Source organism: Sceloporus occidentalis, unplaced genomic scaffold (assembly GCF_023333645.1).
Source record: "Sceloporus occidentalis isolate IW3139 unplaced genomic scaffold, rSceOcc1.0.p SCAF_7, whole genome shotgun sequence".
In the NCBI taxonomy this organism is placed as follows: Eukaryota; Metazoa; Chordata; class Lepidosauria; order Squamata; family Phrynosomatidae; genus Sceloporus; species Sceloporus occidentalis.
In genome coordinates this window covers 92,212,731-92,356,909 of record NW_028316987.1, presented here as the reverse complement: position 1 = coordinate 92,356,909, position 144,179 = coordinate 92,212,731, and the positions used below count along the sequence as shown (strand labels likewise).

Sequence of the window (144,179 nt, the reverse complement as noted above, 5' to 3'; positions counted from 1 at the left end):
AGAAATAAAACTGCTATGATGGAATTAAAAAAACTAGAAGAAGAGCTTAACCAACACCCCAAAAATAAGAAATTAAAAAATAAATATGAGGCGATTAAATATAAAATATGTAAATACGATATGGAGGAGGTAGCACAGAAAATAAGAAAAACCAATCAAATATATTTTGAACAAGCAAATAAGACAGGACGATGGTTAGCCTACAAATTAAAAAAAGAAAGAGATAAGAAATTAATTACTACAGTTAAGCATGAGGGGAAAGAAATTACTAAACAGAATGAAATAAAAAAAGCATTTCAAGAATTTTACACAAACCTGTTTAAGGAGAATACTGATAAAGACACACATATAAAGAAAATAACTATTGAGGACAAAGAAATATTAAATAAGTCTTAAATAAGTATTAAATAAGTCTTTTACGGAGGATGAAATTGTGGAAGCAATTGACAAACAGAAATTGGGTAAATCACCTGGCCCTGATGGATATACAGCTTTGTTTTATAAGACCTTTAAAACAGAATTAACTAATATATTATGTAATACATTTAATAATATAATCATAAACGGGAAACCGACCTCCTGGAACCAGGCAGATGTGGTTTTAATCCCTAAAGAGGGTAAAGACAGAACAAATATGGCAAATTATAGGCCTATAGCCTTAATGAATTTAGACTATAAGATTTATACATGGATTCTGGCTAATAGGCTAAAGAAAATTCTGTCCAGAATAATTCACGAGGACCAAAACGGATTTCTTCCCGGTAGGCACATTAGAACTAATATAAGGACAATATTAAACACTATAGAGTATTATTCCACTCATGTTGGCAAAAAATCAGCTCTGGTATTTCTTGACGCTGAGAAAGCGTTCGACTCGGTTAAATGGCAATTTATGTTGGAAATTTTAGACAGAATGGGTATTGGGGATTTTTTTATAGGAAATATGGTCCAGATTTATTCACAACAAATGATACAATTAATTATAAATGGAGAAAAGACAAAAAACATACCAATCTATAAAGGAACGCGTCAGGGGTGTCCTCTTTCGCCTCTGCTTTTTATTATTGTGTTGGAAGTACTAGCAAATTCTATAAGAAATAACACTAAGATAAAAGGTTTAAAAATTAAAGGCTGTGAGCATAAACTCAAAGCTTATGCAGATGATGTTGTCATCATTATAGAAGATCCTATAAAAAATATAGAAACTCTGCTCAGAGAAATTAAAGATTTTGGCACGGTATCAGGAATTAAAATAAATAAAAATAAGACCCAAATGCTAATAAAAAACATGAGCGAAAGAGAAGTAAAAGAATTAGAAACTAAATCCGGTTTGGCAAGTGGAAAGAAAATAAAATATCTGGGGATATGGATATCCGATAGAAATATAAATTTGTTCGAAAATAATTATGTACCAGTTTGGCAACAAATAAAAAAGGACTTAACAACATGGAATAAGATGAATCTATCCATAATAGGCAGAATCGCCACAATTAAAATGACAATACTCCCGAGATTAATATTTTTGTTTCTAAATTTACCTATAATAACAAATGGGGACAAAATTTTGAAAGAGTGGGAGAAAATTATTATTAATTTTGTTTGGAGAGGAAAGAAAGCTAGATTTCAGAAAAACATATTGAAAAAACCAAAGGATGCAGGAGGCTGTGCCTTACCGGATCTGGGTCTTTATTATAAGGCATGTGCTATGATTTGGATCCAAGAATGGATAACTTTAAAAAATAAGAAAATATTAAATCTTGAGGCAATAAACAACAGATTTGGATGGCATGCCTATACATGGTATAGAAAACATACAGTAAACAAAGAATTTTTGAATCACGCAGTTAGGAAAGCATTATTTTGGGTATGGGAGAAGATTAGAAATAAATTTTACTTTGGAATTCCTTTATGGGTGTCAACGCAGGAAGCCTTTTTTGGCAGATGGGAAGGAGATATAGAATGGATTAGATATAAGGATATATTAAGAATGAATAACTGCGGTGGTTGGGATATGGAAACGAAAGAAGAAATAAATATGAAGGGCAAAAATATAGGCTGGTTTGGCTTTTTACAAATTAAACAAAGATATAAAGTAGATTTACATAAAGAAGGCTTTGAAAAAGGGGAAAACGAGCTTGATAAAATAATTTGGGCAAGTGATAAAGGTAAAGTTGCCAAACTATATAAACTACTTCTAAATAGAGAATTGGAAGAGGAAACAATTTCGAATTACATGTTACAATGGGCAGGAGAATTTGGACGAAATATACCTCTGGATCAATGGGAGGCGTCATGGAAAAAATCGTACACATTTACAGCCTCACAAGATTTAATAGAAAATTATATAAAGGTTAAAAATAGATGGTACTATACACCGGTAAGGATTGCAAAAATTTATAGGCTAATGAACAATGAATGTTGGAAATGTCACAAGGAAAGAGGCTCCTACATGCACTTGTGGTGGACATGTTCCAAAATTAAATCTTTCTGGCAGGAGGTGCATATGGTAATTAAGCTTATGTTGAATATTGAATTTCCTTTTATGCCAGAATTATACTTATTGAACATGACAACGATAATAGGGCCTACATATGAAAAATGTTACTGGAGAGTATTGCTGTATTTAATAACAGGAGCTAGAATTCTTATAGCTAAACATTGGAAGTCAACATATGTCCCAAAACTGGAGGATTGGCTGTATAAGTTATTGGAGATTAAAGATATGGACTGCCTAACAGCAAAAATTCAAAATAAATCGCAAGCAAGAGTGGAAGATGACTGGAACCCGATCAAAAAATACCTTGCAATGAGATGGGGAATTAAAGAAGAAATGATTGTTTGATAAGTAAGTTAATGAACTGTGCTAGGGGGAGGGTAAATAAGAAAGGAAACTACGAATGGTTTGAAGTAGAATTTTCAAAAGAAATATGACACGATATAGGATATTTGTAAATTAAATAAAGACTATCTACAGTGATATTCAGGTCAATAATAGGGAAGAATTTTTGGTTTTACGGTATATAGCATGAGAAACTGATAAGGATAAGGATAATAGGTCTTATATGATTTTGGATGTCAAAAATGAGTATGTAAAGAAACACTTTGTTCTTTTTCTTTTTATTATTCTGTAATAATAAAGATTAATAAAAAAAAAACAAAACAAATATTTTAAAAATATTCTCCCGTCCTTATTACTCCTCTGGACTCCATGTGGAGCTGACCTTAAAAAATATTGAAAGATAAGCACTAATCATAGACTCATAGAATCATAGAGTTGGGAGGGACCCCAAGAGCCAGGAAAAACTGGAGTTCATGGTGACTTACAAAATCAAATGAAAGACATACAGAAGCACACGTAAAGCCATTAGTAAGAACATACAAAATATTATTACTATTAAAATTCAGTTGGACGGCTATCTGTTGGGGATGCTTCGATTTAGATTTCCTGCATGGCATGGGGTTGGACTGGATGGCACTTGCAGTCTCTTCCAACTCTACGATTCTATGATTCTATCTGTAGGATTAAAACAAATCTCTTCATAAAAGATAAAAGTCATCAAAAGACCCATTAAAAGCAGACACTTCCTAAATGTTTGTTGCAATAGAAACATTTTCACTTGTTATCAGACTAGAAGATAAATGTTTTCCATTTCTGGAAGAGGGCCAGGAAGGAGGGAGCTGTCTTAACTTTCATAGTTTCAAAGCATGGAAGAAACCATTAAGAAGGTCCTCTGCTTTTTGGAGCTGTGAGAAGAGAGTCATCTTTGACTATCTGAAGGGATGCCATGTAGAAAATGAAGCAAGATTGTTTTATTCTGCACTGGAGACTAGAACATGATTCCATGGATTCCAAAGACAATAAAAGAGATTCCATCTAAACATTAGGGAAAGCATCCTGACAATAAAAGATGTTCGGGAACAAACACTGAGAATCAGCGTTAGAAACATCACCTCTATTGAAAATTAAATTGCTCAAGTCCCACTTTAAAAGAGATAGAAACCAAGGAGAACCACGGAGGGATATAATTACTTACTAATTTTGTTCTTGAAGGAAGCAAGGCATAATCTGTGCTGTTTTCTTCCTTCTATGAAAAAAGCCTTTGGCAACTATATAATCTTCAAGGTCTATTCACAGTTCAGGACTTCCTCTGCACAAAATTTGCATTTGGTATTTTTTCTACAGAAAGCAGCATTTTCTGCAGTCGAAATAGCATTGTTTGTGCACCGATATTATATTTCTGTGCAGGAATATTGTTTGCTGTGCAGAAAACGCTGTTTCCTGGATAGTCAATGCTGTTTCCTGCATGCACAAAAAACATGTGCAATTTTTGCACAGACTATATCCCAACTGCAAAGATTCTCAACAGTCCAGGGTTCTTCTCATCAGGATTCCCTGAAACACAAGAAATATGTTTTTTGACCATTTCCCAAATATTGTGGAGTATTCTTTCACCTATAACATGGGGTTCTTTATCTTTCTTTTCTTGTAGATGTCTCCTTTCAGTTTGTCGGGGGGAAAAACAAGAGACAATGGTTGTATGCTTGAAGAAAATGTTTGTGACCGTTACACAGTCCAAGGTGAAAAGAAGACAATTTCCACTGAAAAGGAAATATCAATATAATTTTAAAATGATGGCTGCAGTTATCTAGATAGGACAAAGCTTTCGCTTTATATATTCCTGGTGAATTCAGCTTTTCCATGTACTGTTAGTGTCTGCGCCTGTTATCTGCAGAGGCTGTCAAGGCAATGTCCATTTGTTGATCAGTATAAATGGGGGGTTCCAATACCAAACTCAAATAAAAAGATCCCCCCCAAAAAATTGCAAAAGGAGGCTTTGAATATTTTCCTTATCAGTACTCTCAATCTTTTTATAGACTGAAGCAGCAAGTAAAAAGTTACTTGTAATTAATTCTGACTTGTTAACCAAAGAATATAACTAAATATAACTAAGGCTGCTGGCCCACTGCAAAATTAATGCAGTTCAACACTGCTTTGACGCTCATGGCTCCATCCTACGGAATTTTGGGATTTGTAGTTTGTTATGGCACCAGAGCTCTATGATGAAGGCTAAATATCTCAATGGTATCTCAATGGAGAAAGACAAAGTTGTGTTTTGCCATCATATAGCAAGCAAGAATAGGAGGAAAATACAGGTGGGGGGCAGGGAAATGGAACAAGATCAAAAGTTTTCACATCCATAGACAGGGGCTGCATCCACACTGTAGAAATAATCCAGTTTGACACTGCTTTAACTGTCATGGATTCATCCTGGGATTTGTAGTTTGATATGGCATCAGAGCTCTCAGAGAAGGCTAAATATCTCACAAAATTACAAATCCCAGGCTTCCATAGCATTGAGCCATGACAATCAAAGCGGTGTCAAAAACTGCATTAATTCTGCAGTGGAAAGTGAAGAATGTTTGATAGGAGGAGAATCAACTCCTTGGAAATGTGGTGCTGGGGTAGAGATCTGTGGATACAACTGCTAAAAAGATAAATAAATGAGTCCTAGAAGAACTCAAACAAATCAGATCGAAGCAGCCAACATGCTGTTGTGGTTTGAGTGACTTTGGGGACTATGATTTTGAGGACTAGCATTCGATTCCCAGCTTGGCCATGAAGCCCACTTGAGCAAGTCACACTCTCAGCCTCAGAGGATAGCAATGGCACACACCCTGAACAAAGAAATCCCCATGATAGGTGACCTTTAGTGTTGCATAAGTCAGAAACTACTTGAAGGCACACAACAACGACAACAACAACAACAATAACCAACAACAACAACCAACAGAAGAAGAAGAAGAAGAAGAAGAAGAAGAAGAAGAAATCAAGCCTACACTCTCCCCAAAGGCTATGATAACTAAGGTGAGACTGCTGTACTTTGGACATATTATGAGACTCATTAGAAAAGACAATGAGGCTTGGCAAGGGAGAAAGCAGTAAGAAAAGGGGGAGACCCCATTACAGGTGGATGTACTCAACCAAGGAAGCCACAGCCCTGAGTTTGCAAGATCTGAGCAGGGCTGTTGATAACAGGGTGACCTGGAAGTCTCTCATTCTTAAAGTTACCATAAGTCACAGCTGACATGACAGCAGTTAACAATAACCAAGAACAGATCTGTTCAAGTAGTGGAGTGAGTCTGCCTCTTCTTCCTATCATCACTTTAAAATTTAATTATTTTACTTTTGTTATCTGTAAGCCTGCTGAAGAGCTTTACTCCTGAACAGCAAATTCTACAAACAAACAAAGGCTTGTTCACTCTCTAGCTGCATCTGCACTGCAGAACTAGTGGAGTTTCACACTGCTTTAACTGCCATGGCTCAATGCTATGGAATCCTGGGAACTGTAGTTTGTTGTGGCACCAGAGCTCTCTGACAGAGAAGACAAAGGGGTGGTACAGACCGGCATCTTTGGCTGGTCTGGGAGGAGAATCAGGGCATGGCGTTGAACCACACAACGTGTAGTGTCACTGCACTCCTCTGTACTGCATCTACATGACGCAGCACCAAAGGAGCATTGAAAAGCTGCAAAACTGCAACTATGGCGCCCTTTCCGTGGTGCAGAAAGGAGCCGCTTTTTGTGGCTCCTTTTTGCACTGCAGAAAGGCAAGATTGGGGCTGTGGCGTATGGTCGCCACAGCCCCAATCTGGCTCCATAGGGGTGGTCTGTACAGCCCCTAAATGTCTCACAAAACAACAGTTCCCAGAATTCCATAGCATTGAGTCATGGCAGTTATAGTGGTGTCAAACTGGATTATTTCTGCAGTGCGGACAGCCCCTCTGTTGCCTCTGCTCTTCACAATGACAGTCATTTTTGCTGGTAATTTAATTTTTAAAAACTGGAACAGCCTTCAGCAGCCTTCTGCCATGATTTGAAAACCCTCTCTGAACGTCTGCCTTAATGGGCACAAGGAGATTAGAAAATTCTGGTTTTGAGCTGCCTAGATAATGAGCCGGCTCATTCATGCAAATCAAGGGTCCCTCGTCTCAAGCATTGTTCATGTGGCTTTGAGGTATCACTTGAGAAGAGGTAATTTCTTCTTGTTTTTCCTTCTGATTCCACATACGCACAGCGAGAGAAGGAAGGGAGGGAGCTGATGAGGCGAGGGCAAGGATAACAGCATCGAGTTGCTAACTTCCCATTGAAAAGTCTGAGCACATAACAGTCCTCCTAAAATGGTCTCCCATATCTAAATAGGGTTGTCAGGTTTCCAGGCCAAAACATGAAACTTGGGGATAGCACCTGTGATGCCATGATTATGTGTTAAGCCCCAAGCACAGTTGCTTAAAGGATAACATCCAAGCATACGCAGAGAGGACGTATTCTCTTCTTTGGAAATTAGGACAGAAATCTTGTCATTCTAACTACTCACAATGTCCTAGCTGATTTGGAAAATTCAAATGGACACTCTCAGGCATTCATATAAGAGGATGTTCTGAACCTAAACCCAATTCCAATCTTCTCAAAAGATTCATTTAGTACTGACAGTGGTGTATGCCACTGATATAGATTAGCAAAGTAAAGCTTGTATGTGTCTTTTAGCTGATGGGGATGCACCAGCCTCTCACAAAAAATGGAGGGAAGGGACAGAATCATAGAAACTTAGACTTGGAAGAGATCCCAAGGGCCATTCAGTGCAAATCCCTTCTGCCATGCAGAAATACACAGTCAAAGCACCCCCAGCAGATGGGAGTTTGAAAACTTCCAGCAAAGGGGACTCCACACTCCAAGGCAGTGGCTTCCACTGTTGAACAGCCCTTACCACCAGGAACTTCTTCCTAAGGTTTAGGTGGAATATCTTTTCCTGTAGTTTGAATCCATTGCTCTGTGTCCTAGTCTCTGGAGCAGCAGAGAACAAGCTTGCTCCATCCTCAACATGACTGCCCTTCGAATATTTAAACATGTCTATCATGTTACCTGTTAACCTTCTCTTCTCCAGGCTAAACATACCCATCTCCCATAAGGTTTGGTGGTTTCCAGACCTTTCATCATTTTGGTTGCCTTCTTCTTGTCAACATCCTTCTGGAATTGTGGTGCCCAGAGCTGGACACAGTATTCTAGGTGTGGTCTAACCAAAGCAGAATAGAGTGGCACTGCTGTTGTTGTTGTGTGCCTTCAAGTCATTTCCAACTTATGGCGACCCCAAGGAAAACCTATCATGGGGTTTTCTTGGTAAGTTTTTTCAAAAGGGTTTGCTATTGCCATATTCTGAGGCTGAGAGAGTGTGAGTGGCTCAAAGTCACCCAATGAGTTCATGTGGCTGAACTGTGATTTGAACCCTGGTCTCCAGAGTCCTGGTCCAACCGTCAAACCACTATACCATGCTGGCTGTCCCAGGACTATTACTTCTCTCAATCTAATTTCCATAGCAAGTCATAATGAGAGGGGAAGGATTGGAACAACCAGACTATGGATAACTGCATCAGCTCTCTGGGTTTATTGTTCAGTGTTCTTCCACCTTGATGTTACAGATCGGCACATATTTATCTATTTTGGGGTGAAGGGGTGGCATTCTCCTTTTCATGTTCTTGCTCCCCGTTGCTTCTTGTCAATCCTTAATGGGTCTCTAAGTGCACTTTTTCTGTTGTTCACTAGCAAACTGTAAGTAGCTTTTAACTGCTGGCTGGATTTTAATTTACCTCTCCGAGCTTTAAAAGCTTTGGGAAGAGGAGAGGGAGAGGGAGCAAAAGACTGAAGAGCAGCTTTTAATAAAGGACAGACTATCAGAGCAGTAATGATTTCCCTTTTCTCCCTGTCTCTTCAATGGCTGCAGAGAACGTGATTTAATTTGATTAATTTTCAACTCATATGCAGCAAGCTTTTCTCCTTTCCCATTTCCTTTCACAAATCAGCTGGAGGAGAGAGAAAAATTCAGCCACCTTTTTGCAAGAACTGCCTACGATGGGGGAAAAATGACAGTCATTTAATCTTCTGATAACAAGCCATTTGAGACATAGCAGTATGGTCATGACCAAAGCTTAGAAATGGAGCTTGGGGAGTTTTTGGACTTCAGCTCCCAGAACCCTTTAGACAGCATAGCCACTGGTCATGATCTGATTCTAGAAATAGCATGACACTACTCCTACCAAGGTGCCGGCAATGGATCTGTAGACTTCTTAGAGAGAAATTGAATAGAAATCTGCATGTAGTCAATGGGAATGGTGGGAGACTGAGAACAAATGAAAAAACTTCTTTACACAACTGATAGTTAAGCTATGGCATTCCCTACATGAGACACTGTCATGGCTCCCAGCTTGGATAGTTTCCAAAGAAAATAAGAAGAATCTATAGAGGATAGTGCTATCTTCTATGGCTACTCATTACGGTATCTATTACGTATTTTCTCCAATATCAAAGGTAGTAAATCCCTCAATGATCATTTGCTTGGGGACAACAGTAAGATGGGTAGCATATCCATGTTTTATGCTTCCCTGAACTCATCTGGATGGCTTTTGTGAGACCAGAATGCTGTATTAGAGAGGTATTTGGTTTGGTCCAGCAGGATACTTCTCACGTACTTTTGTCCTCAAGTAACATGAACCAACCAAGTCTAGAATCCAGTTAGCATCCAACTTCTCTCTAAGTTCCCCTATGTGTAGGCTTGTCTTTTTTCTTTTTTTTCTTTTTTGGTCATTGTGTGACCAATGTATTCAGTTCATGGTTGCATAAGAAGTACTCCGCAAGTGTAACTGTTATACATGCAGTTATACATTCTTAGATGGTGCATAGCTATGTGTCACTGCCTTCAGTACTCCACCTGACTCACTGGGACTTCAGAAACAACCCCGTCCACTTCCCATTATACAATGGTGCCATAAGCAAGCACAATGGCAAATGTACCATCGAGTGCCCAGCAGTGGTGTAGTGTGATTACATATGTGTATACTGTACCCACACAATGTAGATCCTAAGATCTCAGCCACAGTTTGATTGCCCCAAAGAGAACTTGGTTTTAGAAAGCTTTACTATTTTCCAGGGACTTGTTTACACTGACCAAGAAAATCTGCCTTACCATGCATTTTCCTGGTCTGCAATGACATTGCAGCAATCCATTAACACAACACACCCTACAGACACAGCAAGTGACATCGGTCTAACTGTTCACATATTTCCTTTGCTCTGCTCTTTTCTGCCTTCCTAGCATGCATCAGCCTATCAACCAATAGCTGTTATTGCTTGCCTGTGAATCTAGACCACTTTGTACTCTGGTTGGATGTCCATCCCCATCCAATCCCTTTCCCCCCTTTGCCAGCCTAATGAGTGGAGGGGGCATTTGAAATGTACACACACATTTATTCCATACTGTGAAATGGTTCCTTCTCAAAGATCATAACTGGTTCTTTCACACTTTAGGTCAGTAGGAGAAGTTGATGTTGATAAGTACTGAGGTTTATTCAACAACCAGATATGTTGCATGCCTGTGTTCAGAGCACAACCCTTATTCTAATTTACTGGGACTCTATGCCCAAACCTAAGCATCTTCTTGCATATGCACAAATATTAACAGATCATTGCCTTCAGAAATCTGAAAACACTTTATTGGTTTCTGTTGTCCAGACCTCATTTTTTGGTGAAGAAAAGCTGGCTACGATTGCATTCCTCTCCAATCCAACCTCAAGTGGAAAAGCAGAAGGACATGCACATAACGCATGGCAGCTCTTTGGGCATTTTCATCTGAAAAGGAAGGCGGATTCATTCTAAGTGGGAAAGCGACTTACCACTCATGTAACACTTTTGATGCACAAAGTGCTGCAGAACCTTTATTGTGTTTCCCATGACAACAGCACTAGGTGCTTCGTGGTCATTGTTAGTTGATGGACAGAGAAATGAAGGTGCATTTGAACCAGCCTCATTTCCCACAGCAGGATTCCAGTCCACTCCAGAAAATTCGAGAAATAGCCATCTGATTTTCACCTGGTGTCAACTCATGAAACATCCCAGGTTCGATTCCTGGTAGCCAATATCTCACTAAAGAGGCATGTTCTCTTTTTTTTCGGTACTCTTTCTATGGGATTAATAACTCTTGCCTTTCTACAGTTCTTAGCCCAAACCTTCACCCTTTCTGTGAAGAATTTCACTTTACCTCTTGTCATCTCCAATTTAAATGGACTTTAAGAGACAGGTCTCAGATGGTCCTGGAGATATGTGCTGTCAAAGCAGCTTTGAATTATCTTGACCCAACAAATGGAAGTCTTCCCATCAGCTTCCCCTGGTTTCCACCTTGTAGAAGCTTGACATCACTTTAACGGTCACAACTCTATCCTGTGAGATCCTGGGATCTGTAGTTTGGTGAGGTACCAGAGCTCTTTGTCAGATCAGGCTGAATACCTCACCAAACTACAAATCCCAGGATTCCACTTGAAAAATAAAGCATGTGAGGAGATGCAAGAGGGTAGGATATGAAAGAGACACTCTTCTTTCCTCTCCTCTCCACATTCTCTGTTCTTTCCTGCATGTGGACACAAGTGCGGTTGAATCCAACCAACTAGAAACAAATACCAATATTGTGTTATTTCATAAGATGCCCCTCGGGATATTGTGTGGGAGGCTTTTTCAGGATGGACTGACTCTTATTAACATTTTTAAGAGGTAGCTTCCTACTCAGAAACCATACTTACAACTTCCACATGACATCTTTAGGTCACCCTAATTTATAAAAATTTCAATGTATTTCTTTAAAAAAAAATAAACTGTAAAAGAGAGGAGTGAAGAGGCAGAGAGACTATATGTATTCCACATTTGTGATTCACATTATCACTGGGATTTCCATTTGACCATCATCCAGAGTTCCCTTCGTTTGCAGAACGATCACTGGAGTCAGTTCACCCCATTTACTTTTACAAGTTCAGACTGCATAAAAACTGTTAACAAACAAGGCACTGGGAAAGTGACTCCTTCTTGGTCAAAACCAATACTTGCTGAAACAACCATGTTACTTTAAGCATCTGTCTGCCACTTAGTGGCTGAGTCATGCAATAACTACTCCTCTTTAAAACACAAAATGTTTAAGGGCTTCAATGGGTAAGGATATTTTCCATCTTCCATATGTTTTAGTAAGACCAAGAATCTGATTTGCAAGTTGCTGAACCTCTTTTGGACAATAGGAAACAGATTCTTCAATGTGTGAATTAAAACCTAATGCAGATTCAGCACCCCACTGACACTATTTTTCTGCTCTCGTGTGCATGGTTATTCTTTCTTTCAATTACTCCAGAGATGGCAGAGGTGGTTTAGCATGTAAAAATCTCTGCAAAGCTAATGTTGGTTGTCTCCAGTTTCCCTGTCTGTGCCTTCAAGCCACTTGTCGACTTATGGTGACCCCATGGATTTCATAGAGATTTCTTAGACAAGGAATAATCAGAAATGGTTTTTCCAGTTCATTCCTCTGGAATATAACCTACAACACCTGGTATTGTTGGCAATCTCCCACCCAAATTATCAATGAGAAAGAATGATAATTTCTCAAGTAAAATGTTTAAAGCTTTGAAAAGGTCAAGGAGAGTTTTAATAGGCCAAATCAGGAACAGATAGTTGCTCCATTATAATGGGAAAGTGAATCTAAACTGGGGCTGCTGCCACGTTGCAGAATGAAATTTCCATGTTTGACTGACAAGACAGACATTGCTGAATGAGACAGACCCTTTGGCAGATTCATAGAATCATGTGAGTTGGAAGGTATCTCAAGGTCTATCTAGTTCAACCTCTTCTCAGTGAAAGAATCCACTGCTAAAGTATCCTTGAGAAGCAGACAGACAAATTCTGGGTTTAAAAAAACTCTAGTTAAGAAAAGACATCCACCTTCTAAGGTAGGCTGCTGCCACACTGCAGAATTAATGCAGTTTGACACAGTAGCCAAAATGACCATTCCCTGTGAAATATTTGTTGCTCGCTGACTAGAGATGTTTGTGCGAATGGAAAGCTGGAGGAGATGTGGAGCCCCCTTTTCCACTTGACTGAAGAGGTGCCCTTATTTTTCTGAATGAAGGGCCGGACCCAAGTCCACCCGCACACGTCCCAGTTGTTATTATGAGGCACTCAGGAATGATATCACCATCCAGTTATTCCAGAGGACTTAATGCTATTAATCAAGAGCTATGATTATCAACTCCAAATCAGCAGCCCTTGAAAGCGGGATCCTGAGTCATGGGGAGAAGGGGGGGCAGAAGAAGGGCTGTTTGATGGAAATTGCCATCTAATTTATGGACCCAAGGCCAATTGCCAGACAAAAAAAGAAAGCAGGCAGAAGGATTTTTCCCCATGTCCAAACAAAGTTCATTCACTCTTTTGTCTCATTAAGTCCAAGGAAGGATGCTTTGGGGAGAGGGAATGATTTATTCATCAACTGACATTTTCATCCTATTCTTTCCCAGAGGCAGACTAGCCAAGATGGCATGCCTAGTATTCTTTGTAATCTCCCATTCAGCAGTTGCTGGGGCTCAAAAGCGCAGGGTGACCAGATGTCCTCCTTTTCCAGGACATGCCCTACATTTCAGCCTTCTGTCCAGGAGGAATTGGCAAAATGCCCTCTGTTTTGAGCATTACAAAGAAGCAAGAATTTATATTTCTATGAGTGTTTTTAGCTTTTATCTTGAATGACCTACATTTTCCAGTGTCTTGTCCTCTTTTGTGGTTAGGACCTGCAAAAGTATCATAGATGGAGCTTCATCAGCTGCTTGAAAATCATGCTCCATAGACCAAGAGTGGGCAAAATGGGACCTTGGGGCCACATGTGAACCTCCAGGTTGTTTTTGCAGCCCTCAGCCCTTGGATGTTCCAGATAACCCTTTTCTCATCCCCCAAAAGGGCTGAATGATAGTGATTCCAGAGGCTAGATGTGCATCTGAACAAAAGCAAAATTTTATTTACAGAGGTTAAAGATAAAACAGTTATTTACATATAATTTTGGAAACGCTACACACTCTCATCTCAAGCTGAATCAGACCCTTACCAACCACACAACTCAAGCGCCTTTCTCTCACTCCATCTCCAGTCTAATTCAACTCAAAACCCTCTCAGACACATTTCCCAGCTTCAGTCTTCTGAAACTCCAAGCTAAACTTCTACACACTGTTTAAATTCACTGCCATTCAGCAATTGCCTCATGCAAATCTCTTCAGACATTCCAACAAGCAGCATCTGCTTCAACACTTCATTCTCACCCCACTCCAAGCAGCTACTTACCTCATACCCATGCAATAAATCAAGCAACATTTTTATCTACAAACCCATGACATCACACCCAACTCTATTCCAATCCTAATGGGTTGCATCCGCTTTGCAGAAACTCCTGTCAGAAATGTCCAAAACTGTGGCTTATTGGGTCTAGCAACAGGACTGGGAAATTAACCATCCCTTGGAACATTGGTTGGACTGTGATCTGCTATATTTGATTTGAAAAGAAACTTACTGCCATTTAACAGAAATGGATTATTCCAAGTTTCCTGTTTCTACATTTAAAGCCTGAGGTCAGTACTTGGGTGGGAGACAGCCAACAAACACCAGGCGCTGGAGGCTATATTTCTGAGGAAGGAACTGTCAAAATTACCTCTGAATTTCCCTTGCCTAACAAAATCCTATGAACCCTCCTCATATTCCTCCTCATCCTTGTGTTTAGAGCAGGGGTAGGCAACCTTTTTGAGCTGGGGGCCAGGTTGCTGTCCCTCAGACAACTGGAGGGCCAAAGTGGTGGGGGGGAGCTGCCACCCTCCGGGGGCGGGGCCACATGCTGGGGTGGAGCTGCCACCCTCTGGGGGCGGGGCTTTCTCTGCTCCCTTTCCCCACCTCCAGCTGTCTGAGAGACAGCTAGAATTAAGGGGGTTGGGAGAGGGGGTGACAGGCGCGCGCCTGTCTCAGAGACAGCTGAGAACCAGTAAGGCCCCTGCTCCTGTCCTCCAGGCTTTGCCAGCCCTGAGGTGTCCTTGCCAAAGCCCCGCGGGGAGGAGGAGGCGTGTGCCTGCCCTCTCCTCCTCGGCCCCTTCCTTCAGCCGAACGGGCTCCAAGGGGCCCTTTCAGCCAAAGGGGAAGGCCGAAACCACTCTCATTGTAAAAGCAGACCTTTTAGCATTAAAAGCACTGAAAATACACAGAAATGCACTTTGGAAAGTCACACTGTCTCACCTTCAGAAAGAGTGCATGCCTCCAAAACTGAAATATCATCATCATCATCATCATCACTACCACTCTCATTGTAAAAGCAGACCTTTTAGCATTGAAAGCACTGAAAATACACAGAAATGCACTTTGGAAAGTCACACTGTCTCATCTTCAAAAAGAGTATTCTTCTTCCTCCTCCTCCTCCTCCTGCTCCTTCCTTCCTTCCTTCCTTCCTTCCTTCCTTCCTTCCTTCCCTCCTCCCTCCCTCCCTCCCTCCTCCTCCTCTTCCTTCCTTCCTTCCTGCTCCTCCCCTTCCTTCCTTCCTTCCTTCCTTCCTTCCTTCCTTCCTTCCTCCCTCCCTCCCTCCCTCCCTCCCGCCTCCTCTTCCTTCCTTCCTCCCTCCCTCCCTCCCGCCTCCTCTTCCTTCCTTCCTTCCTTCCTTCCTTCCTCCCTCCCTCCCTCCTCCTCCTCTTTCTTCCTTCCTTCCTGCTCCTCCCCTTCCTTCCTTCCTTCCTTCCTTCCTCCCTCCCTCCCTCCCTCCCTCCCTCCCTCCCTCCCTCCCGCCTCCTCTTCCTTCCTTCCTCCCACCTCCTCTTCCTTCCTTCCTTCCTCCCTCCCTCCCTCCTGCCTCCTCTTCCTTCCTTCCTTCCTTCCTTCCTCCCTCCTCCTCTTCCTCCTCCTCTTCCTTGGCCAAGGCCATCCCAGAGGGCCGGGGGAAGGCAAGCGCCGCCAGCCTCAGCTATTTCCCCGCCCCTCTGGGAGGGCAGAGGCCGACCCAGAGGGGCGGGGAAGGAGCGTGCCGGCGGTGGCAATCGGCGGCAGGGCTGGCCTGGGGCCTATCCTACGGTGCCCGTCGGTCGGATACGGCCCGCGGGCCGTAGGTTGCCGATGCCTGGTTTAGAGGGAAGCAACAAAGCCAAAAAAACCCTGTGTTTAATATTAATCATATGAAGATTTCCCATACCTTTGATCAAACATTGATCAGAAGGCAGATTGCAGTCAAGAAATCAGAAAAAGAGTGCAAATGGGGAAAAGCAGCAGTGAAAAAAGCTGGAAAAGATCACAGAGCAGTGATTCCCCAACTTTTTGTCCTCCAGGTGTTTTGGACTTCAGTTCCCAGAAGCCCAGCCAGCTTGGCCAACAGTTTCAAATTCTACCAGCTAAAATCCGAGGGGGGGGGGGAATGTTTGGGAACCACTGTCCTAAAGAGTAAAGATATATAATTGGGCACTAAAGTTCGAATTGTCCAAGCCATTGTATTCCCCATCACCATGTTCAGATGTGAGAGCTAGACAGTGAAGAAAGCAGATGACAAGACAATGAATTCATTTGAGATGTGGCGCTGGAGAAGAGTGCTGAGGATACCATGGACAGCCAAAATGGCAAATAGGTCCTTGAGCAGATCAAGCATCAAATCTCCCTAGAAGCCAAGATGATTAAGTTGAGGCTGTCATACTTTGGGCACATCATGAGAAGACATGAATCACTAGAAAAGACAATAATGCTAGGAAAAGTAGAAGGCAGCTGCAAGGGAGGAAGAACACATGCCAGATGGATAGACTCAGTCAGGGATGTCAAGAGCATGAATCTACAAGACCTAAGCAGAACAGTGGAGGATAGTGGGGCTGGAAGATGTCTCATCTACAAGGTCTCCATTAGTCAAAATCAAGTTGAAAGCAGCTAACAACAACAATATTTATTCACAAACCAGACTATGAAGAAGATATACACACATTATATATATATATATATATATATATATATATATATATATATAAAGTAATTCATTTGGTATGATTTTTAAAATGTCAAGTCAGACATTTATTTTTTATTTAAGTCTGGATGAGGGCTTTTCGCATTTAAAATTTAAATTGCTAATGCTTTATTCAATTATCTATTGCATTTATAGCTCCCCCCCCCCCACATTAATGGGACTGAATGTACCTCACAGCAGTATTGAATGCAAAGTACAATTATAACATAATACAATAGTAAGTCTTACAAGAGAATTGTAAGTAAGCCTTACAAGCAAATGTAAAAACAGTTTCAAACAATGAAGTACAAGTTATATCAAATTTATTTAAAAGTAAAGCTTCGTTCTTGGAAATGTTACATTTTTAGAATAAAACTGGCTCAGGCTGCACTGCAGAAATAATCCACTTTGACAATGCTTTAACTGTCATAGCTGCAGCGTATGAAATCCTGGGATTTGAAGTTTGTTGTGGCACCAAAGCTCTTTGACAGAGAAGGGTAAATATCTTCCAGAATTACAAATGCTATAGCTACAAAACTACAAATCTTAGAATTCCTTAGCACTGAGCATTGAGCCACGGCAGTTAAATCAGTGCCAAACTGCATTAATTCTGCAGTGCAGAATTAATTAAAACTACAAGTCCCAGAATTCCATTGCATTGAGCCATGGCAATTAAAGCGGTGTCAAACTGGATTGTTTCGGCATTGCAGAAGACTCCTGGGTAACACTCCAGGAGTTTACTGACCTGAAATCCTCAACCCATTTTACCATATTCACGAGTAACCTTGTGTACATTTGGGCTGTGTAAGTGACACACTATTAGCGTCTATCGGATCTTGGCTAAAGTGAAATGCAGCTAAACCAGTCCATTCCATTTCCGATATGCAGCAAGCTCAGAACATTTTCAGTCAAGCAGAAACAAAACTGTCAGTTATTAGCAATTGGAGGCATGATGTTCTGCTCATCCAAATACAGTGGATCCTTGTTATACGCGGGGGATCCGTTCCGGACCCCCCCGCGTATAACAAAATCCGTGTATGCTCAAAGCATATTTGTCCCAATGGCGGCACGCGTGCATGCGCGCCGCCATTGGGACAAAAGTCCCTTCACCCAACCCTCCCTCCTTTCCCTCCTCCCTTCCCTCCTCCCTCCCTTCCCTACCCTTCCCCTTACTTACCTGAACTCCCTCGGCGGAGCAGCTTGGCCTCCGCCGCCGCCGCTGCAGGGAAGCCAGGTGGCGGCGGCGGCGGTGGCGGCGGAGGCCAAGCCTCGGCTTCCTCGCCGCCGGCGTGCAAGGGCGCGATGGCGGTGCTGGAGGCCTCTTGGCCCCCAACAGCACCACCACCGGGCCTTTGCCACAGCGGCGGCAAGGGAGGAGGGCTGCTGCACCGGAGGCCTTTAAGGCCTCCCACGCTGGCATCCGGCCTCCTCCAGGCCGCCGCCGCTGCGGAAGGGGTGGGTGTCGGTGCTGGAGGCCAAGAGGCCCCAGCACCGATACCTGGCCCTTCTGTGGCCGCAGAGGCCTGGAGGAGGCCGGGTGTCAGTGCTGGAAGCCTCGCAGGCCTCTGCTGCTGCTGCCCTCCACGCCTCCTCTTCCTCACCTCCGCACCCAAAAAAAGGTGCGGAGGTGGGGAAAAGGAGGCGTGGAGGGCAGCAGCGCCGGAGGCCTGCGAGGCCTCCAGCACTGACACCCGGCCTCCTCCAGGCCTCCGCGGAAGGGGCGGGTGTCAGTGCTGGGGCCTCTTGGCCTCCAGCACCGGTATCCGGCCCTTCCGCGGCGGCGGAAGCCGGATGCTGCCGCTGGAGGCCTTCAAGGCCTCCCGCGCTGCTGCCCTCCACGCCTCCTCTTCTCCACCTCCGTGCCTTTTTTTGGGCGCGGAGATGGGGAAGAGGAGGCGCGGAGGGCAGCAGCGCCAGAGGCCTTCAAGGCCTCCAGCACCAGCACCCAGGCTCCTCCAGGCCTCTGCGGCGGCCAAGCCGCTCCGAGCGACTTAAGGTAAGTAAGGGAAGGTAAGGGAGGGGGGCAGGGAGGGAAGGGAGGAGGGGAAAGAGGAGAAAGAAATTGTCCCCGATGGTGGCGCGCGTGCATGCGCGCCGCCATTGGGGACAATTTCCCCATTTGCCATCCGGGGATGCTCAAATCCGCGTATGGCAAATACGCGTATGGGGAGGTTCGACTGTATACAAATCAAATTGTGCTGCATTTTAAAGTTGACACACTCTCCAAGCCCCCCCCTCCCCCCCCGAGACCCATTTCCAAATGCAGATTGTTTTCTTCACAACTTTTATGGCCGTGTCAGGTTTTCAGTCCTGGTGCCTCTTGGCAGGAAAGGAATCCTGCTGAAGTGGCATCATTGCTTTTGTCAGGGTTTAAAAACTCAATTAATTGCCTCTAGGTTTTAATCCAAATTAATTCATGTTCTCCCTTTGCTGACATTATATAAGGCCCCAGACAACATGGAGGAACTCTCTCCTCCTGATACATTTACATGGACGGGATGAAGTTAATGCTTTCCACCCATTAGATATGCACTCCCTTTCCTTTGGTGACACCAGATGAAAATCCTCAACCCCTTTCTAGTGCCTATTAACCCCAAATGCCCTCCAAATAATTAAAATTAATGATCATATCCCTGTCTGAAGAAATGTAAGGAATCTTCTGGAGGGGGCTGGAAGGAATCGTGTTTCCATAACAACTCTAACATGGAGTCCATTTAGTGGCATAGTACCTGCTTGAAGATTATGGCTTGTTATTCCACATTTTGTGACATGGAGACAAAAGCTGAGGTCGAAGAGGGCTGAGGGTTTGTTCAACAATTGGATGTATTGTAAACTGGGAGGCACAGTCTCAAAAAGCTTTTAGCACAAGTCTAATCTGCACTGCAAAAATAATGCAGTTTGACACCCCTTTAACTGCCATGGCTCCATGCTATGGAATCCTGCAATTTGTTGACTCAAATTCAATTTGTGGTCTACTAGGACTCCTAGCAATAGCAACAGCATTTACATTTCTATACTGCTTATCAGTGAACTCAGCACTCTCTAAGCGGTTTAAAACAAGTTCGGTACTCCTAGATCCCTTTCATATGTAATCTTGTTAACCCAGCTGTCCCCCTCCTATATCTATGCATTTCATTTTTCCGCCTTAAGTGTAGTACCTTACATTTCTCCGTTTTGAATTTTTTTTTTTTTATTTAGGTATTTATATCCCGCCCTTCAGCCCTAATGGCTATCAGGGCGGCTTACATTTATTATTATTTTTAACCAGACAGTTCCCTGCCCGCAGGCTTACAATCTAAAAGACACGACACAAAAGGAGAAGGGAATGGTGAAGGGGCAGGGGATCAGGTCCAGCATTCTTCTCTCCCTCTGAGGCCTGGACCAAGGCAGATGGACCGGAGGGAGGGCTCTGCTTCTTCCAGGCAGGACTGGTGGAGAATTTCATTTTGTTAGTTTTGGCCCAGCTTTCTAATCTATTCAGGTCATCTTGAATTTTGATCCTGTCCTCTGGAGTATTAGCTACTCCTCTTAATTTGGTGTCATCCGCAAATCTGCATAAGCATGCCCCCTTTTCTTTCATACAAGTCATTGATAAAGCTGTTGAACAGCACTGGGCCCAGGACTGAACCCTGTGGCACCCCACTGGTCACTTCTCTCCAGCATGAAAAAGAGCCATTGCTGAGAACCCCTTGGCTTCGGCTTTGGGCTCTACAATAAACCCTTGTAGAGAGTGGCTTCCAAGACAGTTCACCAGATTGCCAGTAGCCAAGACAGTGTGACAAACAACCTTGCTGTCACATATGGCCTCCTGGAAATTTTTCTTCCCACCTTCTTGAACTATTGCCATTGTAAAAATTTGATATTCCTAGGCTCGGGGTTGAAAGCCAGTGTGATGTAATAATTTGAGTGTTGGACTATGACTTGCCAAATCTTGCCAAGAAAACCCCATGATAGGGTTTATGGCAGCCTTAGGGTTGCCATAATTCAGAAACAACTTGAAGGCAACAAACAAAAGCACTTGCTCTTCCAAGCAGGAAAGTCCAGGGTTTGAACATAGTAGCCACCTTCACAAAAAGCATGGTGCCCTTCCAGTGAGTTACATTTCCTTCCCCCATAAAGCATGAAAGAACTGAAAGGAGCAGCAAATAAGTGCTATACAACATTTTGATTTTTCTTTTACAAGAGCATTTTTAAAAAAAAAATCCATAAGGAACAGCTCTGTACCAAAAAAAAAAAAAGTCTGCTAATTCGATGCTGAAAAACTCTGAGCAAATTCAGATGAAGGGCATTTGGGAAACATCCTTCCTATGAATGTTGAGCCTTTAGAAGTTGATGATGGTTGTGCCAGACTGTCCTAAACTCAATGATGAATCTGGACATGCCCATTCACCTTTTCTTTTTCCTTATGGGTTAGCACACAGAAGCTGTCATCTTGATCCCAGAACTTGATGGCATCGTCCATCTTGTCCTCTTCCTCCAAAGAGTCATAAATCCATAACTGTTGCCTCGCCATTTCCGACAAATTTCAGCTTGAACCTTGAAAGTTTTTTTTTTAAAAAAAATCCACACACATTTATTAGAGAGCTAACATTTTGGTTTCTAGACACAGAGGCAGTAACAGGACAAAGACGGAATCATCTTGGTAACATACACTAGTGTACCCAGGGAGCCCTTTCACACTATGTATTTATAGCACTTCAGTTCCACTTTAAGTGCCATGGCTCCATCCTATGGAAACGTGGAGTTTGTAGTTTGGGGAGGCACTAGAGCTCTCTGGATGAGAATTCTAAACTCATTAGGATGGAACAGTAACAATTAAAATGAAATTATAGTGCTATAAATCAGTAGCATGAATGGCTCCATCTACAACAGGTTTCCCCAGGTTACTCTGCATCTAATAATGCCATTTGACACCGCTTTAACTGCTATGGCTCCTCCCTTCAAGATAATGGGATTTGTAGTTTTGTGAGGCACCAGTGCTCTTTGGCAGAGAAATCTAAAGACCTTATAAAACTACAAATCATAGGATTCCATAGGATAAAGCTACAGCAATTAAAGTGGTGTCAAACTGCATTATTTCTACAGTGCATATGCACCAAAAACTGCCAGATGGCTCAAGATGTAGGTCTGCCTTTCCTCTAGAAATGGCCATTGGTAGGCTGGGGCTGTATAGCAACCCAGCATCCTTTTCTCCCAGACTTGCAGTCCCCCAGAATTAATGCCATGGGAATGGACCAATTGGCTTTTAAAAATTCTATTTTGTTGCTGTTGTTCCCACTTCTCAATATTTGATCAATGTTATTGAAATTCTTTCTTTTTAAAAAACAAAAAACAAAAAAGCCAACCAGATTCAAAATTAGTTTTTAAAACTGAACGAAAGCTTAGGGGGACATTTGGTAACCCCAGGAGCCATGGAGCATACTGGGCCTTTGACTATTGGAACAAATCCAGACGGAATCTATTTTAACATTTTTATGAAGGGATAGAGAATTCCATAGCAGTGTTTTTGAAATCATTGTATGCTTTTATCATCCACCTCTGTTGTTAGAGAGAAACTCCCAAGAACCCCGGGCAACATAGCCAGTGGTGAAAAAATGCTGGGAGTTGCAGTCCAATGACATCTGGAGAACCATACAGTTCCCACCCTGATCTATAATAGGAATTATGCATATATATAATACAGGTGGCCTTGCACATTTGTGACTTTGCCTTTTGCGGCATTGATTATTCACAGATTTGATTAATATGTTCTCTCTAGGAATCTCTAGGTCCTCCAGCATGATTCTGTGGTCAACATCTACCAGACACTGTGCTGAAGGACCTAGAACTTTCTAGAGAGAATACTTCTCTAGACATGTGTAGGTCCTTCAGTGCAGTTCTGTGGTCAACCTCTGGCAGATGTTGACCATAAAATTGTGCTGGAGGACCTAGAGATTCCTAGAAAAGTGTTCTCTTGGATAAAAATATATAGTGAGGGGTTTTTTTATTCGCAGCCCACTTTCACTGGGTCCTGAGCCCCTAAATCCAGCAAATTTGGCAGGTTCACTGTATATATAAAATTAAAATTAGTAGAGAGAAAAGGTCTGTTTTAGTGTTCATAGGTTATGACCTATGACACTTTCCGTGGCTTGGATCCAAGATATATCAGCCTTCCCAGCTCATAAGATCAAGAGAGCCTGCCTGAGTTTTGAGATCTTTGGAGAAGGCCCTTATTTCAGTCCCACCACTTTCTGATGTATATTTGTTGGACTCAAACCACTCATCTCCAGAATACTCAGCAAAAATTCAAGGAGGAGAGCAGCATTAATTCATACAACCACTAGAGGTCCACCTCACACAATGAAAAATTGAGCCATTGCACACACACACACACCCCTCCCTTCATGGAGTTACTATCGTTCACAAATGTGTGTTCATATCTGAATTTTGAATTACTAGGTTTTCTTCTCTTAGAGTCATGGAATCATCATGGAACTACTTTCTTCTCTTATGACAATGGTGTTCATTTGCTTGCTATCATGGAAATGACAGTGAAGGCAAAAGAATGCAGTCCCCTTACCTCTTGATTTAGGAAACAGTATAGGATGGCAACGATGAAGCCCTAAGAAGAAGAAACAGAGATGCTAAATGAGTGAACAATAGGAAGTAACAAACAGGAATCCCAGCATGGTTTATTTGGACTCCAGATTGATTTTCTCTGCAGGCCTTGCTCATATGGAGTAGGGACATTTACAAAATGGTGAAAGCCAAGCTTGAGCTCCTAGCATCTCTAGGGAAAGGGATGAATCTGAATCAGTGCATCTTGGTACTGCCAAGATAAGATCAAGGGACTGAGACCCTGTTTCAATGTCCTTTCGTACATGTCTTTATCTAGATGCAGTGTATCTATATCAGTGATTTCCAAACTTCAGTCCTCCAAATTTTTTGAACTTCACCTCCCATAATTTCTGACTGTTGATGAAGCTGGCTGGGGATTCTGAAGTCCAAAACACATGGAAGACCAACGTTTGGGAATCATTGATCTAGATGGAGCATGTCCAGAGGAGGGCCACCAAAATGGTGAAGGGTCTGGAAACCATGTGTTATGAGAAGAGACTTAGGGAGCTGGGTATGTTTAGCCTGGAGAAGAGATGGATAAGAAGTGATAAGATAGCCCTGTTTAAATATTTGAAGGGGTGGCATGTTCAGAATGGAACACGTTTTCTCTGTAGCTCCAGAGACTAGGACACAGGGCAACAGGTTCAAGTTACAGGAAAAGAGATTTCACCTCAATTAGGAAGAATTTCCTGACATTAAGAGCTGTTTGACAATGGAACACACTCTCTCAGATTGTGATGGAGTCTCCTTCTTTGGAGGGTTTTAAACAGAGGCTGGATGACCATCTGTCTGGGGTGCTTTGGTTGTGTCTTCCTGCATGTTGGGGTTGGACTGCATGGTCCTTGGAGCCCCTTCCAATTCTATGATTCTGTGATTGTATGTATGTGACCTCCTCCATAGGAGGTTAGACTTTGCATGATAGTGAGTCCCACCTGGTGGTGGTGCAAGGCCAAAAGGAGGCCATCTGGTGGCCAGAGCAAGCTTCTTCCTGACCCAAGGCATGGGCGACATTCAGAGTATTGTCTTGACCAGTCTCCCATATGGTGTGACCTAGGGATGCCATACTTCATGCCTTTCTTTCTCACAGGAAAGAAGGAATCATTTTACTACTTTTCTCCTCTCTGAGAGAAGGTTATCAAAAGCTGTAAAGTTTCTGAAGACCATGTGCAGTTCAGGACTTATTCTTGGGGAAAGAGGGTTATGCACATGTTTTTTCCCTCAGAAGCTGAGAGAATATGAATTGTCCAACTGGCCATCCTAATATTTAATTAATTAATTAATTAATTAATTGGTAGCCACTGTTGCCAAATAAAACATGACAGTTACCAAGGTGGCAATTTGCCACCTTATCATTCAGTGGCCAGATGTTACTGTTTTACCCGTTCATGAATGAACATGTATTCTGTAGACATCACCTTCAAGCTAAATGCATTTTTCAACTTATATTCATCTTATTCAATGTATATATTAACCAATGTGCCTATACTGTATAGTTGTTCTTCTTGCTTCTCTTTGGGAGAAGGTAGTTTTTTGCTTTCCCCCTTTTCTTTTTATTGTGAGTGTGTGTCTATTAAAGTCCAATAAAATTTCAATTAAAAAAACAGCTAAGAAAAAAACCCCACACTTCACCTGGAATGATCCAATACAGAGCTCCAAGTAGAGTCGTAGCCCCACATTAGCATGTTCAGGAAGAAAGTTGAAGAAGATATAGTGAGTTCCAAACAAAGGGATGAGGAGCAAAGTTGACTTGGAGAGGCGCCTAATATGAGGAAAGAAATGAGACAAGAAAAAGGAAACAAGATGTCATGTCAATTGTTGTTGTTGTTGTGTGCCTTCAAGTTGTTACAGTGACCCAAAGATGAACCTATCACAGGGTTTTCTTGGGTTGTGTGTGATTCAACCAAGGTGGGTTTCCATGGCCAGAGTCATAGTCCAGTGCTCAAATCACTACACCACATTGGCTCTCTACAATCGTCCATATAGATAATAATGGCCAATAGAAGGTGACCATATCATGAGATCTAGAGACTACCCATATGCTGCATTTTCTGGGTGTGCCTCTGATTTGCTTAAATTATTACTGCACTTTTGTAGGGAGCACTTCCATTTGCCTTCCTTCAGTCTACTGCCAACCATGGGGTGATCCAAACTTTTAGGATGCAAAAGAAAGAGAAGCATCTCTCTCTCTTTCTCTCCCATTCTGTGTATCTATGTGTGTGTTTCACTGACACATGCTTCACTCTGCAGCCCTCCTTTTGCATTATTCACCTCCACTCAGTTACCTGTATTGAGAAGAGTTGTTGAAATTGATCTGTTTTAGGTCCAATTTTTTAAGCAGGATTCGGATGATGTTGAGAAACAGAACGAAGCTGACCTGTCCCAAGGGTTTCAGATTATGGTGGTAGTCATGGTGAAAAAAGAAAGAGAAGGACACCGAGAAAGAGAAGTAGAGAGAGAATTGGGGGGGGGGGGAGAGAAAAAGGAGGCACATTTACCAAACAGTTTGGTCTGAAATTTAATTTGCAATCTTAATTTAAAATTTTTTACATGTAAATCCAGACTCAAGTCAAGATCTAATTTGTAAACCGCCTTTATCCTTGGAAAGGCAGTATATAAATATCATCATCATTATTATTATTATTATTATTATTATTATTATATCAAATTGATATTAAAAGGGATGTTTTAGGCACATAGCCAAGAGGGGACTGCCAGTGCAGTAAACTTCCCATGTTATAAGAAAGACACCTTTCTGTTTAAGATACAGCATTTTCTGCAGAGAAACATTGTTTTCTGCCCAGTTTTCAGTATAGCGCACTGTTTTCCACACATGCACATACATAAAAGGGGCAAATCATGTGTAGGCTAAGTCCTGCTAGGATTCTTTTCAGTTCTGGATTCTCCTCACTGGGGTTTCCCAACATTTGAAAAACAGGTTCTTCCAGCATTTTGAATACTCTAAAATATCCATTTCATTCCAGGTTTGCACACTCTGTACTCTTTTCTAACGTGTACGAATTGAGTCTTTACATTTCCACACACACAGACACACACACAGACACACACACACACACACACACACAGACCCTGCCATTAAAGTCACAAATCCGTACCCCAGATCTGGACAAAACTGGAAATTTAATACATACTCCGACAGAAAGGATGATGGGTCCTTTGATTAGCCACCAGAAAGGAGAATCTTGGTTGAAATCCCAACACCTGGAAATAGCACACAACCATGAAGACAAAACAACATTTATAGGCAAATAAACACCATGCTATTTCTCTACTTTCTTTATCCTTTCTCTTTTCCCCTTCTCCCATTTCTCAAGGTTTAGCCAAGCACTAGCATTTCAAAATTAAACTTATTTTTTAATAACACACACATTAATATTACCAATGGTGCTATAAGGTCTGAACTATAAAGATTGTCTGGACTCCTTTAGTTTTGTCAGACAAAAAACAAATCCTAATAGCTGGGACGACAGGGTTCCAGCTACACACATACACAACACAACACAATGCACATACAACCACACATGCAGAAAATGCCAGTGGTTGTCTGTGAAATCCTGTGAAACCAAGGTGGACACTTCTTCATAGACAGCTTTGTCATCCTTTCCAAGTCAAGCATAGCCCACCGAGCACCTGCCATTCCCTCTGCAAAACCCAGAAAGCCTTGGCACTTAATTGAGGGCTTGTCTACATTTGTAAAAATAAAATAAAAATAATAAAAATCCTGAACTAAGCCCAAAGCCACTTCTGTCTACCCTCGCAATGCATGACTGCATCCGGAGAAATAGTTTTCCCCTGTTAATCCAATTCAGAGTAAGCAAAGTTAGGGAAAACCCCTGTGTCTCTTTGAAACTCCAGGGTGAACATGAGATTTTGGGCTTGTAGAAACATGTGTCAGGCTGGAGATGTCACAGCCAGAAGACATCCAGCCATGCATTCAGGGATCCCCTCTATTCTCTCTTCTCATTGATAGCATGGGTGCCCATTCTTAACAGGAGTACACCTGGCAGCTTTTCCACATTGCTCCTGCCACTGAGGAAGAGGTGGACAGTGGACAAGCCAGCAGAGCTGGTGTGGTGTCAGCCCAGCTGGCCTGTGTAGACACCACTGCAGTGCCACAACAGGTTCAGCCTAAATGCATGTAGCTGCCATCCACAGCCAGTCTAGAGCATAATGCCATAGGACATGCCCACTAGGAACAGTGAGGCAGAAGGTGAGATCATGCATCCATGCTCCTGTGCAGTTCTGCTGGGCTGCTTCCACCTCCCCACAACTTTCCATACAAAGAGAGAAGCTTCCCAGAAATAGATGTCCACCTCATGGTCACTCTCTGGTTGGAGAAGGGCACTGGGTACTCAGGGGACATTTGGATGCTCTTCTGCAGCTAGGGACAACAACAACTCTTCCTATGGCTGCTCTTCATTCCTGGCTGCAGCTGGACAGTAAGCGGGTATCACCCCAGCCACTAAAGGGTTGAAGGAGCACAAGCTTGCCCTCTGAAATGGATTGTGGGGAGGCATTGCGCAAAAGGTACAGCCCTTTTTGCAATGAACTTTAAAAAGACCTAGATGTACGTAACTTCAGGTGAGCACATCACCACCAGGATTCTGGCCATGATTTGAACAAGCCTAGATAACTTTTCATCTGGGCTTACCTATCCTAAAGACACCAGATCTTGTTAAGCAAGGTCATCCCTGGCTAGTACTTGGATGGGAGACAGCCAATGAATACCAGGTGCAATAGTCTGTATTTCAGTGGAAGAAACTGGCAAAATAACCTCTGAGTACTCCTTGCCTAAGGAAACCCCATAAAATTCATGGGGTCGCCATCAGTTGACAGGCAGCTTGAAGGCAGATACATACACAGAGATTGCTCTCCAGTCTCTTTCCAGCTTGTGTAAACACTCATGTGACTTTGATAAGTAGTCATTACTCACATATTGTCTTCAAGATGACCCTTGACTAATATCCACAGTATGATAAAAAATGTTGGTACACCTGTACAGATAAAAATAGAGTACAGCAATGTTGATGAATGTACCTGCCCATGGCTTCTTCAGAATCATAGACTTTTTCGCCTGTTATGCATAACATCCTTGAATGTGGAATAGTAGGAATGTAGTCAAAGATGGTCACAAATGTTATGATCATTGATGGAAAAGAATACGGTGATACTGCTGACTCATTGAAACACCTGGCCAGAGAATCATCATCCACTGTGGCATTATTATTATTATTATTATTATTATTATTAAATTTTCATATGTGCAAAAAAGAAAGAGCATTTTACTTGGAAAACAGTGGATCCTGCACAAAAACAAACTTACCCCAACCAAACAGAACAAGCCACCAGAAATATCTCCTTCCATGGGGAAAGAATGTGAGAAGCAGGCAATTGAGGTAGAGCGCTTCCACCAGGAGCCACATGAAATTGGTCATTGTGAAATAATGACAGAAAACCACAGAGATCTTGCACTCCGTCTAAGGAAGAGAACAAGTGAAAATTCAGATCAGTCTGTTCATTTGACTAGTATAGCTCTGTGCAAAAACTTTTTAAAAAGTCACAATATTTCTGAATATCGCACTTGGGATCCTATCTTCAAGTGACCCAAAGTGATCTAGTTGATTTGGATTGACACAACATTTTGTTGACACTGGTCTTCCTTAGCCTGCTGCCCTTCGGATATGTTGGACAACAGCTCCCATCACTCCCAGCCACGATTTCCAGCCACACATCTGGAGAACACTCACTGGAAAAATCCAGTCTATGTCTTGGATAAGAATGAAGTACATTATCATTTCTTTGGGAGATGATAATGTGGATTGGAAAGAGCATCTCTCATGATAGGAAAATGCTGAGGTCATCTAGCAAAATCAGTTCAGGGCAAGTAAAAGCAATGCTCTCTTCACAAAGCACCTAATACATTTCTAGACCAACATCCTACAATAGCATGACAGAGCATGGCACCCCATCAATGTCCTTGTGACCCTCTTTGCAATCCAGCCCAAAGCAAGCAACCTTGTCCATGCCTGAGGACACCCCCACAACTGATCTGTGCACACTGCCCAGATGCAGTTGCACAGAGAGAAGCCAAAAGGTAGCACTCACCCACATCTCCAGTGAGTATGCAGGAACTTCAGCCCACCCCAGCCTACTCATTGGCTGCATCCACACTGCAGAAATTATCCAGTTTGACCCCACTTTAACTGCCATGGCTCAATGCTATGACATTCTGGGAATTGTAGTTTATTGAGGCAGCAAAGCTTTGCCCCATGGGGTTTTAGCCATAATCCACAGTGATTTGTATAGAATCATAGAATCATAGAGTTGGAAGAGACTTCAAGGGCCATCCAGTCCATGCAGGAAATCTCAATCAAAGCATACCCGACAGATGGCCATCCAGGCTCTGTTTAAAGACCCTCCAAGGAAGGAGACTCCACTACACTCCAAGGGAGTGTGTTCCACTGTCAAACAGCCCTTACTGTCAGGAAGTTCCTCCTAATGTTGAAGTGGAATCTCTTTTTCTGGAGCTTGTATCCGGGTGCTAATCTCTGGAGCAGCAGAAAACAAGCTAGCTCCCTCCTCAATGTGACATCCTTTCAAGTATTTAAACAGGGCTATCATATCACCTCTTAACCTTCTCTTCTCCAGGCTAAACATCCCCAGCTCCCTAAGGCGTTCCTCATATCATGGGAGAAAACTGCTGCTCAAACACATCATACCGTGGAAAAGCTGCAATGGTCAGTGTTTTCTGCTTGGAAAAGAACTGCATCCTTGATGAAGACAGCAACAGCTTTCAGGATGAAGGTGAGAAAGAGGTGGATGTGGATATAATTTCTGGGGCAATGGAGTCTCCTACAGAGGCAAGAGCAGAAGTGATTAGAGGCTGGGCAAGTGGAAATTTCAGCCCCAGGTTGTCGTTTGAAATTGTTATTGATAACATTATGGCCTACTCTACAGGGTTGTAGTAAGAAAATAACGCTATATATGCAGTAGGTGATCCATCATGGTGCAGTGGTATGAGGGCTAGACTATGAACTGTGGAGATCAGGGTTCAATTCCCCACTTGGCCATGGAAGCCCGCTAAGTGATCTTGGGTGAGTCACATGCTCTCAGCACCAGAAAAAACCCTGATATGTTCACCTTAGGGCTGCCATAAGTCAGAAACTATTTGAGGGCACACAACACCAATGTGCTATATATGAGTATTCATCTTCGCTTATTTAATATTAGCATGTGTCCAAGACTTGCTTCGTGTTTTTCAATGATACCTGACATGTTGACAATTTAAAAAAAAGAAAGAAATTTGGTTGGGCAAAATCTGCAAATTTTCACAGTTTAATTGTTTTAATTTTTGTACACTATCTCCCTTTCCTTTTTTGTCATGCCTCTTCTTCAGTGGTGATATATAAAAAAATACTCACAAATGTTATAAATCTCCTCCAAAAATAATGTCTTGACACACTGAAACACCCCATCGAGAACATTTTCCGACTGCCACAAGATTTGTTTCCCCATTGGGGCTGTTTTCTTGAAATAAAATTACCCAAAAACATTTCTGTGCAAAATTCTATTGTTAGCCCCAGCTAAAAAACAGCCATTGAATCAGTGGGATTTACCCAGTGTCTTCACTCACTGTTCAATAGGTGAAGGGATCTTTGGGACTAACCAGGAGGATCTAGGCCATAAATGTTATAAATAAACAAGGAATTAAATGCATATATTCTTCAGTTGAATTGGTCCCCACCACTTCTACTCCTCAAAATCCTATGAACATACCTGAATGCAATGAGGACTGTGATAGCCATAACAAGAGATGTGATAGAGATGCTGTAACCCACAGTGTAGATGGTTTTGACTGTTGATAGGTAGGACAGCTGTAATAACAACAACAACAACAACAACGTGCTCAGACTGAGATTTAGAAAAATAATCACTTTTGTAGAGGTAGGGGAAAATGAGCTGCTGACTGGCATTTTCCTCTGTCCCATGCTCTATAACATTTTCCAGAGCCTAAGTAGGCTTGGAAAAATCAACTCACTTGAAATGTAGAGCTGGAGGACAGTTCTATGGACATCACGGACTGTGAAAAAGACTAATGAAAGGGTCCTAGAACAAATAATAGAATCATAGAATCATAGAGTTGGAAGAGACCACAAGGGCCACCCAGTCCAACCCCATGCCATGCAGGAACTCTCAATCAAATCAGGCCAGAACTCTCCCTAGAAGCCAAGATGACAAAACTGAGGCTGTCATACTTTGGCCATATCACAAGATCACGTGGACCATGGTGGGGGAAACACACAATGTTATCTGAAAAATCAAAAGCAAGTAGGAAGAGAAGACAACTCTTCAAGTGGATTGATTCAACCCCAGATGTCACAGTCCTGAGTTTGCAAGACTTGAGCAGGGCTCTTAATGAGCAAGGTGCTTGGAAGTCTCTCCTTCACAAGGTTATTATAAGTTGAAACCATCCTGACAGCAATAAATAATTCAGCCAGAGAGGTGTTTTGAACTACACACCCCAACTGCAGCTTATAACTATTGTAGCAGACTTTTTTTTTTTGTCTTCAGAACTAGACTGTAATAAAGAAAGAACTGAACTGTAAAGGTCAGATTTTCAAGCTCTTGGAAGGACCTAGAAGGGGAAATAAAGCTCATCTTCCTCAACATGTGGAACAGATTGGGACTTGGCTAACTAAAGTGTACAAACAAAAAAGAAGTCCACATGGGATAAGTGCTGAAAGTGTTTCAAACGATCATCCGCAGGGAAGAGGAAATGGCTGCCCACTGGGATCCAACAACCAAAGGTGCAGAAGAACCAAGCAGGAGCTCTTGGGGAACTATTAAGAACATGTCAGAGGCTCCCACCAGAGTCCTAGGATAAGGAAATGCTAGACTCCTGGCTTGGAAGCCAAAGAAACATTTGAGCTAATAAACAATGTGAAAGCCAAGGTGGTATATTGTAAAGATAGCAATAATGTGAAGTAGACCAAGTCTACAAAAACTTGTGCTATAACTTCTTTCATACAGTTAGCCTCAAAAGTGCTACAGGTTCCCTTTGCATACAGCTAAAGCAGTGTTACTCATCACATGAATCATGTATGCCACAATAAGTTCCTTGGAGGGAAAGGGTGAGGAAAATGAGATAAATAAATAACTCTGGTATCTAAATCTAAGGTAGAAGAATCCCTCTCAGATCTCAGATGTTTCTGTGCAACAGTCTCTCAAAAAGGAAAGTTTTGCAATTGACGTAACTCAAAGACATCATTTCTTGTCAAACATCTTCTCATGGACAGTAAGAACCCTTGATCTCAAGAGGAAAAGCCGTCTTCCTTTGCTTCCCTCTAATCTTAGCGTGTTTTGTTTCTATCTCTCTACTTACTTCATCAAGCGTATCTTCATCTTCCATTGGACATGCAACAGAGTATGGTGGGAAAGGTTCAGACCAACCTTGTGCTGTGCAGGTTCTTTTTACTGACCCTATAAAAAATCAAGTCAACAGTTCAGATGACTTCACGAATTCCAAATTGATACCCAAAGCATCATCATTCCACTGCTCAGATTAGGGATGTAAGTCTTCTCTAATAATAATAATAATAATAATAATAATAATAATAATGTTTATTTATAGCCCACTTTTCCAGGGAGATCAAAGCGGGTTACAACAAGAGTACTAAACAATGTACAATTTACAACAGTATCTACATTATAAAATCTCAAACAAATACAACAAATTTTTAAAAACAAGATACAAATAACAAACATTAAAAACCACAACAATAACTAGCTTAAAAGTGCTAGTGTAACAGGGAGAGAGCAGATATCACAACACCTAGGGGAAGGGCTGTTGGAAGAGGTAGGTCTTCAGCTTCTTCCTGAACAGGTCAAGGGAGGTAACCGAGCAGAGCTTGCCGGGAAGAGAGTTCCAAAGCTGCGGGGCCGAGTTGGAAAACGCCCTCTGTGCAGTCACGGTGTACTTTGTATCAGGAACCCTCAACAATTGCTTCCCGGCTGATCTGAGAGCGCAGGGTGGATTATATGGGGAGAGGCGGTCCTCCAAGTACCCTGGGCCCAAGCCATTTAGGGCTTTATAGGTAATAACCAACACGTTGTATTGGGCTCGGAAGCGAATGGGCAGCCAATGAAGATCTTGCAGAATAGGTGTTATGTGGCTAGTCCTGGAGCACCCAGTGACTAACCTAGCTGCCATATTCTGCACTAATTGAAGCTTCCGGGTTTGGTACAAGGGTTGCCCCATGTAGAACGCATTACAGAAATCCAACCGAGAGGTCACCAGAGCATGTACCACCGTTTCAAGGTCCCCCCGGCCCAGGAAGGGTCGCAGCTGGCATATCAGCCGAAGCTGATAACAAGTGCTCCTGACTGTCGCATCCACCTGAGATGTAAGAGTAAAATACCAAAAGGTTTCTCCCTTGGAGTTTTCTAGGCAGAATTAGTTCACAGAGGGTTTGCCCTGATTGCTGCAACAGGGAACACATCCACTGTTGCCTGGCTTAGGCCTGAAACACATGGGCAAAATGACGCGACTTCAGGTTGCATTGAGGGTGTGCCATTTACATGATGCACATCCTGAACGTGGCCTGAAGCTGCATGGAGGCTGCATTGTTTGCAAAGAACTGGGCCAAAAAGGAGCAGATAGAATCCACTCCTTCCAGCAGCCCAGTTTAGGACCACAGCAGCAGCCCGGATTGGTACTCGGCACATGTGGTTGCCACGATCCCAGTGTGAATGGCACCGGTGCAGCCTTCCACTGCTCTATTTGGCTTGTCTGTTTCAGGCCTAGGTCTTTCAGTTTCTTTTTACCCTTTGTCTCCTTCTTCATTACCTTAAGCCCCCTGTTTATCCTTTTAGTCCTCTGTTTGTCTGGGATTTGTGTCCTTATTCGTGTTTTTTCTTTGGGGGGTAGCTGGGGGTTGTGGCCCTGCAGGTTGGCTTTCCAAAATGACTGTCTAATATGGCAACCAATCCCTTTTGATTTCCCTTGGGGTCCGGTGTCACAGGTCACCTCAGCTAATCACACACCAGGTTCCTACTCCTCTTCATTTGCTCAGGTCAATAAAAATGGCCTTGTTTAACCCTAAACACTGTGTCTGGTCTCATTATTTCATGATTGATCAAGAAACAGCCAGTGCACATAAGAAGTAACTGGTGGGTGCATTGGAGCACTCTTGCCAGTGGCCTGATAGGCATCTTTACAATTCACTAACAGGATTCCATTGCGCCTGTGCAACATAGCCAAGGATTTATAAACTCATGCGGCATAGACCATACATAGCCAATGTAAAACACAACTGGGTCCAAGCACAAGCCCCCTCACCTGGCTGCTTTGTGAAGTGAAGGAGGATTCCTGGGCAGGCAAAGGTGAGCGTTTGTCCAGGATTTGTCTCTGGCCAGCACAGGAGACGGTCCCAAAATTTCTGACAACCTCAAAGGAGACAAAAAATGCATAATCTCATCCATATGCATTGGAAATGGGAATAGAAATATTGGATCAAACTGAATCACACCCCAGTGATGAATCCAGTAAGAGGTTCATCTTGATCTTTCAAAGAGTTATCCAAGGTGTTGAATGCTATCCCCAAGACAGACACTATCCCTATTAACAGGATGTCAGACCATGCATTTATAACCTGACTCAACAACTGCATTGTGAAGAGTTACTCTCAATAGCATACTGTTTTCTGCATTTATTTTCTGCACCCTTAGAGGCTTGATTGATGGAAATCTGACACAGGGTTTTCTCTGTAGTGGGACCTCAATTGCAGGAGTCCCTTCCAAGGGAAGTCAGTTTGGTACTGTCCTTATTGAGTTTCAAGTAAATTCTCTCTCTGTCTCTCTCTCTCTCTCTCTCTCTCTCTCTCACACACACACACACACACACCCACACACACCTAACACAGGATAATACCCACACATCTGAAGAAGTTGACTTTTGTCAATAGATGCACAATAGACACCCTAAGATGCCATATGTTTCTTAATGCAAGTTCCTAGTGCTTAAAAAGTTTCTTTTTGGACTATAAAAGTTGGCCATGCTAGCTTGGGGATTCTGGCAGTAATCCTGGATTTGAATCCTGTTGGCTAATCCCAGGTAGAGTACTCAATTGTTGGATCTCATTGATTCAGTAGGTCTAGTTTTGGATCAAACATTGAACAGAATAGAGACTGCAGCCAGGAAATCAGAAGAAGATTAAGAATGGGGAGGTCAGCTATGAAAGAACTAGAAAAGATCCTAAAATGCAAAGACATACAACTCAGAGTCAGCACAAAAGTCAGAATCATACAAGCCATTGTATTCCCTGTTACCATGAATGGATGTGAAAACTGGACAGTCAAGAAAGAAGATAGCAGGAAAATCAATTCATTTGAGATGTGGTGCTGGAGAAGAGTGCTGAGGATGCCATGAACAGCCAAAAACACAAACAAATGGGATCAAGCCAGAAATATCCCTAGAAGCCAAGATGACAAGACTTAGCCTGTCCTACTTTGGACACATTGTGAGAAGGCATGAATCGTCAGAAAGGACAATAATGTTCTTATCTGCTCTTTTCACTGTCCAGCTCTCATCTTCATACATAGTACAGTGCGCCCGCATACACTGAAAGCCGTGCCGGAAGAGCCCCTTGCACGCCCCAGAAGAACTAATGAGGTGCATGCCCATGGCATGCGCGCATTGTTTTTTTGCTATGGGTGCAAGCCCCATTACTTCCTACGGGGCTCCATCATACGCTGATTTCCCCTTACATGGAGAGATCCGGAACAGATCCCCACGTAAGGGGAGGGTCCACTGTACTTTAACTCTTGTTTTTAACTCTTGTTTTTAAAACTATCCCCTGGTGAAAGGTGAGAGCTTCATCCTTCCGTGGAGCACCTGACCCTTTTCACTCTCTCATCCATCCAGCCTTTAGGGTGAGAAGAAACAGTTATGCATGTTGGAATTGTATATGTTCTTTGGCATTTTCCCCCCTTTGCTTCGTCTTTTACATCCTCTGTTATATGCTTCTATGTTTTACCCTCAACTTATCCACAGGTCATATCAAAATCCATAATTTTGGCCCCAAAACCTGTCCTCAGCTTATACATAAGGTTAGACATAAAGTTTCACATAGGTTATACAGTGCAGCATATGCTGAAAGCCATGCTGGAAGAGGCCTTGTTGCGCCCCAAAAGGAGTAATGGGGTGCACACACATGGCACACGTGCCGCACCGTGCCGGGAGCACAAGCCCCATTATTTTTAATGGGGCCCCACCATTCCCAGATTCCCCTTACTTGGGGAGTCCAGAACAATCCCTCGTGTAAAGGGAGGGCCCACTGTACATATGTTATACTTATACAAAAGGTTATATATAAGGTTGACTTATGTTAGAGTATAGCTGATTAGATAGATAGATAGATAGATAGATAGATAGATAGATAGATAGATAGATAGATAGATAGATGTCAATACTTTCCAAATTCCTCTATTGCCAAGATACCTGCTGTTTCATTCTTCTGCTGATGGATCTCCCTTAGGCAATCACTCTCATTTTTCTTCCACTCAGTTATGGAATCACATTCTGAGTGAGATTGTCCAGAAATCTAGAAATGGAAGGAAATTAATAGTTTGGTTCAGCTGTTGCAACTTTGCCTTTAACACCCTCCCCTTCAAGAAAATTCTGAACAGACACAAAGAAAATCACAGCAATATTCCACTCTATTCATATCACAAATGACATTGAAAGGACAAGAAAATGACACACGATTTCCTCCATCTCTTCGCCTCAGCTCATTAATTACCAATCCTTTGCCCTTTGTCTTATAATCTTATAACATAAAATGATGTTTCTTTAGTATGCTGTGTCTTGCCCCACTTTTTGGCACTGAATGTACTAATAGGAACCTCATTTTGATTACAGGTACTTATGTAACCAAAACATTATCTTACATGTGCAAGGGAGAGAGATATTAGCAGGACTGAGAAAACCCCAGCAATTGTAATGATAATAATAATTTTGTTTTATTTATATACCGCTATTCCAAAGATCATAGCGGTGAACAGCAAGTAAGCTAATTAGCAAGTAAGCTAAAAACAAACAACCAAACAAGAAAAGAAAAAGAAAAAAAACTTTAGGAAGAAGAAATCTCCAAAGCTATCCACTGAGGTCTGAGGTGCTCAGTGGTGATGGAATACTGTTGGATGGTTGAGCATGAAGCAAAACTGTTCTTGTGAGCCTTCAAGTCATTGCTGATTTACGGTGAATTTATCATGCGTTTCTTGGTAAGATTTGTTCAGAAGAGGTTTGAGATTGCCTTCCCCTGAGGCTGAGAGCATGTCACTTGCCCAAGGTTACCCAGTGGGTTTCTAACCCTAGTCTCCAGAGTCATACTCCAACACTCATACTACTATGCCACATTGGGTCTCATGAAGCAGGACACCAGGGGTGGGGGTGGGAGAGAACATGCACAATGGCTTGTCTTGGAAGAGGACACAGTATGACCTGATTCCAAACCATCACCCGGAAACTACTTTGTTGGACGTTTTTGGAGTACAGCTTCCCAGAATCCCCCAGCTGGGGCATTGGAGATTCTGAACTGGCCCATTCCCACTTACAGTATACTCCAAATCCCGATCTGGCTCCGCTTCGCATCGATAATCGAATTCAAAAGGTCCTGCATTCCCATTATAAAGCAGGTCTTTTCCTGAGTGGCAGTGAAATCACTTTATTTTGCCATGGTTGTAGTCCCCATTTGTGCCATTCATGTGTCAATCGAATCATGGCAGACTCCTCCCCAGCACCACCAGAGCAAGCGGTGGCACAGCAGCAGCGCAGCCAGCCAGCTCCAGGGAAAGCGTCTGGCAAAGTGGTGGGAGTGCAGCTGTAGCACGGCCATCCAGCTCCGGGACAAGCGGGGAGCTTGGCTTGGACTGCATCCGCACAGCAGAAATAATCCTGAGGGAGCAAGGCAAGGCCAGGAGACCCAGGAAGGAGGAGGAAAAGGAAGGCGAGAGACCATTTATTTTTAAAAAAATAGAATTAATAAAAAAATCAGCAAAACAAGTAGTTGCTTTACCAATATATTGATTTTTCAGTCAATTCTATTGTTTAAAAAAGAAAAGGAAAGAAGTGTGAAGTGAGAGGAGTAGAGAAAAGAAGAAGGGAGGTACAAGAGAGGATAGAGATAAGAAGGCTGAAGAATGGGGGGTGAAATAAGTTTCGAGTGTGGTAATAGATATGCGTTTTGGATAGATTTGATTGCATTAGTTGACTGATTCTTGATTTTTTTAATGCTTGGAAATGTTGGATTGATTGTTAGAATTAATAAATTTAATTTTTAGAAAAAGAAGAAGAAAGAAAGAAACCAAAAAGGCAGCACTGGGGGTGTCTCTGGAGAGGGATGGCACACACCCCTCTGCCATTTGTCCCTCCCCTCAGAAGGAATTGATTCTGATCTGGCGTTCCCACTTATTGGGCACGCTTCAGAATCGATTCTTTGGGAAAAACACTTTCAAACTAGTGTCAGGAAAACCCCAGGTTTTTTTGCCCCACTCCATGATCATGGTGTCTCCCCTGCCAGGTAAGCGGTTTCAAATGGGAAGGAGGGTCATATGCCCCAAATCACGCTTCAAAGCAAATTGTAATGGGAATAAGCCCTTAGAGTTCATATAGTAGGTTTTTCCAAGCTGTGCTCCATCTGTTTGTGTTGTTTTGTTTTGTCATGCTTACATTTTCTGATGAATGTCCATCATCTTCTTCATGTCCACAAAAAATGAAAAAATTAAAGAGGCTTTAGCCATTCTGCACATGGGTCCCATAAAATATTAATCTAATCATAAGGGAGATACTTTCCTGGTAAGTTTAAGACAATAACAAGGAAGGGTCACCACACAGTCAAAGCAACTGGAGGTGCATCAACACTGTAGAAATAATGCAGTTTGTCATCACTTTAACTGCCATGTCACTATCCTACAGATCGCTGGGATTTGTAGTTTGGCGAGGCAGCAGTGCTCTTTGGCAGAAAAGGCTAAAGACCCTGTAACACTACAAATCCCACAATTTCATAAGATGTATCTATAGCACTTAATATGGCGTCAAACTGCATTACTTCTACAGTGTAGATGCACCCTGTGTAACAGCTTTTCCATATTAGTTCCCCGTATTTAACTTTTCTCCTAAAGTTGGCCTCTTGTGCTCAAACTAACATTATATGGGGTTTGGTAAATTCAGGTTTTGTGTTTGCTTTTTCGAATGATGCTTAACTGAAATGGAATGAATTTTTGAGCACATTAAGAGGAAACACATAAACCACATACAATAATACAACACGAATTCTCCTTTTTTTCACTCCATTCTTTTTGTCCTCCTTCTTTCTATTCATGGCAGGATGCCATGACCAACCAAAGTGTTTTCTTTAAGGGGAAATAAAAAAATCACAATGTATTCAGGATGATCAAAACATGCTGAAATTGACCTACTGAACAGGTGGTCAGGTTTATTCCACTTAGATCATTTCCCACACTGCAAGGATAAATATTCAGTAAGGTTTTGGCATTTCTGTATTATTTCTATTGGAGTCACACAGAGTGCAGAAAGCATTGCTTCTGCAAATGTGCTTCCCCCATTCATATTCACGTCTTTCTGGCACACTGTCTCATCACTAGAAGTCCATAGACAAGGATCTGGCTTGTCATTTCAAGTCAGTGCATCACACTGTATATAAAACTACAGCTGCTAAGCCATTTCATTCTTTCTTTTCTTTGGCTGTATCCACACTGCAGAAATAATGCAGTTTGACACTGTTTTAACTGCCATGGCTCAGTGCTATGGAATCCTGGGATTTGTAGTTTAGTGAGATATTTAGCCTTCCCTGTCAGATTGCTCTATTGCTACAACAAACTAGAAATCCTGGAATTCCATAACATTGAGCCATGGAAGTTCAAGTGGCGTCATACTGCATTAATTCTGCAGTGCACTTTCTGACCCCATAGAAATTCCAACTTATTTCATGTGATAAAAATGCCCCATGTCCACAAAAGAATGTCTGAGTGGAAAATAAATGGTTTGCCACAACACCTAAACTCCCATAACTACAAAACACATGCTAATATGAGGCAGAGTACCTGACAGTAGTTCTGAGTAGCTGACAGATCTTCCTTTCTGAGAAAAAAAATGCAACTAATAAAATATCAGTGCCCTAAAGCTATTATCATGGTTCTTTCCAAGTCCAAAGAAACCTTGTTACAAACCCTCTCTGAATTAGAAAATGATCCTTCGTGTGTGTTTGTGTATTAATGCTATATTTCTATAGTTATAGGTAGATCCAGCCTAAACTTCATTGTTAAGTAATTTTCTATCCCAAAGTGAATCCCGCTTTGGGAAATGTCCCCAACTTAAGGGCCATTCTTTGTGCCAGACACTCTGGAGAGAATAAAGTTGCCGTTTTATGGGATGGAATTCTTCTGATCCCAAATAGATTGAGAAGTGGAATGAGTTTCTGTAACTCTGCATCAAGACTGACAAAGGTACCTGTCTATTTTTACCATTCAGCTGCAGCTGCTTTCCAAACATGGCTCTTAGTTTTGCCAGTGGAGAGCAGGGAAGGGGATGTGGAGACATTGGTGATGGTTGATGCTTCTTTGTACCCCTCTCCCTGCGCTCCACCAAGGAGGCAGAAGTCATGTTGGCATCATGGTCCAGTTCTGGACACAACAATTGAAGAAGGATGTGGATAAGGTGGAGCGTGTCCACAGGCGGGTAGCCAAAAGGGTGAAAAGTCCAGAAACCATGCCCTATGAGGAATGGCATCTGAGAAAGTAGACCTTAGTCTGCGAAAGTTCAAGCTGCCAATTTCTTTCTTTCAGTTAGTCTCAAAGGTGCTACATGATCTCTCTACAACTGATTCTACAGATTAACGCGGCTATATCTTTGAATTCTACAGTTTAGAGAGCTGGGTGTGTTTAGCCTGGGGAAGAGAAGGTTGAGAGATGGCATGATAATGATGTTTCAATATTTGAAGGGATGTCACATCAAAGATGCAATAAGCTTGTTTTGTGTTGCTCCAAAGATTAGTACATGGAGCAATGGTTTCAGACTACAGGAAAAGAGATTCCGCTTAAACGTTAGGAAGAACTTCCTGACAGTAAGAGCTGTTTGACAGTGGAACACACTCCCTTGGAGAGTGATGGACTCTTCTTCTTTGGAGGTTTTTGAGCAGAGGCTGGATGGTCATCTATCGGGGGTGCTTTGATTCTGTATTCCTGCATGGCATGATGGGTTTGAACTGGAAGGTCTTTTCCAACTCTACAATTCTATGATACTATACTATCTTGGAAGAGCAGTTGCAGCTGAAAGTTCCATTTTGAAGGGGACAGGAAGACAGGTCCTTTGTATACCTTGAGGGAGTATTGCCATACCTCCTCTTGCTTCTCAATCTATTCAAGATTAAATATAACAGCACCATTCCACACCCTTCCTGGCAAACCTACAGGAGAAGGAGAGCATGACACTTTGGGTTCCAAGCAAATTTCCTACACTGCGATGCACCTTCTGTTAGTTTCCTTATCCACTGCAGAAGGATCAGTGGGGAGAGGTATGGCAATAATGCTCACATACCTTAAAGTCATTGCTTTGCAGACATTCTGCCAATTTGAAGCAGGTGAAAAAAATGGTCTCCCACCAGAATTTGTCTAGTATGGAAATACGGTTCAGCTTGTTAGCTAAACTGGGCTTCTTATGGTGTACCATGATGTATTAGGCTGCCAGACTTGATAAGTATCTCTTTTCAGATAATATCCTGTTTTAGTACTACACCACCACCAAAGTTTTATCCCATATTTTCCTGCCTTAATTTGGTGTAATAGGCATTTATCTCTGACTAAAATGCATCTACCACTATTGTGCATCATACTTAAAGCTACTCAACAAACATAGTCCATGTTTCCCAAAGGGCAGTCCATTTAATCCTGACTCCACACATTGCTCATTTCCCTGTTGTTGAACTTCAACCACTTAAGACTAAGGCGGGATACAGACGGGCAGGGGAAGACGTCTTGGAGGTGTATTCTGCTGAATACGGAGCCTCCAGACCGCCCGCCCCAGGGGCGTGGCTCAGGTGATGGGGCTTCCACATGGGGGGCAGTGAAGACGCCTCACCTGGGGCCATTTCTGACCCGCAGTTTCCAAACCGCTGCCTCGGAGGACGCTGCAAAGAGAGAGGCAGCTTCCTCACGGGCGGCCAAAAACGGGCCTTTTTTTTTTCTTTTGCCGGCTGGCGGATGCGCAGCTGCGCAGCTGCAGCGCTAAGCAGCGGCAGCAGAAAGCTTATGTGCACATTTAAAGCGCCCAAGCCCCTTTAAAACTTTTTCCCTCACCCTGCCCAAGAACAATAGTGGTCTCCTGCCAGCTGGTGATCAGCTGGTGTTGGCATCCTTGTCCGCTTGCACGTTGCCAATGTCACCAGCATCATGGATGCCTCCTCTCCTTTGGTCCCCGCGCTCTTGCTAAATCTGCAATGCACAGCCACAGCTGTCGCCGCTGCCACCGCTGTCCCCCTGCCATCCCCCATCACCTCCCTTGTACATATGTAAATATTTAAAGTTTTAGGGGGTTTTATTGTTAGGTGAAAATGGCACAGGAATGTGTGTAGGGGTTCACTTTAAATTCAAACTTTCCCCGATTCTAGCAGCGCATGCGTACATGTTGCTCTAGGGTTAGGGTTAGGGTTAGGGTTAGGGTTACGAGTATTAAAATGCGCTGCAGCTGTGCTGCAGCTTCCACACCTGCATGGCAGCTGACGCTGCAATTAAAGCCTGACTGCAAACTGCGCATGTTCCAGGACCCCGACTCATTATGTGACGCAGCAGACACGGAGCTTTTAAATGGGCAACTTAAATTAGCAGCGTAACAATTCTGGCGTACCGGTGCAGCAGCTTACAGATGGAGCTGCGCAGCTGCGCATCATACAGAAAAGAAGCGGGGAAAAGCAGCACCTTTTTAATGCCGCTTCTTCCCGCTTGGGGCGTGCGGGCGGCGTGTTCATGGCGGCATTCAGGTAAGGGCTGTCTGAAGGCTCTACCTTCATGACGTCATGAACACACCCCTTTTTGCCCGTCTGTATCCCGCCTAAATCTATTTAGTCTCAGTGTTGCTAGGAAGCAGCGGTACCCTGAGACTGGATGCCATTAGGTTTCCAAGGTTTCGTGTTGTCCATAGTACAACCCTGCTAGAAGTAAAAGACCAATGTATGCCTTCATCTCACTGATGTCGGGCAACTTTCAATCGTTAGCTTTGTGCAGGTTCCTCTCATCCAATGTCATACATACCCAATGTGCCTCTCTGCTTCTTGTCCACACAGTGACCCTGTCCACACATACCAAATAAAATATCACACACACACACACACACATTCCCACAGCCACCAGTCAGGATAATGCAGGGTCCAGTCCCTGGTTCTGGTGCAAACTGTCTGGATGAAGTTCAGCCAGTTCAGCACCAAACCCAAGGTATATCGACCTTAAAATGTTTTAAAATAATTCACTGTTTACTCTAGATCTTCCCAGATCCAGAGCCCTCTGTTGCAACATTGGGTGGCTGTATACAATTGTGTCCCTCTATGCCACCCAACACCACGGCTGCAAGTCACTCACTCTGAGGTCAGAATGAGGTGCCCAGCCATATGATCGATGCCAGGCACTCATTCTGACCTCAGAGAGAGCAACGCATGGCAGTGGGTGGCACAGTGGGATGTGCATGCAAGTAGCCCCCCTGCATGGCAATGGAGTGTCCAAGGTAATGGGGGGGGGGACATCGGGGCTTTCCAGCACATGTTGAGGGAGCCCTCCATGCTGTTTTAATACAAACCTGCTACTCCTGGACATGCCAAAAAATGGAAAATTGATGTGGGGGGATTTTTTTTTCCCTTGGAGCCAGTGCAAATGGAAAGAAAATACTTGGAGAATGGTCATAAAGCATTGAGAAACTCAGATGAGAAGAATGCTAGACTGACAAGAATCTTCAGACTTGGGGACTTATTTTGTGGAAAATTCTCATATGGCTGTTTTGAGCAGAAAACAGCATTTTCTGTGCAGGAAATTGCCTTTTTTGTGTACAGAAAATAATATTTCCATGCAGGAATATGATTTGTTGAAGAAAAGGCTGTTTCCTGCACATAACATTCTATAATTGGGGATTTTTGTTTTCCGTGAAAAAAAATTGTGCATGAGTGATTTGTGCAGAAAACAATATTTTCTGTGCGGGAAACAAGTTTCTGTGCAGAAAATTCTGTGTGGTTTTCTTTTTGTGAAAACATCAACCATTTGTGAATTTTGCACAGACAAAACTCCAAATTGTGAATAGGCTTTTAAAACTGTGAAGGTTTCAAAGACTTTCTCACAGTGGGAAGAAAAATGTTAAAATTACTCATTGCTTCCTTCAAAAAGGAAGTGTGTGGGAAATTATAGCCCTTGGTATAGTGATCTGAATGCTTGACTAGGTCTTTGGAAGGCCAGGGTTCGAGTCTTCACTCAGTCATGTAAACCCAATGTGTGATTTTTGTAAAATAGCACTGTCTCAATGGTGAACCTCTTCTGAATAAATCTTGCCTAGAAAACCCTATGATACGGTTGCCATATGTCAGAGTTGAAATGAAGGCACATAACAGCAATGATTAGGCAATGCAGGAAATTCAGGGGGCTAACAGGCTACAAATATTAACAATCATTTAATAATTAATTAATATGCTGCCTTTCTCCAACCAGAGGACCCAAGGTGGTTTACAACAAATTAAAAACAAAGCACAACTAAAATTATACTAGTATAAATGGTTTTTTAAAAATAAATAAATAAACAATTCCAGTAGAAAACAAAGTTAAAACAGTTTAAAACACAGTTTAAAACACAGTTTAAAACGAGAAAAGAAATGAGACATTTTGTAATTTCTTGTTTCTGCAATAAGAAAGAAAAAATAAACATATATGCCTACTACCTTCCAAATGGCAAGATTGTTAATTGTGCAATATTGGAAGAGAAATGATACGCCGGACTTAGACGTGTGGCTACAAAAATTATTAGAAACATCAGAGATGGACACACTGACAGCCTATTTAAGACAAAAGGACAGCGAAAAAAGAGAAAGAGATTGGTATCCAATACTGCAGTTCTGTAAATCAAGATGGTTATAAGGAAGAGGTTCATCAGTAGATTGAATGCAATGGAAATACTTTTTTTTACTTCTATTAGGTTACGAAATATGATGTAATTGAATAATTAAGCTTTAATGTATTCAATGATGGATACAAATTCCAGATGAATTATAGAATAAGGTAACAAGTTTATTGATGCAAACAGTCAATGAGAAAACAATCATCTTAACGGTGGGGAAAGGGAGGATGGAAGTAAATGGGTAGAATATGTCTGAAGGGGATTGTGTACTACAAGTATGTAATCCATATGTTGATAACTTGGTGAAAGAAGATTTTATGTTTATAAAAATGGGGGGGGGGGGTGGGAGGAATAAAATTTAAAAAACAACAAAGAGAGCAAGACCACTGGCCAGTTCCTAGGTCCAAATATTTTGGTTTCAAGCTCAAAGGGGGGGGGGGGGGAGGGGGGAGAAAATCGAATCTAAAACCACAAACAGCCTAGTTTTAATCAACCCTGGAGGCAAATACATACAGATAGGCGGGATACAAACCGCTGCTTTGCGGCGGTCTGCCGCCGCCGCCGGTTAGTCTGCGGGGAAGCCGGAGCCTCCACATGGCGTGGCTCCCGTGCAGACTGAAAAAGAAGCTCCAAAATGGAGCTTCTTCTTGAGTCGCGTTTGCGACGTAGCGAGGCGCCAGGGGCGCACTCGCTACGTCACAACGCCCATGATGCGTATGGACGCTCAGCGTCCGATACGTCAAGATGGCGGCGCCCATGTAGAAGGGGCGCCGCCATCTTGTACGTATTGAATACGTACTAGGTTTAGGGGGGTGCGGAAGCACCGCCCCTTCCTAACCCTAGTACGTATCCTATACGTACTAAATGGCGGTATGTATCCCGCCATAGTACAGTTTGAAGTGAGCCAGTGTGGTGTAGTAGCTTGAACATTGGATTCCAACTCTGGCAAACCAGGGTTCTTCCATGTAAATCCCCTGGGTGACCTTGGACAAGTCACACTCTCTCAGCCTCAGAGGATGGCAATGGCAAACCCCTCTGAAGAAACTTGCCACAAAAAAAAACCCATGATTGGTTCACTTTAGGGTTGCCATAAGTTGGAAACAACTTGAAGGTACACAGCAACAACATCAACAGTAGAGTTTGGACAAAATGCCATACCAGTTCAACACATTTAAAACAGAAACTTGCACTCTGACAAGCTGCATACTTTACTTCCAATATTCACTTCTCGGAGTTCTTTTCTTTAAAAAACCAATCCAATGCCAAGCTTTGGCCGCCCATTTTTACAGTGAAACTGGAACTCTGCAGGAAGCTAAGTTTAGGAAACGAAAAGTCTATGAATGGGACTTTGCAAGCTCACATGTTTGAGAATTTCTTCCTTCCAAATTCATTTCATCTCAGTCAAAAAAATGATAATAATAAACTGTTAAAGCAGAATGGGAAGCAGAAGTGAATTTTGCAGAAGAAGTTACCAGATCCCCTCCAGCACCACTTATCTTCTTAACTTTCATTCCTATTTCAGAAAAAGCTTTTGAAATACAGAGTCTCCTTCTCCCGAATCAGATCGTTGGTCCCTCTGGATTAGTATTGTCTTCACTGACTGGCAGCATCTCTACAAGCTTTCAAGAAGGACTCTTTCCCAGCCCAACCTGGACATGCCAGGGATTTAATCTTTCTGCTTGCAGAGTGTATGTTATATACACTGAGCTTTCTGTTATAGCCAATATTATCTAAGGAAGACTCAAGGAAGTTAGCCATCAGATCACACCGTTACTGCGCCATCTCACTACAATGCTTTCAAATCCCTATCTGGTCATCCAGTCTTAAGTAGCCAAAAGGGATGTTTTCCCTTTTGTTTCTCTTACACTGAGTAATTCTCAAAAATGAAATTGGGTCTCTCTGCAATACAAGTCTCATACATATTAAAACTGTTCACAATTAAGTAGGACAATCTGACAGTGAAAAGAAATCTCGCAGCATCCCTCTGGGTTCCTATCTGAGCATTTTCAGACAAACTGATAAACTGAAAGAAAAGCTTGGTGTTATACCACATAAACTTCTGCAGATCTATGAAAGCAATCCAGACAAATCTTTTTGGACTGTTTACTCACCAGAGATGGCAAAGCCAACAAGAAGAAAACTTGGTACTCCCACAGGTTCCCGGAGTTCATGTTGCAGAAGGAGAAAAGCATCCTACTCGGGGGGGAAATTGTTCTCTGCTTTTCTCACTGCTGTTGATCTAAATCATTTGCCTTTGGGCTCACCAATAGCCAATAGTATGGAGGGGGGATTGGTATATCAGAATGGAAGAGACTCAGTCTTATTAACAAGTCTCTAGGCAGCTATTGGCTTGCCTTCTACCTGTGTGCCTGTGCTGGTTGTTCCGAGAAATCTGTTGGTCGCTGCTAAAGAGAGCTGGTTACTGCCTCCGAAATGTGAGGTGAATAATGTGAAAATGAGGGATGAGCAGACCTGGTTGAGCCAATTGCATTCATTTCAGTCTAGGCAACCTGTATGAGGCATGCGCAGAAAAGATGTTAAACGGGACAGCACTTTGTTCTAGCTACCTATGAGCCAACATGACGCAATTAGCAGAGTGTTGGCCTCGACCTTTGCATATCTAGCGTTCAATCCTGACCCATCTTTGGGTATTTTTAAAGTGGAAAAGATAAAAGAAACACTCTCAAAGAAATCTGGGCTCAGGTCATACATTGTGCTTGCATAGTATATAACTACACTTCCAAAAAGGTTGTGCTACACAAACTGCTAAATAGCAACATTATGCAAGCAATGTTGCCAATGTGCCTGGTTATTGCCCTGTTGTGCCTGCCATGTCCCATGGGGAGTGCACAGAGGCAATTTTTTCTTTAAATCCAAGAGTAAAATGTTGTGAGTGGAAGGACTGAGAAATAATGATGCACCATGCAAACAAACACAATTCCATGGCTGGAATCCTGTTGGCAAGTCTCACCCACAGTAGACCTATTGAATCAACTGTTGAATAGTGAGCCAACATATCAGTAAATCCTATTAATTTAATGTCTCTCCTCTATTTGGGACTAGCAATAGGACTTAAGGCCATGTGAAATCATTTCACGTATGAAACAAGGTTTATCCAAACATGGAATCCATTGCAGAACAGCCAAAACAGTACAAGCCCATGTGTAAGAGAACTTGCACAAGTTTATGGCACAAACAGGGTTTCAGCTGTGCTCTTACTAGCCATTCCCCACTTACAGTCATTATCAACTAAGCATTAGTTAAGTCCTCGAACTATCCCCCTCACGTTGGAAACACACAGCAACGTCAATCCCTACTCGTATTTGTGTTCTCTTGGAAGTGAGAATGAATGTTTTGCTGATTTTGGAAGTTTTCATGATTTCTGTGCAGCTTACTCCCTAAACATGCAATTCAACACAGCTTGGGTAGTTTCTTATTTTCTTGTGCCGTGGAAAAGTCTCTGTTTCAAGGGTTGCCAGAGAGCAGTTCTCTTTTTAAAGATGTTCAGGCCAAGTCTGAATGAAAGAGAAAGAAAAACAAGGAGGAAAATCGGGTACCCTGAATCTGCCCATCATTCACAGTTAGCATCATCTAGACCCTTCTTCCATGGAAATTTGTTTTGGAGTGTGCACCCCATGGAACTATCAACAAGATTTATGCCTCTAGTTAGGAATGTAGAGAACCATCACTTCTACCTTTGCCAAAAATGTGACTTGTAAATTTTGGCAGATTTCTTCAAAATCAAAACAAGAACAAACCTGGTTCAAGCTCAGTTCAACAAGTAATGTTATTCCAGTACGCTGATGACACCCAAATTATTTTCTCTATGTCTCCGACTGATGCAGTGACTGGGGATGGCGTCTCTCCTCTCGTGGCCTGTGTAGAGTCAGTAATGGGCTGGATGAGGGAAAACCGACTCAAGCTGAATCCAGAGAAAACGGAGGTTCTCCTGGTCCAGGAATGGCGGTGGTTCCACCTGTCCTGAACGGGGTCACGCTCCCTGTGAAGGACTCCGTGCGCAGTCTGGGGGTGCTTCTTGACTCGTCGCTTCACCTGACAGCTCAGGTGAATGCGACGGTCAAGAACACCTGTCATCAGCTTCGGCTGATTCGCCAGCTGCGCCCATACCTGGCCCAGAGGGACCTAGAAACTGTTGTACATGCTCTGGTAACTTCGAGACTGGATTTCTGCAACGTACTCTACATGGGGCAACCCTTATACCAAACTCGGAAGCTGCAAATGGTGCAGAACATGGCAGCCCGGCTGGTCACTGGTGCTCCCAGGACCAGCCATATAACACCGGTTTTAAAAGATCTCCATTGGCTGCCCATTCGCTTCTGAGCTCATTATAAGGTGTTGGTAATTACCTATAAAGCCCTAAATGGCTTGGGCCCAGGATACCTAAAGGACCGCCTCTCCCCGTACATTCCGCCTCGCACCCTCAGAACGTCTGGGCAGCAGCTACTGAAGGTTCCTGGGGCTAGGCTGGTCTCCACCACTCGGAGGACGTTTTCCATAGCTGCCCCAGCCCTTTGGAATGCGCTGCCCACAGAGCTCCGCTCGTCTACTACCCTGGCCCAATTTAGGAAGGATCTCAAAACCTTCCTATTCCAACAGGCATTCCCCGAATAAATATCCTGTGGGCCTCCCTCCTCTTCCATGGCCAAGAGGTTGGGCTATGGGATTTTTTTGCTTGTTGGCTGATTTTAATTATGTATTTGTGTATTTTTATGGAATGTATTTTAATTTGTTGTAAGCCTCCCTGATCGTAGGAAGGGCGGCATATAAATAAAAATTTTATTTATTATTATTATTATTATTTACATGCAGAACCTGATGTTGAACTTGGCTTGTGCACCAAACAAATGAGGAAACTCTTTAGAAAAAAAGAAATGACAACATAATTAAGCAGCAGTGTAGTTGGCCAGACTTTTAAAGTTAAGCACAGGAAGGCCTGCCGCTAGATCAGTGATTCCCAACCTCTGGCCTTCTAAGTGTTTTGGATTTTGGCTCCCAGAATCCAAGACCATTGGCCAAGATGGCTGATGCTTCTGAGAGATGAAGTCAAAAACACCTGGAGCACCGAGTTTGGAATCACTAGCCTAGATGAATTTGTCAGTTTGAGTTTCTTCCACATGTGAATTGGACCACAATTACCCATTGTATTCGATTACAAGGTTCCGTTTCTGATCTTCCTATATACACCTACCCAAGGATTAATGTATGCTGGAGAGGTCTTCTTCTCACCAGTGGTGTGAATACATTGGATGAGATCCTATCTCTGTGCATAGCTCCACATGTGCAGATGTGTGCCTTCCCACCACCTGGCAGATTCGGGGGGGGGGGGGCTGCTCATAGGTGGGGAAGGGAGCAATAGAGAGGCCACTCACACCATGGAGAACCTGTTGATTTCAGCTTGGTGGGGAAGGAAGAAATGTTTGTGAGCTCTAGTACACCTACCTTTTTCCTTCCCTTGAGAGCCTAGAACAACTAGATTTTCATGGTTTGAATTACCTCCCTCCTTCTCTCCGTTCACAGGAAGTGACAGGAAGAGGGGTTCCTCCTGGAGCCTGACAACTGCTACTTGTTGGGAGGGTTTTTGGATGGACCACATGGGCAAATGAATAGTCCTCTGCATCCTATCTGAAAAGGAATATACCTACATATGAGCTGCACTTACACATGCTTAAGTCAGGATGCCTGCCATTGTCTGAGGAAATGGCCATTTCAGCTGTGCCTCCCCAGTTGTGGAATCCCTCCCCTTGGAGGCCCAATCGGCGCTAATCCTAGTGTCATTTGGGCACCAAGGAAAAACATGGGCTTTTATTTAAGCCTAATTGATGTATTCCAAAATGCCCAGGCACATGATTTTAAATTGTTTTACATTTTTAAAATCTACTTTCACTTGGCTATTTTTTTTATCTGCTCTTACTGTGTTTAAATTCTTTTTATTGGTTTAAATTGTTTTAATCTGCTTGAATCAGTTTTAACCTGCTTGAATCTCATGCCAGGCTGGAATGTCATAATATAGGGTGATGTACCAATTTTTCAGTATGGAAACAAGCAAACGCAGGAAACCTCAGTAACCTAAAATGTAATCTTGGCTTCTCCACTGTAGTTGTCAGCAGGTTCTTCCAGTGCCACACTTTAGCATAAATTGATGACATTTTGTGCATGGGAAATGTCACAAAGTTTGGTCAAAAATCAACATGCACTACTTAGTTATGTAATCTTAGGTGCGTTACAGACGCGCCAAAGCGGCGTAGTAGGGTTGACTCGGTGCGTATTAGGGTTGAGAAGGGGCATCCCTTCCAGATGCCTCTAACCCTAATACGGACCAAGTCCGTACAAAATGGCGGCACCCATTCCACACGGGCGCCGCCATCTTGACATAGCGGACGCGTTGTGTCCGCACATCGCACAACACATATGATGCCACGAGTGCGCCATTGGTGCCTCGCAACGTCATAATTGCACCGCAAAGAGAAGCACCATTTTGGTGCTTCTTATTTGCAGCTCGGAGGAGTCGCGCGGTTTGGACGCTGGGGCTCCTCCGCACTGCAAATGACAGCAGTGGCAGACTGCCCATTTTGGGTAGTCTGTAACGCACCTTAGTTGCATAGCTAAATAGCATCTTTTTGCCTAAACTTCCCAGTCCTGGCTTACTGGACATCACCTGCTGTGGGCCATGGGGGACTATGTACAGGATCATGGAACTCTGTTGATCACAATGCCTGGTCAATTAGGACTGAGGGACTTTTATGATTCCTACATATTCCCCACACTATTGATTATGTAGACATAATGAATACAAATCAGTTGCAAATGTGTAACTCTAGGGCTTTGTCTGCATGGGCCAAAAAGCCCATTCCCTACCCCCACCCCCCATTCTGGCATCACCCTGTTTGTATGATGCACAGCTCAAAACTAATTTCTGGCGTGAGCAATCTAGATAACATTTGACATCTTCCACATAAGAACTGGGACATAAGACACAGTTTTAAAAAAACTTTCCTATTGCTGGTGGTGCAGTAGATAAATGCTGGTACTACAAACAAAATGTTGTGAGTTTGATCCTGCAGGGCTCCAGGTTGACTCAGCCTTCCATCCTTTCATGGGTCAGTAAAATGATTACCCCGCTTGTTGGGGGCAATTGGATAACACATTGTAAATTGTCTATGGAGTGCTTAGGACTATAAAGCTGTATATAAATGTGTTATTGTTATTATTATACATTATTACACATTGTTATAAGATCTGGAGCCTTCCATTCCTATGCCATAACAGCTGCCTGCATGGGCATCCTGTTTACATGGGCACCCAACATGTCCCCCACCACCATGAGTCCACTCCTACTGAGATCAAAACAAGGTGCCCAGCCTTGTGCTCATTGCTGGGTGCCATTTTCTGACCTCAAAAGCGACCAACCTGTGGAGGTGACAGACATGCTGAGTGCTCCAGTGGGACACCCATTCAGATAGCTACTGTGGTATGTGAATGGAGGACCAGGTAAAAGGGGGAAGTTGGGGCAACTGTGGAACCAGGATACTCCAGGTCTTTGGTGGTGCAGTGGGTAAATGCTGGTACTGCAGCCAATCCCAGCCTTCCATCCTTTCAGAGGTTAGTAAAATGAGTACCTAGCTTACACTCATTTGGCTTATACATAGCAAACAATTGGCTTACACATTGTAACCACTTAGGGAGTGCTAGTTCACTGATAAGCAGTATAGAAATGTACTTGCTATTCTTTTTGCCCCTGGAGTATCCTGGCTAGTGTAGACAAGGCCTAAGTTATGCATCTGTAATGGCGAACATGAATTCCAGCCAACATTTCTCTCTAAATGTACAATTAATGTAGCAAAACACTGACAAATGGGGAAGGAGGAATCTTCTACACCAGTCTATCCCAACTTAGTGCTCTCCATACATACCAGGCTACAGTTCCCATCATGTCCACTCAGCCTATCTATTCAGATGGGAGTTATAGTTCAACACATCCAGTGGGCAGATAGTTGAGGAAGGATGAACATGCTATGCTCTTTTCACTTGCTCTCATATACTGGAAGAGTAGCTGATGGCCCTGATTTTATTTTCATTATGTACAAAATGGGCAAATGCATTTCGAAGAGCTGAAGAGCGAGCTGATTCGAGGAAATGTTGAATAGGAAGCTTTAAATTACACTTGGCTTGGAGGCAGCTGTGCCGTACAAATTTAAATAGGGATGTGTGGGTGCTAGACAGAGTAAGACCAGTTCATGCTATTTTGCAGCTGAAGGCAAAAAATAATTTAGCTGTTTTCAAACTAGGTTTCTATAAAAGGCAAAACCAATTTTATTCTTCCCTTGTTGTTGTTGGGGATGTTAAAGTTTATTTAAACTCCACTGTTTTACCAAAACTGGGAAGCACACCCTTTAACCTGAATTGCATTGGTTCATCCCAATTCAAGCAGACCCATTGAAACAATTGTTGAATAGTGAGTGAACGTATAGACAATTATCATTAATTCCATGGGTTTTTTCTAGTTTAGGTTAAACAATTGGATTTAGGTCATAATTGGAGCTTTCATGATTGAATCCCCTTCCTACAGTTTTATATGAGTGAAGGGAAAGGTCTGCAGTTGAGAAGAAAGCGCGTGAGAACATATCTACCCCAAAGCCACAATATGGAAGAAACAGGTCCTGGAATGGAACACACATGTATCTTCGCATGTTTTTCTCATGGGAGTTATTATAATATTGAATATTGTAAGGATATTTGATCTGCTGAGTTGTACAGATTAAGGATGAGAGTGGAAAGATCCAGTTGGGAAGTGTAGTCTAACATCTAAAAGTTGGAAAGGGTCCTGAGAGCCATCAAATACAATCCCCTCCTTAATGCAGGATGTCCTGATAGAACACCCCAAGTCTAGTTAAAGCATCTTCAGTAAAGTCGAAGGCTTTCACAGCCACTATCCATAGTTTTGTGGGATTTTGGGGCTATGAGGCCATGTTCCAGAAGAGTTTTTTCCTGACATTTCACCAGCCACAGCTGAAATGTCAGGAAAAAAAGTTCTTCTAGAACAGGGCCTCATAGTCCAGAAAACCCACAAAAACCATCCTCAGTAAGATTTACTGCAAGAAGGGAACACTGCTAAACAAATTGTGCATATTTTGGGGGGAGGGCATGGAATAAGTCCTGAACTGGGAAGATTCTCGTCAGTCCAGAATTCTTCTTGTCTTGTGCTGTTTCTGCCCCAAAATTCCACTTGCAGACTTTGTGCAGAATAAATCTTGAATTGTGCAGTTTCAAAAGACTTTCTCACATCAAGAAGGGAAAAAATGCTAAAATACTTGTTGCTTCACTGGAGAAGAAGACTAGAGAAGAATTGCATCCTTTGTTTGGACTAATCATTGGGTGAGGAAGATTCCAGTTGCACACAATTGTTTTGGCAATGGCAACTAGTGATGTGAATTTATGTCTTTGTTCTTCTCCTCCCAGAAGTGGGGTAGGAAATGTTATTTCTCATCTTGCTCCTCTGTGGACAATGAGCTATTTCAACATGATTACCTCTCACAGTCAAGCAAACCATTCCTGATGAATTCCCATAGAATGAGGGCTACAAAATACTCAGCTGGCTTTCCTACCCTAACTCTTCTTGTAATGAGTGGTGTGAACTATAAAACTGTGCAGTGTCTAACAAGGAGGGGTGGCCTGTGTTTGTCTTTCCAATGGAATTCCCTCTTCTCCTGCCCTCAGACTGCCTTGACTCACACAATTAAAATGAATGACTGAGGCACTGTTACTTTTATTTCTTAAACAAAAACGATGACCTTAACATTGAATTTCTCTCTGAAGTACCCACTCTGTTGCTTCATTTGCAAATTAAGGTCCGACACACACTGCTGAAATAATCCAGTTCGAGACTGCTTTAACTGCCCTGGCTCAGTGCTAGGGAATCTTGGGATGTATAGTTTGTTGTGGCACCAGAGCTGTCTGACAGAGAAGGCTAAATGTCTCACAAAACTAGAGTTCCCAGGATTCCACAGCATTGATCCAGGGCAGTTAAAGCGGTCTCAAACTGGATTGTTTCTGCAGTGTATTTTAGGCCCAAGTGTCTGCAAATTCTCACACTTCAGCTGAGCAGGCACCAAATTTCAGAACTCATAAAGACTTGAGTGCAGCACTGAGAAAAGACAAAATCCTGTATGCTTAACAGCAACAAACTTTTGTCATATCTCTTGTGCCAACTATTGGCTTTCAAGTTGTTGGGGGGCAGTGAATGTTGTCTTTTAAATATTAAATGAACTATCCATGGTGCTGAAGCCATTTTGTAGTATTGGTTCAGCATGCTGGTGAGCTCCTTTAGATTAAATCCTGGTGCTGATTCTCTGTCTTACCGATATGGAGGCCATCAGCTACCATCATATCTCAGACCCTTAGATTTGTCTGATCATATGGTTCCACAGAGGCATGGGTGCACACATCTGCCATGAATTTCCCCTCAACTGCATTGCAGATTGACAATGTCAATCTTCACTTTCAGAGAGGCATCCAAGCCCTTGATTGAAATTTCCTTGTTGCAAGGATTCTTAAGGAACTATTTTGTATGCAGCAACAGAACCTGGACAGATTTGTCTTGCCAACCATGGAAAGAGTTCAAATTACCTGGTTAGTTGTTATTTCCTTATTTCTACCATCTCCATTTAGGAGTTGGTTAATGTATACATTTGGCCAGCTGTCTTGTGGCGCATTGATTATGTTTGCTTTTGAAACAGCTCAAGGCCAGGGGCTTGCTTTTTTTTTCTATGCAAAAATGTTCCTCTTCCCTGGATGTTATAAATAGGCCAGTTTAGTGTCACTGATACTAATATCCATATTGATATGGTTCATGAGATACAGTTGCTGTTGACAATCTGCTTCTGTGTTCTGTGTAAGCCATGCATTATGGGACAGTGAGGTCTAGAGGGAGGAAAAAGTTCACATTATTCACCCCCACCTGGCCACGGTCCCCAGCCATTGATACCAATCAAAGCAACCTTTCAAGTCCCCTTTTGCCCCCTCCTGTGTTTATCATTCAATCGCCTTTACGGAAGGGAGTGAAGTATCCCTTCTTTAGGACCAGATCTTCTAGCAGGAAAGGCAACATAGTAAACCCATAAACCTTCACCCTGTTACCATTTACCCCATCTGTTTGTTCCTGAACCCAGAGCGCCCATGTCCATTCTCCCAATAATTCACCAGGTTATCACAGTGTTATAATGTTGTGTCAGATCATATTATCATATCATCATAGTATCATGACAGAACCATGCATGGTTCTGACATCTGGATCCAAGCAGCCATCCGCCAATCGCTATTATATTAGGGAGAGCTGGACATGGAGCTTACAGTATATACTTGACTATAAGTTAACCTCATGTATACATCAAAGGCAAGTTTGGGGGCGAAAATTATGGATTTCGGTATGACCAATGGATACCCTGAGCGCATAATTTAGGAGCATGTAACAAAGAATGTAAAGAATGAAGCAAACAAAAATGATGCCAAAGAACTTACAAAGTTCCAGCAGGCATTACTGTTTGTGCTCACCATGAAGGCCAGATGGATGAGGAAGAAACTATGGTCAATGGTGGCTGTGCAATGTGTGGGGGAGAGGACCAGGCATAGGTGGGGCAAAGAAAACACACACATGTCAGAAAGGATGAAAAGGCAAAGCAAAGCGAATGACAACTAGGTTGGCAGTGATTACAGTCTTTAATTTTAATATGATAAAGTTGCCCAATTTTAACCCACGCTTAGTTGACAAACATACACATATGCCTTATTCGCATCCTTCAAAGCCTGCTTTCTCTTGGTGCTTCTTTGATGGGAAGTGTCAAAGAGTTGCCACTGCACCCATTTTCCTAGCCAAGCATTCAAAAAGGTCAGAAATGATACCATGTTGGAGAAAGTAGATGGGGTCAGTACTCCTTTTAGGTTCCTCCAGAGATGGACTAAGTTCCCTCCTTTTACCATTCTACTCAGAGAATGGGATGGTTATTTTTTGGCTAAGAGTTAAAGTATAGTACTTACCCATGGCTAAGTCAATCCAGTTTGTGGAGGTCAATTTTTTAACTACATAAAATTTTTCTCGACTTATACAATAAACAGTATATTTTGTGCAGCTTATCTGTAAACTCAAGAATGGGATTTTTTTTTACTCCACTTTCATTCTGGAAAAGGGTTTTGTGCAGTTGTTTAATATAAATGTGAATGCCAGGTTAGAATTAATGCAAGTGCAATAAACATCCCCTGTTCCCCATAAATGTAATTAACATACTTTTTAAAAGCTTTTCTTTTTCCAGGTCAATCTAATGTAGTGGCAATTTCCCACTAATTTTCCTATCTCCGCAGATCGGGAACCTCATTCTCTTTGATTCCGAGAAAAGAGAAAACGACCCCAGCATCTCTTCCAGTAGAGCCTCCTGGACAGACCAACATGTTATTTTTAGAGAACAGGCCTTCATAGCCTGCATCCTACTTTGTCAGAAGCATGGAGTGGTAATCAAATGATCAATTCTGGGGATGGGTGAAGATTGAGCTTGTTTGGCACAAATTAACCTAACTATTAGGACTTTATATCACATGATAGCAATAGAAAGTACATTTCTATACCGCTTACTGATGTACTAAGTGGCTTACAAAGTATAAGCTGATTTGAAGTTGAAAGCTTTCATGGCCAGCATCCATAGTTTTTTGTGAGTTTTTTGGGCTATATGGCCATGTTCTAGAAGAGTTTCTTCCTGACGTTTCGCCAGCATCTGAGGCTGGCATCTTCAGAGAATGCTTGCCTGGAAAAAGTTGGGTCTGTATATGTTAATATATATTTCTAATTTGTATTGAAAATGTTCAGATGTGTCAAAGGTTAACTAAGGTTTAAAATGGTTCCTGTTGCAGGCCAGAAAGCCTAGGCCTGGAAGAACAAGTCTTCAAGGACATTTGCTGAGACATAATATAAACAAATGTATTATTGTTATGCTCTTGTGTAGTATGGTGACTTCATGGGAAAGAGGTGTGTCCACTTGGTGGGAAAGTTGATCTTTTGAGAGAACAAAGACTGATGTCACATTCAAGCTTCTAGCATGGACTCTGAAAGAGTATAGATGTATAGTAGCCTTCTGTGAAAGTGTAAAATAGCAACAAAGTCAATAAACCCTCATTTGAGTGAAAATCTGTGTGGAAGTTACTTTGTTCCTGAGTAGCTGAGAAGACTGCATCTGTTCCAGTTGGTACCAGTTCAAACCACCGGCAGCATGAGACATCACCCATCCCAAAGATCCTTTTTCTCTAACAGTATATACTGTGTGAGCCTGGGAATGCAGGAGTGATTTGCATGTGTATTGTTCTGTGTTGATGGCATGCCTCAGGCTGGGAGGCTAATGCAAAAGAGGATTAGTGTCTGCTAATTGGTCATCATTATCTGCTAAAAAAGCCCCTGACTCTGAGTGGTTTCCCATTTGCATTTGCTGAGTCCTCATTTTGCTATTCTTCAGGACTGGTAACCAAATTTTGTTCACTTTTTTGTTCTTTTGGCATTAGCCTCCCAGCCTGAGGCCTGCCATCAGCAACAGAACAATACACATGCAAATCACTCCTACATTCCCAGGCTCACACAGTGTGTGTGTGTGTGCGCGTGCGCGCATGCACACACACACACACACACACACACACACACAACTTTTCCAGGCAATGTCCGGGAAAGCAGCCAAAGGGCTGATAAGGCAGCTAGTTCTCAAACAAACAAACCCCCTCCCAGCACAGCAAAGTCAGTGTAAGCTACACAGTCCTGGAGATTCACAGTAGTTCTACCAAAGGGATTACCAAGAGAATTGTCAGACGGTCCGAGGTTCAGGGCAACAGATAGGCAGGTCGATAAAGCAGTCCAAGGTCAAGGTTTCCGGGTAGTCAAGACAAGAAGCCAAAGGAGCCAGAGACAGAGTCTTTCCTCTAAAAGAGTCAGATATCCACTGGCAAAGAACCACACATGCTCCAGGTGCTTAAGAAGGCAAGGAGCCGGCCTTCAGCTGTGTCTGATTACGAACACGCTTCTGATAAAGCCTCCGAGATCTTCGAAGGCCCTCTCTTTCTGCTCGACGCTCCTTGAAGGTAGGCACACTGCCCAGATCCTCCTCCATGTCCATAGCCTCGGCACCAGGCAAACTTGACTGCTGAACCTCTGGAGGGGCCACAGACTCTGCTCCAGCAGAACTAGGGCCAGCCTCTGGCTCCTCCATTACAGGTTCAAGCCCCAGGGGCTCTGGCTCCTCCATTACAGGTTCAGGTCCCAGGGGCTCTATCTCATCCTCTGAGTCCTCCAAGCCGTCCTCCAGGCTGGGCATGACAGGCAAGCATTCTCTGAAGATGCCAGCCACGGATGCTGGTGAAACGTCAGGAAGAAACTCTTCTAGAACATGGCCACATAGCCCAAAAAACCCACAAAAAACTATATGCTGATTGCCCCCAACAAGCTGGGTACTCATTTTAGCAACCTATGGAAGAATGCCAGGCTGAGACGACCTGGAGCCCCTGGCTGGTGTTCAGCTCACAACCTTGTGGTTTCTGAGTGAGTGGCAGCCAATGTTGCTGTTGCAGCCATGGATGGTCCTGCAGTCTCTTTCCCAGATTGTTCCTTAACTCCACCTCCTTAGACTATTGTTCTATCCACCGTGACTTTTGATTTTTTTTCTTGTTATTTATCTTTTTTAACACAATTTAGCATCTATGGCAATGTGCTCTCCAGCACCCCAGTACTCCTTCAGTTGGTGCAGCTGTTTGGCTTCTAAGGTGGGTTTGTGAGGACGTTTGTGGTTGTTGTGCAGTAGTGCCACATTTGTAAATGTCAATTGCAATATTTATAATATCATCCGACTAACCTATGTCATTATAAATATTCATATTCATGGTTGTGGCAACACATGGTCACCATAAGTCAGAAACAACTTGAAGGCACATGACAATAACAACAAATGTGTGACTTACAATATCATAAATACAAAACAAGATGCCACTCTAGATATGTAAAATGCAAACCATTGTATTACACATTGTTATTTATGGCAAGCCTGCTTTTGAAACCAAAGCTGAATTTTGGGACAAACAATGATATTCCTGGAACTGGATGCCATTTCTCTTGTCACATGCTAGAAAAGCATAATCTGTACTTAGGCACTTTTGTTCCTGGCCAGAATATTATTAATATTTGTCTTTGGAGAAATTAGGAGCTCGTGATCGGGTCATTTGTTTTATTACAACATAATAATTCAGGCTTAAAGTGACACAGTAATTTCTCCACTCTTAAGTTCTTATTTATTTATTTATTTATTTATTTATTTATGAAAACCTGAACCTTGTCCCTCGCAAATCCTGTTAGGGCTTAAAATATTCCATTATTTGTATCAATACTTGGCAAATAGATGCTCAGAAGAGAGGAAGGCAGAAATTTTGAAACATAGCAGTATCAATGAATCTGGCCATTTTGTATGCCTGCTCTCAGTCTGGTGCCAGTCCCATCTAGCTTAGACTGTAACTCCCATCCCCAATGGGCATGTTATCTTGGGTGGTGGTTACCATAGTCCTAGAGAAACAGTGAGCTAGAAAAGTGTGGTTTCCAGTCACTTTCCTAACCATGATTGCTTAGGAGATCCTATTTCTATAAGACTTACTTCTAGAAACATTTGATTACAGATCAGAACACCATTGTTCCCTCCCAAAATCATTGCTAACAGCTTCCAAGTGAGGTATGGGAGTTCATAACTCACCTGCTGGAATCTAAGGAAAACTGACACTGAGGAGTTGTGTTGTGAGGAGTCTCTGGCTCCAGATTACTATCTCTCCAAATCTGAGATGCTGGTGGCTGAAGCAGCTGGGGGGGGGGGGGTCCCTTCTCAGCAGGCCTTCACAGTCTCTGAATAATCACTCCCAGCCTTTGAAGTCCAGCAAAGAGAGAAAGGATAAAAGATGTAGGCCCCATTTAGACTCACCTATTTGCACTGGATGGAACTGGGCAGAATCACCCCCCCCCTCCTGAATTTCTCCAGAAGCAAGTGCCCACTGAAAATTTACCTCAACCAGGGTAATTTAACCCTGAATGCCATGCAGTTCTGGCAGAGAGTTCACATTTGCTGAACCGGTTTTAAAAAAGGCTCCTTTGCTGTCAATCAAATTTAGTTCCACTTTCATCAAGGTGATGTTTCCTACAGCGATTGGGCCACTAGATGTGTGCTTCCCCTCCTTTTTTTTTTTAAAAAAGCAGGTGCCAGTATGCACAGATGCTGTCAAATTTAAAAAACCTCCAGGTGTGTGTGTGTGTGTGTGTGTATTTGGGTCACTACAGATTATGGATCTCCCCTGCCTCCGTTTTCAACCCCAAAATGCAATCTAATGCAATCTCTGCATCCTTCCACCTTGCGACCCCAATGCCTCATACACTTATTATTATTATTATTATTATTATTATTATTATTATTATTATTATTAATTCCTCACCTCAGAATATCATCTCTGCATCCTTTGCTTTCCCTCAGCCACCCCAGAATTCCTTACAGACAGCAGCAAAAGCATTTTGTATCAATTTGCCAAATTGAGAGAGAAACATTTGCAACACTCGCATTGTAGCATTCGCATATAAAAAATAATTTAGAAAAAAAGCCTTTTGCAAAGTGTGTGCTGCTGGGAGCAAGGAAATGAAAGGGAAAATAGCACAAGCAGACACACATTCTAACTATATATGTATCTACCTGTAGAACTATGCGCATAGATTGTCAAATATATTAAAAATAAAAAGAGAGCTGCCTGGAGCAAGAGAGAGGCTTGTTCCGTTCTGTGCCCTCCCTCTGACCTACCCTGAACTTTACCCTTTCTCTGGCATCCCAATTGCCATTTGTATCCTTCCTCCGGCTCCTTGGCTCTGTCAGTCACCCCGATTGCCTGGCATCCCTTCTTTCCCCCGGCTCCTTCCTCCTCCTCCTCCTCCTTCGCCTGCATGAAGGGATGGGAATGTTCTGCCCACTGCCCTACCACTGCCCTACATCCCTCCCCTGAACTTGACCAAATCATAATCAGGGACAAGTTCATATTCCCCAAACCCATTTTTTTTTTTAAAATACAGCTTTTACTCCGCTTTCAGAAGACCCGTGCCAAGGGGCATTTGCCCCTCAATGGGTATGCAAGCCTCGGATTCGCTTGTGGGAGATTCATGGCGAATATGAACTTCACATGCATAATTCGGTTCCTGATCCAGGGTAAAAGGTATTATGAATGGCCCCCCTAGGAACCATCTATTAACCAGAAGCTGCTGATTCACCAAGCACCTGGTGTCCTGAAGCAACCAACTATAAACCTCCTTGCAGCTGCAAGGTAATTCTTATTGTTGGCAACTTTTCAACCTCTATGACTCTTGGTATCCCCATGTTTCCTGGTATTCTTAATTCATGGACTGGTTATGTTTAATGACTCCTTGCCTCATCCCCTTTTAGCTTTGAATGGCTGGACTACTGGTATTCTGGAACAGCCTTTAGATCAGCAGAGATCTCAGCTCTGTACCTCCCTTCATCTTCTGGGGTTAATTGTGCATGATCTGGATTTGACTGACATCCCTGTAGCTGCTTTTCTTAAATCAATTTCTCCCTTTAGTTGTTTGAGCATGAATGATGAAAGATGCCACTAGAGTGTACTTTCCAGAGATTACTTGTCCCCAAGTGGCAGGATGGAAAAACAGAAAGTGTCTTTTCCCCTTTATCATAATAAACACATTGTTGTTTATTGTTTTATGCCTCCAAGTCATTTTTGACATGGCCCTAAGGCAAATCTACCATCGGGTTTTCATAGAAAGTTCTTCAGAGGGGGTTGAGAAATCTTTTTCATGTTGTCCCATTTGCCTCATGACAGCAAAACCCAGTCAGGATTTACAAACTTAGAGGACTTCCATGTTGGGAAGGCAACAGATCTCTCCTGGGTTTCCATCTGAATTATATAGAAGAGTTATCCAAGGTGCTGAACCTATCTGGGGGATATGGATCAGTAATTTATATTGATCCTTTGAGGTTCAGACTAACAACTGGAGTGGAGGCACTGTCCCACTGACAGGAAAATCACCAGCAAGCATTGCCCTAAAGAAATCTAAAATATCAGGGTGAAAGATTCTACCATAGCTCCCTCCCTGTTGTATAATTGCTTTACACCATGGGAAAGTGTTGGTTTTTGCATATATGGCTTGTGTAGGGAAAGCAGCTCTTGGGCTGTTTCTGAGGCTCTCTTGGTACTTCAGCAATCTCGCAAAAACTTCATTGCAGGAACAAACTTTGCCCCTATCCCCTAGGAGGGGCTTGCACCTCTAGGAAGTGGGAGAATCTTTGATGCTGCAATGGAGTTAGAGGGGAATTGGGAAATCAACAGCCACCATACATCTGCACAGTTGCCCATACCTGATAGCTTTATTTTCTTTGCAGTCTAGCAAGATCTTTCCTCCCTCTCCTCCCTCCACTGTGCTAATTGCTCTCACACAGCACAAAATACATGGATGCCATTTTGCTGAAATGGTCTGTTCCACCCTCCCTCTATCAAAATACACCGTGCAACATGTTCCTAAGTGCCATGGGTCTCATTTCTCCAGGCCTTGCTCTGGCCAAAACAGTTTCCCAAATAGCATTGCTTGGCACAGGAGGAAAAATACCAACTGGTTTATTTCGCCTTTCCTTTTTCCTACAGCTGGAGCTGATTAGATGGTTCCACAACAGATGTCTGTCTAGCCGTACAATTTCTTGCCCTGGGACCAATTTGCTTCCTTTCTTGCTAGCCTGGATCCACTGCTTAATGTCTGTAATGTTGGAGGAATTATGATGGCCTTCTCATTTATTCCTCCACCAAAACACACAAGTCTAATCTAATGTATGCCTGCTGCCTTGTAAACCTTGCTGCTCAGTCTTCTGTTATTGACATGTGCAGTTCATGGACTTCTGCCTCCTGTGTGTATTATTTCACTAACTGTTTACTATTTATAGATGGAGCCTCTCTCAAAACAAGCCCATGGTCAGAATCCTGTTGTTGTTGTTTCTGCTACTTTTCCTCCTCCTCCTCCTCCTCCTTCTTCTTCTCCTCCTCCTCCTCCTCCTCCTCCTCTTCCCATCATCTCTTGGTCTCACAGTCTAAATGGTAATTACTGACTTGACTTTGGACCAACAGTGATTCAGATTCTATCCAACAGTCTAGGAATCAATAAAGAAATCATCATCATCATCATCATCATCATCATCATCATCATCATCATCCCAGCTTTTTCCCAGACTGAAACTCAAAGTGGTTACAACACTTGTAAAAAACATTGTTAAAAAAATCACAAAATACAAACATTAAAAAGCAATTAAATAATCAGGAAAAAAACCCAGGTTAAAACATATATTAAAACAAACACACTCCAATACATAGCAATATCCAGCAAATTGTGTAAGATGGGCCTTACATCATTATTGATCAAATGGAAAACTTTGTCTGCAGAAGGTAAGTTTCAGAGTCTGGGAGCAGCCACTGAGAAGGTCCTCTCCTGGGTTCCCAACAGATGTACCTGTGAAGGTAGAGGGACAGAGAGAAGGGCCTCTCCAGACCTCAAATCCCAGGCAGGTTTGTAAAGGAGAATATGATCCTTCAAATAACCTGGACCTGAACCAATCCAATCATTGGCTAAAGTACCATGCTCCAAGTAGTAACTGTGCTATTGTGATCCTATCTATGGTGACGTCATTCAAATGTTTGTTCATTTGTTCAGATTTGCTCCCAAAACACCTCTCACAACTGGAATCACAGTTGTTTTCTGCTCCCAGAGAACAGTATGAGACCGCAAAGGAAATGGAGATCTTTGGGTGAGTAGAGAAACATTGCTCCCTGGACCTCATGCAGTTGCCGACCCCTGTGTTAGGGGACCTCCTGGCATATCTGTTCATTTGGACACAGTATGAGTCCCCAAGTCAAAAAAGAGCAGGACTAGATACTGTGATGGCAGCCATGTTGATTGAATAATATACTTGCTCTGTTCACATGCAAGGCAGGAAAATGGTGGTTTGATTTTAACATCAAAAGGGGCAGAGAGGTGAAGAGTGCTGAACTTTATTCCCCCTGTGGTCTGTAACTGAGGCTCCATTTTCCTCCTCATTGCAATTTCATTGCCAGAGGTTAAGCACAGTGGGATTAAAATGTTTCAGGCAAGGACTGAGCTGGTATTTTATAAACAGTGCAGAAAGATACTTCCTACTTGCAGAATATCGCATGCAGAGGCAGACTGCCAGTTCAGGGTCAGGCTAAAGATTGTCACAATGAAGGGAAATGTTAGTTGATAGCTCTAAGAGAGATCAGGATAAGAACTTGACCAAAACAGACCACCGCCCAGTGTTAACACCTGATTCAGATTGAATCCTTGTCACTTGAAAGGGAAAAAATAGGTGTTGCCCTTAGTTTCTTGAGCAAATATACAGGCCAAGAACCCATATCATGCTTGTCTAGAGTAAATGTACCCTCATATAGCTACTTGGGGGTTGTATTACACGAGCCTTTGGGTGAATATCAATAATCTGGAATTGATGGTGTGCCCATCAATGTGCTTACTTTTTGTCCCATTGAGCAATGGGGAACACAGCATGGCTATTTCTCAAATCCTAGCAAATCAAGTGGTACAGGGAGGCCATTTATGTATAGTTGTGCACCATCCAAGAATACACAACTGAATGGCTGGAATCCTGTTGTCAGTCCCAACTAGAGTGGTTTAATTGAATCAAGTGTTGAATGTGAAGTCAACATGTAGGTCAATCCAGTTGATTCATGATTAACAATAAGATTTAGGCCCAGATGTGAAACTCCATTTACATCCATTGCACAATGACCAAAAAGTACAGCCGCATATATAAGGTAATTTAGATATGTATATGACACCAGCCTCCTTCTCTTATTGGCCATTCCCACCTTTTCTACTAATTTTGGCCACAGTGTTGGTTGGATCTCCTTTTTTTCCCCTACAAGGCAATCTTTAACACCTATACTGAAGGCAAGTACAACATGTCCTCTCTTTGCTGGGAACAGATGTATCTATTGAATTTGGTCAGCACATATGTGTGATAATTTAGTTTCCTTTCATTTTGGAAGAACTTAACATCAGTTGTAGAGTTCTTCATATTCGAAGTAGAAGGAACTTGAAGCTGAAAAGATGTGAATGCCAGTGACAGTAAAATGGTCATTTTTCTACACCCCTATATTTATTAAATATGGGAAGGAGCAGAATCCTTTGATAAGATACTGGAGTTCTGATCTTTCTGCAATACGTCGCCATCGTCATCAATATAGATCAAAATTCAATATATAACTGGCCATTAAACACATACATTAAAACACATAAATATAGGATTAAAATGATTGTTATACATTAAAATTAGACAGCAGTCTGTTAGCCCCAAGTCTGAGCCTGAGGAAAGTGTTAAAGTTCAGCAACTGAATTAAAAAGAGTGATCTTCAGTCAATATTAGTGGCAGTTAACATCATTTGCCAAAGATTATCTCTATCAGTAATATCAAAGGCAGAGCCTAGACCCACAAAAATAGCTTCTGCCTTTTTGTGAATATTTTTGGATCACATGGTGGAGAATAAAACGTAGATCGATTGTGGGTTTGCCCTTCATGAATCCTCTTGTTCTTTAGCAAGAATAAAAACTTATTAAGTAAGTATTTTGAGTATAGTTTAGACACAATAGATAGGTCTAAAATTTTTGAATCAGTCTTAGAGCCCTTTTTATGAATAGGGACAGCTATGCTCATTCCCCATCTTTGAGGTATTTTCCCATATTGGTTAATGTATGTAAACAATAATGCTAGGACTGGTGCCCACCAGCCAGGATTTAAAGTTCCTAGTTTAAAATTGACTGGGGGATTCCCATGTTAGCAAGGCATGGAATCCATTCTAGGTTCATTTTAGGAGACATTCATGGTGCTGAATCTACAGTATTTTAGGAGATGGACTTCAGCACCTTGGATAACTTCTGTAATGGTCATCTTGAGAGTCTCTGAAAGGGGCTGGTAAGAACTGATTTTGTTCCTCCTTTTTTGCATCCTTTTCTTCCACTTCCAAAGAATGTGTTTGTGTGTGTTATAGATTTCTACAGGGAACATAAGAGTTACGCTCCTGGGTCCTTCCACTTATGAGAGCAGAGTGCATCTGTAGGATTACATGGCGACTCCAAGGTTAAATTTGTGGTCCTTCCATATTTCTTGGACTATCCTTCTCCTGACCAGAAATAACAAGAGTGATTTGCCTTCTCTGAAATCATTTTAAATAAAGTATCCTCCCCACTTAAAAATAACATTTTTTCAGAACCAAAAGTGGTCTTTGGCCAATGGGGCCCATTCTGGTAACTCACCAGTCCATGCTCTTTAAGGATCATTTCAGGAGTACCTGGATTTTCAGAAATATTCACTCTGCTTGGCTTGACTATTGTGGATCAATTTTTCAATAACAGTTGGATTTTTCTGTCATAGATATCATTGCTCAATTTGTCAGCTGCCTTGGAGATCTTGTTGTCATAGAGTTAGATGGATTTTCAATCAAAAAGAAAAGAAAAGAAAAGAAATACCCCTGCTTTAGTTGTTACAAAGCAGACAGCAAAGTTGATTCACAGTTCCAGAAAGGGCCTGAAAGGCAATTTGCAGTCAAGTAGTGGCGTTTTTCTCACTTGCTTGTTTTGATACTGTTGAACACAGAGGTTTCAGTGGCCAAGAGATACAATCCCATTTCCATCTCTTCTCACACCATAAACCCAGCTCCCAGGAAGGTCTTTCCTATTTGCTTTCCTATAGAGACTGGAGAAGCACCATCACCACCCCTCGTTTTTGGATGACAACTCCCAGAAAATGTCCAGAGAGTATGAGCATTTGGGGAGTTGTAGTCCCAAAATAAAATCCACTGATCTAAATCTTGAAAGCTCTGGAGTTTTCCAGGCCACCTACCCAACATATCTGAAGTTCACCACTTTCTTCAGGTGAGGAGGACAATGTTGCTCCATCAACTTGCCAGTCCCATTGGCTTCTGTAGGTAGGATGGGGGCACCATCTTGACTTTTTTTCCTTAGCCAGAAAAATGTCCTTGGTTAGTCCTGATAGTTAGAACCAATGAGCCCCATTAATTTACACAGATATTATTCCCATCTAAATTGTCAGGATTTCAAGGGTACCTTCCTATGTTTTATTTGCCTGAACGTATGCTTTATTTGATTCAGTGGTACTTACTCTGAATAAACCTACATAGGCTAGCACTGATATCAATGAAAGAATGGAGTTAGTATAGGGTTTGAGAAGAATGCAAATGGAAATGAGTTTGAGAGAGGTTTAAGTTAGACTAGGGATGGAGTGAGAGAAAGGAGAATATGAAGGAGAGTGACTAGTAAGGATCTCATTTTATCCTGAGAGGAAAGAGGGTGATATTTTAATAGATGTTTATAAGTAATCTGTTGTGTTATATTTTGTTGTTGTTGTTGTTGTTGTTGTGTGCTTTCAAGTCACTTCCAACTTATGGTGACCCTAAGGCGAACGTATCATGGGGTCTTCTTGGCATGATTTTTGAGAGCCTTCCCCTGAGGCTGAGAGAGTATGACTTGCCCAAGGACATCCAGTAGGTTTCCATGGCCAGGCAGGGGTTTGAAGCTTGGTCTCCAGAAAGCACAACTATCTCAAGTGTGTCTAATTCTTCTTCTCTTTGGCTTTCTACTTCTTGAATCTGACTGATTTTTTTTCCCCAAAAGAAAAAGAAAATAAGCGTTCTGGACAGATGTAGTGCCAAACCCTATTGGCTGCCTCCCCAAAGTGATGCCAGGAAAGATTTCAGAAAATGGCAAAGGTTGCCAACTCTTTACAGTCTAATGGCTGGAGAGAGAGAGTGAGAGAGAGTAAAAGGGGGAACTTTTCATCTGAAGGGGTCTATGCTGAGCTTGCTCAGTTTCACAGAAAACTCGAGGCTGCCCAGTCACTCACACCTTCGGCTCTGAAAGAAGTATTTTGTGTTCTCATTGTTATTTTTCCTTTCTTTCAGTGATGTCTATTCGCAAAGTATTTTGTGTTCTCATTGTTATTTTTCCTTTCTTTCAATGATGTCTATTCGCAAAGTCTTTCTGTTGTCTAGGGTAACTAGACTGACTCCATTGGGGGCACAAGGCCCAGAGAAATTAGGGCACAGTCAGGTGGTTTATACTTGCCTTGGCAGAAATTGCAATCTATTCACCACAATTTTTTTTAAAAAGAAGGAAAATTTGGCTGGCTTTGTTGTACGTTTTGGAAGACTGGGCAAGCACTTCTCTTCTGTTGGACTGAAACATGTCTCAGGACATTTTAAAAAGTGACCTGCAGAGGAGATGAGAATATGGTTGATGGACCCAAAGCAGGACTCTTCTTAAGCTAGCTTGCCCTCCTGATAGGACACAGTAGCCTAAATCCTATTGCTGCTCCTTATTAGAGGAAACCCACTGAAACAATTGGGTGATTAATCAGTCAGCAATTCATTCAATGGATCTATTGGGACTAATCAATAAGATTCTAGTTTTCTTCAGTGGTGACAACCATATTTACTCATCACCCCTCCAAGGCTGATGACTTATGATGATGCAACATCATTCCTTGTGCATTGTGGGTACACAATGGAGACCACAAGTCCAGGAATGGGGCCATAGTGTCAAACCTGTCAGTGAGGGAAGGAAAACATTTTAATATGGGGAAACAAATAACATCTTTTCCCCTCCCCAGTTTTGACACACACACAACCTGCAAGGCTCTCCATTTTCCCATTTAAGCCAAAAGTTCACTTGCATCGCAGCCTCTGAATTAGACATCCTATTATACGTGGCCCAAAAATGCAAACATCAACAGATAGCAGTCAGTGTACATCTAAGCGGGTGGGGAGACTGGCATCCCAAACACTTCCCGGCAACTGCCTGTTAAAAAAAATTCCCCATCCCTGCCAAGCTTTAGTGCCTCCATTTCTCTCTTTGCCACAAGGGAGCTTTTTGTCTTTCAAATGGCAAAGTGAATGAATAAATGCTTCAGTCCTGCCACCATCTGCCTTCGGGTTACATGTATCATGCATTAGGGAAGTCTTGTCAGCAAGTCTGGAAAAGCTTTAAACAAAAATTAAAGGAGAATGATGATGGCAATACTTTTGGAAAATAACGAGAAAGGTTGCAAAATGGCCACAAAGAAAAGGAGATGGTGTTTTGCCATCTCACAGATTCATAGAACTTGAAGGAACCCAAAGAACATTTATTTCAACCCCCTTTGAGTGGGGAAAACTTAAGTTAAAGCACCCAAGAGAGGTGGCCACCCATCTTTATTTAAAAATCACTGATGAAAGAGAGTCCACCAACTTCTGAGTAAGTCTATTACACTCCAGACAAGCTGAAGCGTGTCCAGAGGAGAGTGAGCAAAATGGTGAAAGGTATGGAAACCATAAAGCCCTATGAGAAACAGCTTAGGGAGGGGGTTATGTTTAACCTGGAGAAGAGAAGATTAAGAGGGGACATTTGAAGGGATGTCATACTGAGGATGGGGCAAGTTTGTTTTCTGCTGCTCCGAGAATAGGTACAGAGCAATAGGTTCTCTTCTCTCTCTGGCTTTTCTTCATGAACAAAGATTCAGGAAGGTCTCCTCCCACACTTTCTATAAGGTTCAAGCTACAAGAAAAGAGATTCCACCTCAACATTAGAAAGAACGTCCTGAAGGTAAGAGCTGTTCAAGAGTGGAAGACGCTGGCTTGGAGAGTGGTATAGGCCCAGTGCACATGGGCACAAAATGTTGCCCTTCTTTGCTGCGCATCATTGCCACAGCATCCAAACCGCAAGGCAACGATACGCAGGCAAGAAGAAGCTGCCTAGAGCGGCTTCTTCCTTAGGACGTCATAAGGGCTAGGACGCAGCCCTATGACGCCCCTTCCTGACACAGACATTTGGGCGCTCAGACAACCATAAGTCATGGACATGCTCACCCCATGTTGGTGGTGCCGCTCAATAATGGTGCCACCCACACATACTAGGGCTCGGGAGGGTGCGCTTGCTGCACTTTCCCAGTGCTAGTTTTGGCCCCATGATGGCGCTTCCCACCCACCTGTACTGGGGTATAGTCTCCTTCTTTGGAGGTTTTTATACAGAGACTGGATGCCCATCTGTCAGGGAAGCTTTGATTATGTTGTCCTGCATGGCAGAATGAGGTCAGACTGGATGACCCAACTTTGTGATTCTATGATGCTATTATTCTTATCATCAATTCTTCCCACCAGGAGGTTCCTTCAGAATATCCTTTATTTAATCTGAAGCTATTGTTTTATGTCTTATCCTCTGCAAACGCAGAAAATGAAATAAGGTCACTCTATCTTCAACATAATGGCCCTTCAGATGTTTCAAGATGGCTGCCCTAGCACTGGGAAACATGCCACCCTCTAGATGTTTTTGGACTACACCTCCCAGTATTCCTCACCATTGGCTATGTTGATGGGGGCTCCTGCGAGTAGCATCAACAGACATTTTCTGGCCCATGGTGAGGAGCTTTGTTGTGAGAAGTGTTGGTTCTTTGCAAGTTAGAAAATCCCCAACTCTTTTGATAACTGTGTTTGTTTTAGCTAGTTGAATCCTATCTGGGGGGATCCTGAAACTTTAATAGCTGTGCAGCAAAGAGAAAATCAGCAGCTGTGAGGTTGCTTTGCAAATTCCCACTTCTACGCAATCCCAGAGCATGAACTGTATCTTCTTTGGTCATCCCAGTTGTTTGGTTTGTTGAGCCTGTGATCCTTCACCATGCTGTTGGCTATTATCTTGAGGATTTGTGAATTTTTTGGTGATTTATGTCCTCTGAGTATAGCTTTCCCCAACTTGGATCCAACCAGATGCTTTGGCCTCTCATACTCATCCCCCTTGACCACTGGCCAAATAAGCTAAGGTTGATGGGACATTGGCCAAAACATCTGGAGAGGCCTAGAGCAAAGAAGGCTGCCTTAGGGGAAGTAAAGGAGGATGTTCATTTCTACAAAATACAAACTAAAAGTAGATGTAGAGAGTATTTTACATCTAATTTAAGTTTATTTAAACTGGGGTTGAGTTGGTCTCCAGACATTGTTTGATTGCATCTCCCAGCAGCCCCAGTCAGCATATCTAATGGAGAGGAATGCCAGGAGGTGTAGTCCAAAACACATATACAGTTTCTGCTTTGGATCATGAGAGGAGCCTGCATTGGTAGCAAAAGCTCCCCACTGCTTCTCCCTTCCATGGATCTATTCTCCTTTTAATTCTGTTTATTTTTTATTTTTTTAAAAAAATGTTTTATATTATGCAACTGGTGGTTTCAGCACTTAAGGTATCATCATCATCATCATCATCATCATCATCATCATCATCATCATAATCATCATCATCATCATCTCAATTTACAGCCGTTCCTTCCTCAGAGGACTTCAGAGTGGTGGACAAGTTACCTAAAAACACAGTCAAAATTTCAAATTGCAGACATCTAAAAACCCAAATTTCAGATGTCTGCCAAAATGAAATAAAAATGCAGCACAAACTGTCGTAGAATACAAATCAGACACTTTTTCATTCCTCAAAGGACTCCATAGCTAGTTTTGTGGGTTTTTTTTTTTAAAGGAATGAATAAATGAATTTATCTCTGAAGGGAATTCTATAATTGAGATGCCACCACCAAGAAGACCCTGCCATATGTGATTACTGCCCTTGGGTACCATAGAAAAAGCTTCTCAGGCTGATCTTAAACTTTAAATTGTTGACACTCATATTGTTTTCCAAAAGGGAAACATCAGGGTCAGAAGAAATCCAATCTACTTGAAGGCAACAGTGCCAAAGACCAAAAGGTTCACTTCCATCTATTTAATTAAACTGATCTCCAAGGTCCACACTTAGCAGTTGCTGGGCCACAAACAGCTTTGCCCCCATATTCTATACTGATGTCTGCATATATTGTAGTCCTCTGGCCTATCACAAAATCCAGATGTTGGTTGAATTTCCAGAACAAACAGATCTTCTACAACTTGCCAGAAGGGCATGAGGGCTGAGGTGAAGGCCAAGCTTGGTCTCATTGCAGGTCCTGGTATTTCAGCACAGGCGCATGGGATGAAATTGGAATTATGGGCCCTCTTCTTGCATGTTTATTTTTAGGGAAATCAGTGTGGAAATGACTGAGTGAAATTTTTTCAGGCACTATTTCCTGCTTTTTCTCCAATTAGATTTAGAATGAGATAATTTATTTTGTGCGGTTTCTGAAGAGATAGCCATATTTCTCTCTTTCAGCAAGGAAAGAAAATGGGGGAAGGAGGGAGCTCTGTGGCGCTCTTAAAGCATGAATGGAGCCAAAATATTCGGGTACAGATGCAATGATGGAGCCAAACTATTGCAAGCCTCACATCACTGGGCTTTGTTGTTGTTATTGTTGTGTTCCTTCAAATCATTTCCAACTTATGGCAACCCTAAGGCGACTCTATCATGGGGTTTTCTCTGCAAGTTTCTTCAGAGGGGCTTTGACATTGCCTGAGGCTGAGAGAGTGTGACTTGCCCAAAGTCACCCAGTGGGCTTACATAGCTGAGCTTACATCCACAATTCAAATACATCCAGTCCATTATAAGAGGTTTAAACAGCGACAATGGCTTCTTGACCCAAACCCAAAATACAGGGGGGAAACCAAAATACTGAAAACCTTTCCTTTAGTTATTTTTTTTCAAAATCTTCTCTTTCCTTTTCAAAACCATTTTGTTACAGAATAGGATATTAAAACTTAAGGACTTGTTCCCATCTGCTGTGTGAGAAGACAATGGAAATGTTTTTGTCATGTAGGCTATAATCATTTTAGGGTTGTCCCCCCCCCTCCCCAGGAATTATACAGATACGTTTTGTGCCATGTGAAGCTACTGTTCAGCTGCAAGCAACTCATTTCAACTTCTGTATCTCTATTATATTCCTTTACAGGGTGAATTTTCTCTTTCAGATTTCTATACCTTGGGAGGGATTGTTTTTCTAATAGCTGTGACTTTTTATGTATGAAAATGTTGCTGTTGTTGTTGTATCCCTTCGAGTTGTTTTTGACTTAAGGTGAACCAAAACGTAGCTAATTATAATACAGTGCATCCTCATATAACGTGAGGGACATTCCCAGAAACCTCTGCATGTAGCAAATTGCATGTATAATCTGGAACGCTATTTTTCTTACCCCAAATGAATGATGAAGTGATCTCTCTAGGAATCTCTAGGTCCTACAGCACAACTCTTTGGTCACCTTCCAGCAGAATCAGGTATCTGATTCCCCAGCTTTGTCCCCAAATTATCATGGTGGAGGACCTAGAAAATGCCTAGAGAGAACATAATTTTTTGGTTGCGTATAACTGAAACCGCGTAATACAAACTCAGGTAATATAATACTGCAGAGGTCATTGGGAGGTATCAATAGAAGCCACCTGTCGAGTTATGGCTACTCCAGGAAATTCAAAGGGTATTCTTAGGCAAGGAATACTCAGAGGTGGTGTTGCTAGTTCCTTCCTCTGAAATATAGCCTACATCACCTGGTATTTTGGGGTGGTCTCCCATCCAAGTACTAATCAAGGATGACCCTGCTTAGCTTCCAAGATCAGATAGGACATGATGCCTTTAAGGTATTTAGGCAGAGGCTACAGTTGAGAAAAGGTGGGCTTGAGGGTGAGATTTGGCTCATTGCACAGATGGTAGAGAATTTTGACCTCCTCAATGAGCAAAAAAGCAAGTTGCAATGGGAAAGGTCTGACTTACATCATCACAATTCACCAAAAGGATGCCAGCCGTAATGTGGCATAGTGGTTAGTACAGTATGTAGAATGAAGATTGAGAGGTTTGTGTTGAAATTTCCACTCAGCCTCCTCAGGTCCAGGACTAGGCCCTCCAGATGTGGTTGGACTGCATCTCCCAACAGCACTAGAAAACTCAGCCAATGTTGAGGAATGCTCAAAGTTGTAGCCAACAATGTATAAGATCCCCAAATCTAGTTTAGTTCCCATCTTGCTTTATACGGTCATTGTAATGAAAATGGTTGGTGAGGCATGTATACCAGCTTGAGCATTTTTAATGAAGCGAGAGTGAACGTTTAGACAGATTAAATATGTGTGTTTTTAGGGAGCAGTGAGCACCCAACTGGTTTCCAAACTTTGGCCTTCCAGATATTCTGGACTTCAGATCCCAGATTTCCTGTGTATTTGCTAAGCTGGCTGGGGCTTCTGGGAGATGAAGTCTAAATTCCTAAAGAAACAAAGTTTGGGAAGCAGTGCTAGCAGAAAGAAATTCATCACCTCATATTTTCTGTGTGCATCGGGACAAAGCCTTGGTTTTGCTTCTTCTTCCTGGCGGATGTGTAAATGTATAACAGCCTTAGGAGGCTGAAACATCATTTCTGAATCTTGGGAAGGGATTGATTCTCTGAAAACATAGAAGAGGAAACTCTGTTGTACTGCCACGATTAAGTCAGTGATTTCAGGGAGAAATCTTTTGAGGCCACAGAAGCAATCTGGAGAAAAGAATGACTTTTGTTTAGAGATGTAGGTCCTTGTTGTTTCATTCACTTATGTGAGAACAAATGACAACTCCTTCCTGTGTTGTGGGGGAAAGCGGAGGAGCTATTTCCTGTTGCTTTCATTCTCACATATGAAAAATATATATTTGTTTGAATTGTACAAACGTAGTACAGCTGTAGTATTGTTTCTGTAGGGATTGCAAATGTAGGTGACTTTTCCCCCTCCCCTTGATAATTTCATTCTGGAAGGGATCAATGAGAACTTTTAGCAATTTTCTTCTTGCAACAAAAAGGGATATAATATTTCTCTACAGGGATATTTTTGTGTGCAGCAAATGCTGTGTGTCCTACACAGAAATTGTCGTTTCGGTACCATTTTGACGTGGCAACAAAAGAAATAATGAGAACTTTCATTAGATGACAAATCAGCAATCAACAACATGGACTTCCTTTGGTGAGCACAAGGTTCCTTTATTTTAAAGCCAGTCACTTATGCAGTCATGACACCATATTTACACTTACATGACAAAAAGGTACTTAAGAAATAATGAGAAAGTCTTCTGCTTCTTTCTTTTATTAGTCTACCTGCAGAAGTGAAAACATCTCCAGCCTGTTCTTAGAGCCCTGTTGGTTTATATCGCATCCCTAACAGATTGGGTTAATAAAATCCAATCGTACCCTTTGCATACAGATTGGGTTAAATATGTATGTTTTTTCGTATATAAAACAGAGTTTGTTTTATATGTGACTCAAGGAGAATCACATCCTTCATCTCTCTCTGTGGCATGAAACTTTGGCCCAATGGTTCTCAAACTTTGGTTTTCCAGATGTCTGAAACTTCAACTTGGGCCCAGAGTACTTGGAGGACTGCCTCTCCCCATACAATCCGCCCCGCACTCTCAGGTCACGTGGGAAAAAACTTCTGAGTGTTCCCAAGACAAGATGCGCAATGACTGCGCAAAGGGCTTTTTCTGTTGTGGCCCCGCAGTCTTGGAACGCTCTCCCTGAGGAGCTCCGCTTAGCCCCCTCCCTGGAGTCATTTAAGAAAAACCTTAAGACTCATTTATTTCGTCAAGCCTTCCCTCACATGTCCTGACTGTTTTGCTCCTGTATACTATGTATTGTATTTTTTAGACTGTTTTATTATCTCGACTGGTCTTAATAATGGATTTTAATGATGTATAGTAGTGTATGGTTTTATATGAGGGATTTTTGCTGTTAATTTTGATTTTTAATCTGTGATCTGTATTGTATTATATCTGTAATCTGTAATGTATCGTATTTTCATTTTGTTTTGTAAACCGCCGTGATCATAGGAACAGCGGTATATAAATAAAATTTCAATCAATCAATCAATCAACTCCCAGATGCCCCAGCCACCTTGGCCAACAGCCAGGAAATCTGGGAGATGAAGTCCAAGACATCTAGAGAACCAAAGTTTGGGAACCACTGGTTGACCTATAACATTATGGCTACCAAATATGTTGAATATGAGGGAAATTGGTTACAGAACCCTCATATAGAACATTTCAAGAAATTTCCAGGAAAGCAGAAAGAATTTGGGGGAGACCAATTCAGTTTCTCAAGAGAAGGATCCCATTTGTTCCTTGGTTGACGCAGAACTTCATCTCAAGCAAAAGGCTGAGGTACCCATGAAATTCTTGGCCTGGCAAAACATTGGATAATTTACTCAACTCTTAACTCAAGCAGTAAAAAGCAGTACAAGGCAGGGATGTAAACCTTTGCTCATTTCATCCTCACACTCTTACAGTGTCAAATGCTTCCTCTCCGCTGTGTGAGATTCAGATAATCTTGCACATTTTTAGAATGCCTCAACATCTTAAGACATCCTTTCTGGCTGAGTACAAAAACAGTTGTGACAATTCTTTACATCCATAGTACAAAGACAGTTAGAGTTCTATGATGCCTGTTAATGTCTTCTACACTTCCAGTTTCAACATATTTTTTTAAAAGAAACATTTTGGTGTTTCTTTTCATTTTTCTGCATTTCTAGGGAACAAATCAGTCATCTATCTATCTATCTATCTATCTATCTATCTATCTATCTGAGATATATATATTATCGACATATATATGCATGTATATATGTATATGTATCCATTTTAAAAAGGAAATAAGCCCGATCATTATAAAAAATGATAATAAAAGACAATTTCTAGGGACAGATTTCTAATTCTAGTGGCCATTTAGATTTTATAGTGGCCATTAGTGGCCATTTCTAATTATTGTGGCCATGTAGTGGCCGTATTCCCTTCGCATTACATTGTCCCTGAATTTCCCAGTATTAGTTAGCAAAATAGGGAAAGGAATTGTTTTTGCATAGTTAGGCCTGAGAGATTAATGAAAGCAGAGTTGTTCGGACTGAATGAGATGGGTTTCTACCTGTGGTTTTCATCCAGATTTCAAAAGATATGAAGTGAGGATGTAATTGTTCCCTAGGTTTCTTCTTAAAGGTAGCAATTGGTAATTTCAGCAATTTTCTTCCCGGCACAAGAAATTCTCCATAAACTATGCCATTTTTGAAGGCTATTCAGGACTTATTCTGCACACAATTCACCTGTGATTGCTTTACACAGAAAACATAATTTTCTACACAGTAAACAGCATTTTTTCAGTGTGGAAAGTAATACTGCAATGTAGAAATATTAAATGCTGTTTTTGATGCAAATCAACCACGTGTGAATTTTAAACATAATAAATTCCCAACTTGCAGCATTTTCTGCACAGCAATTAATAATTCTGTGTTGAATTTTTTTTCCAAGAAGAAAATGCTGTTTCTGTGCAGAAAATGCTGTTTTCTGCACAAAACAACCATGTGAAAATTTTGCACAGAATAACTCCCAAACTGTGAAGATTCTCATCAGTCCAGACTTCTTCTTGTCAGGGTTTCTCGGCACTCAGGAAACCAGGGACGTAGCCAGGATTTTGGGAAGGGAGCGGGGTCCAGACTAAGTGCCACCATTATAATGGGGCTTGGGTGCGGTGGTGCAGTAGCACACAACATTCAATGTATCTAATGGAAGTGGGGGCCGGACCCCACGGACACCCCCCCCCACCTTGGCTACCTCCCTGAGGAAACATAGTTCTTTGACCATTTTTAAAATGTTTTTGAATATTATTTCCATCCTTAATATGAAGCAGAATTTTAATGACAGTGTATTTTCTAACCAAACAATCCAATCTGCCCTGGATGACAACTAAGGCAACATGTGATTCTTCTTCTTTACCTTATGTGTTTGCTTGGAGCATAGTGTAATCATAATGTAAGGAGCATTTCAATTGATCCATTTGTGGTTGTGTGATAGTGAAAGGATAGGGTAAGGTGAAGGCCTAGAGCATCTTTCCTCTTGAATATCTGGTTCATCTCCTACGGCAGTGGCTTGTCCCTATAATTTAATATGCTTTTACTATTGCAATAACGTGACACATGCTGAAAGCATTCCTGTATTACAGTATTTTAGAAGATTCGTTCCTCTGTGCCTATGTAGCTCTGTTTTGCAGCATAGGATACTATGGCTTGGAAATGAACTGTGCTTTGTAACCCAGGAAGTTGTTAGCTGGAATTGTGCTGTGTTTTGCAGGCCAGGAAGCTGTTGCGTGGAAGTGAGCTGTGATTTGCAGTCTCAAAACTGTTGCATGGATATAAACTGTGATTTGCAATCTGGGAAGTTGTTGGCTGGGACTAAGCTGTGTTTTGCTGGCCAGGAAACTTTTGCATGGAATTGAGCTCTAGTTTGTAGCCAGTACAACAGTTGCATGAAAACAGCTGTGCTTTGCAACTTGTGAAGTGGTTATTTGGAAAAGTTGCCAGAGTGAAGACTGGCGAATGCTCTTGTACCTTTAATGGTTGTGTAGAAGAGGGAAATTCAATAGGTGATGCTTGTTATCTGGTTACATGACAAGTAACACCTGCTGAAATTGTCTCTTCTTCACAACCATTAAAGGTACAGGAGCACCTTCCAGTTTTCAGTTTTCTGCCAACCTTATGGTGATTTCAAGCCAATAAGGTTTTTGCATGGAGTTGAAATATGCTTTCTGGCATAAAACTTAGTGCTATGGCTTAATCCTGAGTAGACATGAACAGAATTGAGTTGTGGTTTGCATGCCTGAAGGCTGTTTCACTGGAACTTGCTCTTGATCAAGAATGCATAGAATGTGCTTTGTAGGTAGAAAAACCTACAAACTGGTAATATTACATCCAGCTATGACCATCTCCTCTGCCCTTGCATCATATCCCCATGGGCAGGAGAGACTAATCTTTGCATTTAACTTGCCCTGGCAAAAAGGCAAAGAAAAACTTAATGTCCTCATTCATAAGATAAAAATATTTTCATTGGCCATAATCCTCTTGGTGTCATCTGCATGCACAAGTCTCCCTACAGAAGCAATTGGATAGCTTTTTCTGGTATGAAATTCTGTTCAGGTTAGTGGGAATGGAATTGCACATGCAGATGTGATACCATCTATGCATTTGGTTGTGCATTGGGTTGCATATTCAAGTGACCATTCATTTGTGCAATTGTGCCATTCATTGTAAGGGTTGTGTAGCACACTCAGTGCATATCTCCACCTACGGAGATCAATACTGTGCCACAGCAGTGTAGGATCTCAACCTCTGAAGGACTTAACCTAGGGCAGTTTTGACCGCCACTGCCACCCCCATGAGGATATCAAGTCCACAGTTGTGTGGGTATACAATGAAGGGTCTTCTACAGTAAGTGAACACCCAGAGCCACAACACACAATGTTTGCATGAGGTGGAACATTAGTTCTGAGTAGATGTCAAACCTCCTTGTTTTCCCACAACAAGAACAACAAAGATGTAACACAAATAAAGTAATTATGTTGGGACCATTTTTGTCCCAGCCATTGTGTGTCTGTTGAAAAATAAACTCTATATGACAGGTGGCTAAACTTGGAGACATCGCCCAGAATCCTGTTGGGAACATATGCCTTTGTAAGTAGACTTACATCTGCAGGGATGCAGTTCTGTAATATTCGTATCCAGTCCATGGCTGCTGTGATGTTACTACATAGAAGAGCCAGCAAAGTGACCAATGTGCCTTGGGATGTACATCAGTCCCATTTTGCATTAGAACATCAGCTGGGGAGTGTTGATGTTCCATTATACACCTTCACAATTCACAAACAATGATTTTAGTGCTTCTGCTATATGGCTAAGTATATGTAAAGTTATGTAACAGCAACCATGATGGAGGATTTCAGCCATTGTTTACAACTGCTCAGGTGATAATGCCATGGATCATAATTTGAGTGTGTTCTGCAACAAAATGTGATTCTGCAGAGCTTAAATGACCTGTGTGCCAGAAAGAGGCTCAAAGTTCATCCACAGGATATATGACTATGTTAAGTTCATAGCAAACGGGGGGGGGGGGGGGGGGAGGACCAACCTGGATCAGTTTCTCTCTTCAAAACTGCAATTTTAAAAAAAAAAATCAGAGGAATTTTCATTTTTATAAAAAGAACCAAAAATTGCCTAGACTTTTCCATAAAAAGGGAGAGAGAAGGGAGGAGTTTCTTTCAAGATGTAAGAAACAAATGCATTCTCTGTTTTAATGTGACACCTCCTTTTTTCCTTTTGTATGTAATATGAATGTAATAGAATTATATTCTCTCTTTTAATGTGGCATTTCCTTTTTTCTCTCTTTCTTTTGCATGTAATATAAATGTCATATGCCTATATCTGAAAGCAGGACTTATATGCTCCCTTACAGTAATGGACACCTATTTTATTCTGGAATCTGTAAACCATTGAGAATGGAGAAGTTGGTCATCCATGTTCTTTACAAGGTTATGTAAGAACTGACATTTCTAGAGTCTTATCCAAATTCTAGAAATAAAAAAGACGGTAGAAACGTCAGACTGTAGAAAAAGAATGAAGAAATAAAGACAGTTTTCTCCACTGCTCAATATTCATTTCTGATTCCAAGTAGGCTGCTCAGATGGGCATTTTTCTTCTATGCCCATCTATGTTTTGAGAAGATAGGCCCTTTGAATAAAGACATTGAAATTTGGGCTGCCCAAATCATTCCTGCAGATCTCCAGCTCACATTCCCTGAAAAAAAATATTGTCATTTTCTCACACCCCTTTTTTCCCCATTGGGCAACCACAGATCTAAAAGTCTAGAAAGAACAAGAGAAAGAAATGCAGAAAGAAAACCCTAATGACTTATAAAAACATTTGGAAGAACTGCTTGTTGTTTACAAAGAGTCTATAATACTGATTTTTTTTTTTAGAACTTCAGAAATTGGATTTTTCATTTTCTTCCTGTCTTGATTCTCGTTTATTTTGGTTTCATCTCCACTCGGGAGTCATCTGCATCAAGGTCGTATTCTTCTACCTGGCCGCTGGTCCAGACTTTCATCCGGTCGGTTACATCGCTGCTCCTTGGAGCTAGGATCCAGTCATAGATGAGAGCAGCACTGGCCCCTCCAAGGAATGGGCCAACCCAGAAGATCTGGAATGGGAAGCCAAAGGATCAATGCAATTGATAGATTCTTCATTAGATAAACGATTATCCCAATTTCCCCACATTGGAGCAGGCCCTTGGGGAAAATATAGTTCTCCAAGCAGTTCCCCTACCCAAGAAAACAATGGATAGGTAAAAGAGAAAGAGAACAGAGCTATAACACACTATTCATTTATAGCTGAAGCTATTGGAACCTACAGCAAAAACTCTCAATGAGAACCAGTCAGGACTCCCCCAAGCTTTGAATTCACATGTATTTCAACCATGGGGAGATATATTTATTTAATTTATATCCCACTTTTCCCCCAATATAGGGCCTAAAACGTACCCTGTAGCTTGAAACAGAATAGCTAAAGCTATTTGTGATACATTTAAAAAATGGATTAAACAGCAAACCAATTAAAACCTCTGTTGGAAATCACAATCACAGTTATGAGTGCATAACCAGGGATTGTGAATATGTAGGGGTCATGAATAGGAATCAGTAACAAATGCGTAAGCTAGAGTTACGCATACATGACTGATTTATATTGATGATCCCTACATATTCAGTAAAGTAGCGAATATGCAGTAAAAGTCCCCCAGTCCTGACTTACTGAGCATCAGCAATTGCAAGTAATGGCTTCTCCTGTCAGTTGAAGTGCAGCAGATTGATATTTCCACCCTCCTCCCATGAGTGATCTCCAGTATGACTTTCATAAGCAGGAGGGTAAACAATTCCTTTTCACACTGGAGATCACTGATGGGAGGAGAGTGGAAACATCAGTCTGTTGCATCCCAATTGAGAGGAGGACAGACCCCCATTGCTTGCAGTGGCTGCTGTGTGGATGGAGGGGTTAAGCTAGGAGAAATTATTCAGCTAAACAACTAAGGGACTATCCCCTGGCCTTGTGTCATCCTGTTTGGATGATGCAGGACAATACTCCAGGGCTGGGCCTGAGCAGACAAGACATGGATCTGGTGGATCTGGTCAAAGTGGCCTTAGTGTGGGCCAAAATGACCCGCCATTTGCCATGGAGTTTTGTCATTTTGACCCACACTAAGGCCACTCATGGAAACTCTGAGGCAAATAATAATAATAATAATAATAATAATAATAATAGGATTTATTTATATACCGCCCAATCACTGGGAATCTGAGCGGTTTACAACAGAAGGGATAATAGACCAGACCAAATGGCCACCATGTTCCTCTTACCTTCCTCTGTCGTTTCTGCTATTGGGAACCCCCCATCACTGTGTCTGACATGGAAATGGGGTGCTTGGCCATGTGGGTGCAGCTGGTGCTCTGTTTCCATGTCAGATGCAACGACTCAGCGGCAGAAATGGCAGAGGAAAGTAAGGGGCATGCAAAGGTCCACAGCATCACAGCGGATGCACATGTAAACACCCAGCTGTCCCTGCACCAGTCCAGGGACCAACCTGTGTTGGGACCCAGGCCAGGATAGCATGGGGCCATCTACTCAACCCCAATGATAGTTATATAACTAACACATACAGAATTGCAGCTATTAGTTTAAAACAGTTAAAAGCACATTTGAAATATATATTAAAAACAGCACATGCATCACACATCTTTCTTGCCCAAGCATTTAAAGAATATTTAAATGAGAAGGTCTTTGAGGGGTAAGTAGTTCCACCTTTGGATTAACAATGATTTAAATCCTATTGTTTGTCCCCATTTGAGTAGACCAATTGGAATTAATTGGACCTCTGTAGTCTATCTCCATTCAGCTGTTCTATGGGTCTTCTCTAGTAAAACTAACAGCTGCACAACTATTCTAACTGCAACTGATATTCTGGCCAATCTGTCTATTTTAGCGTCAGGGTTTCAGACCTACCCAGTGGTTCGTAAAATTGCCGACAATCACAGCTGACCCGAAAGATCTGGCAGGGTTAATTCCACAACCGGTGTAGTCAATCTGTGAGAGGCAACAAGAATGGGAATTAGTGGGGAGGCACAAGGATACTGAAGAAAAGTGAGGAGCACCTTCTCCCATGCTGGCAAATTAAGAATTAATTAGTATCCAGTTAAGACAAATTAGGAAAAATTTATATTATGTTATTGTATTTATCAACACAATTGGAGGCAGGGTAGTTTTTACATCCAAATCACATCAAAATCCTCAAATACACAGAAAAGCAGAACTCCTTGCAACAACTACAACTTCCTTAGAATCTCCCAATACATTCTCCAAATACTTGGAGAAAGTGAACTAGAAGTGACATTTGCTCACTTCTTGTTGTTAGAAAAGGCCCTTCCTTGGTCTAAAATGATCCAGGAAGACCTGAAAGCATGTCAAAAATGCTTTCATATCCTCATTGAGGGTATTTGGGGCCATTTGGAGGCAAAAAAGGCTTCAAAGGATATCATGGAAGTGGCCTTTCTAAAAAGTGACTTCCAGACACAGGGGCAGGCACCAAGAAGGCCTTGTCTTGTATTCCCACCCAATTATAGCCATGTAGGTTGTGAGACAGAGAAAAGGTAATTCCCTCAAAACCTGAAAATCAAGTTCCATCAAGATCTGAAAATCAAGATCCCTCAAGAACTCAAAATCAAGATCAAGATCCCAAACAGACTCATATGGGGTTATCTGGTCCTTCAAGTAACCTGGACCCAAGCCATATTAAGACTTATGGTTCATAAGCAACACTTTGAATTCATTTGTTCATTCATTCATTCATTCATTTGTTCATTCATTCTCCATTGTATTGACCAGGGCTCTATCTATCTTTTAACTTTCGAACATAATATTTTCATTATCTTGGGAAGTGCACATTGTTCCCCAGCCAGAGCATATACTTACCGCAAGAAGGTGTCCCAGGGCTACCGAAAGTCCGATGGCCAGTGGAGCTGAACCAGAGACATCAGTCCGCCTTCTGTCTGTCGTGGCCAGAACACAGAGAACCAGCTGCAAGGTGGCAATGATCTCAATGCCAAGGCCTTGTCCTGAATTGATTCCATCTGCCAGCTGGGGATGGAGGGAGAGAGAGAGAAAGACAAGAGTAAATAATTGTCGTCTGCAACAGTCATGCAAAGGAGAAATCCTATCTCTGAGAATCTCACATACTCCAATACTTCAGGGATTAGCTTTCAGCATGTAAATATTTCATTTGAAACCAGGCATCCAGATATGATTTACATGCATAAACTCTTCACTTAGGAAAGTTACTTTAGAGAAATACAGCTCCAGATTCCTACAGCCAGCATGTGCCCTCTCTGCTTCGGAAGAAATTTGCACCCAAATCAGACTATGGAACCATGACCCTCCAACAAATGAAAACCTGAGCAGCAGCTAAAGATATTAGAAAAAGTCTCCTACTGCTGCTGAAAGGGATTTTCTGCTAACATTCTTCATCACGCTAGGCAGTTGGTAGCTCCATGTTAATAGAGTGCTACATCTAATAAGGAAGAAAATGCAAAGGCAGGTTTGCTGCTGAGCATAAAGGGGGGGAAAACCAAAATAATGACCATGGAAGAACTAAGTAAATTCAACCTAGACAATGAGGAAATTCAAATAGTAAAAGAGTTCCCATGCCTTGGATCAAACATTGATCATAATGGGGACTGCAGTCAAGAAATCAGAAGAAGATTAAGAATGAGGAGGGCAGCGATGGGCTCCACAACAAACTCCAACTCCCAGAATTCCATAGCCTTGAGCCAGGGCAGTTAAAGCGGTGTTAAACCAGGTTATTTCCCGTGTGGATGCAGCCTGTTTTGACCTAGTTAGCAACTGAGTGATTCACATACACAAACACACACAAAAACCATTTCCAAATGCATCCTTTCATTATGTCCTTATTTAAAAGATGAATCCAGAGAGATTCCACTTGTAAAAGAGTTTGATTTTTGGACTCCAAGAGAACCACTTTCAAATCTCCAAATGTAAATGAACAGGGAGACTGTTTTTTATGGAGAAAAGTATCCTCCCTAGCTAAGCTCCTTATTCTACTTTTATGTTCCAAAATATGTGTCCTCAAAGAACATGGACAGTGTTATTGTTCTTTGAGGACACATTATACAACTTGTCCCTGTGTAGATTAGGCCAACATGGGGACACGTTTCATAAGGCTATCTTCAAAGAATAATAAGTCTACCCCATGTTCTTTGAATCCAAGGAGAGCCAGTGTGGGGTAGTGGTTTGAATACTGGACTATGACCCTGGAGACCAGGGTTCAATTCCCTGTTTAACCATGAAACCCACTTGGTGACCTTGGGCAAGCTACACTCTCAGCATCGGGGAAGGTAATGGCAAACCTCCTCTGAACAAATCGTGCCAAGAAAACCCCATGATGCATTTGCCTTAGGGTCTCCATAAATTGGAAACAACTTGAAGGCACACCAACAACAACAACAACAACAACAACAACAGATTAGGCCAAAGTCAACAAGGATGCATGTTTGTATGAACTGACTCTTAACAGCCGCAGAAGAAAAAGGCAGTAGGTCTGTGATAGCAGCTGCCTCAAAAGAGTTGTCTATCAAAACCAGACTGGTAAATACTATGTTGTGGCTTGCATTAATACATCATACCAGCATCTTTTTTTAAAAAAAAATGTGTTTATCGGAACCAGGAGTTTGTTCTCTAGTCTAAAATGTCATCTGTATCTAAGAGGATTAAAAATGAGCTGCAAGAATCTAAACCTCATTTTCTACTCCAAAAAGGTGTGGGGAGCTTTAAATGTTCTGGTTGCACTACTCTTTTCCTCTGAAACTGTCCGAGTAAGTGGGCTTATATTCAGTAATGATTGATAGATGAATGTGCGGACACACATATACACACATACAGCTTTTCTTCATACTTTTCAATGCCATGAACTGCTGCTATGTACTGAGAGAAAACCAATATGGCCTTCCACGTTTGGTACATTCTGTTCTATCTTGAAAAGGCTCTGGAAAGCACCAGATGAACGTGTCCTTGCAAACAAAATGAGAAGGCAGGAGTTTTTATGCAGCCTGAAGACAACAAAGGCCAAAATGCAGTGTAGCTATGAATGAAGCACAGTTGGTCCTGAGCATAATGAATGAACTGCTAATATTCAATAAGCTAACATGCACCTAGAACTTATTGCATTCCACTAATGGATTCTGGGTAATAGAGTTTCTTCTGTGTGTCTCAAACATTCAAAATTATGACTCTCCACAACAAATCTGTTGTTGCACAGGCCTTGAGAACCATTGCAATTGAGTGAAAGTAGACATTTTATGAGACTTGCAGTCTACATTCAGCCCCTGTCACTCATTTTTGAACCCTTAAATCTGGGGTAGGGAAAGCACAGGTGACAGGTTGCATAGGGCCCCCAAATAATTTTATTTTGGGGCCCTTTGGTTGCTCTAGTATCAGCCAAAAAAGTTGATTTTTAAAAAATATTTGAGGGCTCAAAATGCATCTCAGGGACACTGGGTGAATTTTGGGGAGCTTCTGATTTTAGACTCAGGAAGAAACCCTTTTCAAATTTCCAGGCCACTTCTAGATTGAGGGAGGGAAAGGCTCCATCAGCCTGGATCTCAGCTATGAAAAAAGAATAACTTGACCACCTCATGCTACATTCTCCTTTATTCCACTTTGGACTGGGAAGGTCATTCTTCAATAAGTTTCTTTTTGAAAGAAGCAATGAGTAATTTTAGTGATATTCTTCCTGCTGAGTGAAAGTTTTCAAAAACCCGTGCTGTTTTTGAAGGCTATTCAGTTTGGGATATCTTCTGTGCAAAATTCACATGTCGTTGTTTTGCAAAGAAAACAACATGCTGTTTCCTGCACAGATCATGCTGTTTTCAATGCAGAGCAGTCACATGAGAATTTTGTATGAGATCTTCTATGCAGGAAACACCATTTTCTGTGCAGGACAGAATGTTTCTGCATAGAAAATGATGTTTTCTGCCCCAACCACCCATGTCTAAAGCAAGGTAGGCACAGGACAGAAGGGCGCGATAGGGTGCCCTTGTCACATGCGAAGGGCAATGCTTCCAGACGCCTCTTGCCCCTCGCACATGATGAGGGCATCAAAATGGCAGCACCCTGTACAGATGCCACCATTTTGACACAATGGACGCTTGGCATCTGCACGTCACAGCGCCATAATGACGTTACAAGTGCGCCATTGACACACTGCGGCATCATTATGGCACCACAAAAAGAACCTGCTTTTTGCCAGTTCTTTTTGCTGCGCGAAGAAGCCGCACGGTTAGTCCACTGCAGCTTCCTCGCACAGCAAAACAAGGCGCAGGCAGACCGCCCTTTTTGGGCAGTCTGTACCCCGCCTTAAATACCAAAGTCAGACTCATCCATGTCATAGTAAAATGGGCCCTTGCTATCTGCTGGTTCCAGGACCCCCCTTGGATATCAAAATATGTGGATCTTCAGGTCTCATTATATACAATGGCAGAGTAAAATGATGTCTCTTATATAAAATAGCAAAATGAAGGATTGTTGTTGTTTTTTTGGAACTGTATATACAGTTGACCCTCTGTATCCATGGATTCTTTATCCATGGATTCAAGCATCCACGGCTTGAAAATATTCAAAAAACATATAAATTCCAAAAAAACAAACCTAGATTTTGTGACACCATTTTACTATTTATTGTATCTAATGGGACTTACACATCCATGGATTTTGGTATCCACGGAGGGTCCTAGAACCAAACCTCAGCAGATAATAAGGGCCCATTGTTATTTTTAAATATTTTCAACCCATGGATGCTTCAATCTGTGGATAAGGTATCCGTGGATATGGAAGGCCAATGTATATATCATTGTGAAAGCTGAGCCAGGAAGAAAGTTAACAGGATGATGATTTGAAATATGGTGCTGAAGCAAAGTTCTATGGATACCACGGATTGCTAAAAAGACAATCAAGGAAGCCACAGCCATGGTTTTGCGAAACATGAACAGAGCAGTTGATGACTAGGGCTTTTGGGGGTCGCTTATTTAAATGATCACTATAAGTCGCAGTCAGCTTGACAACAAATAATAATAATAATAATAATAATAGCAAATAAATGCTGGTTAAATATTTGAATGGATGTCATGTTGATGATGGAGCAAGCTTGTTTTCTTCAGCTCCAGGGACTAGGACATGGAGCAATGAATGCAACTTACAGGAAAAGAGATCACACCACAATCTTAGGGAAAACCTCCTGGCAGTAAGAACTTTTGGACAGTGGAAGGTGCTTCCTGGGACTGTGGTGGAGTCTCTTCCTTTGGTTTTTAAACAGAGGCTGGATGGCCATTTGTCAGGGATGCTTCGATTGTGAGTTCCTGCATGGCAGAGGGCAGGATTGGATGGCCCTTGGGATCTCTTCCAACTCTATGATTCTAGGAAATGTGCACATACAATTTTGGCAAGTCATAGCAATAACCATCTTACTAGTACAAGTGCTGATATTTATTTTCCCTGAGCAAACTAGTGCTGTTGCCTGTTATTTATTTTTTACTTGAACTGTGTGCCAGAGTGGCTCAAATTGCCATTTCACACTGTCAACAGGGTTCCTTTATCTTTCTTTTTGAAAGTTCAAGTTCAACGGAGCTGAATTTTTCAGGGATCCGTATGTGTTGACTTGATTTGGCATGCATTGAGTTCCTGCCATTCTCACTTCAAAATCAAAAGCACATTTTTCAGGACTGTGCAAAATTGTCTCCTCCAAAGTGCTAGGTTTCAAAAATGTGTCTCCAACCTCCAACCAAAGCACACACAAACATCAAGAGTGACCCTTTTTCACAACATAAAGTGAAATTAGCCCCTTTTAGCTCAATATCATGATACTAGCCTGATCAGAATTTGTTTCTTTGTGACTATAACTCCCAGAATCTCCTAAGTAGTTATGGCTACTGGCTATGCTTCCTGCAGGATTCTGCAGTCCATAAAGCATGCTTTCCCAAGCTTCTGAATGGCCTGAATGATGAAATATTGTGTACGAATTATGTGTATTCAAACCCCAGCTTGGCCATGCAAACCCACTGGGTGAGCTTGGGTAAGTCACACTCTGTCGGTCTCAGAGGATGGCCATGGCAAACCTCCTCTGAACAAATCTTTCCAAGAGAACCTCATGATAGCTTCACCTTTGGGTCACTGTAATGACTTGAAAGCACACAACAACAACAACAACAACAACAACACAATAAGACCCATACAGGAGATGTTATCTCTCAGTAACAATGACCTTAAAGGAAAGGGGCACCATCTTCCTTTCCATTACACAACAACCTCCAGCTCTTGCTGATTCATTTGACCATTGGCCCCAATTCCAGAATTTTAAGTCGGAATGTGGGTAATGAAGAGCATATTGTCAATGGACGATGCTTCTTTGCTATCTGCCCTTTGTAAACAAAGAGACTAAAAACAAGAAACAGGAAATTAAAACTGGATCAAGGTAAACCAGGCTACTTTCTTCCCCAGTGGCTACATATTTTCTTGCATTCGGCTTTTGTTTTTTTAAAGGAAGGTTGTCAAGTGGGGGGATAATGTTTTTCCTTGGATGAGCATGAGAATACGAACGATGCTATTTGCTGGTTACACAAGATAATACCGTGGCATGCCACTGGGCTCCTTTATGATTAAAAAAAGCCTTTGGCTAGGCAGCAGGCTCATGCTGATTTAATACATTTTTATATAAACTGGGATTCATGGGTTTGTCAGCATTCGTCTCCATGAACGCTGACCACCTCCCTATGCATGACATGCACAGAGAAAGCTTTATGAAGATTTGAGTCACGCACCTTAAGAGAAATCTTAGTAGCAGTGATGTTGTCACACTGATTTAAAAAGTAATGTACAGCAATGGTTTCCTTACATCGCTATGATTCTGTGTGCCATGAGCTTGCTTATTTGTACTGGGGACATGGTCAAGAAAACAGCTCATGTGCAGCCTGAAATTGTACATCCAGACTAAGCTGTACATTTTGTTGCCTAGTAGCTCCAAAACATTATGAGAAACTGTTGTTGTTGTTGTTGTTGTGTGCCTTCAAGTCATTTCCAACTTATGGCAACCCTGATGTGAACGTATCACAGGGCTTTCTTGACAAATTCGTTGCCATTGGCATCCTCTCAAGCTGAGAGAGTGTGACTTGTCCAAGGTCACCCAGTGGGTTTACATGTCTAACCTGGGATTCAAACCCTGATCCACAGAGTCCCAGTCCAATGCTCAAACCGCTACACGATGCTGGTTTTCCTTCTTATGGCACTCCAAAGGTGAACCAATTATGGGTTTTTCTTGTCACATACCATCAGAGGGTGTTTGCCATTGACATCCTCTGAGGCTGAGAGAGTGTGATTCGCCCAGTGGATTCACATGTCCGAGCCAGAATTAGTTTCTTAAGAGAAACTAGGACTTCCTTTTATTTATTTACTTATGTATAGAGGGGAGAGAAGCCTCTAAAAAGAAGCATTATGATCCTGTTTGTATTTAAGAGTATAGAAAAACAGTCTAGTGGACCCACTGACTGTCTGGCAGACAGTAAATATCTGTATTTCTACAGGCGTCTCATTCGACAATGCCAGCAAGATCTATTTGATTTGCTGGTTGTCTCATTAAACGTCTGCCATTGTCTCATCGCTGTGGGAATGTTTTTTTATTGGATGAGAGAAACCAACTAAAGGAATAAATCAGAAGATTTAAAAATAAACAAATTTTTAATAGAAGACTGTAAACAAAGAGGGTCGGCCATAAAGTTTTCAGTATTTATTTAATGCTACCTCTTCTCTGCTGTCATCCTAACTGATCCTCTCCATGTGGAATGCCTCACTGTCTAGTTTGTTCATAGCATTGTTGCCACTGAAATTTCAGCTCATGCAAAATTCAAAGCTAGGGATCAATGCAATACAAATGTTCTCATTCTCAATGCTAACTAGTGTCTCGATATATCTAGATAGGCAGGTAAGGCACGACATTGAGAATATGGTCAACCACCCTGAGATTTTGCAAATTCAGATTGTGATTGTGCATTTTCCATATATTCCCAGATTGAGATGGGGCTCCCAGGGCCACAAAACTGGTTGGCATGGAACTTTTGTGGTGTGCACACCACACATTATCCATACTCGAGATACAAGAAACAGTGTCTTTAGATTTTGTGCAATAGCAATCTCATTATCATCTTTCTGAAAACATAGACTAGGATGGCAACTTGTGCCAATGTCAGAATCTTGGAAACCGCAGCAAGCTCACCACATCAGGTTGATTGTTGATATGCTATTGTTTATTTAACAAGAGATTATCCTTCTTCCGCAAAACAGCCCCGGATACCGGGATGACTTTGGAGGAAGCAGATTTGTTGTACTCAAATAGGAATAGAAATATTCAAAAAGATTTTAAAAGATTCAAAAATGGTCAAAATTTTGTTTCCTGAGTGTTAGAAAACGCTGACAAGGAGAATCCTGAACCAATGAGAATCTTTGCAAGTTGTGACATATTCTCCACAAACACACAAACACAGCTTTTTTTTCTCCTAGGAAATTATGTTTCTGTGCATAAATATAGCAAGTAGAAAATATTATTCTCCTTGTAGAAAAATGTTGGATGGGGTTCTATATCAGCTACCTAGTTTAGTTAAATGTAACTAAAGCTGCTACCATACTGCAGAGTTATTGTTACCACTTAAACTGCCATGGCTCCATCATAAGGAATCCTGGAATTCTGATGGAGAAGGATTTCTCACAATATCTCACAAAACTACAGATCCCAGGCTTCCACGGCATTGAGCCATGGCAGTTAAAATGGTATCAAACTGCAAACAGCATAGACGCAGGCTATGTAACCTCTACTGGTATGATCCCCCTCCCAAAATCTAACAGAAAGTCTTTCACCTAGATTTAGTCATCTGTAACTGTTCCATATTCACAATTTTTATTTGGACATGATTTTGGCATAACTATTACAATTCTAACTTCCTCCCTTCCCTCAACTACTTTACTGGGCATCACCTTCATTCATGGGGGAAAGGAGGTCCATTCCACTTTTGATCAGAGCACAGATGAACGAAATTTGCATCAGGTTTGAGAGAGGGATCTGACCAGGAGAGTTTACTTAATTAAGTATATTTTGGTGCATTTACATTGTAGAAATAATGCAGTTAGATAGCACTTTAAGTGTTGTAGCTCCATTCTATGGAATACTGGCATTTGTAATTTTACAAAGACTTTAGCCTTCTGAGCCAAAGTGTCCTGGCATCTCAACAAACTGCAGATCCCAAGATTCAGTAGGATGAAGCCATGGTAGTTAAAGTGGTGTCAAACTGCATTATTTCTATGCTGTGGACGCACCCTAAGTAGCAGATACCAACTGCTGCCACTGTTTTCTGCACAGAAAAATTTAGCTTGCTGTCAGGAAAAAAGAAAAAAAAATCATGTGCAAATTTCACAAAACAAGTCCTGAATGGAAAATAGCCTTCAAAAATTCAGAGGCTCTGCAAACATATTCATACTGCGTCGAAAATAGATAAATTACTCATTGCTTCCTTTATTAATGAAATGAGTGAATGATTACATCCCTAGCACATGGGGAGGTTTTCCAGACTGTACATGGCTGCTGGGGTCTGGAAAAACTCACTGCCAGTTGCTGGCAAGTTTGTTCAAGGCCCGCACCACAGCTGCCAGGAGTTGTACATTAAGGACACTCATGAGTCACAGTGCTGGTGTGACACTCCTTGACTTGCTCCATTTGGCAGGAAGGGTCCCAGGGCTGGGTGACCAGATGTCATAACTGCAAAGGCACTGCAAAATGTAGGACATTACAAAAGAAAAGCTAAAAACGCTACTGGAAACAGAAATTCATTTCATATGGTTTATTATTTACAGCTATAGTACATATACAATTAGCCCTCTGTATCCACTGATTTTTTTATCCATAGATTCAAGCATCCACAGTTTCAAAATATTTCTAAAATGTATACATTCCAAGAAGCGGACCTTGGTTGTGGCATTTTATATAAGGGATTCCATTTTAGAATGCTGTTGTATTTAATGGTGCTTGAGTACCCATGGATTTAGTCATCCACAGGGGGTTCTAGAACCAAACCTGTTATCTTCATTAAAATTCCCTGCTGGGAAGAGGTGGGATAAAAATCATCATCATCATCATCTGATGTTAAAACCTTCTCCCCCTTCATTGTTCTTCTCCCTCTCTGAACCTCTGCCTGGCTTCTTACTGCATCCAGGTTGCATAAGTGTCATACACATACAGACACATTCACACTGAAGCAGAGACCTCTGCTATCAGCTGGGAATGGGTGGATATGGGGGCTTTAAAGCCATCTCAAAATCATCATCATCATCAAACTTCCCTTCCCCTCCAGTGCCACTCTCTCTGAAACTTTTTCTCCCTGCCTGGAAATGCATACTAACCAGTGAGACTTTGGCTCAGACCCTGAAATCTGGCAACCCTAATAAATCTTTTTAATGGGAGTACTTGATTCCTTGCAGAGAATAAATCACTGAAAACAATGTGCGCCTATTTGCCATGTTCATGTTCTTATGCCTGCTCCTTTTCTTTGGATGCCTCAGTTGCATTACTAGATGCTCAATGGATGATTTAAGATACTTTGTGTGGTTGTGTGCCTTCAAGTTGTTTCCGACGTATGGCAACCCTAAGGCAAACCTATCGCAGGGTTTTCTCGGCAAGTTTCTTCAGAGGGAGTTCGCCATTATCCTCTGAGGCTGAGAAAGTGTTACTTGCCCAAGGCCACCTAGTAGGTTTCCATGGCCAAGCTGGGGTTCAAACCCTGTTCTCCCAGTATACTACTAGCCCAACACTCAAACTATTACACCACACTGGCTCTCCTTTAAGATACTGCAATGCTAGAAATCTGAGAGCCAAAGAAAAATTCAATGGCGGCAAATTCTTTGCAGGGAATAATGACCTCATCCCCCCCTGACTATGGCTGCATCTACACTGCATAAATAATGCACTCTGAGACCACTTTAACTACTATGGCTCCATCCCATGGAATTCAGGGATTTGTACCTTTTGTGAAACATTTATAGTCTTCTCTGTCAAAGAGCTCTGATATCCCAACAAACTACACATCCCAGGATTCCATAGGATGGAGCCATGACAGGTGCAATGCAGCCTACATCACTGATGCACACCTAAAAAAGCAACAACAACTAAGAACCACAATGGACCATTACTTAAAGGAAATGTTAAGGGAAGAAATGTCATCACTAAAGATAAATCACTGCTGCAGCAGGAGAAGAACATATTCAGAGGATCTACGTATGGAGATGCACCATCAGTCAGACTTGTTTGTCTCAAACGGCGCAACCATCTGTGTCATCAGGGTGGTGGATTTCATCTTGCTACATAAACAACATTCCTGACTGCAATGTAGCCGGAGTTTCTGACCCTGTTGTTTTCCTGTGTTTTGCATTGTATTAAGGCCATTACTTCCCATTGCCCTTCTGCTGAAAGATGTACCAACAATAAATGGGAATGAATATTTCCCATCATTTCTGCAAATTCCAAGGAATACTTAGGCACCATTTTGTTTCTGGGCTGTACCTGTTCACATTGATAGCAGTGGTTTGAAACCTCTTCACTTGCACCCCTGTGTAAAGCATGGGTGGGAACCATGTTTTCTCCATTAATAATATTTGCCCTGATTTGGCATCTTCAGAAGCCAAACCTTCTAAGTGCCCAGGTTCTTATTCCCTTCTTCTAGCATCTGGCCTGGAACCAAAACCTTTTCCACTGGATTTATTGAGGTTTGGTTGCTACCTTCCTGCCCATGCTGTACAATCATTCCAGTGGTCAGTCTGGCACCTGGAACACTATAGCAAACAAACACTTAAAAGACATCAACACCTTTCCCTGGCTGTTCCCATCATTGTTGGCTTGTGTGGCTAAGCAAAGTGCTTTCGCTAGCGGTTTCAAGGAGTTTAGTCTTCGGTTACACCTTGGAAGGTGAGGCTGCCTTCCAGAAGAGAGGGTCAAAAGGTCTAAAATCATCAGCTCTTAGTGATCTTGGGCCAGTCTTGCCCCCAGAACTAACCCTGTTGACATGAAAATCTTAACCTTGAGTCAGTATATTTGCCATCCGGTGTGGATCATTTTAAAATACTTCCCTCCTCTCTTCAACAGCCATTTCAGGTTTGGTGGAACTTCTGGCCAGGTGGGAAAGGGAAATAACTTGCTTTAACACCTGGCCAAAGAGACCCTGTAGGCAGCCCAGACCCACAAGGGCACCAGATGCCCAATATCTGAGGTGTCACCCGGTGCACCCTGCACCGCCTGCACCCCCTAGTGATGTTCCTGACTTGAATCCCAGATTTATGGTAACTAGAAATCATGTGTCCTCTACTGGTCAGGGGAAATGACTTAGCTACAGTGCACCTTACATGGCTTGGGCCCAGGATACCTGAAGGACCGCCTCTCCCCATACATTCCGCCCCGCACCCTCAGAACTTCTGGGCAGCAATTACTTAGGGTTCCAGGGGCCAAACTCTCCTCTACAACGAGGAGGACGTACTCCATCGTTGCCCCGACCCTTTGGAACACGCTGCCCACAGAGCTCCACTCGGCTACCTCCCTGGCTCAGTTTAGAAGGGACTTAAAAACCCTTCTATTTCGAACTGCATTCCCCGAGTGAAGTCCCAGATGGCCTTCCTCCCTATGTTATCGGCAAGATGGATGGCTGACCGGGGTTTTTAAGTTGTTTTTAATATGTATATTGTATGTATTGTTTTTATTATGTTGTTCACCGCCCTGATCAATGGAAGGGTGGTATATAAATAAAATTTTTATTATTTATTTAGAAGAAGGGCGAGCACGCCCTGGAAGGGATAATGGCGTGCACACCCATGGCACATGTGCACCGCTGCACCACTGCATGCACGAGCCCCATTCATTTAAATGGGCCTTGAGCATACATGAAATTCCCCTTATTCTGGGGGGTCCAGAATGGATCTTCCATATAAGGAAAGGGCGGACTGTACTAATAAAAGGTAATCTTTGCTGTATTATTTCCCACAGAGTCCTGTGGCTTCAAAGCATATAGTGGTGGCCTATGGCTTCCATATCATTAAATAGCAAATCCACTCAGGAGTTTAGTCCATACTTAGTCCAAAAGACCTATCCAAGGTACTGGAACAACTTTGGAGATAGGGCTCAGTACCTTAAACTGTCCCTTTAAATTTCAGTCTAAAATTCAGAGCAGATTCACTATCCTATTGACTGGGAAGCCAACCAGCCGTCACCAGTTAGGACTCCAGGAGACCAGATCAAAATCCCTGCCAGCCATGGAAACCCTCTGAGTGATCTTTGGCATGTCACACTCTCTCAGCCTCAGAAGAAAGCAATGGCAAACTTCTTCTGAAGAAGTCTTGCCAAGAAAACCCTGATGATAGGTTTTGTCTTACGGTTGCCATAAATTGGAAAGAACTTGATGACCCTATGAATGAGAGACTTCCAAAAGCTTCCACCATCAACAGCTGTGCTCAAGTCTTGCAAATTCAGGACTTGGCTCTGAGTTTGGAATGTAGTAATGAATAAGACCACATTATCACTTTTGTAATGTGGTCTTCTTCTTTTCTTACTGTCTTCCACTTAAATTTACATCATCATCTTTTCCAATGATTCGTGTTTTCTCAAGATATGTCCAAAGTACAACAGTCTCCATTTAGTGATCTTTTCAACAGTCACATGTTTAAATGAACCAAGTGAACTCACAGTTTCAAACTAATATGTAGACTCAAAGTCCTATGGATAATACTATTTTCCAAAATATCCTGTGATTCTTACTATATAGCAGGGGAAATTATATTTAAAATACACTGTTGTTGTTGCATGCCTTCAAGTTGCCTCCAACTTATGGCAACCCTAAGGCAAACTTATAATGAGTTTTTGTACACAACATGCTTATCTAAACGGAAATTGCATAGAAGAAAATGACTGCAAACACGACACACTTGTTGTTTTTAACTGCAGACTGAGATGGATGAGGTGATCAAACAGCATATTACTGAATGCTCATGAACCTGACAGAGGGTGCATTTACACTGTAGTAATAATGCAGTTTGACATCACTTTAACTGCCCTGGTTCTGTCCTACAAAAGTGTAGGGATTTGAAGTTTTGTGAGGCACCAGCACTCTTTGGTAGAAAAGGCTAAAGACCTTGTAAAACTAGAAACCCCAGGATTCCATAGGATGGAGCTATAGCACCTTTAAATGTTAAACTGCATTATTTCTAGTGTAGATGCACTCATAGACTACAAATAGATTACATGTTGGAAACATTAATTTTTGGTCTAAAATTCTCAGAACAACCATTGACCATGGTAGCCAGGTGATTCTGGGAGCTGTAATCCAAAAGGTAACTTTCCCAGTCTTTGGGATAGATGAAATACAAGATGGCTTGGCTTTAGGTTAGAATCATAGAATCATAAAATTGTAGAGTTGGAAGAGACCACAAGGGCCATCCAGTCCAACCCCCTGCCATGCAGGAAATCTCAATCAAAGGTTAGTTGGCATTGCAGATCCAAGCTGAACTAGTCTCTCTGAGAAACATATTCCACTGTGTCACAGTCATTGCTGAGATCTAGAGCTGCCAAATTTCTTCTTCTTCTTCTTCTTTTTTTTTTGACAAACATTGTAGGCAGCAGGTGGGAATTCAAGAAACATGGCAGCATTTCTGGTGCTGGGAGGTGTTTTTGGTGGTTTGTGCAGCCCTGGAAGGATCCCAGGGGAAGCAAAATAGCTCCCAGATCCGACACCCCTGGCCTAAGCACTCCTGCACCCATCCATAATATTTTAAATGATCTGATTATGATGTTTCACCTTGGAAATTCTATTAAGACTAGACTTTCTATCATTGCTTTACTGCATTTTGACTGACAAATGCAAATATAACATGAGCATTTTGCTCCTTCTGCCTTCTTGGCTGTCTTGGATTTAGTGTCTTCCACTCACAAATCTTTGGTACCCCTTATCATAAAGTTCAATCTGCTCCTACATCCAATTCGAGAATCCCCCCCTCCCACTGCAAACTTCCTTTTGTGACAAATGTTTAAGATTTCTGAACATTGCCTTCATCCTCAGAAGCTGAATGTTTATGAACATTCTGTACCACCCTCGCAGCCTAAGCCATGATAATGGAAAGCAACATTCACAGTTTGAGGGGTTTTCTTTTTCTTTAGGAAAGATCTTAGGTTATTTCTACTTGCATCTTTTTGCTGACATCTTCAACTGTACTGACAGTTTTGTTTTTACTGACATAGATCACAGCAAAATCAGCTTCCAAGCCAGTATGTCATTGTTTTTCCCCATGCTGAGTTTAGTTTCCCATAACCCTCTCTTTCCTACAAATCCATTCTAGGCTTTGTAAACTTCCTCCCCCTTTTTTTTTCTTTCAGTGGAAAACAACAGCTGGTGCCCTATGCATTTCCATGGAGATCCTTTCTCTTCTCCTACCTTTATATCCAAATATATGTCAGAGGGAAAGCGTGCAAGTGAGTAGAGCACTGTATGTGTGCACACATGCATGCACCTTTAGCCAGCATGCTGATCTCACTAATCAAGTTACTGAGACAAGATGCCACAATCGGGATAAATATTTTGTTGTTTTTCGACCATCAAATTGGCTTCAACATACAGTGACACCATGAATGAAAGCTATCCAGGAACCCTGGTCATCAACAGCCCTGTTGGGTCTTGCAAACTCAGGCCAATGGCTTCTCGGGCAAATCAATCCACCTGTAATGCAGTCTCCTTCTTTTCCTACTGCCTACCACTTTATCAAACGTTACAATGTGCATCTACACTGTAGGAATACTACAGTTTGACACCACTTGAAATGCTGCAGCTCCATCCTATGGTATCCTGGGAATTGTAGTTTTACAAGGTCTTTTGCCTTTTCTGCCGAAGAGTGGTGGTGCTTCACAAAACAACAAATCCCAAGATTTTGTAGGATGGGAGCCACAGCAGTTAAAGTGGTGTCAAGCACCATTATTTCTACAGTGTAGATGCACTCCTAGCCTCCGTTTGGGGACCAGGGCTTTTACAATCATGGCAATACTGTCATGATGGTGACTATACAATAAAGCTTATCATATGCATGTTAAATCATCTTAAATCTATCCGGTTTAAAATTTAATTTGGGTAGCGTCCTGATGGTATCAGATGGTTTTTACTGCCAAATTTGCCACCCGAATACAGCCTGGGTCCATCCCTGCCCCAGAGCCACTCATCGTGGCTCTTTTTGGATCTGGAAGTTTTCCAAGTTAAGAAAATAGCCACCGGAGCAGCTCTGGAATTGGGGATGGATCCAGGCTGTATTCAGGTGGCAAACTGAGAAGTAAAAACTGTCTGATAACATCAGGATGCCTCCTGAATTAAATTTTAAACCAGATAGAGGTAAGCTGAATTAACATGCATGTGATACGCTCCAGTGTTAGTGAATATGGCACAATCACAGATCACTGAATCCTAGAGTTGGAAGAGATCCCAATGGCCATCCAGTTCAATCCCCTTCTGCCATGCAGGAAGGCACCATCAAAGCACTCCTGACAGATGGCTGTCCAGCCTCTGTTAAAAACCTCCAAAGAAGGAGACTTCACCACTCTCCGAAGGAGCAGCGTCTTCCACTTTCAAACAGCTCCTATTGTCAGTAAGCTGTTCTAATGTTTAGGTGGAATCTCCTTTCCTGCTGTTTGCCTCCATTGCTTCATGACCTAGTCTCTGGAACAGCAGAAAACAACTTGAGGCTATCATGTCACCTCTGAATCTTCTCTTCTGGTTAAACATACTGAAGTTGCAAATTCTTAACTGCAATATAAAATGCCAGCTGACCTATTCTCCGCATCCCCCAAAATGAAGGTAATATACACTGAAGTCCAGTGTCAACAAGTGAACTTTAAAGCGCTTATCCAATGAGGCAAACCTGTTGGGGAGATAGAATCCAACACTTTGCACAACTCCTTTAAATTTAAAACTCAATCCAAGAGCTGATTCACCGTTCCCACCAGCATTTGAGCTACCAATCTCTACTGCCCTGAGTCCACTCGCTTATTTCCAAAAGGCATTAAGATGGATTTTTGTTGCTGTTCAAGCCAGTGTTGAGATGAATTTACAAACTGATAGATAAATTCATATTTTAAGACACTTTCTGTCTCTCAAAATACATAGCTTTACTTTCCAGCACCTTCTGGTTTTTGTAATTGATAATTGCTAATGCTTTCAGCATCCTCTTCTTTTGAATGCCATCATAGGTGGGTGAAGAAGCAGGAGAGAAATTTTGTTCTACAATGTACACGTAATTACAGATTACATAATAAATCTATATTATGTAACAATATATCCTATACTGGGTGTTGTTATACACATTTTTTAAAAAAATATATAAAGTGCAAAAGAAGAACGAAAAGTAGAACCTTCCTGGCCAGAGGCAGTATACCTTCAACAGTCAAAGGCTGGTGTGCACTTGCTAACCCCCATCCTATATTATTTGGTGGCTTCCTTGATGGCCTTTGCTGGATAGCTTGAACCTGAGCCAAGCCAGGAATTCTTATAGTCTTATTTTCCAGAACGTCTGTGGAAATTTTAAGGCTCCAGGGACAGTTAATAATATAGTTAGAAGCAGTATAAATATAGAGTGGGTTGGAGGAGTAGAGTCAGAGAAAGGCAGGGAGAAGGCAGGGTGAGAAAAGGGGAAGAAGGATGCAAGTTGAAAATTCAATATTCAGGTATATCACTGAAACCTTTGTGCTGTGGGTTGAGAATGTATTTTCTCTCCCCAGGGGACTTGTCTTTCTTCAGGTTCTTGTCTATCCTTCCATGCAGAAATAATGTAGATGCCCAAAATCACTTCCCTGTCCTCTCCATCCAGCCTGATTTGCCTTCTGCTTCCACCTCTTTTACATTGCCAGTTAATTTTTGCCCACAGTGAAATTCAAAGCACATGTTAAGGTTTTTCTGTTGGCAACACTTAAGAGGGAGCTTGTCAAAATCAAAACAAATTCTAGTTGCAACCATCTGATGCATGGCATTAAATGCATTTTCACATTTGCACATTTGGGTGGGGTCTTACCTACAAACCCTCTTTATCCGGACCAAAGATGGAAGGGGTATGAATGATCTTGCCTTGCATTACACTCCAAACAAATTTCATGCTCACATGTTGCTATCTGCCCCAAGAACGAAATTCCTTATTGGCACCACTAGTACTTTCCTGACAGGGTCAATTAGAAAGAATTCAAATTGCAATTGAGGTGTGGAAAAAATTATTCTCCCTCTTTCATATGCATCGGAAATGTTTGGCTAGCACGTCAAGCAAAGAATCTGCTCTAGGTTTTATTCCAAACTTTAAAAGAACCACCTAAGATGTGAGTGCCTATCTATTAAATGGGATTTTAAAGCTTTTAGTCTGCTCTGACAAAGCGTGCTGGTGTCTCACAAATCTACAAATCCAAGGATTCTGTAGGATGGTGCCACGACAGTTAAAGTGGCATCAAACTGCATTATTTCTACAGTTAGATGCATCCTTACTCCCAATGTGGAATTAGAGGATGTGAAGCTGCCATTTTTTAAAAGGAATACACACAGACACACCTATGCATGTTATCTTTATGTCACACATAGTTTAGCCATACTCCAGGACTCAGATGGTAATCATCTCATGAGGATTTGGTGAAGGGACTGGAGGTTTCATATTGCCATCAGAAGCAATTGTGGACAATGACCATTTGTCCCCAATATTTCTGCTGTGTATATGCACCCATTGCCATTGGTCCAGGATTCTCCTCATCACGGTTTCCTGACACTTAAGAAACATGTCTTTCAACCATTTTTGAATAGTCTTTCTACTTCTAATCCAAACAGAGCAAAAAAACAAACAAACAAACAAACAAACAAACAAAAAAAAAAACAAACCAAAATAATGATAGCCAGAATCCTCCATTATGGTCTACGTTATGTAACTTTACTTATACTTAGCTATGTGCAAAAGTGCTTAAAAAGCCTGTTAGTGAATTGTGAAGATACGTAACAGGGCACCAGCAAGAGTGTCCTGATGCCCATCAGTCTCTTCCAATGTCCATTAGCACTCCCTAGCTGGGTTCCTGATGCACAACAAAACTGATGCACATCAGTCCCAATGCACATCAGGCACTTTGCTGGCTTCCCTATGGAATAATGTGACAGCAGCCCCTTGCTGAATACGGATGTTACAGAACTGCCCAGTTCTAATTCCTGCAGACATAAGTCCCCAACAGGATTTCAGATATCAGTAGTAAATGATAATAGTAGCAGTATCAGTAGTAGTAGTAGTTGAAGTTACATGAGCATAGGGTTGTCACATGAGCATAGGGCTGTTATATTCAAGTCTCCCATAGCTGGACAGGATCACTCCCACCAGGATCAGTTTTCTTGCATATTCATCACCACTGCTTGATTTTAATCTACCTATTGACCTGCAATGAAGTTGAAATCCAGGATTTACTGCTTCAACTGGCCCAACTGGCAAAGACATTTTTTAGCCTTATCTGGGATTTTCCAGGTTTCCCGGGACAAATGGCAACCCTACATGAGCAGTGGTAATGAATCGAGATGGCCGGGGAAAACAATTCCTTCGCACGCAGCCGCCGGCAACTTTTTTACTTTCCAGAGCTGTCTCATTCCAGAGGAAACCCAGAGCATGGTTTATAATGACAAGGCAGAGTGCAGTCTGGGGAAGCCATTCCCCAACACCCTTGGAAACCAGACCACACATCTTTAATAGCTGTTGTTACTCACTTCAGCTGTTTCCAGGAGGCTGCTACACCACTTGGCGTCAGAGCCCCTGTGCTCTATTTTTCTGCTGCGTGGGTTAGGAGGTGGTTTCAGAAGGAATGAACCAGCATTCCAATTTAGAGGCCAATCCTGCCCTGTTTCAAATGAATGGGATGGCAGCCAGCTTAAACGTTAAACCCAGATCATAGCCATCTTTCCTTTTCAGCCAGTCTCTGGATTTTCTTCCAGTGTAGTAGACTCTCAGCCTGAAGTTGGCTGACCAGATGCTCATTTCTCAAAGGGGTGTAATTTCAGGTCATGGATGGGGTCAATGAGTTTCTTCAGATAATGGTAGGACTGCATCTCCCAGTAATCCTTGCCAGCAATGAATACCCTCCAACGGTCTGTATTTGGCAGGAATAGTCTTCATTAATCCTCTGTCATCCCATTTTTCAACTGCTTTTAAAATGTCCCAGTTTCTCTCTCCTTCTCCCAATTTCCCCTTTGTCCTCAGTTTACCTCCATTAATGCAAAAAGAGCTGAAATTGCATAAGAAATCTGCACACAACGAACTCAGGAGGGGGGGCGAGAGGAGAGGAGGAGGTGGGATCTTGCCCTTCCCATTAGGCTCAGGCAAAAGCAAACCGCTGCAGCATCTCCTAGATTGTGTGTTTCTCTTTATTAATCATTTCTGCCATCTTGGCCACATTCTGATGTTGCTTGGCCACACATGTCCCAGTTTGCATCTGTGAAATGTTGGAAGGTATCCAGTGGTGTAGAATGCTGGGAACTGTGCTCCAACACCAGCCAGAAAGCAGGATGATTCCTGTACCTATGCTACATCATCCTTGCACTTTGTGCAGAAATCCCAGTGCACTCTGCACATTCTCTTTTGTTTACTGATTATTTTATTATTTTCTTTTATTAATCCACTGCCTTTCTCCCAACATGGGACCTAAGGTGACTTGCATCAAGGCTAAAACAAGATAAGGCTTAAAAATGAGGTGATCAAAAGTTAACCACAAACAAGTTACCCTATTAAGACACCATTAATTTTTTAAAGTGCAAAATCTTTTTAAAAGATAACAATGATTTAAAAATACAGCACAGAAACTTTGTGAAATAGGCATCCTGAAATCAACTGATTTTAAATACCTGTTTTGATTTTATGTTTAAGGCTTTGGCTCAGTAACATCATTTATGAGGTGCGGGGGAGCAGAGCGCACCAAGGGAAACATTAAGGGAGGTGACACCACTGCTCCTCAAAATCTGCTTTTTGGCAGAAATGGGCTATGGCATTTGCCAGTAAAATGCTGAAGAAATAGCGTGAGTGGAGTGAGACTCAGTGGGAGGAGAAAGGAAAGGCCCCCGGTGTTTTTTTAATAATTAAATTAAAATATATTTTTTTTTAAAAAAAAGTTTTAAATTATTATTTTAAAATGCAGCTCCAGCAGGCCCTGTTTTGGATATGCCCAGCTGTTTAGTGATATTGGAAGCCATGGGAAACATAGAGGATATTCATAAGGATATACAGCAGACCCCAAAGATCTGGGGAAGCAGAGCTTAGCAAAGCTGCTATTTTTGGAATGACCAGTAGTTGGAGAATTCTAGGAGATGTAATCCAAAACAGAGACTTTGCCAGCCTCTGGGAGTGCATCTATACTGTAGAAATAATGCACCACTTTAAATGCCGCAGCCCTATCTTGAGATTTGTAGTTTTACAAGGTCTTTAGCTTCACTCCGCAAGACTGCTGATGCCTCAGAAAATGACAAATCCCAGGAGTCTGTAGAATGGATTCGTGGCAATTAAAGTGGTGCCAACTGCATTATTTCTACAGTGTAGACATACCTGGGTGAATGGGCCAGCCACTGATTTCTACTGCGCCCTGTAAGTTAAAATCTTGTTGCTGCTGCTGTTGTGGGTCTTCTAGTCATTTCTGACATATGGCAAACCTAAGGTGAACCTAATATGAGGTTTTGTTTGCAAGATTTATTCAGAGGAGGCTTGCCACTGCCTTCCCTTGATGCTAAGAACATATGACTTGCCCAAGGGTTTCATGGCCGAGCAGGGATTTGAATCCTGATTGTCAGAGTCCTAGTTCAACACTGAAATCTTGTACCTTTTCCATATGTTTGTCAGTATAATGCTGTCATTGTATGACAGATGCTGGCTTTTGCTGTTGTTAGTTGCCTTTGAACCAACTTTGACTTATAGATGAGACACCTCCAAGAGCCCTAGTCGCCAATTGTCCTCCTTGGGTCTTGCAAACTGAGGCCCATGGATTCTTCAATTGAATTAACCCTCCTGTAGTATGGTTTCCCTCTTTTCCTGCAGCCTTCCTCCTTACCAAATATTATTACCAAACACTACCAAATATTATTTCCAATGAGCCACATCATCTCATGGGAACTTAGCGCTTGGCGTTTTCAATCAGCTCAAGCCTCCCAAGCTGCAGCCGGGTCGCAGGATGGAGGCAGGGATTATTGTACATTAAAGTGATGCTGAATTGCCGGCCGCCATCAGCCCAGGTCCCAGCCAGAAGCTTTCTGACTTTTAAAAAGTGCTGGCGGAGTGTGGCTTCGACCAGGGCTGATGGTGGCTGGCAATTCAGTGGTGATTTAGTGTGCGACAATATCCACCTCCATCCCATGTTCCGGCTGCAGCCGACTTAAAATGCCAAGCAACAAGCTCCATGATATGTCCAAAGTACAACAACCTCAGTTCAATCACCTTGGCTTCTAGGGATAGTCCAGGCTTAATTTGCTCCAAATGAAACTCACTCATTTATGTTTTGTTATAGTCAGCAACAGAAACTTTTCCAAGCTACCCTTCCCCATGCTTGCAAGTTTCTCATGCCTGTTTTTCCAGGTACATTGGCGCATACATCTGCAAAGGCATTGCCTGTGACTCTGATTCATTGCGAGCAGAAGAGGCAGCTTGATACTGAATCAGACCATTGTTCCATCTGCATACTTATTCCTCTGCTCGCTTAATGGTGCACTTAAATAATTTCCTAGCTTGCAATCCATTTTTTTACACCTGTCAGGATGGCTTAACATCTGATAAAACTTCTTTTTGGAAAAAAATGGCAATTTAAAGTTTTAATTGAACAACAGATGGGTAACGTCTCTGTAACACACTGATTGGCAGACAGTAGCTCTCTAGCGTATGAAGGTGAACATTACATTATTGGGTGGAAATAATTGATATACTTCTCTTGTAAATAACTGTCATGAAAAAGGACTGTGATCACAGCATGTGGAGGGAAAATAAGGCCTCTCCCATCCACTGCTGAGGTCATCATGGGTGTAATGTTGTGAAGAATGCTCCATCAAGTTTCTCAAACTGAGAAATATATTTTATTCAAAATACAGTATCTTCTGGAACGCTGGAGCTTCAGAATACTCACATACAAAGTCAGTCTCATTCCAAACAACTGCCACCACTCCCAAGATCACATAATGATTTATAGGAACACAGTAACACAGAACAGATGAATGAAGAGAGAGGATGTAAGACTTAAAGGAACATACAACATATATCACATCCCTCTTCTTTCAGAAAAAGAAGAATTATAAACAACTACAATATTAAGATCATTAAAAATTCATAAGAATCATACATTAGTAATAAAATTGCAATCTTCACAACATCATAAAAAAAAGGAAATTTCACTCATGATGGTACATATCTCTCAGGTAAGAATACCTTTCTCTCATAGGATGTTACATGTATGGGGGACCTTTCTTTTATCTGAGAAACACTTGTACCTTGACAATTATCTTGGTCACCTTGATAAACATCCTGACTCACTTCCACATGACTATTGGCAACCCTTCCCCAGCATTGCAATTTACGCCTATGCGTCTATACTTATGTCCATCCTCAGATGCAACCCAATATGTTCGGGGTTGCCTACACTTTTCTATGACGGTTGCAGCAGACCACCCTCCCTCTCTTCAACCCATACACGATCTCCTTCTTGCAGAGGTTTAAGGGACTTTGCAGTTTGATCATAATAATATTTCTGTTTCTCCTGAGCTCTTTTGAGACAATCTCCTACACCACTAGGGACTTCTGGAGATAACACATCCTTAGTTACTGGGACTTTAGTCCTTAATACTCTGTTCATCAGCATTTGTGCTGGTGAATATAACATTCCAGTAACAGGAGTGTTTCCATATTCTAACAGTGCCAAGTATGGATCTCTTTTTGAGTCTTCTGCCTTCTTAATCAGTTGTTTAATAGACTGTATCATTCTTTCTGCCATTCCATTAGACTGGGGGTATCCTGAGCTACTAAAACACTGCTGAAAACACCATTCCCGAGCAAACTGTTGAAACTCACGGCTAGCGAAAGGCATATTATCACTCATTACGATTTTAGGAATGCCATGTCGCACAAATATAGCTTTTAATCTTGATATTATTGTCCGTGCTGTCTTATCTGGAATGCTTACAACTTCTGGATATTTTGAGTAATAATCCACCACCAGAAGGAATGCACATGATTTATGCTCAAAAATATCCATACCCACTTTTTCCCAGGGTAGCTCAGGTATCTCATGAGGTATAAGTGGTTCCTTTTGATTCCTTGATGCATAATATGCACAAACAGAACAATTCCCAATACATACTTCAATATCCTTGCCCATACCAGGCCAATACATAAGGCCTTTTGCTCTTGCTTTAGTCCTCTGAATACCTTGATGGGATTCATGCAACTGAGATAGCATTTCTTGCCTTTAGGCAAATGGAATAACAACCCTTTCTCCTTCATAGAGAATACCCTCTTCATATCGGAAGAGGGTATTCACTGACCAGAATGGCTTCGCTGTTGAGGGTACCTCTCTGTAATATTGTGGCCAGTCCTGTGTTGTAAAAGTGACCACTACCTGAAGCTGTTCATCCTTCGCAGTTGCCTCCTTTATAGCTGCAACCCCTGCTAGATGCATTGCTATCGTACTCAACTCATGTATCACTCTTTCCCCCTCTACTTGTTGTTCATCATTGCTAGGAGGATCTACAGTAGCCCTAGACAATGTGTCAGCTAAATACATATACTTCCCTGGAGTATAAACTACGTTGAGTTGGTACATTTGAAGTTGTAATAACATATGCTGTAAACGAGCAGGAGCACCACCAATTGGCTTTTTGAAAATTACTTCTAGTGGTTTATGATCAGACTGAACTAATACTTCCTTACCAAAGACATATTGATGGAATTTCTTCATTGCATACAACACACCTAACAATTCCTTCTCTATTTGAGCATAATTTTGTTCTGCCTGACTAAGAGATCTGGATGCATAAAATACTGGCTTATCATCTTGCATCAAACAAGCACCTAATCCATTTTTGACGCATTGGCTTGAACAATTACTGGCTTTTCAACATCAAAATATTGAAGCACTGATGCCTGACACAGTTGTTGTTTGACCCTTTCAAATGCAGCCTGATGTTCAGGTATCCACTGAAAAATTACATTCTTCTTCAGTAACGCCCTTAAAGGTGCTGTAAGCTCTGACTCTTGTGGAATAAATTTTGCCAAATATTGAACAATACCTAAACATCTAAGAACATCCTGTCTATCTTGCGGAGGGGGCATTTCTCGAATTGCTTTTATCTTTTCATCATCAGCCTTAACACCTTCAGCTGTCACTATATGTCCCATGTATTTCACAGAATCAATTTTAAACTGAATCTTTTCCTTGTTAAACCTGATGTTTTTGGCCCTTGCTGTCTCCATTACCTGCTGTAAAATCTGATCATGTTCCTCAGAAGTTTTTCCTGCTATTATCATATCATCAGCAATCATATACACTCCTTTTATATGCCCAAAAGTTTCTTCATTCTTTTGCTGGAATACCTCGCTAGAAGACTTAAGCCCAAATGGCAGACGATTAAAACAATATCTTCCCCATGGTGTATTGAATGTACACAAATGGGCTGAGGCTTCATCTAACTTCACCTGCCAATAACCATCTTTTTCATCTATGATGGTAAAAAATCTCATTCCTGCTAACCTAGCTAATACCTCCTCTATTGTAGGAATGGTATAATGTTGCCTACAAACTGCTTTATTTAAATCACGAGGATCAAGGCATATACGTAAATATCCATTTTTCTTTTCTGTCACAACCAAACTGTTCACCCAGTCTGTGGGACCTTCAACCCTAGACACCACTCCTGTTGCTTGCATTTGACTTAGAGCCTCCTTTAACCTATCCAAGATTGCAATAGGTATCTTTCTACAGCCATGTATCACAGGAGGGAGAGTTTGATCAATGTGTATATGATGAGGACCTTCAAATTCCCCAAGTCCATCAAACACATCTGAATATGCTGTAACTAATTGTTCACATGATGTAAAATTAACCGGGCCTATATCATCAACTCGACGCACTAAATTTAAAGTCTCACACGCCACCCTAGCCAACAATGGAAGTGTTGACTTATTGGCTTTTCCATTTTTAGTGCGCCCTTCCAGGACAATCGTACCAAGAGGCTTTATCTGAGCTCCGCCATAAGCTACAAGAACGACTTCACTTTTAACTAATTCATTTTTTCCTGGCAGAGCATTTAGTATTTTTGATGGCAGAACATTTGCCTCAGCCCCTGTATCTAGTTTAAACTTTACTGCTAACCCTTTCAAGGTTACATCTGCGTACCATCCTGGGGTTTGATTTGCCAGCACAGGTTCAGCAATATCATGAGATAGAAGTCCTATAAATAAAGTTTGCAAGTCCAAATTATGAACTTGATGTCCTTCTTGTCTTCCACTCTCATTTGTCCTCATAAGCCTACACAGCTTAACAAAATGATCTCCCCCCCTGCCCACACACACACACTTATGACATAGTTTCCCAAATGCAGGACACTTGTATGGTCTATGTTCAGTTCCGCATCTTCCACATAATATACATCCAACAGGAGCCTGTTTCTTATCAGAGGCAAACGTCTTATGTCCAAGCGTTTGAACTGGTATTTCTTCAAAATCTTGATGTGTTCCTCACACTTCCTGTTGTTGTTTGCCAGAACATACCATGGTCTGCAACCGAGCTGTGGTCACTTCAGCCAAACAGCACAATTCCAATGCCTTCTCTAATGTAAGGTCAGACTGCTTTAAAAGGCTTTCCTTCATCTGCGCCGGTGCACTGAAAACAATTTTGTCTCTTATCATCTCATTTGTCATAGAACCAAAATCACAGTTTTTTGCTTTGCCTCGTATGTCTGTGACAAAAGTATCAACAGAATCTTTGCTTTTCCATAAGCAACTCCAAAACAAATAACGCTCAAATATAACATACTTCTGACACCATGTAATGTTGTGAAGAATGCTCCAACAAGTTTCTCAAACAGATAAATACATTTTATTCAAAAGACAGTGGCGGGATACAAACCGCCATATAGTACGTATTCTATACGTACTAGGGTTAGGAAGGGGCGGTGCTTCCGCACCCCCTAACCCTAGTACGTATAGAATACGTACCACATGGCGGCGCCCCTTCCACATGGGGGCCGCCATGTTTACGTACTGGACGCATAGCGTCCAGACGTGTCGCAGCGCCTATGATGTCGCGAATGCGCCAGCAGCACCTCGCGACGTCATAAAGGCACCGCAAAAAGAAGCTCCGAAATGGAGCTTCTTTTTTGCTCCGCGCGGGAGCCGTGCGGTTTGGCTGCTGCAGCTCCCGCGCGGAGCAAATGGCGCCGGCGGGAGGTCTGTATCCCACCAGTATCTTCTGGAACGCTGGAGCTTCAGAATACTCACACACAAAGTCAGTCTCATTCCAAACAACTCCCAAGATCACATAATGATTTATAGGAACACAGTAACACAGAACAGGTGAATGAAGAGAGAGGATGTAAGACTTAAAGAAACATACAACATATATCACAATGGGTATGTTATTTTTAAGTACCTTCAAGTAGACCCATGTTGTTGCCACACTGTAGAATTAATATACTTTGACACTGCTTTAACTGGCATGGCTCCATGCTATGGAATCCTGAGATTTGTACTTTGTTGTTGCACCAGAGCTCTCCCACATCGAAGGCTAAATATCTCACAAAAATCACAGGTCTCATAAGTGCAAGTGAAGAAAGTTTATGGAGTGAAGAGGAAGCAAGAATGGATGAAAGGTTTAGAGGAGTGAAGGATAAGAGAGATAAGAGAAAGGAGGAACTCGAGAGAGGATTGTTTACGAAGATAACATTTTTATTTTTTATTTTTTGAAGGTAAAACATTTGATATGAGAGATTGTTTCTGTGATTTAAATGGTTTATGTCATGTATGTCTGTTTTTGTAAGTCTAATAAAAAATAAATTTAAAAAAAATCACAGGTCTCAGTATTCCATAGCACTGAACCATGGCAGTTAAAGCATTGTCAAAGTGCATTATTTTATGCAGTGCAGATTAGACCCCAGCCTCCCTCTTTTGCCTGCGTGCCCTCCATCAGGCTTTCCAGCAACACCAACTAGACAGTTATGGCCTTGCAGTCGCAACAGATAAGGCCCTTGTTGAAGGGAGAGTAAATGTTTAAAGATCTGAACCCATGGTTCTGTGATGGCACTCTGGACAAAAGCCAGCGGGTTGAAGAGAAACAGCCACCGCGATCAGACACTGAAATTTTGTGAAGATGTTTCTAAGCTACACATTAAGTGGTGCTCCATGGTCTCTGGTTTTGTAGTAATTTTAACCTACAACAACCTACAGAAGAATCTAGTTGAGCAAAACAAAGGCCAAGAGGGAAAGGGGATTTCACTCTTCCCTACAGTTTTTCCATAAAGTTACTTTTTTAAAAAAACCTCTGCAGAGGGGAAAAGGAAGATGCCAGGACTATATAAGGATCCTGTGTCTTTCTCCTTTCAAGTGACATTAGTAGTTAAGGCAAGGGTGGGGAGTGGGGTATGTCTGGGGCTCCATTTTTTGCTTTGGGACCCATACAAACTATCCAAAGTACCCCCAAACAAAAAACTGTAAAACAAGAAGTTGCTAGAGGTCTACTTCTGGTTTCAAAAAAGCAACCTGTTTAAATGACTGTGAGAATCAGCATGGCATAATGGTTTGAACACTGGACTGCAACTCTGGAGACCAAAGTTCGATTCCCCACTTGGGCATGAAACCCCTTGGGTGCCCTTGGGAAAGTCACATGCTCTCAGCCTCAGGGGAAGGCAATGGCAAATGTCCTCTGAACAACTCTTGCCAAGAAAATCCCAGGATAGGTTTGCCTTGGGGTCTCCTTAAGTCAAAAATGACTTCAAGGGACACATTTTTTATATTAAAAATGTAAAACGATTAAAACGCTTAAAATACACAGTGCATATTACAACAGCACACCCAGTTACACACTGCTCCACCCTGGTCAGCCAGGGCTGAAGACCAGCTTAAACAAAAAGACCTTTGCCTGCCTGCAAAAAGACAACAGAGAGGTAGTGGATCAAACTTCCCTTGGGAAGGAGTTTCAAAGGCTAGGAGCAGGCACCAAGAAGATATCTCCTGTGTCCCCACCTGCTGAGCCTTGGAGGGTTGTGGGATGGAGAGAAAATCTTCCTACAAAGATTGTAAGACTCTGAGAGGCTCATATGGGGAGACCCTGGGTTGCATATAGTCTGGACTTAAGAAGTATTGGGCTTTATAGGTCAAAATCCACACTGAATTGTGCCCGGAAACAGACTGGTAGCCAGTGAAGCTGTTTCAGCAAAGCAGTTATATGCTTTCTATAACAAGCCCAGTCAGCAGTCTATCTGCATCATTTTGTACCTGCTAAAGTCTACAAACAATGTTTAAGGGCAGCCCCACATAGAGTGCATTACAGAAATCCAACCAGGATGTAACCAAGGCATGGATTGGTGAGGCCGGATCTCACTTCTCAAGAAACAGGCAAAATTGGCACACTAGTTTTAACTGTGCAAACACACTCTTGTCCACTGCCGAAACCTAGGGATTATTCAGACTTTTATTTTAGTGTGACTATGCAAATAATCTCACTCATGCCTTCTGGTTTTGTTGTTCAAGTGGGCAGAGTTAGATTGGTTTCTGTGCCCCTTTCCATGAATGACCAGACTCTTCCACAACAGACCTCATCAGATGTACTACATCTTCCATGGGTGGGAAAACTCCATGCAATGAATGCATCAACCTCAGTCATCTTCCACCAGCCAAGAGAATGGAGGAAAAACAAATATGTGGCAGACCCCTGATGGACATCAGGATAAATTTAGAGCTTTGAATTGCAACCCATGGCCCAGAGCTTGCAAAACTTGTCATTTTGGGTGACTGCAACTTCCAGATGCTGGGGGATTCTAGGAAGTATAATTCCAAAATGCCATGTTGCCAAGTCAGGATGAAAACTGAGTTGGAATCTAGATCTGCTACAAGTAAGTTTGGATCCTGGAAGGTGCCAGTGTCTGATTTGGGGGGATTGCTCCTCCCTGCCCTGTGTACAATAGCTCTTCCATCCTTTAGTGCAGCATTTTGGGGATGGAAGGAACAGAAAAAGTAACTTCTGCCAGCCAAATTGCAGGAGACTAAACTGGATCCAGTCCAGGGATCTACATGCCCCCTCTTGCGGGTCATAGCAATGCCAACCCTAGCTAAAAAAACATTAGGGTATGCAAGTGGGTTTTCGTGCTCATTTGAATCTGCAGAGGATTTACAGGTGTTGCAAAAGAGAACCCAAAGATCCAAACCATGGGCATATGAACACTCCACCATGACAGCAGTTTGATCTCACTTTATCTGCCGTGGCACCTGCACCAGCCAATGGAATGTTGGGATATGTAGTTTGGGGAGGGACTTACCATTTTTTCATACATTCCCCTAAACTATAGCATCAGAGCTCTTCGGTTGCAAATTCTAACCACTGCAGCACTCTACAGATCCCATGATTCCAAGAATAAAGCCCTGGCAGTTAAAGTGGCATCACATGGCTATAATTGTGATGTGTGGCTACACCCCATCTCTCCCTTTCATGGCTAACATGGGTGTGGCATGGCCAAGACAAAGCCGTTGGAATAGTCAGATAGTCAGAGGGAGGCAGAAGAAAGCTCAGTTTGCAAAATTAAAATTGTTTGTGTTTTTTAAAAAAAAAAAAAGTTCTCAAAGGAAAGCAAACTCCAGGCACTCTCCACCTGCTTTATAAGGATTGAGGATACTTAGTAATCCCTTGGTGCCTAAGACTTCTGAATACTCATGGAAAACACACACAAAATTATGACAAATTTTGTTAAACTCCAGGACCCCCCAGAATTCCTCACCAATAGCTATGTTGGCTAGGGCTGCTGGGAGTTGTAGTATAACATCTTGAGGGCAAAGCTGTAGTGTAACAACTTGAAGGCAAAGCTAACTGAACTCTGAGATTTAGTACTTCTGTTTTGGGGTGAGGGTATGCTGCAACATTTTGTTGCAGGCACCACTTGTAGAAACACACAAAGACATAGTACTGGAAGAAGCAAGTTCTTCTTTTTGTCCCCTGAGTTAGGGCAAGATGGATCTAGTGTGATTCTCCCTTCAGTGCTCTTGCAAAGGTCTAGTAGTGCATCCAAGTACAGGTTGAGTGTCTCTTATCTGAAATGCTTGGGACCAGAAGTGTTTTGGATTTTGGATTTTTTTTCATCTCCAGATTTTGGAATATTTACATATACATAATGAGATATCTTGGAGATAGGAACCAAGACTAAACATGGCATTCATTTATGTTTCATATACACCTTAAACACATAGCCTGAGGGTAATTGTATACACAATATTTTTAAAACAATTTTGTGCATGAAACAAAGTTTGTGTACACTGAACCACCAGCAAACAAAAGTGTCACTATCTCAGCCACCATGTGGAGAATTATGGATTTTGGAGTATTTTGGATTTTGCATTCTGTTAAGCAGAGTGTATCCACAGTGCACAAGTACAGTCAGCTGGGGCCACTTTACCACCCATGGCACAATTCTGTGGAATGTTGGGATTTGTAGTTTGATGGAGGATTTGGAATACTGTGCCCCAAAGCAGTGGCCAACTCCCCCAAACAACAATTTACCTTTACCTTAGTGCCTGCCAAATATCTCACCAAATTACAAATCCCAGGATTCCACAGGATGGAGCCAAATCAAACAAAATGCCATCAAAGTGCCATAATTTTGCACTGTGAATATGCCCCCCAACAAACTGGTAGCGGAAAGGATTTAGAGAGTTTTGCATTTCATTCATGCATAGTAAATAGCTAGAGAAGACAGGAGCTGATGATGCAGTGCTGCAACCCACTGATAACCACAGTTCACATGTGGGCTAGATCGATGAGAATGATCTCCAGTGTCTGAGACCAAGAAAGGATCTCATGGCACCTTAAAGACTAATTTGTTGTGGAACAAACTTGCACATACTAAAGCTTTTGCCATAATAAATTAGCCTGCAGAAGTGGGGGGGGGGGTGGCTGTGGCACCATAAAAGACCAATGTTTGCCACATTAAGAATCAAGTATGCAAATACATAAATTTCTTAGCCTTTCTAGAATTAGTTCTCCCAAAGTGTAATGGTAATGAGTTGCTTCAGTCAAAAGCCTTCTGAAGCACTTGCTAAAATGACTCCCCTCTTTCTGATCCTGTGCCTTTGTGAACTCAAAGGCAGAAAATCAACAGGTGATGTTCTTTCCTAGAGAAAAGGGGAGGTTACTGCCTGTTCAATTCCTGCTCCTGTTAGACAGCTTTTCACCACTCATGTGCCTGCTGTTTAAAACATGGAAATCCTCCATAGATCCTAAATTTTTCTTTCCATGCTCTTTCCAAGGTCCCTAGCATTCTGCATGGCAGAATGGGTTTGGATTAGATGACCCTTGTGGTCTCTTCCAACTCTATGATTCCTCTGCTTAGAACACTTGTCAAAAGGGCCCTTTTAAGCCATGGTAATTTCTCCTTCCTTAGTTACTCCCTAGTTACAAGTGACACCTTCCCTTCTTCTAGAAAACCTTTAAATGACACCACAGTCCTGTTTTCTTTGGCACTGACCTCGAACACACAGCACTGGATGAATCTTTCTTGGTCATGCTTTTGTTAAAAGTACAGAAGCCTGGCTGGGGAAAAACAGCAGTGATAGCCTCCTTGAAATTTGGGTACCCCCTTTGCCGTGGCACAATTTGAACATGAGACGAAAGGGAGCACACAGCTTCTGCTCTCTCTATAGAGGAGGCTTTGGATTTAACTTTAATGAAAGTGATGGTGGAAAGGATGGATTTTCTGCCTAAATGTACTAAAGGCAATGCTCTGGGTTAATTGGAGCAGATGATCTTCATTAACACCATCATCACGTTTGAGGGCTGCAAGTCAATAGTTATCGGAGTCAAGTTTTTTGCAAAGACACCAAGAGAGACAGAGGAGACAAACTTACCGCATTGAGCCCGAGGGTGTTGTCTGGCAAAGAAGAAGTGATGCCCGAAAGAATGGCAGTGGCAACCACGGCACCCAGGCACTGGGCAATCATGTACATGACGGCTCGTAAGATGCTGATCTGGCAGCTGAGCAAAAGGCCTAGGGTGACCGCCGGGTTCAAATGGGCCCCGCTGATGTGGCCCACGCTCTGGGCCATGGTGGCAATGGACACCCCAAAAGCCAAGGAGACTTTGACGTTGTCTTGCACGCGTGTCGAGGTCCCGTTTTCTGAGACGGGGAACTGGAAGCCCAAGGCCGAGCCGATGCTAATGAAGATGAAGAGGCTCATGGCAAAAAACTCAGCCACCACTGCCCTCCAGAACATTTTCGTCTTGAATTCGCTGGCCATCTTGGCTGATGTTCTCTTTCTCCTCCTTCTCCTTCTTCCTCAGTCCTCTTCTCCTCAGTCTCTCTCTCTCTCTTTTTGCTCCTCTACCACTTGTCAACTCAATAGGCTTCCTTGCTGGAAGGAAGGAGTCTGAGGAAGCAAGGGAGAGCTCCAATTATTTATAGGGCTTTGGGTGGTCTGGAGGAGGGAAAGGGGTGTTGTACAGAGGGAGGAAAGAACATGGAGGTGCTGACTGTTAGACTGATGTAAGGCACTATTCCTTGCCTGCCGATTTTTTTTATTTTCCCCTCCTTCACTGGCTTCCCCCTCCCTGACAGCACCACTCCTCTCTCTTCCTTTGAAAACTCTGATCGCTGCTGCTGTATTGCCCTTCTCAAAGGCTTTTAAAGAAATCCTCCCTTAGGAAGAGTGACCGAGAAGAGTATTTGCCGGTGGCATTGCTAGCATCCTCCTTTCCTTCCCTTTCCAGCAGCAGCAAAATTAAGCTGAAAGAAAGCTTTTGGAAGAGTCCCCCCCCCTTTACACCCACCCATCTGGATTGTTCTAACTGATTCTCTTGACAGGCTTGTGGGCTGTTTATTCTTCCTTTCAGTGAATGGAGAGGAGTTGCACATTCAATAAGTGGAAGTGCTATTTGAAAGGGAGCAGGTGTGGTGGAGTGGTTTGGAAGTTAGACTAGAACTCCAGGAGACTGCGATTCAAATCTCCACTTGGCCATGGAAACCCCTTAGGTGATCTGGGGAAAATCACGCTCTCTCAGCCCCAGAGGAAAATAATGGCAAACCCCCTATGAACACATCTCAGCAAGAAAACCTCATGATAGATTCGACTTAGTGTCACCATAAGTCAAAAATGACTTCAAGGCACACCACCACCACCACCAGACACCATTAGAAAGAAAATGCTTTGAGGCTGCAAAAAGTAAAGGAGAATAACTTTTAGTTTAGATTTTTCAGCTAGTATTCACTATAAGGAATCTCTACACCCATTCATGTCTATAAGAACTGTACTGTTTTTCAAATATAGAACAGTCCTACACATGCCTACTTAAAACCAAGTCCCATTAAATATGGAAAGGCTTGCTCCCAGGAAAAGGTACAGGATTGTAGTCTAATTTTTATTTTTCTGACACTACCAGGCCTCTGTTGTGTCTCCAGCTGTCCACATGAGCATCTTCATGTATCTTTCTTGAGTACTTCACCATGCTTTTTCTTTTAGACAAAACATTTTGACAACTCTAACCCCAGGACAAGATTTATTTTTGTGATAGCTCACTTTCTACCTGCAGAGACCCAAGGAAAACAGAAGAATGGGTGGCTGAATCCTGAAACACCATTACCAGGGAACAAATCTCATTGAGTTCGGTGGCACTTACTTCTGAAGGGACGGGTACAGGATTGCACGATTAGTCTCCCAGACAGACATTGAACAAACTCAGGGGTAGCTTTGGTTATCTGCTGTGCTGTGTGCCTTCACAACACAAGCCTTATCTACAATGCCTTCTGTACAAACAGCCTGTTTTTATGCTTTTTGGGTGTTTCCTGACATGCCTTCACACAGTCTCATGAGTCTCAGCAACAGTCTTGAAATGATCTCCCATATAGCCACCTCCAAGACAAGTCCAACAGTCACCTAGAAAGACAGACAACAAAAAGGTTGGATGAGCTGAGATCAAATTATTTTATTTTATTTTGAGGAAGTTTGGTTATACAAGAGTCTAAATACCCTAAAAGCATCATGCCCTGTCTGATCTTGGAAGTGAAAATAAATTAGTAGTTAGTAGGTGCTGTTTGCTATATTTCAGAGAAAGGAACTGGCAAAACCACCTCTGAAGATTCCTTACCTAAGAAAAACCCATGGCATTCATAGTGACATCATAAGTAGACAGGCAGCTTGAAGGCAGACGCGCACACACATTTCTACACCACCTTTCACTGGTAGTTTCCAATACAGGGTTGACAAATGGAACTTAGCCATGGCAGAGAGTCTTTGGACACAGAAAGAAGTGAGTGCTTATCAAAGTGTGCAGAATGTTTCCCTATCACCACTGAGAAACTGCTACCTTTTGGATCACAGGTCATAGTGGCTGGTGCCTCTCATCTCAGTGGGATGTAAATCCACTCCGGGCTTTACTCCAAGTTTAAAGAAGGTATCCAAAGTGCTAAACCCAATTTGGTAAAGGGATTAGCACCTTGGATAGGTCCTTTAAACTAGAGAAAATGCTACAGCAGATTCACACACATACACCTGACAAGGAAGCCACCAGTCTCCATGGATTATATATCTGAACCTTCTGGTCAGGAGTGGAGAAGATCTGAACTTCCAGATCATCTCTTTGAGGCCAATAACCAGGAGCCAGACATGGCCAGTGGGAAACAATGATGAAAATTGTGGTCTAAGACATCTGGAAGATGAACTCCTCAGACTGGGCTAGCAGGTATCCTTTTTAGAAGTTACGTTCCTAACAAACAAATAAAATATATACACTTAAGTCTCTCTTGGTTCTAAGTGCACGGCATTACTGAAATAGTCTGGTTGACTATCAGTCTTGCATCACAATATGTCTCCCCCTTGATTTCAGACCCTGGAGCATGTCCAGTTGCCTTAAGCAGAGTTGGCTCCCAAAGAAACTGGAGACATATCTCAAGATGCTTAAAATGTGGTTGTTTTACTGATAAAATAATAATAATAATAATAATAATAATAATAATAATAATAATAATAGATCCAATACATGTCATGTGTTGCCAAAACCCATCAGCCTTTTCACTTTCAAAATAACCATCTTCTTCTGTGGATTCCACAGCTTCCCAGTTTCTGCTTCTTAAACTCAGTAAGACCATGGGACTTTACAGTCCATCTCCTTAACTGAAAGCACCTCTGTTCAGGAACTAAGGCAGGTCTGATTCACTCCCAACCTTGGTGGCCTGAGATGGAGAAACATAAGGATGAAACCAGAAATTTTCTCCTTTTAAAGTGTGGGTGATGCAGACAAGAAATGTAAAATAGTACTTAGAAATTTTCTCATACTCAGTGAGAAAAGGCATCTTGACAAACGGAAGAAGGAAACCCATCCCTGCACATCAAAAAGTCCCAATGCTTTGACCCTGTGAGCCTCAGCACCACTGCCACATGTGCGATTGTGCCTTCTATTCAACATATCACCTTATGGTAACTCCATAAATTACTTAGGCCTGTTACAGACAGGCCAAAATAAAGCTGCTTCGAGTCACTTTGGAGGTATGGTATTTCAATGATGCATGAGTTCTAAGAGTCTGGAAGCTACACCAAAGCTGCACTCCAATCCTTAGAACTGGAGTGTGGCTTTGGTGCAGCTTTTGGACTCTTAGGACGCATGCATCATTGAAATACCATACCTCCAAAGTGACTTGAAGCAGCTTTATTTTGGCCTGTCTGTAACAGGCCATAGAGTTTTCTTAGGCAAGAAACTAGTAGCTTTGCTAGTTCCTTCCTCTGAAATATAGCCTACAGCACCTGGTATTCGTTGGCAGTCTCCCATTGAAGTACTAACCAGAACCGACTCTCCTTAGCTTCAAAGATCAGATGGGATCTGATGCCTTTATGATATTTAGGCTATTCTGCTAACCTCCAGCATTTCACTGATGAAAACTGAGACACAGGTGGCCAAGCAGCTTTAAAGCATGGTCAAGATGGCAAAAGGTTCTTAATGAGAGCACACAAGCTAGGAGGATCTGCCACAGTTTGCATTTGCCTAAGCCTGCTGGGAAGGACAAGATTCTGCTCCCTCCATTCCTCTCCTCCTTGCTGAATTAATGGAGTGCAAACTACATTTGTACTTTGAACTCAGTTTGCAGCAACTGAAGTAAGCTGATGACAATTGGGAATACTGGGTGCGGAAGAGAGAAACCAGGACATTTTAAAAGCATTTGAAAAAGTAAGATGAGAAAGTATAAATTGGGACTCTCCCTGAAACTGAGACAGTCGAAAGAGTATGCACGGCCCCATTGCTGACTGAGAAATGGAGCAACACATGACAACAAGACCAGTCCTTGGCTGCCTTTGGGAATTTGGAAGAGGGAGAAATATCATCAGTAGATGTAACATGGCATCATTCTCGGTAAGAGGTACCATGTGTGAGAGTCCTTCTTTTTTTTCTTGTCTCTGAGCAAGAGGGAGTGACTGGCTAAGGAAGCATTTTTCAACCTGGTCAATCTGGTGCCATGACCGAGTCTGTGACCTGAAAGGAACTGAGGCCAGCTGCACCCATCAGAATGAATGAAGTGCTATATAAACATCTCCCTTGGCACTCATGACATCAAGTGCGGGGCATGGGTATGCTGCACACTTTGTTCTTTTCCTTGTCTTTTGCTTGTTAATTTTTTTTTTAATGTGTATATCCCATTCTGAGTTTGGAAGACACTTCCAAGACAAAAAGAGAAACGGCAGGATGAAATTGTGTGTGTGTGTGTCTGTGCCCTCAAGTCATTTCCAACTTATGGTGACCCCAAGGTAAACCTATCATGGGATTTTCTCAACAAGATTTGTTCTGAGGAGGTTTGCCATTTTGTTCTTCTGAGGCTGAGAGAGTGTGACTTGCCCAAGGTCACCCAGTGGCTTTCATGGCCCAGATGGGAATCAAACCCTTAGAATCATAGTCCAACACTCAAACCACGAAACCATGCTGCATGAGGTTATCTCCACATATTTCTACCCAAGTAGGTAGGAGAAGCTATCTGAAAAGGTCACCAATGTTTTTAAAATTGTACAAAGTGGGGTCTGGAGGCCACATGTGTCCCATATCTCCACTTTGTACACCCCTACTTTAGAGCCTGGTGAAGGGGCAATGGTGCCCACCAGCATCCATGACTCCAGGTGCATCCACACTGTAGAAATAATGCAGTTGGATACCACTTTAGGTACTGCAGCTCCATCCTATGGAATTCTGAGATTTGTAGTTTTACAATTTCTTTACCAAAGACTGCAGGTGCAAACTACAAATCCCAGAATTCTGTAAGATAGAGCCATGGCAGTTAAAGTGGTGTCAAAATGTATAATTTACTTAAACAAGGGGAGCAAGGGGCAAAAATGAACTGCCCCACCTTTTCTCCCAATGGAGTCTCCTTCCCCTTTGCTGATGAGGTGTGGAAAAAGAACTTGATCCTAACTCAGCTGCTGTCCATCTCAGACTTGCTCCTACAGCAACAATGTCCATTTTTCCACGCCTCTCTTTCATTGTCCTTGGCTGTGAGCCTCTTCTCAATAAAACAAAGCCCTTCCCTGTATTTGCTGACCTTTCTGCTTCCTCCATCAATCTTTAGAACAACCCCCCTTTCCTCTTTCTTTCTTTCTTTCTTTCTTTCTTTCTTTCTTTCTTTCTAGCTCTCCCTTGCCAATCTCAAAGGAAATTGTTCCTTCCCCTTCTTTGCTGTGTTTTGCTCCATCACCACACCCATTGCTGTAACTCTTTCATCTCATGATTCCAGCAATCCCCGTTGAATCCTAGAATTGGAAGAGATCCCTAGGGTCATCCAGTCCAACCCCCTGTCATGCAGGAACACAGAATCAAAGCACCCCTGACACATGGTCATCCAGCCTCTGTTTAAAAATCTGCAAAGAAAGAGACTCCACCACTTTCCAAGAGAGAATGTTCCACTGTCAAACAGCTTTTACTGCTAGGATGTTCTTCCTAATGTAGAGGTGGAATCTCTTTTCCTGAAGTTTGCATCCGTTATTCTGGGTCCTATTCCCTGGAGCTGCAGAGAAAACATGCTCCATTCTCAACATGCCACACCTTCAAATATTTAAACAGGGCTATCATAACTCCTCTTAACTATCTCTTCTCCAGGCTAAATATACCCAGCTCCCTAAGTTGTTCCACATAAAGCATGGTCTCCAGGCCCTTCACCATTTGGGCCGCCCTCCTTTGGACGCGCTCCAGTTTCTCAACATCCTTTTTGAATTGTGGTGCCCAGAACTGGACACAGTATTTCAGGTGAGGCCTGACCAAAGCAGAATAGAGTGGCACTATTACTTCCCTTGATCTAGACACGATAATTCTATTGCAGCCTAGAATCGCATTGGCCTTTTTAGCTGCCACATCACAGTGTTAACTCATGTTCAACTTGTGGTCTACTTGGACTCCTAGATCCCTTTCACATGTTGTTTTGTTGAATCAGGTGTCCCCCATCCTATATCCATGCATTTCATTTTTTCTGGCTAAGTGTAGAACCTTACATTTCCCTCTGTTGAAATTCATTTTGTTCAATTTGGCCCATCTTTCTAATCTATTAGGACATTTTGAATTTTGATCTTGTCCTCTGCGGTATTAGCTAGCCCTCCTAATTTGGTGTCATCTGCAAATTTGGTAAACATGTCCTTTTAGAGAGACCAAAGCAAAAAAGAATGCAAGCCTTTCCCTATGGAGGTATCACAGTCCATCCTATTCCAATTGCTCTGACTCCAGATCAGACCTTGCCTGAACACTTCTGAAAAAGTTCCTTTTGAAAAGGGTTTTTTCTTCTTCGCTGTTTTTGAAATGCTGACATCCCTTTCCTCAATGGGCTGATCAAGAAAGAAACAAAGAGAGTCCTTGGAACACAAAATCCACTCAAATTCAGCTGCCTTGGGTGAAATTGGTTTGTTTGTTTTTTGTTTTTTGTAATACATGCATATCCTGCTTCACTTCCATAAGGTTTGTTGTTCGAGAAAGTACATAAGATGCAGCTGGATCCATGTTCCATTTTAGCTGACTAAACTTTAAAGAAGAAGGTATTCAGCAACAGCAGCTGACAGTTTATTTGTCAATGGGGCTGTGGATTTACTCTGTGTCTTAGTCCAAACTTTACTGGAGTTACCCAGAGTGCATGAACCTCATTACAGAAATACATTGAGCATTGCAGATACCTCCTTTGTGGTATGAAGGTAAACCTGAAGTGGATTCTCTGCACCACTGACATGAGAATCTTCATCCCATATCCTCCAACTGCCCTGATTTTGCTTCTATGATTAATGCTCTCTCATCCCACAAGCCATCAGCCAGTGTGGCATAGTGTTTTTGGAGTTGGACTAGGTGTCTGGGAGACGAGGGTTCAAATCCCTGCTCAGCCATGGAAGCCCTGTAGGTGACCTTAGCCAAGTCACACGCTCTCAGCTTTAAAGGAAGGCAATGGCAAACCAAATCTTGCCATGTAAATCCTGTGATGGGTTCATCTTAAGTCAGAAACAACATGAAGGAACACAACAGCAATCCTCTTTGTCAAGCTGCTTTTCAAATGTCCCAGTTTCTTTCTCTTCCTCCCACTCTCCCCTTCTTTGTCCTTAGTTTATTTCAGTCAGTGCAAACAGAGTTCAAAGTGGAATCGGAGTTTGCACTGGATTAACTCAGCAGTGAAGAGAGGAGAGGAGAGGAAGAATCCTGCCCTTCCCAGGAGCCTCAGGCAAAAGCAGACTGCTGCCACCTCTGCCAGATTGTGTGGTCTTCCTCATTAATAGCTTCTGCCATCTTGAACACACTCTGAATGTGTTGGCCACACGTGCTGCATTTTATATCTGGGAGGTATGCTATCCCCTATTGGGGTTTAGGGATGAACCAATGGCCTTCCCCTTTCTCCACTGCTGAGGCCATTCTAAGCCCATTTCCTGACAATAATTGACTGGCCTCCTGTTGGTGAAATGTAAAGATGTAAGTAGAACATAGACCACTGCAACTCATTTTTCTGGGCATTGTGAAGGATGGAACTCGGTTCCAAATGTCCCAAACATCAACCAAACAGCCCCCTGAATTCAGCCATTTCCAGACCAGTGGAGAGGGAGGAGAGGAGCAGATAAGCATCCAACTTTTTCCTTGCAGAGAGAGCCATCTGCAGGGATCTTCGGGGTCATAGAATCATAGAGTTGGAAGAGACACCAAGGGCCATCCAGTCCAACCTCCTTCTGTCATGCAGGAACTCATGATCAAAGCATCCCTGACAGATACCTATCCAGCCTCGGTTTAAAGACCTCCAAAGAAGGAGACTCCACCACTCTCTGAGAGAGCGTCTTCCACTGTTGAACAGCTCTTACTGCCTGGATGTAAGATTGGGTCCCTCCAGTTGATGCCATTTCTCTGCATTAGGGTTGTCAGTTCTCAGGGCCTCCCCCTGAGTCTCCATTTTTCAAGAGTCATCTGCAAGGCAGGAGACAAGGATACAAATCCTTCAATCTGAGTGGGCTTAGCACAGTGATAAAATGCAATTTAAAAGATAAAGGCTCTTCAATGAAGGAATGCATGATCAGAGGTGTCACTAAGGAGGTGCAAGGAGTGTGGACCACACCAGGTGATACCCTAAAGGGGATGTGACACCACTGCTTCCCAAACATATGTGTTTTGGCAGAAATGGGCTGTAACATTTGCCTGCATCCCCTTTAAACACTGAAGAGATGGTGTGAATGGGGCAAGGCTCAGTGGGAGGAGAAAGAAAAGGGCCCATGTTTATTAAAAAATTGAAAATTGAAAAATTGAAAATTGGAAAAAAATATTTTGATTCTTTGCACATTTTCTTTAAAAACACACTATCTTGCCAAAATTTCATCTTAACCACACAAAACTATGTACATGTAGATACAATTAGAATGTGTGTATGATAGTGCAATTTAAAGGTATAATTTTAATGTTGCTAGTTGTGTATGTCAGATCAATTAATCAATCAGTCAACTGGTTTACGGTCTTTGACCAAAGTATCTAAAAAGGGTCCTAGTATTAACTATCAGAAACAAAGCTCCAAACATACTAATCCATTTAAGTAAAATCAGCTAAAATGCAAAGGCAGCATGTTACACTCCAGATTGCAGGGACCTATCTCCTAGCATCCTTTTTTCAACATTTAATAATAAATCTGGCCCGGAGTAATTTGTCTATACGTAGTAATGACAGCTGCACAGAACTGAGCCATATGACAGAATTAATACCATTTCATTTAGTGGTGGTGGTGATGATGATGATGATTTTATTCACTTATATCCCGCCTTTCTCCCACTACAGGGATTCTACAGGGATATATATACAGGGATTACAATTTATGAGTAATGTTAGTACAAAAAACCTGACTAAGGATTCTGTTTGGTGTGATATGGAAGGAGGGCAACGGCGGGAAGTGACACCATGAGTTACCGCACTGGGTGACACCAATCCTAGTGATGCCACTGTGCATGACTATAAGACCTTCCTACTAAACTAATTGATGGTCCAAAAGTATATCTAAATCAAAAGGCCTTTGCTTGCAAGAAAAATGAGAGCAGAGAGGGTGGCAACCTAGCCTCCTATGGAAAGGACTTCCACAGCCTAGGACCCATGAATACATGCCTCTGTTAGTTAAAGCATGTCCCTCCATGTTTGGAAGAATGTAAAGCAATGGTGGGCTTGCAGCTTTTTTAAAGATATGCATGCTATCAGTTTCCTTCTCTTTTTCTTTTCTCCTTGAAATGTAGCACAAGCCTTAAAAACATACAGATTTCTGACTGCAAATTATGTCAGTTTCTGTGTTCACTCTGAAAGGCACAGAGGGCCTAAATTCATTTTTCACAAAAACAACTTAATGGAGTGAATTTCCCCTTCATCCCTAATGGTAATGTTCAGTAGAGACATCTCCTCAATAATTAATCTATGCCCAGATGAGTCTCGAATAAAAGTGAAGGAAACAACTAGGAAGGACGGATGGGGGTTAAATTTCCATTTACCAGAATTTGGAAAAGTCTTACTATGTGGGATGGAAAGATGTGGGATGGATGGCCTTCCCTGAATAGATACCTGGCCACCAAAAAGCCTAACTTGCTTTCCCCGATTTCTGCTGCAGCCACTGTTTATCTGTTTTGTCTATTATTTTAAGCTATGTTTTAAACTGTAAATTGTTTAATTGTATTTTAGGGGTGGTGGGATTATGTGATATGGGAGTGTATGCTTTAATCTTGTAAGCCACCCCAGTTGTGTTACACAGAGGGGTAGGATAAAATAAAAATTTATTATTATTATTATTATTATTATTATTACATAATTATTATTATTATGTAAAAACTTTTAAAACTTTTTTTCAGGGGGAGAAACCAAACTGGTTTCTTGAGTTGCATTGTTTAATTTTTCAGTGTCTGGCTTTGAGTCCCTGGGTATTCAATTATTTATTTGTATGTTGTTCCAATCTTAATTTTTTTTATCCAGAATCCTATTGGGGAGTTACATCTTCATATGTAGACTTATGTCTGTAGGATTTAAAATGGGACGATTCTGTAATGGACAGCTAGTATAGTGTCTTCATGTTGGAGTATGACTCTAGAGACTAAGTTCGAATCCTAGCTCGGCTATGGAAACCCACTGGATGATCTTAAATAGGTCATACTTTCTCAGCCTCATCTGAACAAATTTTGCCAAGAAAACCCTCTGATAGGGTTGCCTTAGGGAAACCGTAAGCCAGAAATGGCTTGAAAACACCCAACAATATCACATTCTGTAATATCCATAGCCATTAGAGGGCTGCTGTTATGTTACTACATAGCAGAGCTGGCAAAGTGACCATTACGAATGGGACCAATGCACAAGAGCATGCACGTGACATCAGTCTCAATGTGCATCAGACACCAATGCACATTGGGCACTATTGCTGGTGTCCTAGTACAACTCTTTATAATTCAGTGGCAATGTTCTTTGGCAACTCTACTACATAGCTAAGTTGAATATACAATTACATAATACAGGTGGTGAGATACGATTCTGGTAGTTCTTGGCAAGATGTATTCATGAGAGGTTTGTCATAGCATTTCTCTAATTCTGAGAGAGTGGAGGACACCTGGCTGAATGAAACTATGTGTGAAAGGGATCTAGGAGTCCAAATAGACCATAAGTTGAACATGAGTCAACAATGCGATGTGGCAGCTAACAAGGCCAATGCGATTTTAGGCTGCATCAATAGAAGTATAGTGTTTAGATCAAGGGAAGTCATAGTGCCACTATATTCTGCTCTGGTCAGGCCCCACCTGGAATACTGTGTCCAGTTCTGGGCACCACAATTCAAAAAGGACATTGAGAAACTGGAGCGTGTCCAAAGGAGGGCGACAAAAATGGTGAAAGGTCTGGAAACCATGAAGCCCTACGAGGAACGACTTAGGGAGCTGGGGATGTTTAGCCTGGAGAAGAGAAGATTAAGAGGTGATATGATAGCCCTGTTTAAATATTTGAAGGGATGTCATATTGAGGAGGGAGCAAGCTTGTTTTCTGCTGCTCCAGAGACTAGGACCCAAAGCAATGGATGCAAACTGCAGGAAAAGAGATTCCACCTCAACATTAGGAGGAACTTCCTGAGAGTAAGGGCTGTTTGACAGTGGAACAAACTCCCTCAGAGTGTAGTGGAGTCTCCTTCCTTTGAGGTCTTCAAGCAGAGACTGGATGGCCATCTGTCGGGGATGCTTTGATTGTGATTTCCTGCATGGCAGGGGGTTGGACTGGATGGCCCTTGCGGTCTCTTCCAACTCTATGATTCTATGATTCTATCCCAAATCACTAGCAGGTTTCCATATCTAAGCAGAGATTTAAACCTTGGTCTTGCGTAGTCCTCATCCAATCATTATTTCATGAACCATGTTGCTTTCACATTGCAGAATTAATACAGTTTGACATCATTTTATCTGCCTTGACTCAATGCTATCTCACAAAACTACCAATCTCAGGATTCCATATCACTGAACCATGGCAATTAAAGCAATGTCAGATCGCATTGATTGTGAAGCATGGATGTAGCCTCTGTTGATTTGTTATTTACATGAATAAATTTGTGAATCCAAGTGCTCTGGACTGCAGTGAAATGTTGCTGACCAAAGCTAAGTTCTTACAACATTTTAAAAAGGTTCCTTCTATAATATGCATCCACAAAGAAAAAGAAGACCCGACCCTACTGTTATTGTTTCATGAATTTAGATTGGCAACAACATCGAGGATTAATTTGAAAGAAAATGGGAAGCAGAACTCTATATAGAATGAGTCTGTATTTTATGTTCTGTGGAGCTGTTACTGGTATAAACCTGGAGTGTTTGCAAATCCTTAAACTCTTCTCCAAATGCCACAGCTAAAGAATGCATGCTCCTGAGGGTTTTAGCATGAAGGATGACCTCAAAAGGAATCAAGGAAACTGCTCTGGCTGCACCAGAGGAAACCAGAAAATACTTTCCCATATGTCTCACTCATAGTGGTTCACACACAGAGACACATCCCAAAGGGCTGCATTTCCTTGGGTCCATTTTAGGAACGGAGCTTTCTTGGAGCTGAATAAAGCTACCGTGGGCTACTTGCTTTCCAAGGTAAATGTAGGAACAATTTGCCTCCTTTATGACAGTTTAAAAAATGTGTGTGTGAAATCGATTGTAAAGAACCGAAAGCTATAGTGTGAATTAACACTGCCAGCTTGAGAAAAACTTGTGAATATTGTCCAAAGTCACTCTTCAAACAGAAATATAATCTCATTGGAGGATCCCATGTTGATGAAGTGGTGAATTTATTCCCGGTTTTAGTCTGAATTTGAAAGAAGTTATCCAAGATGCTGAATTCTGTCTTTGAAATCAGTTCATTGTCTTGGATAGCTCCTTGTATCATCGTCGTCATCGTCGTCATCATCATCATCATCTTCATTTCTATCTCACATTTTCCCCATGTTGGGACTCAAGGGAGCTTTTAACAGTTTAATTTTAAAAAACTACATAGTGACAAAATTCACAGCATGCAAATGTTAAAAAGCAATTAACCAGCCCAGAAATTGAAATCAGTTAAAACAAATCAAAGCAGCAATAACAAATAAAACCCCAGCATATTATACAAGGCCTGCTGCCTCTGGAAAATCCATTCACAAAGGCCTGCCTGCAGTGGTGTCACTAGAGGAGTGCAGGGAGCATGGACCAACTCAATGCCACCATACAGTAGGTCCTTGTTATCCTCTGGGGTTTGGTTCCAGGAACCTCCGTGGATAACAAAATCCATGGATACTCAAGCCCCATTACATACAATGGCATAGCAAAATGGTGTCCCTTGTATAAAATGGCAAAATCAAATTGGCTATTGGGAATTTATACTTTTTTGGAATATTTTCAAGCCATGCATTCTTCAATCCATGGATAAAAAATCCATGGATAGGGAGGGCTGACTGTAATTCTGAGCAAATGTTGATGAGGATACACTATTAAGCAGTGTCCTCATTGGTGCACACCTGCCAATTTTTCACTAATTTGTAGGCCATCCTAATTAGCTTTCAAACTTTTCTTGACCAGACTTCACCTAAATGTCAACAGCTGCTTCAGTGCATTACTATAGTTGGGACTAATCAATAGGACTGAAGCCAATGAGTTACTTTTAAAAAGTAATATCCCAAGCCCTCTTTCTTATCCACTGTGATGGTCCACTCACCTCCATCACGCTTATTTTTCTCTTCTCTTTATGGGCTAGCATTTAAAACCAAAGTTTATTTACCGGAAAAAAGTTTTTTATATTAAAAAACCATGCAGGGAGGAATGGAGGAAGAAATAATGGTGAATGTGATGATGTAGGTTTGACTTAGGATGCTAGTGAAATCCACCACCTAATCTACCAAATCCTCTTTCAAGGAGGTAGCATTCTCTTGATCCTGGACTACCTTGCCTCTGTGAAATCTATGGCGGTTCAAGGGTTGGACATTTGAAATAATAAAATGATTGGTTTTACTGGTTAAAACAGAAGATACCGCTCTGATCTTTATGATGGTACTTAAAGTGTTAATTACAGAAAGCTGGCTAGCTAGTGACTGTTATGATGAAATGGTAGTGCAGGTTGAGTCTTCCTTATCTGAAATGCTTGGGTCCAGAAGTGTTTTGAATTTCAAGTTTTGCATATTGAGATATTTGCATATACATAATGAGATGTCCATCCATCCATCCATCCATCAACCTTTATTAGGCATCTCAATAGTCAATATACAACAAACAATACAATACAAAATTAAACTAAAATAGTTTACATGAGTACTTTAAAAATTTATCATCCTTAAAATCATCTAACACTAAACTCTAACCATTATTTAATTTGTGCCAGATTTTTGTTGCCTCCATTAGAAAATTGGCCATCAATCGTATAATCTGTACATTACAATCCTCCAATAAATGTACTAGAGTTATATCGGTTAAACAGTAGTTCATTTCCATTAGTTTCTTTAGCAATTTCTCTCTCGGTTTTTGATACAACGGGCAAAGAAATATGATATGTTGGAGAGTATCTGGAGATAGTTCACATATACATATTCGATTTGCAAAAGGAATCCTCAAATATCTACCCCTGGTATAATGAGATGTCTTGGAAGTGGGACCCAACTAATTTTTGACCAGTCCCTTGACTAGTGAGCCTATGGTGATGTTACGAATGAAAGGTGCAGCTAGAATCTAAGATCCAGAGATGCATCCTGCAAGACCCACACATACACACACAATCTGAAGTTTAAAAGCATTTGATGAACTCACAAAGCAATCTCCTCTAACTCCATAATTAATGTCCCCCCAGCATATAATGGAGAGATTGTCCGTGGAAAATTGAAATAAAATGATCTCACTCAATTCTGAAAGGCGACACGCATAAGAGGATTTAGTGGGCTTTAATTATCTCCATCAGAGGCTTCATGCAAGTGGTGGGTGAGTGCGGGGTTAAGTGCCCCCTAGAAATATTATTCCAGGAAAGGCTGCCTGTTAAATTAAATGTTGGTATGTACATGACAAAGGATGGCTTGAGCCACAGCATGTATACATCTTAATCGCTCCAGAAGGGTTTCATTCACTCATTATTTTTCAAATGTATCAGGCTTTACTCTTCGTCTCTGGAGATGTTTACTCAGAGGTTGGATGACCTCCCAGCTCCAGAGGTTTCTGTATGAGATGGATCTTTTAGCTCTATTTCAGGCCTGGTTATAGGACAGTGACAGCTTTGGTCACCTTGATGGATGACCTGAAAACTGGGCAGAGGGAGTATGTCCCTGTTGGTTCTGCTAGACCTTAGCAGCTTTTGATGCCATCAACCAGAGTATCCTTCTGGGTCGTCTTGCTGGGATGGGATTTGGGGGCTTCACTCCTTTATTCCCTTGTTGCAACAGCCTCCCTGGCTTCCAGTCCATTTTGGGGCACAATTCAAAGTGCTGGTTTTGACCGATAAAGCCCTATATGGTTCAGGTCCAAATAACTGGAAGGACCATATACTCCTTTATGAACCAGTCAGGGCTTTGAGAGCTCCTGGGAAGGCCTTTCTCTCTGTCCCACCACCCTCATATACCTATCTGTTTGAATATTTTACAAACATGTACATAATGATTCATTTTTATTTTGCTCCCCTGTCCCCCACCAACCCTCTTAACAGCTATAGATAGGACAAATCCATATAGCACTTCAAGATCCATTTTCTATCATATGGATAATAATCCAAATCACATTGGTTATTTCTCTATATCCTGCTTTGGGCATTAAATTTTTCAGTCAACCTTTTCCAAACAATAAAAATGTGGCTATATATTTTTAAATGTTGGACTTACTCCACCCTGATTTTTCCTCCCAACCCAAGGCAGTAACTCCAAGAGATGCTTTTAGCGTTTGCTTTATCATTGATATTTGATGAGTGACTAAGGCTCGTCTCTCCTAAACAATTAGTTGAATCCTGCTCATTGTTGTGTTGGAGTGTGTGTGTGTGTGTGTGTGTGTGTAATGATAGATGTTTTAATCTGTTTTTATTCTTTGATTGTTGAATCTTCTTTTAACATTTGTATCTTGTGAATTTTGAATGATGTGTTTTTTAATTTGTAAACCACTTTGAGTCTGGAACTGAGGTGAAAGGCAGGAAACAAATAATAATAATAATAATAATAATAATAATAATAATAATAATAATAATAATAAATAACAGCAACAACAGCATCTTTTAGGAGTGCTATAATTTTGTGTCTCTACTTGGTAGGGATTATTCCCTTCCAGTTGTAAGATTCTATATAATTATATTCTATATAATGTTTGTAATATTTCCAGATGCAATGTCTGGAGTTTTGTTTCATAACCTGGAAAATAAATCAAGGAATCATTCTGATAACAGTAGATTTCACCTGTCTTCTAGTGATGAGCAATATATTTTAATGGGTGGATGGTATTGTTCCACAGTTTAGTTGCTAGGTGCCACTACACATAGGACCTTATCACACTAGATGAATCCTGCCCAGAAACTGGATTTAAAAGTAGAAAAACCTTGCAAATGTGGAATGTTTTTCAGACGACATTTCCTGCAAACAGCAGTAATGGAAAGTAGACAACACCGACACCTTATTATTTTTGGGAACTTCCCAAAATGGTTTTGTCCACTTTTTGTTTGCTTTATTTTCACATTATTGCTGTTTGGTGCAAGCGCGTCTGAAAAACTTCCCACATTTTCAGGTTTTTTCTACTTTTAAAATCCTGTTTCTGAGTGGGATTTGTCCAGTGTGAAAAGGCTCTTAGTTGCTTCTGGGTGGAGTCAGGTGTTTCCTATTGTCCCTCTCTTCTTGAGTAAGTGAGACAATAAAGTTCTTGCCTAGCTTCTCATCCAGCATATCAAACCTTCCATGTTAAGAATGATGAAAGCTGTAAAGTAGGCAACAGCCATTGTTTCCTATGACATACACATTCGCTTATTTTATCCCATTGTTATACAAACTTATTCTATGACACATCCATCTCAAGATGGCAAAAAGTTGTCTTTAATATTAGAGAAGTCGTAACGTCACACTGAGTCCAGAATGTTGTTGTTGTTGCATGCTTTCACGTTGTTTCTGACTTATGGTGACCCTAAGGTGAAGCTATCCCTAGGGCTGAGAGTGTGTGACTCACTGAAGGTCACTCAGTGGGTTTCCATGGCTGAGCAGAGAACTGAACCTTGATCTCCAGAGTCATAGTTCAACACTCAAACTACATATTGGAAAATTATAGATCACCTTTGATTGTATTGCATTCATTTGTGGGTTTACAAGTGGCCCCCAAATCAATGCCCTCTCCTTTCAAGGATACCTATATAGAGTTCCTTGATCTCTGCAATACTTCGCTTTCAGTCTTTTCTTTGGAGAAGAAATTTGATGCCAGGAGACAGTTATGGGTGACACCTATCTCCTTTTGGGATCTTGAGAGAAGTGCTGATGGAAATTCTGATTTTTTTTAAAAATTAAAAATAAGCCCTCAAAGAAATGTAGTCCGTGCAACTCAAGAAGTCCTGTTTGCCTCTCTTGTGCTTAAGGAAGGAAATTAAATCCTCATCGAAAGAATGGAAGTTTGGAGAAGGCCCAGAGGAAATGTAATGTGTGTGCTTTGGGTTCTGTTCAATGGGCAAGGTTCTGATTAATGATCAGATAGAATCTAGAGGCGTTTGGGGAGAACTCTGTCAAAATGGATAATCCTGCCTTGGAGCGTTTTGAAAAATGAGCCTGTCTGTTGCACTTTGCAAAATCTGAGTGGTGGATGACTATTTCTTTACCAAACCAGATCAGAATATAACTAAAACTTGGTAACTTAGGGGCTGTTCAAGCAGCATGGAGCTGCCCCTTCTTCAGCTGGATCAGGGCCGTTAAAACCACATGCCGCAGCCTGATCTGGCCTTTCCAGGGCATGAAAAGGCATCGCAAAAAGGGACTCCTTTTTGTGCCCTGGAAAGGGCACCATAGCCACATTGCCATGGCTGTACGGTGCTCCTCTGATGCTGCATCATATGGACACAGTGCCATATGGACACAGTGCCAGAGGAGCACCACAATGCCATGTGCCGTGTGTGGCGTCATGGCACCCTGGAGGTGGAGCCAGGGTGTGCGTCATGGAGATGCTACACCTGTCTAGCCCCCCCCCCCCCCCCGGACAAAGAAAAGATGACCGGATGATGGGCAAGAGCAACCAAGTCTTAAGAAGGAGAGTGACTAATGTTGCAATATTATCCACATCTGGAATGAAGATTCCCTGGAAGATATGAAACTTATTTCTGAGTATGTGAGCATGGGTTTAATAACTTAAAAAGAAGTAAGCTGGATCACACCAAAACCCATCTAATCCAACACTTATTTTCCACTGAGACTGCAGCTCCCATCATTGAGTATGCTGGCTATGGCTAACGGGACCTTCAGTCCAACAATACTAGGTGTTTCACATGTTCCTCACATGTTTCTCACCCCAATCTAATCCTTTATAAGAAAGATAGCAAGATCCTGTTGGCTCAAACTACATTCACCATGGCTAGGTTAGACTGTGGGTGCATCTGCATTGTAGAAATAATGTAGTTTGGCACCATGTTAAGTGCTGTACCTCCATCCTATGGAATCCTGGGATTAGCAGTTTCACAAGGTTTTTAGCCTTCTCTGCCAAAGAGTGCTGGGGATTCACCAAATATAAATCCCAGTATACTGTAGGTTGGAGCCATGGTAGTTAAAGTGGTGTCAAACTGCATTATTTTTGTAATGTAAATGTATCCTGTGAGCCAGAAAGTTCATGCGCCAATCCCAAAGGGAACACCCTTCCCTGCTCTGTTTTCTCTTTTCCATTTGTGGCTTTACAGTTCCATTTGGCAGAAGGAGAATCCCCAGATATGCGTAACCATGAAGAAAGAAAACGTTTGCACACTCAGAATCCCCGCTCTTTGCTAAAAGTAGAATGGAATAATCATCCACAAATAAACCCAGCCACACACTCAGACTTCCCAGTTGGTTTTTTTTCTTTTTGTTTTACTGTTGGCTGGATGAAGTTTCAACCGAATCGTAAGAGACAATTTGGAAACGATTTAGAGCACAGCTACAAACTGAAAGTTTGTGAAGAGGCTCAAAGAAAAAAGAAAAGAAAGGGGGGGAACATGTTGGACCCAGAGGAAGAAAGTTTTGCAGGATGGGGTTGCTGGGTTCTCAATGTTTTCCCTACCCAGAGCTTTGAAAAGTGACTCTTGTGGACTACCACTCCAACTATTCGCAGCTGGCATGGTCAGTTTCTATAATGACTGTGGAGCTGTATGAGTCATAATCCAAAAAATAATAATAAATAAAGAGAAGGAGGAGGAGGAGGAGGAGGAGAGTAACTTCCACAAGTTCTGCCTTTAACAGTAGGTTTGAACATGTGATATGATGTTGCAGCATAGAGTGCTCTTGTTCAGGGCTCAAGCCAACCAGCCATGCTCATTCCCTTCCCTTTTCTCACCCCTCATCAGCCTCCTCCCCAACAGATGCTCAGATTTCTGTGTTTACAAAGTATACTCAGCCCCAGCGCTTGAAAAGTTACTTTTTAAATGTTGTTGTTGTGCACCTTCAAGTCATTTCCAGCTTACGGCGACCCTAAGGCAAACTATATTGGCAAGTTTGTTGTTGTTAACTGCAGCCAAATCTGTGGATGAGGGATTTCAAAGACTCCCTCTCCACCACTTCTCTGCCTAGCATTATTATCTTTTCTAATGAGTCCTGTCTTCTCACAATTTGGCCAAAGTATGACAGCCTCGATTTGATCATATTGGCTTCCAGGGAGAATTCAGGCTTGATCTGTTCAAGGCCCCATTTGTCAGTCTTGAATCTGCACTTTTGGTTTATAAATCTGAAACACATTGGTGGGGAATAAGGAGGAAAAGATAGGCTGTTCAAAACCAGGCAGCCTGCTTTTGTTTAGCTCAATTAATTTGTAAATCCTTGAAAAAGGATTGTATTTCCCTGCCGAAGTTCAGCTTTTGCGACCCCACCTATCGGATTGTGGAATTCATCCCATCTCCATCCATGTGAATAGGCCAAAATTCTCCTGATGAAACAAAGGTCTTCCTGTATCCATCAGTCTGGCTCTTGACATCTGTTTGGCAAGCCCTTGTTTTGAAATATCATAGATCCTTCTCCAACAGCCTTCCAACCCAAGCAATCCCACATGGAGAGAAATACAACAGGTTCATGGCTTTTAAGGTTGTGTAAACATGATCCCTCTCCGTGTTGTTCAGAAAGTGCAGCAATTCTGATGAATAACATCACACCAAGTTACTGCGCTGCATTACATCAGCACATAGGGGAAAAACAGAATGTTCCCATTTCCTAAGGTATGTTGACATGTTTGCTGCGGTCTGATTTCTCAGGGAGTAGTCCCAAGAAGGTGCAGGGATGCTATTCTGAGGCAGTTCTTCAAACTGTTATTGCCAACATAGCACAGTGGTAGAAAGTCCCAGCTTTCAATCCCTAGGACTCCAGTTCTGGTTATGACCCATCAAGTGCTGGTTATGATTCATAAAGCCTATATAGATATTCTGGCCCATCTGCTCAGCCCTGGAGAGTGGTGGATTCTCCTTCTGTGGAGGTTTTTAAACAGGGGCTGGATGGCCATCTGTTGAGGGTGCTTTGATTGTGTCTTCTTGGATGGCAGGGGGTTAGACTGGATGGCCTTTGGGGTCTCTTCCAATTCTAGGATTGAATAGCCCAGTGCAGACTGGCAGAAAGCGCTGGCCTCGGGTCAAAATCAGGGTTCAAGAGAGTGGAGTGACCACATGCTCTCAAACCCTAGTGTGTAGCAACAGCTCCATCATGGCGGCCTCCTGTCCACGCACGGGCCGCCATGATGATGCAAATGTGGCGCAGCATCCACACATCATGGTGCCACATTTGCATCATCAACACATGTCAGTGCACCAATGGCGCACTCATGTGCCCACCGCATGAAGCAAAAAGAACCTGCAGTGGAACCGTTTTGCTGTGGAGGGAGGCCATGCGGTTTGGCTGGTGCGGCCTCCGTCAGGAGCAAAAATGGATGGCTCCAGCCGCCCTTTTGGAATGGTCTGTCGAGCTACTTGGGAGTTTGGGAGCAAAACTTGCAGCATTTTGAATCTTTTTTTTTTTTTTTTTTTGCCAGTTGGGATTGAAAAATTGTCCACAGCTTTTTAACAAAAAGGAGGATCCTCGGAGTTTCAAAATGGGATCGCATGGGCTGCATGTTGCCCACATGTTGACTTGTCCCCACCCCAGCTTTGGGGATGTGTCCAGGTCATGATAACTTTCTCTGATGCATAAGAGGTGACACTTGGGATGATGCGTTCAGCCTCAAAACACCAAGTGTGCCTATTTTGCTCCCAGTGCACTCAGTCAACCCATGTGCTTTGCAAGTATGGGATATATGTTTTTGTCTTCAGCAGAACTCAAAGTTCTCCAATAAAAGCTGATAAAGGTCTTCAGAATCAAGTTTTCTTTTTAAAAGTCCTTTGAATGTGTTTTACACAGATCAGAGGATGGAAAGGCTTACATCAAGGAAGCTTGCCACATCCATTAATTGCTATTAGCAACAGGCTTCATTGACACATCGATATATCGCGTTGCCACTAAAAGCTTTGCAAAAGAGAAAAACAATGAACACCAATTGTATCAGGGTGAGTGTTTTTTATGCTTTTCCCTTGAGATGTATGAGCCAAATCTGCATCTGTTTTCACTTAAATGTGTTGTCACAGTTGCTCTGCCTTGGTTTGTCCTGGTTTTCCTTCTCTTCTCTCCACTGTCTCTCTCTCTCTCACACACATACATCCCTTTTTTCTGTGATGTATTACTGAAGAGTCATAGGAAATATTTTCATCTCTCTTTTGCATCCTACGTTCTCAAGTCCCCTGCGAAAAGTCTAGATACCACAAGCTGCATCTGCACTGCGTAAATAATGCAGTTCGACACCACTTCAACTGCCATGGCTCAGTGCTATGTGCTTCTGAGATTTGTAATTTTGAGAGCTATTTTTGTTGTGGCCTGTGTGCTGCACCCATAACCCTTGTTGGGGCGTATGGAAATGACGCACAGTGTCCACCACAACCACCTGCAGAGTTCAACCATGTCGACAGGACGCCAAGAAGAAGGAATCTGTGAAGATGTCTTCAACTAATAATGACTCTTACAAGTCTTCACTCTAAACGAGGGCTTTAATCTTCCTTTGCAGTATTTACAACATAGATATACACAGTGTATTGGACATCCGTCTCTAATACACACTATTTACACCAGCCAACAATAGCACAACCTCTGAGGCAGCCACATTAACACACAACCATCTCACTGCCTCTCAGTAACAGACACAGCCCACTCAGAGGCACCAACTGTCTCTCTCTCCCAGTGACAGTTGAGAACTGACAGTTGACAGTTGCATCAACATTCCGATGATGCACTGTTTGAATGCTGACACATCTGCTGCCACTGGAGCTGTAAATTATCTGCACAACAGCTCCCCCTAGTGGCCACACCAATGTCATTTCCTGACATTTTTGCCTTCTCTGTCAGAGAGCTTTGATGCCACAACAAACTTCACATCCCAGAATTCCACAGGCTTGACTTAGTATATGACGACTGTTTCCATGCCTGGAAAGGATAGGGATCATCATTTCCCTTGGTCCTCAAAGCTGTTAGCATGTCTCTACAGAGATTTCCTTTCCAATCGAGTCTGTTGTCCACTAGAACAAGGGGCAGGTGACTCACCCGCAGCATGCAGACCATTTCTGTTTTTCTCCATAATTGCTGGCTCCTCTATGAACTGGCCACCAGTCCCAGATTCGGAGCGTGATGTCTAATAGGGTCCTCGACTTGGTGCCCCCTTGTTTGTTGATATAGTACATCACAGTGGTATTGTCTGTCCTGAGCAAAACCACCTTGCCTGTCACGTTGGGTTCGAAAGACCTCCAGGCTTTCTCCACTGCAAGCATTTCCAGCGCGTTGATGTAGAGACACTTTTCTCCCTGGGACCACTTGTCTCTTATCACGAGATCGAGCAAGTGTGCTCCCCAGCCTTCCAGCGACACATCCGTCGTAAGGGTCACCTGTGGCTGTGGCGGGACGAACGGCATGCCGACGCAGACGTTGCGAGAGTGTAGCCACCATTGAAGAGAAGAGGCGACAGGTCTCGGGACGGTGAGCCACTTGGAAGGCTGATCCTCCATCGGATCAAAGACTGAGAGGAACCAAGCCTGCAGAGAACGGAGACGAAGTCTTGCCAAGGGGGTGACAAACGTCGTCGACGCCATGTGTCCTAGGGCCACCTGCACATCTCTGGCGCTGACCCTTCTGTGGGCTACGGAAGACTGGACAGCCGTTGACAAGGCCTGGAAACGGTCTCGAGGGAGATATGCAATGCATTGCACAGAGTCGAGGATAGCGCCGATAAATCTGATGTGCGTGGACGGAGCAAAACGGGACTTCTCTATGTTGACGATGAGCCCTAGGGATGCCAAGAGGTTCAAGGCAAACACGGTCGCCTCTTGAAGCTGTTCCTGCGAGGTCGTGGCGAAAAGCCAATCATCCAAGTATGGGAACACCATGTAGCCTCTTTGGTGTAGGTAAGCCACTACCGGCACCATACACTTGGTGAAGACCCTCGGTGCCGTGGCAAGACCGAAGGGAAGAACGTTGTAGTGATAGGCGTTGGTCCCGACGGCGAAGGCGAGGAATCGTCTGTGGGACTCCCGAATTCCTTTGTGGAAGTAGGCGTCCTTGAGATCGATGGTCGCAAACCACAGTCCCTGATGAAGTAAAGGCAATATAGAGGCCAGCGTTACCATAAGGAAACGGCGATAGTCAAGGAATTGATTAAGGTTCCTTAAGTCTAAGATTGGTCTGATGCCCCCATCCGCCTTGGGCACAGTGAAGTATTGTGAAAAGAAGGATCTATGAAAACATTCGGGAGCAACAGGTGAGATCGCTCCCTTGCTGAGCAAAGTGCGTACTTCGTCGAGAAGGGTGTCCGAGGGTGGGGCGGCAACAAAAGACCCGGTTGAGGGGAGTTACAAAAACTCGAGGGCATAACCCCTACAGACGATGTTCAGGGCCCACGAGTCAGATATAATAGAGGCCCAGATGTTAACAAAGGGCCTCAGAATATTGAAAAAAGAAGGTGGGGGGTGGCAGAGACGAAGCACGCTGAAACCCTTCAGGACCTGTTTTTGGCCTGATTGGGCTCCTGTCGCCGGTTCTTTCAGTACCAACCGGGGGTACTGCGTCGACCAGAAGAGGATGTGGTCTGCGAAGGGTATCTCGATCTCTGGGATCCCTGCTGCTAAAAGGGGCGGTCGTGTTGGTAGGATCTTTGAGACTGACCTTGGTTTTGCCAAGGGCGCTGCTTCTTCCTGAACGGCGGAGTGGAAGCTGAGGACATGCCATGCTTTTTGGCGGCCGCCTTCATCCGGTACTTCCTGTTGAGCGTCTCGTCGGTCTCGGCATGGAAGAGCCCGGACCCATCAATTGGCATCTCCTCAATAGCCGCTCTGGCGCTGAGGTTGAGATCGGAGCCCCGGAGCCATGTGTGGCAACGAAGGGCGATTGAAGCTGCCATTGCTCTGCCTACACAGTTGGTCACATTTCTCGAGGTAGTGATGAGCCAGCTACCTATGGAGTGGGCCTCGTCCCTGATCTCGATGAGCTTGCGTTGAACCTCGTCTGGCACGTCAGGAATCAAAGGAGAGATGCCCTCCATCAGCGTCTGGATGTATGTCCCTATACAAGCGTTGTAGTTGGCGGCTTTGGCGGCAAGGGCAGCAGCGGAATAGGCCTTCTTCGCAAGTGCATCTACCTTCTTAGCCTCATGGTCCCCCGGGGATGTGGCTTGTTTCTGAGTGAAGGTCTGCTGGGAGCCTTCCACGATGGCTGAGTTCTGCTTTGGATGTGATGCCAGCCATGAACAGCAAGAGGGTGAAATCCTGTACAGGGACTCCACCTTACGGGACGAACCTGCCAGAGAAGTAGGGGAGTCCCATGACTGCTTCAAGATGGTCTCCAAAGATGGCAGTAGGGGGATCGACGGAGGGGTCGGTACCCTGCTTGTACTCGACGCTCTATGGGATCTTGGGCGCCATCACTGGAGTACGAGAGCTCGATGTCAAGGGCTTTGGCCATTTTAATGATATGTTCATTAAATGAAGGGATGTCGTCGGTCGGAGAGGTTGGTTCCGGACGATGCATCTCCTGCGGGGAGCCTGGGGGCGACAATTCCGTGTCAGAAGGCTCTCCTGAGGACAGAGCGATGTCAGGCTCCGAGGGCTCCTGAAGAACAGCTGGACGCATCAGACGGGACGGTTCCCTAACTGATACCGGAACTGTGGATGTCGATGGTTTGTGCAGTCGGTGCAAAGAGGTGGCGGATGAGTGCTTGGACGCTGGCGCCGCTGGTCTCGGTGCCCTACATCCTGAATGCCTAGATGAGAAACATTCGAAGGCATGCTCCTTGGACACGGACATATAATATTGGTCCGTCTCCGAGTCGTAAAAGAAGTCCGGGTCCTCCTCCCGGGCGACATCCCGCGTCGACTTCGGAACCGGCGTGGGGGAGTACTGTCCGGAAGACACCGAGTCTTCATCCTCAGAATGGACGAACGGTACCGTGGACAAGTCCAGAGGTCTGACAGCAGGGTCTGCCTTGGCCTGACAATGGGACGTGCTGGGCTGGGACGGAGCCTCCCGGGTCGCCATCACAGGAGCTCTTTTGGCAGCCTTAGATGGTTGGGAGCCCTCGGTGGATAACTTGGGCCTCTTCGAAACTGAGTCGGGATTGAAGAGGTTCCCAACGGCCGACGGTTGTGGGGTCTTCCCCGAGCCCTGCTTCCTCTTCTTTGAGGACTTAGAGGAATCTCGGTCGTCATGGTACCGTGATCCATCCCCTTTGGCCAAAGAGGTGGCATGTGCCGAGTCATCGGGAGGCTTGGAGGTCTCAGGAGACAGCATGGATACCGACGACTTGGACTTCTTGGACGAGTCCCTTGTGGCCGTGGAGGTCTTGGAGCCCAAGGCTTCGGTCACGGTATCATGCCTCTTCAGGTCCTTCAGGTCCTTCGGGGTCGAAGCGGGCTTGCGACCCGAGGTCTCAGCCGAGGCCTTGGAGACCTTGGAGCTGGCACCAGCCAGCAAGGACCTATTCTTCTCCTTCCGAGTGGAGGGTGGAGACTCGGAGGTCTCCCCCGTGCCCGAAGCTTTATGAGAGCATTTGGGGGGCTTGGTGGTGGCGCTGGGCACATCAAGACCCTGGGCCACTGAGGTGGCGGCGCTGGGTTCAGCGGAA

General features: G+C 42.4%; 2 protein-coding genes across 2 annotated transcripts; both read right to left on the bottom strand.

Annotated features, from left to right (window-relative positions):
• Positions 1–21,258: 21,258 nt before the first annotated feature.
• GHRHR (growth hormone releasing hormone receptor) lies at positions 21,259–41,143 on the bottom strand. Its single transcript, XM_089534026.1, has 13 exons — positions 40,991–41,143; positions 36,962–37,064; positions 34,802–34,909; positions 32,846–32,943; positions 31,240–31,337; positions 30,183–30,315; positions 28,787–28,940; positions 28,397–28,457; positions 26,595–26,664; positions 25,728–25,819; positions 25,075–25,204; positions 23,408–23,449; positions 21,259–21,384 (listed from the first exon to the last, which is right to left on the bottom strand). Exons 1-13 carry the CDS (start codon positions 41,141–41,143, stop codon positions 21,259–21,261), a joined length of 1,368 nt encoding a protein of 455 aa, XP_089390152.1.
• A 35,490-nt stretch (positions 41,144–76,633) lies between these two features.
• Positions 76,634–119,639, bottom strand: AQP1 (aquaporin 1 (Colton blood group)). The gene is made up of 5 exons (XM_089533706.1): positions 119,539–119,639; positions 117,774–118,292; positions 85,503–85,667; positions 84,537–84,617; positions 76,634–82,683 (listed from the first exon to the last, which is right to left on the bottom strand). Exons 2-5 carry the CDS (start codon positions 118,161–118,163, stop codon positions 82,510–82,512), a joined length of 810 nt encoding a protein of 269 aa, XP_089389832.1. The 5' UTR covers positions 118,164–118,292; positions 119,539–119,639; the 3' UTR covers positions 76,634–82,509.
• Positions 119,640–144,179: the final 24,540 nt, after the last annotated feature.

What these genes read in the sequence shown, in the direction of transcription:
- GHRHR (XM_089534026.1), bottom strand. Translation starts at nt 41,143, where the DNA reads ATGACTTCTGCCTCCTTGGTGGAGCGCAGGGAGAGGGGTACAAAGAAG. An exon ending in ATGAAGATACGCTTGATGAA is followed by an intron (nt 31,338 to 32,845) that starts GTAAGTAGAGAG and finishes TTGTTATTACAG; the next exon opens with CTGTCCTACCTATCAACAGT. An exon ending in TCTGTATTGGATCATTCCAG is followed by an intron (nt 23,450 to 25,074) that starts GTGAAGTGTGGG and finishes TCTTCTTCTTAG; the next exon opens with GGCTTCATCGTTGCCATCCT.
- AQP1 (XM_089533706.1), bottom strand. Translation starts at nt 118,163, where the DNA reads ATGGCCAGCGAATTCAAGACGAAAATGTTCTGGAGGGCAGTGGTGGCT. An exon ending in CCCTGGGACACCTTCTTGCG is followed by an intron (nt 84,618 to 85,502) that starts GTAAGTATATGC and finishes TGCCTCTCACAG; the next exon opens with ATTGACTACACCGGTTGTGG. An exon ending in GCAATTTTACGAACCACTGG is followed by an intron (nt 82,684 to 84,536) that starts GTAGGTCTGAAA and finishes TTCCCATTCCAG; the next exon opens with ATCTTCTGGGTTGGCCCATT.